Source organism: Salmo trutta, chromosome 6 (genome assembly GCF_901001165.1).
Source record: "Salmo trutta chromosome 6, fSalTru1.1, whole genome shotgun sequence".
Classification (NCBI taxonomy): Eukaryota; Metazoa; Chordata; class Actinopteri; order Salmoniformes; family Salmonidae; genus Salmo; species Salmo trutta.
The window spans coordinates 15537864-15668876 of record NC_042962.1 but is presented as its reverse complement, the minus strand read 5'-3'; the positions used below and the strand labels follow the sequence as shown (position 1 = coordinate 15668876).

Genomic DNA, 131013 nt, shown 5'->3' with positions numbered 1-131013 from the left:
TGGAAATATATATAAAACAACGGAAAAATCACGTTTCTGACTGCACTGGGCCTTTAAGTCAGTGCATTTGGAAAGTATTCAGACCCCTTCCCTTTTTCCACATTTTGCTACGTTGTTTTTTTTTTCATATCAATCCACACATATACCCCATAATGACAAAGTGAAAACCACTTTTTAGAATTTTTTGCAAATGTATTAAAAATAAAAAACAGAAATACCTTATTTACAAAAGTATTCAGACCCTTTACTATGAAACTCGAAATTGAGCTCAGCTGCATCCTGTTTCCATTGATCATCCTTGAGATGTTTCTACAACTTCATTGGAGTCCACCTATGGTAAATTCAATTGATTGGAGATGATTTGGAAAGGCACACACCTGTCTATATAAGGTCCCACAGTGACAGTGCATGGAAGAAGTTTAGAACCACCAAGACTCTTCCTAGAGCTGGAGTTTGCCAAAAGGCACATAAAGGACTCTCAGACCATGATAAACAAGATTCTCTGGTCTGATGAAACCAAAATGGAACATTTTTGGCCTTAATGCCAAGCGTCATGTCTGGAGGAAACCTGGCACCATCCCTACGGTGACGCATGGTGGTGGCAGCATCATGCTGTGGGGATTCTTTTCAGCGGCAGGGACTGGGAGACTAGTCAGGATTGGGGGAAAGATGAACTGAGCAAAGTACAGAGAGATCCTTGATGAAAACCTGCTCCAGAGTCCTCAGGACCTCAGACTGGGGTGAAGGTTCACCTTCCAACAGGACAACGACCCTAAGCACACAGCCAAGACAACGCAGGAGTGGCTTCGGGACAAGTTTTTGAATGTCCTTGAGTGGTCCAGCCAGAGCCCGCACTTGAACCCTATCGAACATCTCTGGAGAGACCTGAAACTAGCTGTGCAGCGACGCACCCCATCCAACCTGACAGAGCTTGAGGGGATCTGCAGAGAAGAATGGGAGAAACTCCCCAAATACAAGTGTGCCAAGCTTGTAGAGTCATACCCAAAAACACTTGAGGCTGTTGAAGCCAAAGGTGCTTCAACAAAGTACTGAGTAAAGGGGCTGAATACTTATGTAAATGTGATATTTCAGTTTTTTATTTTTAATACATTTGCGAAAATGTCTAAAAACCTGGTTTTATTTTGTCATTATGGGGTATTGTGTGTAGATTAATGAGGGAAAAAACTATTTCATAAATTTTAAAATAAGAATGTAAGTTAACAAAATGTGGAAAAAGTCAAGGGGTCTGAATACTTTCTGAATGCATCGTAGCATATCATAATCAAAATGTCAAGATATTAATACTGATAATGAATATGACAGTGTGTGATTGAAGAGTGGATACCGTGTCAGAAATGCACAGTGTGGTAGTAGGTTGACCTTTGCTGCACACCTGCAACTCTCCCATGCACTCACTCACTGCCTGTAACATCTCCAATCCGGCTCTACCTTACAGATTCCTATGATGACTAGAAAAGCCCCTATACAAGGTCCTTAGGCTTATCCAAAAATAGATCTATGGCAATCAGATTATTAGTCATAGTTGTCATGTAAACCAATCTGTAAGGCTAAGCTCTGAATGCCTATTAATAACCACTCATATGATTCAAATCAATGAAACTGTCATACTTTGTTGAAATGTGTCTAACCTGGTGTCTGGCTCAGAGCTCGTTAGGAGATTCTGATTTTCAGAGCAACATTAGGTAACCTTAGTTGTTACTTTCTAAGTACCATCACACCCAAGCAGGCTTTGGTTATCATAAATAGTAGAGCCTTTGCACCTCCTGATGGCCAAAAGGGAAATTACAGTATTCATATAAAGTAGCTTGGCCACCAGCTACATTCCTTTCACAGGTTTGAGAACAATCATTGATGAACCAATGATTGTTGTTGACATAGTCCTCTCAAACATGGCCAAATTACTGGAACTTTGTGTGGAGGACCACAACAAATTAAAAACCAAGTTCCAGGCATTACTAATAGCCTAAAGGTGCTAGTACAGACATGACAGTATACAGTCAAATGACTTAATTTGTTTAAAGCCGCAGTTCAGAATGTGTGATTTAGCTCAATGGCAGCCCAGCCTCTAAAGCTGAGGGATGAGGTTGGAGAAATGTATGTGGCATGGCCTCATCTAAAGGAGGGAGCGAGAGGGAGTGGGAGGGATTTTGAATGATCAAATAAAAATGTAAGTGAATTGTTTACCAGTATTTAATAGTAATTTCTGCTATATACCTATGCTGATCTTAAGCATCATGTTCGTCAGACAACTTATGGCACAGTATTAGAATAAGGCAAAAAAAAAAAAATGTGCAAGCAGAGAAGATATACTTACATCTTGTTTCTGGTTTTAAACTGAAACCCTCATACGTTTTTACACAATCAACCACTGTCTTTTGTAATCTCACCCACACCACCAAATGATGCAGTTTGTAAATACATACATTTAACCTAAGACCATTTGCAGACCAGTGGTGTTTACAAAACACAGCACATTTTCCATGAAGGACTATTGCTTGTCTCCTGACCTACAGACACAATGGAAACAAATATTTAGACTATATGTGTTTATATCCTTGACGACAGATTTTGGTATATGTTGCCAGGTGTAACATTTTCATGTATTTAAAACTGTCAAATCAAATCAGCAGATCTAAGCAAAGACAACAATTCACCCCCATTGTGTCTCTTTACCTCCTACAGTCCTACAATCGTTTTCAGCACACATCATCTATTCTCACAGATTTAGACAATACAATACAAACGCTGTATATTGTGTCTAATCAGTCAACCCTTTTCACACCACTGAGTCTTAGGTGAGCTGTACTGCACTCACTGGCCTGGTTACACATCCACCATGTTTCTGGAAGAATGATGATAAGATGAGATATGTCAAAATAAATATCCACGCCAGCACAGTGTGATTGGGAATGGCACAATTGTATGAAAATGATATTACAGTATGAAATGTTTAGTTTTTACTTGAGTGACCTGTAAATAATCTTTTTCCCCTATTGGCCAACAGGTGGTGGCATGTTACCACCACCTGGCCTCGTGTGTGGGTGGCTGCACGGACAGCTTGCACCTGCGTGATGAGCTGCGGCTAACGCGGGAGAAGGCCCAGAAGTTAGCAGTGGCCAGCCGTCACCACCTCACGGCACGGCTACGGGATAAGACGCTGCCCCAGGAGGAGAGACAGGAGATGGAACTGCTCTGGGTGGCCTTCACCTCCAGTCTGGAACTCCTACACGCAGACATGTGCAAAGTCTTCAACATGGGTTCCAACTTCTCCCTGATCAATAACAACACCTTCGTGCAGACTGGCATACAAGGTTAGCAAGTGCCACAGTCAGATGGGCAATTTTTCGTATTGTTTTCCACACAGACCTATCCTAAACTGCAGTTAATAAAAACCCACCGGCCGCTGACTCTTTAGCTCTATAGCAGGGGTATTCAAATCTTACCCTACGGAGGTCCAAAGTACTGCTGGTTTTCTATTCTGCCTGATCATTAATTGCACCCACCTATTGTCCCAGGTATAAATCAGTCCCTGATTAGAGAGGAATAATGAAAAAAAAAACATCCATATAGTCTACATCCATATAGTCTACGTCCATATAGTCTACATCCATATAGTCTACGTCCATATAGTCTACGTCTACGTCCATATAGTCTACGTCCATATAGTCTACGTCCATATAGTCTACATCCAAATAGTCTACATCCATATAGTCTACATCCACGTCCATATAGTCTACATCCATATAGTCTACGTCCATATAGTCTACATCCTAGTCTGGGCATCCACAAGCTGTGGTAACCTTATTAACATTCGTGGCTAGCTCTTCTTCTCACATGTCTCTTCTCCCACTTTCCAGGGGAAACCAGCGAGGTGACAGCGCGGGCCCTCAGCCTGACAGAACTGACCCGCGCCGAGGACCAGGTTCCCGCCAGCCTGGAGGATCTGGAGCAGAGCCAGCTGGAGGAGGAGATCGCCCATGTGGATGTCATGCTGGAGGACATGGAGGAGAAGGTCAACGTCCTGCGCTGGATGGTGGAGGCCCGCGGGCCCCAGTACGCCGAACCGGCCAGCACGGACAGCGCCTCGTTGGGCCTCTTGTCCACGGACGAGGAGGCAGGTCCCCAAAGCCAGCAGTGCTGCGAGCGCAGCCAGGTTTTCATGGTGCTGGTGCTGTGCAGCGTGGCAGTGGTGATGGTCGTGCTGTCCGTCTGCGTGGTCTATCTCTCATGAGGAGGCTTGTCACCAGTGGATTTCACCCAGGTTTCGTTGAGCCGCTAAAATCAGTAGGACCTTATGTTGCCATAAATTCCATCCTCATGTCAATTGATACCCAAAAATATGGTTGTTGAATGAAACCGGTGTTGTTGAAAGGGCGGGGTACTTTACATATTTCTTTATTTGAATAAAGACCACATTTAAAATGAATACACTCCAGATTACACAGTTTGACGCTCCCATTTCTGTTAGAAAGTCAATATCAAACACATTCAAAAAGAGTTAGATGCCCTGTGCAATGTAGTTTAGCTAATGTTAATGTATTGTAGTGGAATGAAATTGAACCATTTATGCTCTTTACTAATGTATGCTGACTACTGTATATGATAGTAAGGTTCATGAATTTTTATTAAAATGCATTGGACATAATCTGTTTATACAACTTGACAGTGGTTGACAAAGTACACCCACCACATTTAGGTCCATGTTGTCATTGACACTGAAGGTGTTTGTGCTGCCAGATTACAATGAAGATCTTTGCACATGAGTGCAATGTGTGGGAGCATATCAGTTTGCTGACCTCTTGTGAATATTACATTCTAATGAAGAATTTCATATGAATATTCTCAATATTGTGGCTTCCATGTCACTTCAACCAATAGGTTAGCTTACTGCATTACTGATATTATATCCAGGCTTTCGCAATACAGTAATTATTGCAGGAATATGTGTAGTACTTGTGTAGTATTCTGTTTGTATTCTGTCTTCAGAGTCCTCCCTAACCCAAATACCATAAACCTGACCCGGGTCTGGAACGGGTTCGACAATAAATCAAATGGAACATGTGTTGCTGTGTCCCCAGCTTCAGATTCAGGCTAGCAGTTGTGCCAGCAATGCAAGCAAACAGGAAGACTTTTCCACTCAAGGCACATGAAAAATACAAACATTGTAAGTGACATACAGTAGCTGAGAATGTGTTTCCTAAACACAGTGGACGGCCTGTGCACAATTTCATATATTACCAAGGATACACAGGGCCGGACTACCACATTTGGGGCACAGAGGCACTGACCCGATTTTTGTGATGATATATTTTTCAGTTTTATAGCTAATGCTATTGTAGATATTTTGTCAAGAGAAAATGTTGCACGTTTAAAGTTCATTTCTGCAATTCTATACTATTTGCTATGGGTCAGAGACAAAAATGTGCTGTTTTATAGCTCATCTAATGCTATTGTTCACATTTTGCCATGAGGCTGAGAGAAAATGTTGCTGTTTTAAAGCTAATTACCTGCTATTCTACACATTTTGCCAAGAGACTGAGAGAACATTTTGCAGTGTTTAAGCTAATTTCCTGCTATTCTACACCTTTTGCTATCATATGCTATCTGGGGGGCTCCCGACCTCCAGGTGGTCCCCAACCCTGTTCGGTAATCCGGCCCTGAGGATACAGGTCAAGGCATTAACTAACGTCTCTTAATTCCATATTCCAAAAGTAAAACCAAAGGTTTGTGTAGCTTCTGTATTAAATGGTAATCTGCTAAATCTGTAAATCAACACCCAAGCTGTGGTGTAAAAACTGTGAATACCATATTATATTTCATTAACAGAGCATTACAATTTTTAATGAACTGCAGTAGTATAGTAATAGCTTATGTAATAAATAATATGTACATGTTTATTCATACCCATCAACTGTAATTAGTAAACTCAGCAAAAAAAGAAAAGTCCTCTCACTGTCAACTGCGTTTATTTTCAGTAAACTTAACATGTGTAAATATTTGTATGAACATAACAAGATTCAACAATTGAGACATTAATAACTGAACAAGTTCCACAGACATGTGACTAACAGAAATTGAATAATGTGTCCCTGAACAAAGGGGGAGTCAAAATCAAAAGTAACAGTCAGTATCTGGTGTGGCCACCAGCTGCATTAAGTATTGCAGTGCATCTCCTCCTCATGGACTGCACCAGATTTGCCAGTTCTTGCTGTGAGATGTTACCCCACTCTTCCACCAAGGCACCTGCAAGTTTCCGGACATTTCTGGGGGGAATGGCCCTAACCCTCACCTTCCAGTCCAACAGGTCTCAGACGTGCTCAATGGGATTGAGATCCGGGCTCTTTGCTGGCCATGGCAGAACATGGACATTCCTGTATTGCAGGAAATCACGCACAGAACGAGCAGTATGGCTGGTGGCATTGTCATGCTGGAGGGTCATGTCAAGATGAGCCTGCAGGAAGGGTACCACATGAGGGAGGAGGATGTCTTCCCTGTAACGCACAGCGTTGAGATTGCCTGCAATGACAACAAGCTCAGTCCGATGATGCTGTGACACACCGCCCCAGACCATGACGAACTCTCCACCTCCAAATCGATCCCGCTCCAAAGTACAGGCCTCGGTGTAACGCTCAATCCTTCGACGATAAACGTGAATCCGACCATCACCCCTGGTGAGACAAAACCGTGACTCGTCAGTGAAGAGCACTTTTTGCCAGTCCTGTCTGGTTCAGCGACGGTGGGTTTGTGCCCATAGGCGACGTTGTTGCCGGTGATGTCTGGTGAGGACCTGCCTTACAGCAGGCCTACAAGCCCTCAGTCCAGCCTCTCTCAGCCTATTGCGGACAGTCTGAGCACTGATGGAGGGATTGTGCATTCCTGGTGTAACTCTGGCAGTTGTTGTTGTCATCCTGTACCTGTCCCATAGGTGTGATGTTCGGCTGTACCGATCAGGTGCAGGTGTTGTTACACGTGGTCTGCCACTGCGAGGACGATCAGCTGTCCATCCTGTCTCCCTGTAGCGCTGTCTTAGTTGTCTCACAGTATGTACATTGCAATTAATTTCCCTGGCCACATCTGCAGTTCTCATGCCTCCTTGTGGCATGCCTAAGGCACGTTCATACAGATGAGCAGGGGCCCTGGGCATCTTTCTTTTGGTGTTTTTCCGAGTCAGCAGAAAGGCCTCTTTAGTGTCCTAAGTTTTCATAACTGTGACCTTAATTGCCTACCATCTGTAAGCTGTTAGTGTCTTAACGACCGTTCCACAGGTGCATGTTCATTAATTGTTTATGGTTCATTGAACAAGCATGGGAAACAGTGTTTAAACCCTTTACAATGAAGATCTGTGAAGTTCTTTAGATTTTTACGAATTATCTTTGTATGAACATAACAAGATTCAACAGTGAACAAGTTCCTGAAAAGGGACGTTTCTTTTTTTGCTGAGTTTATTAGTGGTGAATAATTCATACATGTTCTGTGGCAATTATAGCTCAACATTACTTTCCTATCAGTTTCCTCAGTCTTGATCACACATGTGCATTGTGCACTGACTAGACTATTGACCCTTCAGGGACATTAGACATTAAAGAAATGCAGCATACTGTAAATTCTGTGTACAACAGCATGGTCAAATCTACTCAAAGACCACTCTGCAATAGAATTTCTAATAAAAATCCAAAGAAAATGCAAATACCATTTATTGACTGTTGACTCAATTGGCCTACAAGAACAGCTGTTTCCATCCTGATCCTGTTATCGTTCTGCTTTGGTCATCAATCCCTAAGAGAAGAAAAGTCAGGGGGTCTGCTCTGAGGAGGTGACTGTTCATCCTGTACCAATATGTCCAGTCCCGCTGTAAATTGAATATAACTTTTAAGGCTTAATGAAGCATTTATAAACCCTATATGGCCTGCTTTAGAAATCATACATAAGGCACCACTCATTCTTGCCAGTCACACCACACCTCAAAATAATTATTTTTATATTAGTAAAATAAGAATGTGCAACATCCATATGCATTTGCTTCACATACAAAAATACACATATCAATTTGAACAAATACAGGAAAAAAATTCAAGTGCATCAGGACTAGCTATTACAGTAGTAAGAAAATATAGTAAACTGTCGCTTTAAAGTCAAACTGACAACCCTAGTTATGTTATGGAGTCAAATTCGGGGGCTTGATTGGTGTCACAGTTTTGCCACAGGCCCAGCTAACACACCTGACTCCAATAATCACCTAATCATGATCTTAAGTTTAGAATGCAATTTGATTAATCAGCTGTGTTTGCTATCCCTATACCCAACATGAGGTTGCTACAACCTAGCCTATAAATAAACATTTACAACGTAGGTGCACACAGGTCGAGATAAATATTTGAAGTGACAGACAGTAACGCATGGACAGAAAGTGACACATTCAATACCGCCTAGCACACTCTTGCCTGTATCTAGCTGATCTAAGGCGTAATCATTAGTCCATAGCTATATACAAACAGCTCGTTGTATTCCTTCTTGCATCTACACTTTGTCATTCTCTCACCTTTTTCCTTCGCTTGTGGACTTCAACGCAGAACACATAAGCTGTCTGTGACCAGGCAAAAAACCCTTTCCAAGCCAAACCTTCATATAATAACCGCTACACACAGCCTACATCATTGTCACCATATTAGATAAAGTAACATCGTGGTCAACAAAGCTAATAGAACTCATGCGTTAGTTTACCCGCTACAATCATGCAGTACAGTGTACAGTCAGTAAGCAATTTAGCAGTTACACCGGCAGGCCCCAGTGGCAATAAATTAGTAGATCCCAAAGCTTACCTTGACTTGGAAGAGTTCCTGTGTTTGATAGTCATAGCCAGGTGTGAGCCGGGTGTTTGAGCCGAGTGTTTGAGTTGGCTTTACTAGCTCGCTGGATTTGCTAAGTAAGTGAAAGTGAAACTAAATGACGAAATATAGCTAGCCCTCTCTCTCTCTCTCTCTCGCTCTTGCTCCTCCTTCAAGAATGCATACAGTTTTTCAAAACTTTTCAACTGTTGTCTTTCTATCTTTTTGAGTCAACTACTCACCACATTTTATGTACTGCAGTGCTAGCTAGCTGTAGCTTATGCTTTCAGTGCTATATTCATTCCACAGGAGGCTGCTGAGGGGAGAACGGCTCATAATAATGGCCGGAACTGAGCAAATGGAATGGCATCAAACTGTGTGTAAAACCAGTCTATTAATACCAAATAATATAGTTACTCCACCCTCAAAACACTAGCTTACTACAACCACACAACTCAAACGCCGGTTCACCAGTATGAACGAAAAATAACAGCTTTTTTTGTTCAAGCCCTCAAGAATGTTTGTCTTCTAAATATGATCATCTGTTTGCATCTGCCAATTTATTGGCTGTCCAGTATCCAGACGATCTGTCCCCAGAGCTTCCTATATAGTTATCCTCTTTCTGTAACATGTTGAGGCCGGCAAATAAGGAGAATGAGAAGCTCAATTAAAGATGTGAAGCACCACCTTCTGCCCAGTTTCCCTGATGTTGCTATGGAAATCAAGCTGTTTTTACCATCCTTGTAACTGTCGCTTCTGGGGAAAGATTGTTTTCTAAACTAAAACTAATAAAGAACTACATAAGAAGCATTAGGCTCGGTCTGATATGGGCTTTTGAACACCTGAGTAAGCTCCACTCATTGCACTGGCCGTCGTAGCCTTGACCGTGGCATTTGTTTGCCGATATCACCCTTTACCTTTCAATGTGTTCTTTGTCAAGACCTGGGGCACTTTTTCCAGTCACATTCCTAAAACCCAAGAAACAACCACTTAGCTTTTTAGTACATATGGAAATTAGTGGTTTACGAATGAATGACTTTCGCCTCTGATAGATTCTTTATTTTACTATTACAAAGCAGAGAGTGAGAAGAAACTTCTGGAAAATCAGACAGAGTTTATGGAAATGGTCAGTATACTGTACATCATGATTGAACCATTCCACTTTAGAGCTCTTAAAGTATTGCTTCATTCACCATACATGTGTAGCACCCATCTTAATGATGTCTTTTCACTATTTATTTGTTATTTATGTCTTATGATCAGAAACATATCTATGGTTTATGTGACTAATAGCCAAGTCTGTCTGTTGTAGAATGCTGATCAAGATCGTCATTTGACTCAGTCCAATATGAAAAATCGACACTGAAGTGGCAGGACATCATCATTGAATTTCACAAACTTGACACTATGAAATAGCCTTCCCGACCGCTCGGAGGCATCCGCATGGTCCTAAAGCACACCTTTGCTTCGTTTTGTATCACAATCCAATGATAAAACTGGAATGCAATTTCAGAATGTAGGGGAAACATGTCACCCCGTCCCCCCCCCCCGTCCCCCCCCCCGGTCCCCAGTGAAAGTTGCACCCCTGCATAATTGTATCCATGGATTATTGTCTTTTCTCATTTGCTCAATAAAAATACACATGGAAAGCGCAATAATATAATTTCTGGATAATAATACGGTGGCCCAGGATATCAGCTATAACTACTGATATTTCCTCACTCCTACTAATTGTCTATCTCTGATTTTGGTCTACTAAATGTCACTTTTGGCCATAGGCCATAAACAAGTTCTGACTGATGGACTCCCCCCATGTCTTCCAGGTTCAGTCTTCATTTGTCTCACTGTGGTTCATGAATTCTATCGCGTCTGGATGTGACACCGGGATGTCAAGGAAGAGCTGGTCATCTGTACCACTGTAGCTCAAAATGAACCCATATGGACAAAAGGTCATGAGTTGACCACTGCCACCATTTTGTATTTGATAAAAGTCAATCACTATAGGACCAAACAACCACTGGCCGATGACATGAAAAGCACACAGAGAACATGCTTGGAAGTGTATTGACATTGACATTTCTAGTTTGAGGACCAAACCATGAAATGGGAAAAGCTGCACTGTCCAACTATCTCCTGTATTTATAATTTTCCTGGTGTGTTTTCATATTACAGAGTACACTACAAAATGAATGAAATGTCATTTATAATAGAATGTGACAACAGATATTAATATATTGCAATTTATGCTAATGCATTCCTTTCATTCAGAAAGAAACCTGTGTATTTTGTGTTTGAGTATGCTGTAGAAATTCATTGATATATTTGCAATGCTGTCCAAAGTGTGCATTTACGGCTATGTATTCACAGTAAATGAACTTGATATGATGCAGCTCCATATTCTAACTCAGTTGTTTTAAATACTTGGGGACTCTGGTGAGTCATTGAACACACATTCAATTTCTGTTCAGTCCAATGGATGTGTTTAATGACAAGATATTGTAAAACTGTTTGAAGGAACACATTACTTAAGTATATAAAACATAATTTTGCCCATATCAGACTTGTTTTTTAAAAATATTATGTACTATCCCCGAGGAATAATAATCTTTGCACGGGGGGCCTTTATTGTGAAATGTGACGGAAACAACCCGGAAGTTATTTCCTGTCGTCCTACACGTGTGTTTACACGCTTCTACACCCGTAAGCTTAGCCTGTCAGTTATAATGCGATTTATCTTAGTTTGTTATCTGAATTATTGACGAATACTTTATTCTGGTGGTCATGTCTTTATGAGAAAACTTGCATCCAATACTGTCTATGCCTGGGTCAACTCTCTAAAATATTTAATTTGACATCACGTTGGGTCATCATTTACGAGCTAGCTAGCACGCAGCTCGCTAGCTTGATGTACAGTAGCATGTATCGACACATACATTAATAATACACAGATACCCAGCAGAAAGTCCATGTTCTGTTGTAGCAGCATTTATCATAGACGAGGAAATCCATAGTGAACCTTCATTATCATCTTGCTACATTTCAACAAAGTGCATCCGGTTATTGTGTGGTCCTTGGGATGATATGTTAATTCCACTAGCTGTTTTCTATTCCTAGATGTTACAATGACTGATGCATTCAGCACCAACAGTGAACTGGTTCTTCAGCGCGTGCTGGACGTGACAGCAGAGAAGAATGTTCACTGTGGGAATCTAGATGAGCATTATCAGATCAAGGCGACATGCCATTTCATCAATGATCATCAGTTCAAAAAGGTATGAGGATTCAACAACGCAGTTGTGTGTGTGTGTGTGTGTGTGTGTGTGTGTGTGTGTGTAAATTATGAATCATTTGTGCTTTAGGTTGCCTTGCAATTTCCAGATGAGGTGCTGGTTGATTCAATAGCAATTGCTGCAGAGATCGAGAAGGGAACCAAAGCAAAACTATTCATCCTTGGAGACACATCCTATGGCAGGTAGGAAACATTGTGTTATTATCAAAAACATGAAAGTGATAGAAAATGAGACTAGTGCATTTTGGGGTTTGGGGTCAGCCAGAATGTTCTGGAGTGGGTGTACAGCAGCTTGGTGGAGCGCATCCTCACGTTCAATATGACAGTCTGGTATGGTAATCTGAGCGTGACTGACCAGAATAGTTAACACAGCCAGCAAAGTAATTGGTCGACCACAGGCACATTTCCTGTTCCACAAGGCAACCATAAAGAAGGCACAGGCTGTCGTTGGCGACCCCTCCCACCTTCTACACCCTCAGTTGGAGAGGCTTCCCTCTGGCCGGCCCTTCTGAATGACCATGGCCAAGAAGAACGTGTTCAAACGTTAATTTGTTGGATTACTAAATGCAAAGTAAATTGTATCGGTATATGTACTTATCTATCTAGTGCAGTTGGGACAGTGGTCGTTTGTGAGTGAATGTATTAATATCCTCTATGTTGTTAGTGTATGCAGCATGATGGACTGACTGGTTTAAATGTGTCTGATGTGAGAATGTATGTGTATGTGATTATTTTAATGGAAGGTGATGCCAAAGAAAAATGTCCATCCTGGATGGACAATAAACTGTTATTCTGTTATATTTGCAAGCATTCTTTTGGCCATTATTTGTTTAATCATTTGACATTCATCACTGTAACCTTATTGTCAATACTCTTGATATTTCCAGTTGTTGTGTAGATGAAGTTGCAGCGGAGCATGTGGGCGCAGACTGCATCGTACACTACGGGAGGGCTTGTCTCAGCCCATCCAGAAGACTCCCTCTGATGTACGTCTTTGAGAGGAAACCTGTGGTCCTGGAGTCGTGTGTCTCCTCCTTCAGAGAGCTATACCCCAACAGACAGAGTTACGTCATCCTCTTGTACGATGTCAACTATGATCACATTAATGGTAAGCCTTTCAGCTTCACACAATGACGTATGTCCCTTTTGTCCCATTGTGTCAATGTTTTTTAAGACGGGAAACTTTGAGTTTGTGATATCCTTACAAAGGAATGTGAGCGATTTATACTTTTTCCTCAGGTTGATTTGCGACATAGTTTTAGAAATATATTAAAACGAGATATGCGTTTCAACATATTTTAGCAACTTACTTAATACTGGTTTATAGCATGATAATGTCTCTCCTCAGACGATCTGCTGGCGCTGCTGTCCTCTGAGTATCCGAACATTGCCGCCTCAACCCTTCACGTGGACGGAGAACTTTGCTACAGTCACGGAGAAACACATGGACAGCACAATGTCAGCAGTTCTCAGTGTCAAAACGGTGATCAAGTCGTTCACCAGTTCGGAAGGCAGTTTGTCTTGAAATGTGGACAGACCGTTGAGGACTACAGTGTGTTCTTTATCGGCCATGAAGGTGCAACCATGACAAACTTCATGATGACTTGGAACCGCTGCTCTTTCTGCTCTTTTGACCCTGTAACAATGACAGGTCGGACTGAGTCGATCAGTATCAACAAAGCTTTGATGAAGCGATATTACGCAATAGAGAGGGCAAAGGATGCCAGTGTGGTGGGCATTCTTGTGGGTACACTTGGTGTGGCAAACTACCTCACCATCATCGAGCAGCTGAAAGAAACCATCCACAGAGCAGGGAAAAAGAGCTACATGTTTGCCATGGGGAAACTGAATGTGGCCAAACTGGCTAACTTTCTTGAGATTGACATTTATGTACTGATCGCATGTCCGGAGAACTCTTTGTTGGACTCCAGTGAGTTCTACAAACCGGTCGTGACCCCCTTTGAAATGGAGGTGGCCTGCAACAAGAAAAGGGAATGGTCAGGAGAGTACGTCACAGACTTCCGCGATCTGCTTCCAGGTAGGATCTGATTGACATTGATTTGTTCCTGAATTAAAGTTTTGTGAGCAAGAATAGACCTGGTGTTTTACTGTGTGTATCTTAGCCTGGTCCCAGATCTGTTTATGTCATCATGCCAGGAGTTGGCAAGACAGTACAAACAGATCTGGGACCAGGCCATACGTATCAAGACTGATAGTAAAACCTGTTGTAGGTGGATCTAAGCATGTGGCCTTGGCGAACCCTGACGATCTCGAGGACGGTGATGAGACTGATGTCTCCCTCATCACCGGAGCTTTACGAATGACCCGTTTCTCGTCCAGTGAGCCAGTGTCTTCCTCACGCAACTCCTCACTCGTCCTACGGAACCAGGCGCTCACTGTGGCCAATGCTAACACAGCTGGTACGATATATGGGAAGAACAGACATAAATATCGAAAAACAAGCCAAATTCACAGAATCGTGACAGGCTCTGTTGGGTTGGGGTTTAAACTCTACTCTGGGATTGTAAGACCATTAATAAAGATGCTGTTGAGTGGTAACTTTTGTTGAGTTACAATTTTCCTAATTTCCTCATCTGTTTGTTTTAGCCACGTTCCTGGCAGGTCGCAGCTGGCAGGGACTGGAGCAAAAACTGGGAGAAACACCGGTGGTGAAAGCATTAGAGGGAAGGAAAGGCATTGCCATTGCCTACGAAGAGGAGCCGATGATTGACAGGGACCATTGATCATGAAGGCACTCATCACAGCCAGATTATTAGTCCATTGCAAATGTTTTACATATAATATCAATCAATATATTATGTTGCTTCATAGCTCAACAGTTTCCAATTTAAGTTAGCCATCTTCTGACAAATGAAAGGCTTTACCAGGATTATTGCATAACTAAGCTATATCAGGTGCATTATATTCACGCGAGTCACGTCAACATAGGATTTCCTTTTTTTACTGCTACACTGAAGTGTGTCATGGAGGGAGAACTGAAAAGCCTTTTTGTGTTATATTGATGCTTTTTTGAAGCATACGTATATAAACGTTTATAGATCAGTTGCGTCTGAAAAAATAAATGCCTGTCAAGAAATGTTTAGCAGTGCTTTGAATGTGATGAATGTCACAGTATAACAGAAGTTTAACAGTTTTTTTTTTTAAATGTAACAGATAGAACGTTGAAAATGTGAGACCACATGCTTGGGCTTAAATGTACTCATCACTGTTGTGAATACACATAATTATTATTATTTATTTAACAACGTTTTGCTCTGTGTACTGTAAATCACAATTGAGATATACAAAAGAGATATATTCAAGTTGTCAGATTTTTTTTTTTTTCATTCAAATCAATATAGGCCATAGGTCAATATAGGCTATTTAGATCAGTCATAGTTTAAATTAATTGTGCTCTGTACACACATACCGAAGGTCTGAAAACGAACTCAGAATAGTCTATGGCTATATAACCAATGTTTAATTTGTTTAACAATGACATAAGAACATAACTTAGCAGAACTACATTTTTCCTGAGGAAACTTAATTTCTGGTGTCCGATACATACACACAACAAATAATTAAAAACATACTACTGCATTACATTCAAATACGAAGAAAACCAGGGTATGCTTGATTTGTGCCTGCCAAAACAGTTATTAAAACTTACATTTACATTTGAGTCATTTAGCAGACGCTCTTATCCAGAGCGACTTACAGTAGTGAACATTTCATACATTTTTTTTCTGTGCTGGCCCCCCGTGGGAATCGAACCCACAACCCTGGCGTTGCAAACACCATGCTCTACCAACTGAGCTACAGGGAAGGCAGACCTTGTATTCGTTCAAGAAACACATTCATGCAAAGAGGACTATAAATATTGGAAAAATCAGTGGGGCAATGTCATTTTTTTGGCCCACGGGACAAATCATTCAGCTGGGGTTGCAATTTTAGCACACAATTTCAAAGGGAAATTTTTGTTAACTCAAATGGACTCCAATGGACATTGGCTAGTAGCGGTCATCAACCACATGGACAGATTATTTGTGTTGTGTAATGTATATGGATACTGTCCTAGTCCTCCAAATAACTAACTTCTACAGGAAATTGAAGACATTCTTAAAAGTCTTCTGAGAAAATATCCATCCAGTCAGATTATATTTGAAGATTTTAATATGGTTTATTCTAATGAGACTGATAGATTGCCTCATAGGCCTAACATTGGTGTGAACAAGTTGGTGAATTTCTGCCAAAGCCTGGACTTAATTGACATATGGAGAGTAAAAACCCCTGGAAAGATACAATACACATGGAGTAATAGAGATCGTTTCTTACAATCAAGAATTGATTTGTGGGTGATAACCTCTAGTCTTGTAGAGGTAAAAATACTGCCTGCAGTCCTGACGGATCATAAAGTCATATGGTTGACTGTAAGAATATGCAGTAATGATGGTAAGAAATACGCTGGTGGTTACTGGAAACTAAATAACTCATTGTTATTGCATGATGATTTAAAAAATGTGATTAAGAATCTAATTTCTGTTTACTGGAGTTTAGCTACATCTAATGCAGAATATGGGAAATATTGGGAACTGCTGAAATTTAAAATCCACTCAGCCTGTATTACTTATGGAAAACGACTTAACTTCATACTTTAACAATAACATCACATAAATCAGTAAATATCAGCCTAGTGAAGAAAAGTCTTTGCTTAGGTAATGACTTTTCTGACCTAAATGTCTTCCCTCAATGTAAATGTAGAAATCTGACTTTGTGTCTATGCTTCTGTATGTTTTTCTTTGATAATGGTTGGATGACGGTATCCAGAAAAAAGTCAAAGTAGAAATAACAAATCCCACAATGTCGACAGTCATTGTTCCTTAGCCTTTTGTTCTGATCATATTATTTATCTTTCATGGGAACTTCTTCCACAAAGGATGCCGGGAATATGCCAATCTTCCCGTTGCACTGTCCCTCAAACCAGTCTTCATTGACTGAAAAGAAAGTCATGAAAATGGGAGTACTGTATTTTAAGACAACAGTAGGTTACAGCTCTTCCAGGATATCATTTAATAACAGGATAATAAACACTGACAACAGATTTCTGCATTGTTGAAATGGTGCCCTGCATGAGAGAAATTAGCTCACCTTTGGAGAGAAGTAAGATGGTATCTCCTTGATGGAACTCGAGGTCCTCTGGAGTTGAAGACTCGTAGGAATGAAGGGCCATCAGTTGAGTCTGGCTTTGCAGCTGTTCACTCATACCCTGTAGTGTAGATGACATGAAATAAGGGAAACAAGTACCCATGATGACATCTGTCAGCACTAAGTTGTCTTGTCAGTCAAGTTTTATATCCCATACACTCATTTTCTAGGAGTTGACTATTACATTTGTAACTTAAAAGTCTACATATCAAACAACTTATGACATGAAATACTGTATATACTGTTCGACCACATTACCTCTTTGAGATCACACCACAGTGTTAGACGACCATTGTGGACACAGCTCCAAACATCTTCCATCCTCGTGTCCTCATCAATCACTATTTTACCAGAATCTATGTGGGCATAGCTTGAGAAAAAACCCAAAATCCCTGAGCTTGGTTTTGTAACAGTAATGAATGTTGAATGAAAGTTTTGAAGCTAATGTTTAAACAGTGCCATACCTCAAGGTGATTGCCATGGCAGGAAGGCCCAGTTTGTTACTGATTTTCTCCAGAGTGGTTGTGTAGGGAAGACCAGTCACCATGCAGATTGCTATGGTGTATGTGAAGTGCACTTTCACTACACACAGTGATGACTCTTCAATCTGGCAAGACTAGGGAATTAAATACAATTATATTTTAAATGTGTACACGTAGAGTACTGAAAAACAATTGGTATCTACGTTGGATATTACATGCTGTACATTTTTTTGTTAATGTATTTAAATCTATTTTATATAATTCTCATACCTCTGTTTCTGTGTCCCCAATGCTCTGATTTTCTGCAGCCAAAGCTGTTACAATAATACCCCCCAAAAAGTAAAGTTATTTGTTGCACAGCAAATAATTAAAATGTTAACTATACAACTTCCATTCCATATTTTTACATAACAGATTATTACCAGATGTTCTTTGAGGTCTATTCGGTGGTTCTCGTCTAGGTGGCGCTGGGATGTCATCCTTGTCTGTCCCATCCTACAAGAAAGCAATCAACCCACGTAGGAGGAATCAATTAACATAGCAATTGAAGGGTAGGCTTTATTTACCAGAATTTTGGGGATTGCAACTTAAAGGATTTTCAATTTGTTATAGCTCAGCATTGACACACAGATGTTAAGAGTCAGTGCCATCTTGTGATGAGGAAAAAACACAATATAGATGGTAGAAATGTACCTGATCTTGCTTAGATGATAAGGTTATTTCCAAACGCTCCAGGAAATTATAAGGAACAAGTCCCCTCTAAAAATGTAAAGGTTAAATTAATTCACTGAACACATAGTATATATTTTTTTCAATCAAGTGTCTATCAGCATAATGAGAACAATAGGTGCACATTTTTAATTCAAGCATTTTTTCGATGTAATAACTGTAATCATACTCTTTCATTGAAGATGACAGATGCCCAATTGTCTTCTCCGCTGTTCAGCACAAAGACGATATTGCCAGGCACCACAGCTAACTCATCACTTGTCTCAGGGACAAACTCAAAGAGGACAGTGTGAGGCTCACCCTCCTCCAGAGCCCTGTGGGGGGTGACAGAGATATCCTGCATTGATATCCGGCACTGTTTCTTCATGCTAATGTTTTAGCATTTTTGGCACAAATGCCATTCAAGTCATGGGACCGATATTAGCATTTTCCACGCAAAATTAAAAAAACATGTATAAGTGACTTTGTTGAGCTTCACAATCAATTTATAATACTTTCGGATGATTTGGACATGATGCTCGAAAAATTATTCTATAGCTCCCATGACATGAATGGGATTTGTGCCACAAATGCTAAAATGTTAGCATGTGGAAACAATACTAGGGAAACTAAACCAAAGCATGGATTGCCATCATACCTTGTCCATAGACTGCTTACAGGGTAAGGAAACCAATTTGTAATTTGGGTGAACTATTCCTTTAAACTCTGGCAATCACAACAACCAAGGGCTCAATTCAATATGTAGCGCTGAAGAGCTGCGCTACAGCGCGATAGAAATTTAAAGGTAATGTTCCCGAGTTAACGGAGACTGCATTCATGGTAAACACATATGTCGTCTCAATCAGAAATTAGCCTAACTTTAAATTTAAATCGCAATATAACACTGAACTTTCGTGATACAGATTGAATCGAGCCCTAAGTGTCAAACCAGCCCCACAGTCTCTGCTAGAATTAACATCAAGAGCACATTAACTTTACCTCAGAACTTCAGGAGCCTTTGGTCTGGTAGGAACCTCTTCAACCTATTCTCACCATAAAAAATAGCACATCCCAATACACTTAATATTCCTCAATCAATTTTTACATTTTAATTGTTGATAGTTTGTATTTTAATTGTTAATCGTTAAAAAAAATTGTTGAACATTTTTAAGGCCCTATTAAAACATCACATCAAATCATATGTTACTTCACCTGTGGCTGTAACGGAGCAAAGCCAGAGAACTCATCCTGGAAGACGATGGAAGAAACAACCTGCGGATAGAGAATAAAACAGGTTCAACATGAAACAATACTTTATGATAAACTGATAAAGTGCCAAATAGCTGTCCTAAAGAAAAACCCAAGGCTATTCCCAACAAATGTAAATTGCACATTTCAATCCAAGTAAGTCATTGACATGCATTTTATATACACATCTACAAAGTTGCAACATTTTGCCTGTTTAAGGTACAGTGCCTATAGAAATTCTACACCACTTGAACTCTTTTCAGATTTTGTTGCATTACAAAGTGGGATTGAAGTATATTTCATTGTAGTTTTAGGTCAAAGTCAAAAGGAAATTCCGCAAATTTGTACAAATTAATAAATATTCAAAAATGAAAATATAGTCGTAAGTATTGACACCCTTTGTTTAGGCAATCATGAATTAGTTCAGAAGTAAAATTTGTTTAAAGAAATCACATAAGTTATTTAAAAAAAAACATTTATTTCACCTTTATTTAACCAGGTAGGCTAGTTGAGAACAAGTTCTCATTTCAACTGCGACCTGGCCAAGATAAAGCAAAGCAGTGCGACACAAACAACAACACAGAGTTACACATGGAATAAACAAACGTACAGTAAATAACACAATAGAAAAAATCTATATACAGTGTGTGCAAATGAGGTAGGATAAGGGAGGTAAGGCAATAAATAGGCCGTAGTGGCGAAGTAATTACAATTTAGCAATTAACACTGGAGTGATTCATGTGCAGAAGATGAATGTGCAAGTAGAGATACTGGGGTGCAAAGAAGTACAAAAAATAAATGACAATATGGGGATGAGGTAGTTGGATGGGCTATTTACAGATGGGCTATGTACAGGTGTAATGATCTGTGAGCTGCTCTGACAGCTGATGCTTAAAGTTAGTGAGGGAGATATGAGTCTCCAGCTTCAGGGATTTTTGCAATTCGTTCCAGTCATTGGCAGCGGAGAACTGGAAGGAAAGGTGGCCAAAGGAGGAATTGGCTTTGGGGGTGACCAGTGAAATATACCTACTGGAGCGCGTGCTACGGGTGGGTGCTGCTATGGTGACCAGTGAGCTGAGATAAGGTGGGGCTTTACCTAGCAGAGACTTATAGATGGCCTGGAGCCAGGTTTGGCGACGAATATGAAGCGAGGGCCAGCCAACGAGAGCATACAGGTCGCAGTGGTGGGTAGTATATGGGGCTTTGGTGACAAAACGGATGGCACTGATAGACTGCATCCAATTTGCTGAGTAAAGTGTTGGAGCCTATTTTGTAAATGACATCGCCGAAGTTGAGGATCGGTAGGATAGTCAGTTTTACGAGGGTTTGTTTGGCAGCATGAGTGAAGGATGCTTTGTTGCGAAATAGGAAGCCTATCCTAGGTTTAATTTTGGATTGGAGATGCTTAATGTGAGTCTGGAAGAAGGGTTCACAGTCTAACCAGAGACCTAGGTATTTGTGGTTGTCCACATATTCTAAGTCAGAACCGTCCAGAGTAGTGATGCTGGACGGGTGGGCAGGTGTAGGCAGCGATCGGTTGAAGAGCATGCATTTAGTTTTACTTGCATTTAAGAGCAGTTGGAGCCCACGGAAGGAGAGCTGTATGGCATTGAAGCTCGTCTGGAGGTTAGTTAACACAGTGTCCAAAGAAGGGCCAGAAGTATATAGAATGGTGTCGTCTGCGTAGAGGTGGATCAGAGAATCACCAGCAGCAAGAGCGACATCATTGATGTATACAGAGGAAAGAGTCGGCCTGAGAATTGAACCCTGTGGCACCCCCATAGAGACTGCCAGAGGTCCGGACAACAGGCCCTCCGATTTGACACACTGAACTCTATCTGAGAAGTAGTTGGTGATTCCATATAAGTAGTTATATGGAATCACTCTGTGTGAAATAATAGGGGTTGAAATTATTTTTAGAATGACTACCCCTTCCTCTGTCTCCCATACAATGTCTTCAGAAAGTATTCACACCCCTTGACTTTTTCCACATTTTGTTGTGTTACAGACTGAATATAAAATGGATTTAATTTAGATTTTGTGTCAATGGCCTACTACACACAATACCCCAGAATGTCAAAGTGGAATTGTGTTTTTTTTTATTAATAAAAAATGAAAAGCTGAAATAAGTATTCAAAAAAAGTTCTTAATAAGTGACAATAAGTTGCATGACTCACTCTGTGTGCAACAATAGTGTTTAACAAGATTTTTGAATGAGTACTTAATGTCTTCACACCACACATACAGTTAGTTATTTGTAAGGTCCCTCAATCAAGCAGTGAATTTCAAACACAGATTCAACCACAAAGACCAGGGAGGTTTTTCAGTTCCTCGCAAAGAAGGGCACCTATTGGTAGATAGGTAAAAATAAAATAAAGCAGACATTGAATATCCCTTTGAGCATGGTGAAGTTATTAATTACACTTTGGATGTTGTATCAATACATCCAGTTACTACAAAGATACAGGTGTCCTTAATAACTCAGTTTCCATAGAGGAAGGAAACCGCTCTGGGATTTCACCATGTGGCCAATGGTGACTTTAAAACAGTTACAGAGTTTAATGGCTGTGATAGGAAAAAACTGAGGATGGATCAACAACATTGTAGTTACTCAAAAATACTAGCCTAATAGACAGAGTGAAAAGAAGAAAGCCTGTACATAATACAAATATTCCAAAACATGCATTGTGTTTGCATTAAGGCACTGAAGTAAACTGAAAATAATGTGGCAAAGAAATTAAGTTTATGTCCTGAATATAAAGCGTCATGTTTAGGGCAAATCCAACACAACACATCACTGAGTACCACTCTTCATATTTTCAAGCATGGTGGTGGCTGCATCATGTTATGGGTATGTTTGCCATCGGCAAGGACTAGGGAGTTATTTAGGATAAAAATAAACGGAGTAGAGCTAAGCAGAGGCAAAATCCTAGAGAAAAACCTGGTTCAGTCTGCTTTCCAACAGACATTGGGAGAGAAATTCACCTTTTAGCAGGACAATAATCTAAAATACACGGCCAAATATACACTGGAGTTGCTTACCAAGATAACATTGAATGTTCCTGAGTGGCCTAGTTACAGTTTTGACTTAAATCGGTTTGAAACTCTATGGCAAGACAGAAAATGGCTGTCTAGCTATGATCAACAACCAACTTGACAGAGTATGGTTAAGATTAATGTACCAATATTGTACAATCCAGGTGTGCAAAGCTCTTAGAGACTTAACAATAAAAAAGACTCACAGCTGTAATCACTGCCGAATGTGATTCTAACATGTATTGACTCTGGGATGTGAATACTTATGTAAATGAGATATTTCTGTATTTCATTTTCAATAAATTTGCTAACATTTCTAAAAACACGTTTTCACTTTGTCATTATAGGGTATTGTGTATAGATTGGGGAAAAACAACAATTTAATCCATTTTGAATTCAGGCTGTAACACAACAAAATGTGGAATAAGTTAAGGGGTATAAATTGGCTACTTTCTGTAAGGTCCCTCAGTCAAGTATTGAATTTAAAGCACAGATTCAACTACCACGACCAGGGAGCTTCTCAAAAGCTTCATAAAGAAAGGCAGTGATTGGTTGATGAGTAACAATAACAAATCAGACATTGAATACATCGTTAGGCATGGTCAAGTTAATCATTATGCTGTGGATGACTTATTAAACCACTCAGACACATCAAAGACGCAGTCGTCCTTCTGAACTGAGCTGCAGGACAGGAAGGAAACTGCTTAGGGATGTCACCATGAGGCCATTGGTGATTTTTTTTAAAAAGCTACAGAGTTCAATGGCTGTGATGGGGGAAAACCGAGGATGAATCAACAACGTTGTAGTGACTCCACAATAATGACCTAAATGACAGAATAAGAATATTCCAAAACATGCATATTTATATAAAAAGGCACTAAAGTAATACTGCAAAAAAAACACGACAAAGGAATACACTTATTTTCAAGCATGGTGGTGGCTGCATCATGGTATGGGGATGCTTGACATCGACAAAAACTGAGGAGTTTCTCAGGATAAAAAGAAGCTAGGTGCAGGCTAAATCCTAGAGGAAAACCTGCTTCAGCTTTACACCAGACACTGGAAGAGGAATTCACCTTTCAGCAGGACAATAACCTACAACACAAAGCCAAATCTACGCTGGAGTTGCTTACCAAGAAGACAGTGCATGTTCCCAAGTGGCCAAGTTACAGTTTTGACCTAAATCTGCTTGAAAATCTATGGCAAGACTTGAAAATTGCTGTCTAGCCATGATCCCCAACACCTTGACAGAGCTTGAATAACAAAATAATGGGCAAATATTGCACAATACAGGAGTGCTAAGCTCTTATGAGACTTACCCAAGAAGACTCACAGCTGTAATCGTTGCAAAAGGTGTTTCTAGCATGCACTGACTCAGGGGAGGGGGTTAATACTGTTTTATTTTATTGAAATTTCACCTTTATTTAACCAGGTAGGCTAGTTGAGAACAAGTTCTCATTTACAACTGCGATCTGGCCAAGATAAAGCAAAGCAGTTCCGACACACAACAACACAGAGTTACACATGGAATAAACAAACATACAGTCAATAATACAGTAGGAAAAAAAGTCTATATACATTGTGTGCAAATGAGGTAAGATAAGGGAGGTAAGGCAATAAATAGGCCGTAGTGGCGAAGTAATTACAATTTAGCAATTAACACTGGAGTGATTCATGTGCAGAAGATGAATGTGCAAGTAGAGATACTGGGGTGCAAAGAAGTACAAAAAATAAATAACAATATGGGGATGAGGTAGTTGGATGGGCTATTTACAGATGGGCTATGTACAGGTGTAATGATCTGTGAGCTGCTCTGACAGCTGATGCTTAAAGTTAGTGAGGGAGATATAAGTCTCCAGCTTCAGGGATTTTTGCAATTCGTTCCAGTCATTGGCAGCAGAGAACTGAAAGGAAAGGTGGCCAAAGGAGGAATTGGCTTTGGGGGTGACCAGTGAAATATACCTGCTGGAGCGCGTGCTACGAGTGGGTGCTGCTATGGTGACCAGTGAGCTGAGATAAGGCGGGGCTTTACCTAGCAAAGACTTGTAGATGACCTAGATGATCCTTATCTAATGAAGGTATGTATATTAGTGGTTTTAGTTTTTTATTAATCTTTTAATAAATATTGAATTTTTCTTCTACTTTGACATTACAAAGTATTTTGTGTAGATTGTTGATGACAAATAAATCCATTTTAATCCCACTTTCTAACACAATAAAATGTGAAGAAATCCAAGGGGGGTGTTGACTTTCTATAGACACTGTATGTTTTATTTTGAGAGAGAGATGAAATGGATACCTTGGCCTTGCCCAGGTAGTCCTTCTTCTCCAGTTCAGCCACGTAGTTCTTGTTTGGCTTGAACAGAACATTCGCCGGGACCTCAACTGGCTCAAACACCTTCTGCTTCTAAAGGAGTAACAGAGGATTTACAAAGGATCCCCAACTTTGTTGAACACTCAGACACAGTGAAAATGCATAATAACTAATATACTTTTCACACTACTGAGCCGAGCTGCCTGGCTTGGTTACTCATCCACTATAGTTGCTGGAACGAACAATATAAAAAAGAACAATCCAAGCCAGCACAATATGGTTTGGGTCGACATGATAATGTGAAAAAGGCGTAATGGAGAAGGGCCACTGACCAGGATGCACTCCAGACCTCTGTCAATGTGGCTGAGTTTGGCCTCAGTCCTGAGGTTCAGAGCAGTCAGGAGGGTCTCTTTGGCTTTCTCCCACTGACCCAGCTGAGCATGGGCCAGCGCCATGTTGTGCAGTACCTGTGGGAGTGATACCAGTCAGAAAAAGTAAAACTACAGCTATACAGCACTTCCCCCCCAGGTTTCAAAGTGCTTTACATTGAAACACCCACCTATGCACTGCAGCTATTGTTCTCTGCGTGTACATACTGTGATGTTGGAATAGGTTGCTGTGCAGACACTAAAATACACATAATATATTCAACATCCAATTATTGTTACACTGGCAACACTTCCATCACATCTTTATCTGGACTCACCTCACAAGCATATAATTTGTATCTCAGACCAAGAGGTTTGTAGTCGATCAGCTGGTTCCCCCTCAACTCCCTGAAGGCATGTTGGAAATCAGCAAAAGACTCCTCATACCTGCAGGCAAAATGAAGAGAAATCCATACTTAGAAAAAAGGGTTCCAAAAGGGTTATTTGGCTGTCCCCATAGGATAACCCTTTTGGTTCTAGGTATAACTCTTTTTGGTTTCATGTAGAACCCTCTGTGGAAAGGTTCTACTTGGAACTCCAAAGTTTTTTTTTACCTTGAACCAAAAATGGTTCGCCAAAGGGTTCTCCTTTGGGGACAGCCAAATAACCCTTTAGGTTCTAGATATAACTTGTTTTTTCTAAAAGTGTATGTTTGTAAATTGATTATTCATTTTAACACAACATTTGAAAGTATGGGATCATTTTTTAAATGTGTTATTATAATACATCCAATCACCCATCCCTAATATGATAGATTTATCTTGCCTCTCTTTTTTGTAGAATGTCAATGCCCTTTGAAAGAATGCAACAGCCAAGTGTCCATCCTTTCCGATACTGCCATCGAAAGCCTGCGTGATATTCAGAAGAAACTCAGTGACTTCCTCCCAATGAAATAGTAGGCTACCACAAGGATTGTGTACTATAACGGCACTTCCCCTTTTTCTGTGACTTGCATTTTTGGGAAAATAACATGTCATTACAATGTGATAGTAACTATTAACCTTAGATGCAGTCTGATTTCTTTAGTGAAACAGGGAAAGAGAGGATTGTCTTTCAAGAATGATGAAAGTTGGTAACAACTGCCATACCTTTTCAGCTGCATCTAGGTTCTTGTTAATCAAATGTAGACAGCCAACGTTGAAAAAGATTTTGGAGTTCTTTTCCTGGATGTCCAGAAATGTTCCAAGGGAAGCAGCAGAGTCCCCCCGTTCGAAACAGGCCACTGCCTCATCCCACTGTTTTAGAGTATTCACAAATGACATTGTTCCAAATCAGGGAAATGAGCTACAGTGATCTGGAGAGATGAGAACAGTGGAACCACTCTTTGTAGACTGACACATTTCTCACAAGGAGGTAGGAAGGAAGTGTGATGATGACAAATTGAGTTTTTTTCACCAGTTCATGGTTTTGGCTACAACATGGCTAAAGATAGTATTTGAAATAAACATGTGTTTGGTGTCCATGTAAATCTGCTCTGGGCTCTAAACACATTTTTATTTATTTTATTTAACCCTATTTAACTAGGCAAGTCAGTTAAGAACAAATTCTTCTTTACAATGACGGCCTACCGAAAGGCAAAAGGCCTCCTGCGGGGACGGGGGCTGGGAATAAAAATGTAAATATAGGACAAAACACACATCACGACAAGAGAGACACCACAACACTACATAAAGAGAGACCTAAGACAACAACACAGCATGATAGCAACACCACATGACAACAACATGGTAGCAACACAACATGGCAGAAGCACAATAGGGTAGCAGCACAAAACATGGTGCAAACATTAATGGGCACAGACAACAGCACAAAGGCAAGAAGATAGAGACAACAATACATCACGCGAAACAGCCACTGTCAGTAAGAGTGTCTTTGAATTTATTTATTTTTATTTCACCTTTATTTAACCAGGTAGGCAAGTTGAGAACAAGTTCTCATTTACAACTGCGACCTGGCCAAGATAAAGCAAAGCAGTTCGACACATATAACAACAGAGTTACACATGGAGTAGAACAAACATACAGTCAATAATACAGTAGAAAAATAAGTCTATATACAATGTGAGCAAATGAGGTGAGAAAAGGGAGGTAAAGGCAATAAATAGGCCATGGTGGCCAAGTAAATAAAATATAGCAATTAAACACTGGAATGGTAGATTTGACAGTATGAATGAATGATGAATGAAAGATGAAGAGATGGAGATAAAACTGTTCAGTTTGAGTGTTTTTTGCAGCTCATTCCAGTCGCTAGCTGCAGCGAACTGAAAAGAGGAGCAACCCAGGGATGTGTGTGCTTTGGGGACCATTAACAGAATGTGACTGGCAGAACGGGTGTTGTATGTGGAGGATGAGGGCTGCAGTAGATATCTCAGATGGGGGGACTGAGGCCTAAGAGGGTTTTATAAATAAGCATCAACCAGTGGGTTGCGACGGGTATAGAGAGATGACCAGTTGACAGAGGAGTATAGAGTGCAGTAATGTGTCCTATAAGGAGCATTGGTGGCAAATCTGATGGCCGAATGGTAAAGAACATCTAGCCGCTCGAGAGCACCCTTACCTGCCAATCTATAAATTACATCTCCGTAATCTAGCATGGGCAGGATGGTCATCTGAATCAGGGTTAGTTTGGCAGCTGGGGTGAAAGAGGAGCGATTACGATAGAGGAACCAAGTCTAGATTTAACCTTAGCCTGCAGCTTTGATATGTGCTGAGAGAAGGACAATGTACCGTCTAGGCAATCTCCCAAGTACTTGTATGAGGTGACTACCTCAAGCTCTAAACCCTCAGAGGTAGTAATAACACCAGTGGGGAGAGGGGCATTCTTCTAACCAAACCACATGACCTTTGTTTTGGAGGTGTTCAGAACAAGGTTAAAGGCAGAGAAAGCTTGTTGGACACTAAGAAAGCTTTGTTGTAGAGCGTTTAACACAAAATCCGGGGAGGGGCCAGCTGAGTATAAGACTGTGTCATCTGCATATAAATGGATGAGAGAGCTTCCTACTGCCTGAGCTATGTTGTTGATGTAAATTGAGAAGAGCGTGGGGCCTTGGATTGAGCCTTGGAGTACTCCCTTGGTGACAGGCAGTGGCTGAGACAGCAGATGTTCTGACTTTATACACTGCACTCTTTGAGAGAGTTAGTTAGCAAACCAGGACAAAGACCCCTCAGAGACACCAAAACCCCTGCCGGCCCACAAGAATGAAATGGTGTACCGTATCAAAAGCTTTGTCCAAGTCAATAAAAATAGCAGCACAACATTGCTTAGAATCAAGGGCTTTGGTGACATCATTTAGGAACTTTAAGGTTGCAGTCACACATCCATAACCTGAGCAGAAACCAGATTGCATACCAGAGAAAATAGTATGAACATCAAGAAAGCCAGTCAGTTTTTCCAACACTTTTGATAAACAGGGAAAAATAGAAATAGGCCTATTGGCTTATAACAGTTAAGATCAGTCCTTTAAATAAAGGACGCACCGTGGCTACCTTCCAAGCAATGGGAACCTCTTCAGAGAGGAGAGACAAGTTAAAAAGGTCAGAGATAGGCTTGGCGATGATAGGGGCTGCAACCTTAAAGAAGAAAGGATCTAAACCATCTGACCCATAAAATGTTTTAAGTCAATAGGCACTGTAGTTGTATGGAGTTAGATATCTGCCAAAGGGTTGAACGCAATGAGTTAAAAGCTTGTGAAGGCACACAACTCGTTGCTTCGAGTTTACAAGTTGTATTTTAAGAATTCCAGACAATACGCCAAGGCTAAGGGCTGTTCTTATCCACGACGCAACGCGGAGTGCCTGGATACAGCCCTTAGTTGTATATACCCCCAAGGTGCCTTATTGCTATTATAAACTGGTTACCAATGTAATTAGAAGAGTAAAAATAAATTGTCATACCCGTGGTATATGGTATGATATACCATGGCTTTCAGCCAATCAGTATTCAGGGCTCCAACCACCCAGTTTATAATAATGTTTAGACATGTTGGGGCTGTTTACACATTGCTTGTGAGCGTGAGACAGGTATGAAAACGGATGTTGCTGCATACAGTAGAATGCATTGACAGTCCTGACATGGGCTAGGCATCCTACAGCCAGCTCGGCACCAGCTACTGTACCAAGAACAGAGAGATCACTCGGCTGTCTTCTTGGAGTAGCCTAGGCCCAGTGATCTTCAACTGGTGTTGGAGTAGCCTAGGCCCAGTGATCTTCTGCTGGTGTTGGAGTAGCCTAGGCCCAGTGATCTTCAAGATGGATATTGGTAGCCTATGCATTTGGCATGGAGTGGAAAAACAAAACAAATACCTGATTCCCACTGGAGCTGGTTCTTCTTATTTTTAGCTGATAGGTGTGGAACCCGATGTGGACATCTGCTGCAATAGCCCATCTATGACAACGATCGACAAGTTTTGCGTTCCGAGATGCCATTCTGCACACCGCTGTTGTATTGCACCTTTATTTGTCTGTTTGTGTCCCACCTGTTAGCTTGCACGATTCTTGCCATTCTCCTTCGACCTCTCTCATCAACTAGCTATTTTCGGCTATGGGACTGCTTCTGACTGTAGGTTTTCGTTTGTCGCAACATTCTCTGTAAACCCTAGACACTGTCGTGCGTGAAAAACCCTGGAGGGCGTCCGTTTCTGAGATACTTGCAACTACGATCATACCACACTCAAAGTCGATTAGGTCACTTGTTTTATCCCATTCTAACGTTTAATTGAACAGTAACTAAATGCCTCGATGCCTGTTTGCCTGCTTTATATAGCAAGCCATGGCCACTTGACTGACTCACTGACTGTAGGAGTGATCAATTTTTGTGAATGTGGTGGTGTACCTAATAAACTGTCTGGTGAATGTATGTTATAACATAGTATGTTTGTCAGACTGATAGTTGTTTGAGTAGGACACAAAGTATTCTCTCTAGGGTTCAGATATAGTACCCTGTGCTCCCCTGTTTGTGTTGAGGCTGGTGTGACCCTGCGGTAATTGCAACGGCTGACTGGCAGACAAGGGACTCGTTTTGGAAGTAGACGGCTGGCATGTGCAGATATCTATGGTTTCAATACATGGCATTTCCTGTCAACTTAGGGGTAACTAGCATGCTAGCGAGCAAGGAGCTAACATGGCTGCGCGACTACTCATGATAGCTAGCTAACCTCAAAGTAAACAAAACAGAACCATAAGAAAAGTATAGGTTACATGAGAGAACAATGCATAGCTAGCAGCAACGGGTGCGTTCATGCTAATGTGTCGTGAGTTTATAAGCTAACATGGACCTTGGATCAATGCTGTACAACAATTTGAAAGATGTATCATGGAGCACGACGTCTTTACCCTTAGATCGACTTGTCAGTGTTTATAGACTGCCGCAAATTGTCAAGTTGGACAGTGGTAAGGCTATTTTTGGAGCAATTTAATGTTTTTAGGAGGGGCTAACCAGTTGATTTGCTGCATAAAATACCTGTTAACTAGCCTCCAACCTAGCTAAGTTGGCTGGCTAGTTAATTAGCTAGCTAGCCTAGTTGCATAGCCATACCGTCTCTGTAACGTTACTCTGTCAATGTTGACATCAGCTAGCTAAGTTACTGTAGTCAAGAAAGTTGTAAAAGCTTATCTAGCCTTTAACTAATTAAAGTTTCCAAAACACAAATGTATAAAAGCTTGTAGCTAGCTAGCTATCTAGATTCATTCCTTGCTATCTTAAGTCTTTATTGTTATCAAGCTTAAACACAATAAGTTGGAATGCATCGCAGGAGTCTTTTCTGTAATGGCATAGCTAGCTACCTACCTTACTTGGTACAATGCATGCATACAGAAAAAAAGATAACGTTACAGTCACTGTAAAATGCAGTCCACCAAGAGTGGGCTGCCTACTAAACTATTGAGCATATGCAGACATTTTCACATTCAAATGGAATTTGGTTTAGGCCTTAATGATAGCCATATTTATAGTGCAAGGAATGACATTCCATGAGAGCAATATTTTTTATTATTCTTAGCTAGCTACATAGGTAGCTAGGTACACTGCATGACCGAAATTTGGGACACCTGCTCGTCGAAAATCTCATTCCAAAATCATGGGCATTTAATAAAGAGTTCTCTATAACAGCCTCCACTCTTCTGTGAAGGCTTTCCACTAGATGTTGGGACATTGCTGCAGGGACTTGCTTCCATTCAGCCATAAGAGTATTAGTGAGGTTGGGCGATTAGGCCTGGCTCGCAGTTGGCGTTCCAATTCATCCCAAAGGTGTCGATGGGGTTGAGGTCAGGGCTCTATACTAGTAAGTTCTTCCACATTGATCTCAACAAACCACTTCTGTATGGACCTCACTTTGTGCATGAGGGCATTGTCATGCTGTAGTATTAAGATTTCCCTTCACTGGAACAAAGGGGCCTAGCCCACAGCCCCAGACCATTATTCCTCCTCCACTAAACTTTACAGTTGGCACTATGCATTGGGGCAGGTAGCATTCTCCTGGCATCCCCCAAACCCAGATTCGTCTGTCGGACTGCCAGAATGTGAAGCGTGATTCATCACTCCAGAGAACGCGTTTCTACTGCTCCAGAGTCCAATGGCGGTGAGCTTTACATCACTCCAGCCGACGCTTGGCATTGCGCATGGTGATCTTAGGCTTGTGTGTGGCTGCTCGGTCATGGCAACCCATTTCATGAAGCTCCTGACGAACAGTTCTTGTGCAAAGGCGGTTTGGAACTCGGTAGTGAGTATTGCACCCGAGGACAGATTAATTTTACGCACTCGGCGGTCCCGTTCTGTGAGGTTGGGGCCTACCACTTTGCGGCTGAGCCTTTGTTGCCCCATAGACGTTTCCACTGCACAATACCAGCACTTACAGTTGACTGGGGCAGCTCTAGCAGGGCAGACATTTTATGAACTGACTTGTTGGAAATGTGTCATCCTATAACTTAGTTTCTCAAATGACTGTCTCACCTGGTTCACCAACTACTTCTCAGATAGAGTTCAGTGTGTGAAATCGGAGGGCCTGTTGTCCGGACCTCTGGCAGTCTCTCGGGCGGACTCTTTTCTCTGTACATATCAATGATGTCGCTCTTGCTGCTGGTGATTCTCTGATCCACCTCAATGCAGGCGACACCATTCTGTATACATCTGGTCCTTCTTTGGACACTGTTAACAAACCTCCAAATGAGCTTCAATGCCATACAACACTTCTTCCATGGCCTCCAACTGCTCTTAAACGCTAGTAAAACTAAATGCATGCTCTCCAACCGATCGCTGCCCGCACCCGCCCGCCCGACTAGCATCACTACTCTGGACGGTTCTGACTTAGAATATGTGGACAAATACCTAGGTGTCTAGTTAGACTGTAAACTCTCCTTCCAGACTCACGTTAAGCATCTCCAATCCAAAAGTTAATCTAGAATCAGCTTCCTATTTCGCAAACAAAGCCTCCTTCACTCATGCTGCCGAACATACCCTCGTAAAACTGACTATCCTACCGATCCTTGACTTTGGCGATGTCATTTAGAAAATAGCCCCCACTCTACTCAGCAAATTGGATGCAGTCTATCACAGTGCCATCCGTTTGGTCACCAAAGCCCCATACACTACCCACCACTGCGACCTGTATGCGCTCGTTGGCTGGCCCTCGCTAGATATTCGTCGCCAAACCCACTAGCTCCAGGTCATCTATAAGTCTTTGCTAGGTAAAGTCCTGCCTTATCTCAGCTCGCTGGTCACCATAGCAACACCCACCCATAGCACACGCTCCAGCAGGTATATTTCACTGGTCATCCCCAAAGCCAACACCTCCTTTGGCCTCTTTCCTTCTAGTTCTCTGCTGCCAATGACTGAAACTTATTGCAAAAATCACTGAACCTGGAGACATATCTCCCTCACTAACTTTAAGAATCAGCTGTCAGAGCAGCTTACCAATCACTGCATCTGTACACAGCCCATCTGTAAATAGCCCACCCAACTACCTCATCCCCATATTGTTATTTTTTTATTTATCTTGCACCTTTGCACCCGAGTATCTCTACTTGCACATTCATCTATCACTCCAGTGTTAATGCTAAATTGTAATTATTTTGCCACTACGGCCTATTTATTGTTTTACCTCCCTAATCTTACTACATTTGCACACACGGTATATAGTTTTTTCTATTGTGTTATTGACTGTACGTCTGTTTAACCCATGTGTAACTCTGTGTTGTTTTTGTCACAGTTGTAAATGATAACTTGTTCTCAACTGGCCTACCTGGTTAAATAAAGGTGAAATTAAAAATAAAATGTCGGTGCTATATTGAAAGTCACTGAGCTCTTCAGTATGGCCAATCTACTGCCAATGGAGATTGCATGTCTGTGTGCGGGATTTTATACACCTGTCAGCAACGGATGTGGCTGAAATAGCCGAATCCACTAATTTGAAGGGGTGTCCCACATACTTTTGTATATACAGTGTACGTAGTTTTTTTTTACAAAGTCTACATAAAAAGCATAGTGATATGCAAATCATGTAAAATATAATATTCATGGCGGACTGATAACTAAAGTTATACATTTCAATGATTGTGATTGTGATATTACTGTAGTCCAAACATTTTGAATCAGTGTCTCTCTTCTCCAGGTGAGTTGGTGGACGGCTTACGAGACCATGACTACCTCTTGATTCATTCCTGTCGGCAATGGACAACAATCACTGCACACAGTCTGGAGGAGGGCCATTATGTCATTGGGCCCAAAATAGAGATCCCAGTGCATTATGAAGGTTAGTCAAATCGCTGTTCTATTATGAAATCTACTCTGTCAGAGGTTCACATGGCAATGTTTATTCAGATGTATGTGAATGCCTTACAGAGGAATATTAATCAGTACGCTACTACCCACTCAACCTAACATCGACTATGACTCTCCTTTGCCAAAATCTAGCATATAATTCAACCAACCTATTTTATATCACACAAATAATCCATTATGAACTTTCTAGAGGCTATTCATTTTGGAGTAATACTCACTTTATGTGGACTGATTACAGACAGATCTATTCTTATAGTTTATTTTCTTGTTAACAAGCTTTACAATGCCGTTCTAAAGACATTTCAGTTAATCAAGAAAAAGACATCTGTACAATCAGTGCTAGTATAAAATTTGCAACATGCAAACATGCGCATAGTACTGTTTGCTCAGGGAAATAGGTTTAGAACAGGCACAGGCCTGTTTCACTGATCTTAAAAGCCTCTCGGGCTCAAATCAATGATTACACAGATGGGTCCATTTTACATCAATGACTCGCTGCTGCGCCTGCGCCAATCCAACTGTTCTGGCTGATGAATACTCACACACTGACATATGATCAATGCTCTCGCCTCACTTACAGCATAGGGGAAGTGTACTTAGTCAGTACACCAAACTAAAACTGATTCACGGAAACACTGTACGTAACACTGGAACAGTGGGGTTGCAATGAAAGCTTGGCCTGGTGCAGACTGAGACTTCTGCTGGGAACCCGGGGTATTCGGATAGTAATGTTCAGTGAGAGATTTCAGAAAATGTTTCCTTTCAAGCACAGACTAAACTAAAACAAGGGCCTATCCTTTCCAGGAACAGAAACAAGGTTACATGCAGGCAAGATCTCCCATCTTATTCTTTCCACCCCCTCCTGTAGGTCAGTTTAAGCTGCTGGAGCAGGACAGAGATGTCAAGGAGCCGGTGCAGTACTTCAACAGCGTGGAGGAGGTGGCCAAAGCATTTCCCGAACGGGTTTATGTCATGGAGGAAATTACGTTCAATGTGAAGGTCAGTTGCTGTTGGTTGATAGTTAATCAAAAGATGATTAGTGTTATAAAGTGACTAGCAAATTATGTACATTTCCCGAATTCTACAGATGTGACATTGTCATAGTAGGAGTTCAATTGGAGTGTTTTTAAGGGGTTAGAGATGTGATTTTTAGGCAATGAGACTACAATCTAACATGTTCTTGTCTCACAGATGGCTTCAGGCGAATGCAACGAGGACACGGAGGTGTACAACATCACACTAAGCACCGGTGATGAGCTCACCCTCATGGGCCAGGCAGAGATCCTCTACGCCAAGGCGTCCAAGGAGAAGTCGCGCTTCAACACAATCTTCAAGAAGATCAGCAAACTCAACTCCATCAGCAAGATGGCGAACCGTGGCAAGATGCCCTGCCTCATCTGCATGAACCACCGGACCAACGAAAGTGTCAGCCTGCCCTTCCAGTGTAAGGGCCGCTTCAGCACCTGCAGCCCGCTAGAGCTCCAGATGCAGGAGGGCGAGCACACCATCCGTGACATCGTGGAGAAGACCCGGCTGCCCGTCAACGTCACTGTGCCTGGCAGCCCGCCGCGCAACCACCACGACCTGCACCTGATCCGCGAGGGCCACCGCTACAAGTTTGTCAACATCCAGACCAAAACGGTGGTGGTGGGCTGCGTGCTGCGCAGTAACAAGATCCTCCCTGTCCACTTCCCGCTCCACATGGCCTCCATGCCCAAGTTCATCATCCCTGAAGGGCTGCTGCAAAGTGAGCTGTGGCTAGACACCATGGTGCATCGCTGGTTCACCTTCTGCCAGGAGCAGTTTGACATTGACGACTATTCCCGTGCTGTGCGCGATGTCAGGACCGACTGGAACGACGTCGATGGGAAGAGCCCCAAGAAGAGCAGTGGGAGCGGTAGTAGCAGCAGCAGCAATGGCTGCCCCTCCCACATGCACGTGCCCAGCTCTCTCACATACGCCCGCGACGAGCTTACCCAGTCATTCCACCGGCTGTCTGTGTGCGTCTACGGCAACAACCTGCACAGCAACAGCGAGGTCAACCTGCAGGGCTTCATGACGCTGTGTGGGGACTGGGCGCTCCTGCCGCCCGAGGGCGTGCCGGTCGACTCGGTCGACACAGAGTACCTCTTACCTGAGCTGCTGGAGAACATGAGCCAGTCTGTCCTTAAGTCGGATGTGCCCTACGAGGAGCTGTGGCTGGACCACTTGAGATCAAGTCGGGGAGGAGGGCACAGTGTTGGCGGCGAGGACCCGAGAAGCACCAGCAACACCTCCATGGCAGTCCTATCGTACCCCATCTCCTCCAGTCATGTGGGCCCAATGATCAGCTCTGAAATCTGTCTACCTCCGCCCCCAGTCCCTCCAAAGTCCGAAGCTGTGAGTACACATGAATTCCATCACCATGGCTACATTTACCAACTAATATGAAATTATTATTATTACCATGCAAATTGAGGAAAATATTTCAAATTACAGATTTTTTATTTATCCGTTATTTTACCAGGTAAGTTGACTGACAACACATTCTCATTTACAGCAACGACCTGGGGAATAGTTACAGGGGAGAGGAGGGGGATGAATGAGCCAATTGTAAACTGGGGATTATTAGGTGACCATGATGGTTTGAGGGTCAGATTGGGAATTTAGCCACATCACCGGGGTTAACACCCCTACTCTTACAATAAGTGACATGGGATCTTTAATGACCTCAACGTCCCATCTGAAGGACGGCACCCTACACAGGGCAGTGTCCCCAATCACTGCCCCGGGGCATTGGGATATTTTTTAGACCAGAGGAAAGAATGCCTCCTACTGGCCCTCCAACACCACTTCCAGCAGCATCTGGTCTCCCATCTAGTGACTGACCAGGACAAACCCTGCTTAGCTTCAGAAGCAGGCCAGCAGTGGTATGCAGGGTGGTATGCTGCTGGCTAATGATATAATTTTCTTATGATCATCAGATGTAGTGTTTGAGACATTACATTGTAACAACAATTTCATATTATTTCTGGTGTAAACAGCCTCTCACAGCTAAAAACAAGAAAATGATGAACGCTGTAATCATTTGTAAAGTTAGTTGATTTTCCTTCACCTTCCTCTCCAGGTGAAGGAAGAATGTCGTCTATTGAACGCCCCTCCCATTCCCCCCCGAAGTTCCAAGCAGATGATGTCCACCCCAACGATGTCCACCACAACGCCGGCTGGAGCTAAGGCGCGGCAGACGGAAACGCGCTCTCCAAGCCCTACTCTCTCCTACTACGCCTCAGGGCTACACAGCATGTAAGGACTAGGGGGCAAATCCCAATATGCAGCCTCATCCTTTGCACACACCTCCCATTGAGTTCAATGCATGATATACACTAAGGTTCCATGTCTCACATACGCCACTTAAGGATTTGGCCCTGCACAGTCTATAGTTTTTATTCTGGTCCTATATTATACATTGAAATGTCAATAAAAGGTACTTATGAACACACTTCCTTACATATTGCTGACTAGTCAATAGCTTTTGTTTCCCTCCAAATGGTCTGGAGTGTTGGGCTTTGTAACATTATTTCAGAATACTTTAGTAGTGTTTAATCTCAACTTGTACCTAGTTCTTTTCACTAACTTTGGTATTTTTCTTTTGCTGCCAGCAGTGGAGGAGGAGAGAATGAAGTGACCGAGGCGGAGGAGCAGAACCACGTGTGTTACCCCTGTAATTGGGCCAAGACCAACGAGGAGAGCCCGACAACGTCTCACGTCAGCCCACCGTTCGACGGCGTCCCTTCTAGACTATCGTGGCCCAATGACTTTTGTGGAGGGGCTTCTCAAGGCATGGAGGAGTTCCTGCCCATCCACTGTCAAAGTTACTACAGCTATCCCCGAAAAAGACCCCTGGGCACGCCTAAGTCGCCATGCACTTCCAGCCTTTTTGACTTTGACGGAAGAGAGCAGAGCAGTAACGCCGTCCCCTTCAAAGCCTCGTACACTAATCAGTTTTGCACCAAGTCGTCGAGCTACACCCTGGAAATGTACCGAGATAATACTATTGAAGAATGTAACACTAAACAAAGCCTGTCGTGCCCCATCTTGCCACCGAGGACGGCCAAATCAAACGAGACAAGTAAAGGTACAGATGCAGTCAAAGGTACGGAGCAGGACACTCTAAAGTGCCTGGTCAGCCAACAACACGATCAGGTCACGACGACAGACATATTCTCTATTTCCTATCCGCCCCTCCCCCCACCATCACTATCATCCCCCTCTGCACCAGCCCCCGGAGGACCTTGGCAACCACCCACCAACCTATCTGGACTCTCCATCGAAGAGGTGTCCAAATCGTTACGGTTCATTGGCCTCTCCGACGACATTGTGTCTTTGTTCGTCACAGAGAAAATCGATGGAAATCTTCTCCTGCAGCTCACGGAAGAGATTCTGTCGGAGGACTTCAAGTTAAGCAAACTCCAAGTGAAGAAACTTATGCAGTTTATTAACGGTTGGAGGCCTAAAATATAACCTAACCCTTTAACAAAGTACTAGTCTAGGAAGGAAAAAAAAACATGCAATGTGCTGCGAATGCCGACGTAAACTTTTGCCTTCAGTTTTGTACTCTGGGGGTTGTTTCATAGCATGAGTTGGCCAGACGATTTTCCTCAACATTCTGAAACAACTCTGCACATTCTAGTTCTTCGAGAAAGATAACACTTGAATTGGGCATGGTATATAACTGACTATATAATCGCTCTCAATAACCCATAGTCCACCTTAAGCTTTCTTGTGCAACCAGAAAACCAAGAGTAATCTCAGTGTATCTGGAAATTGGCTGCTTAACTTGTTGATCCAGCTCTCCGAAGTCCAACCCTGGTAACGATTACAGTTGTCTAACTATGTCACAGGGATGTGTTGTGTATTAACTCTTGTCATGTTCTATTATGTTTGATTTCCTCTTTAGGGACATTTTCTCTCAACTCTGTTACTACCTGCTTTAACCCAAAGCCTTTCCACAGAAGTAATTGGAGGTTATTCATGAAAGTTTGCGATAGCAGGCACAGCTGCTAAATCCAAGCGATGGCATTTAACTCATTTATAACAGTGTGCACTTCTTGTTTCCTTATTATAATACTGACTTAATATGCAAGTAACAACAACCAATACAATGTAACTACAGATTCTGCATAATGTAAGATGTACTTGTCCAAAAAAAAAAAAAGAGAAGCCTTTGCCAGGTCAAATGGACTGTACAATCAACTCATGACATTGTGAAAAACCACAAGGGTTTTTAGCAACGTTGACTTGACGTGTAATAGCTAAAGAAGGGGAAGCTTTGGGGATCGAGAAGGAACTATGTACCATTACAGAAGGAACATGTATTTGACAAAATGAAATGGAGAACTTGTTATATAGACTGCAAGGATATGTTACATTAGTGAAAATATTTAATTACTGAAATAGCCATTGATTAATTTGATATAAACTGAACTAACAATATTTTCCCTTTTTATTGTGCACATTCACAAATACAGACTTTCTCAGACTTGAGACAGACCAGACTAATCTGCCTTAATTTAACCCACCACAGAACTTTAACTAAACTACATTTAGTTGGGGGCCGTTCAAGAGGGTGCTGCATTATGGAACGTTCGGATAGATAGATAGATAGATAGATAGATATGTATTGTATAGCACAGATGATTATCATGTATAGAAAAGAGAATCATGTTGGCTCTATTCATTACATTTATATCTGCAATGTTCTGAATGATTCACCTCACTGAATACACCTCAGGTGTAATTTTTCCTTTGTGTTTTTGTGTCATGAATTAGTGTAATGTTATGCAAGTGATAAAAGGGTGGTAAGTAATTGTAACTGTAAAATGACCAGTAGCACAGGACTAAACTGTAAAATATTCATCGACAAACTCTGTTGTCATGGAAAAACTGACATTAATGTTTATGAACAACCCCTATTATATTTTGACTTAACTTTCTATGGTTGTGTATGATCAATAAAAATGGACACATTGTCTTGTCTTTTGGCTGAGTTACAATGACGATAACCTTTACGCCTTTCGCACAAATGCACATGGAAGGACTGCTGTTTAGTGATAAGGCTGTGCAGTAATGATGGGCCATGTAGTGCATCCCAAACAAATTGAAAAGCCTGTTAAACAATATAGAAATGTAATTTCAGTGTGTGTTTGGATTCATTAACTTAATTTCTCAAGCATAACAAATTACTGACAAGAGACTAAGGCAATAAGGTGGTCCCGTGTGGCTCAGTAGGGTAGAGCATGGCGCTTGCAGCGCGTGGGTTCTATTCCCACGGGGACCAGTACAAAGAAGAGAAAGTATGAAAATCTATGCACTCAAGTCGCTCTGAGCGTCTGCTAAATGACAAATGTAAAATAATGCTTCATAAGAAACAACATTGGCACTATAACATGAGCAACAGTCATTGACCCTGTTTGAATACTATAGGAATGCATGCTTTGTTTCTCCCTTGAAGAAATCCCTGATCCAGAACAATTTCTTATACCTTTAATGTTGTGTTGGGTCAGTGATTACTTCAAGGAAGGAAGAGCGTGTTTTTGAAGTATTAGAACACGGTTTAGTTTTGTCTCGGAGGAGCATCTCATTAGGAGGTGTGTGTGTGTGTTTCAGATCATGGGTTCCCAGCCCACCTATGACCAGGTCCATGACCTGGTCCAGCAGACAGTCCACCTGGCTCTATACCGACAGGCCCTAGGGCCCCAGCCCACCTAGAACATTGGGGTCCATGACCTGGTCCAGCAGACAGTCCACCTGGCTCTATACTGACAGGCCCTAGGGCCCCAGCCCACTCAGAACGTTGAGGTCAATGGCCTGGTCCAGCAGACAGTCCACCTGGCTCTATACCGACAGGCCCTAGGGCCCCAGCCCACCCAGAATGTTGGGGTCCATGGCCTGGTCCAGCAGACAGTCCACCTGGCTCTATACCGACAGGCCCTAGGGCCCCAGCCCATCCAGAACATTGGGGTCCATGGCCTGGTCCAGCAGACAGTCCACTAAAGGCTCTATTCAATCTGTATGGCTGAAGCGTTACAGATTTCGCGATAGAAATGTAAAGGCAATTTCCGATTGAGCCGACATGAGCAGCGTTTTCTGTGAACACAGTCTCCGCTAACGCCTTTAAATTTCAATCGCGCTGTAATGCAGGACTTCAGCGAAACAGATTGAATAAAGTCCTAAAAGTCCGGTTCAGCCATCCTGCCATAGAAATGTTTAATAATGCTGGAACTCAAACAAACGCAGATAAATGACTTGTGCACTGCAATTAACTGATAGGTGATTTCTGCTTTAGCCGACATCCGTGGAGTTCACGGCGAATTAATCTCAGCAAATGTCTGGAAAACTGCCTTTAAAAGGAAATTGTTGTGCACAGGTCGTTAATCTGCATTAGATTGAATCCTGGTCAAAGTGTTTTAATTTTCTTTACTCTAATACTGCCCATGCAAAGCTGATAGTCTGCACTTTAACCTCAGTCATTGTATCATTCCAAATCCAAAGTGCTGGAGTACAGAGCCAAAATAACAACAAAAAAATGTGTCACTGTCCCAATCCTTTTGTTCTTCTAATACACTATGGGGTGATAGGCGTACAGTAGTTAATGAGTAACATCTACTCCAGGACCAGCAACTTAAAAACATTGAAGCACTGTGACTTGTTGGATAGTAGTCCTGGTGTTGTATTTATTTAGTATTCTTTTTTTATTATTAATCAGCTGGATTTGATCAACATTCTTCTCAATGTATGACCTAGTTGTAAAGCTTCACTGTCTCAGCATAGTCTACAACTATTTTATTTTATTATCATACCGTATGCAATACTGGTTAGTTATAGCCAACCCACAATATAGCAGAGATAGCAAAAATGCAAGTGTTACAAATGCAGATATCAGTATTTCAGGAACATTCCACGATACTACCAGTGGAAAAAAATGACAAAGGCTCCAACTCGCAGGATGGAGGTATAGGGTGCTCTTGTCTGGGTAGTAGCCTAGCGGTAAAGAGGTTTGGCCAGTAACTGAAAAGTTGCTGGTTCGAATCCCAGAGCTGACTAGGTGAAATCTGTCGATGTGCCCTTGAGCAAAGCACTTAACCCTAATTGCTCCTGTAAGTCGCTCTGGATAAGAGTGTCTGCTAAAGTGACTAAAATATAAATCTCAGGAACCTGTTCACATCCCTCAGTAGCTCCTCATGGATCCTCTTCTTCTCCCTGATAGACTTGTGGCCTTCATTTCTTGCAGGACACCAGCAACCAGAGAGCTGAACAGATGCTTGGCCAGACTGGGATCTCTCTGAGGAAAAACATTTTTAATAAAATAGAGTAGGGTACAACTTTATTAGTCCAGCTCTGATTAAATGGAAATGTGCCTTCTGCTCTCCTACAACAGAACACACATCTTGGGAAGATCACAGGGTCAGCTGCAGTGCAGTGCCCCATGGAGCTATTTTAGGTATTAAGTATCTTGCTCACGGGCACAACAGTACAGTAGATGATACCTGGGATCTGAAACCAGCAGCCTTTCGGTTGCCAGATAATCTCCACCCCCCTTTGGATTTGAACCAGCAACCTTCTGGCTAATGGTACTTCTCGCTAATCTCTAGGCTACTTCCCCCAATACATATATCCATTTAGCAGAAACTATTATCCAAAGTGAAAGGTTAAATAAGTAACAGTGGGTGACGCCATCCAAAGGTGGTACACAAAAAAAAACGACTAAAGCGCAGATAGCTATAAATACAGAACTAAATATACAGAAATTAAAGATATTCTCCGGTACTTTTGTATATGTTTTTGCCAGTAGTTCTGAAAGTAGCTTTCACTAGCCAAAAGGTCCTCAAAAATTGCATAGTACGTCACATATGTAAGGATATGTGCACCAGGTCATTGCCCTCTCTCGCTCTGCTGTGTCCACTGAGCTGTTGGGCCCACCCTGCAACCTCATTGGATAACGCTGGGCAGGCCTCCTGCTAAAGGTCAGTCAAATGTGAGGGGCTGAAGCACATTGGCTAGAACTCTAACTGCTAGGGGGCTGGCCCATGTAGAGGGAAATTGAGGTAAAACAGTAATGCTGCTCATAGATTATGCATGTATGAACTACACATTGACACATCCAGCCCAAAGTGGGAGGTTTAAAAATGTGTTTCTTAGTCACCAAAGTACCGGAGCATGTCTTCGATAAAATCAATAACACAAAAAACTATACCAGTTTCATTTGAGGACCAGGATGTTGACAGCTGTGCCATACAAATAGTTGGGAAGAGATTTTTGATGTACCGATTCCATGGTATGAGATTCAAGACTTCGTGCTTTTCAGCTAAAATTATATAGAATTCTTGCCACCAACAAAATGTTGAATATTTGGGGCATAATCATCGAAGCTCTGCAGATTTTGATGAGAGGATACAGAATCAATAGACCATTTATTTTGGTATTGCCTTCAGGTAGCCTGTTTTTGGTCTCAGGTTCAGGAATGGCTGAAAATGCATAACATTGATCTAAAATTGACCCTAGAAATAGTACTGTTAGGAGATCTGGAGAGACCGAGTCAGTCAATTACTAATATACTAATACTCTTAGTAAAAGTATTTATCTTCAACTCGCAATCTGTGGATTCTATTCGATTAGATAGATTGAAAATGTATGTTAAACATCACAGCATAGTTGGAAGATAGATGGTGCATAGGAATCCGAAGAGGGTGGCCAGCAGAGGTAGGTGGAATGGGCTGAGGGAAGCTGAGGCACCTACAAGTGCTGGCCTGAAATACAGGGACATAAAACATAAGTAACCACAAAAAAAAAAATATGCAAAAAATTATCAAAGAGTCAATTCAGATTTATAGCTAACAATTAGTTAATGCAATTTAGTTATAGCTGGTTAGTTATAGCCAACTCACACCCATACCAAACCCATTGCATATCTCTGTTCTAAAGGCTTTTGAGGGAAAGGGGTAGTATGTACCTGGAGTGTGAACTTCAGTGAGCCTGTGTTGCTCAAAGTTGGTTCCACAGTAGATATTTAACATCAAAGTGAATTGCGGCCACATGCCGTTGAGTTCTTTTGGTAAATAAACCTGAAAATATACATTTGAATGTCACATTGTTTTGTACATCAATCCAAATGTGCATTCTTTGCAGGCTGAAGTCCTGAAGCCTATGGTAGTCACACCATAGAAATAGAAAGTTCTAAAAATAAATGATCTACAAAGAATAATCTAGAAAAAAAATATTTGATTTGTACATGTGGTCACTGTCTCCTGACCTGGAACTTGCACTCGGACAGTGGGTACTCAAACATGTTGCGGGTAGGGTCAGGACTCATGTTGGTGGCCAGACTAAGGAAGTGCTCCACGTTGCAACTAGAGTATAGAGAGTGCAGCAAAACCAACATACGCTCCAGGGTGGCTGTGGGCAGGCGCTTCTCGTGGCTCCAGAAGTTATGCACGCACCGCCTGCAGAGAGAGGGGAGGCAGAATGCTACAGACAGTACTTTGTGAAACATGAATTTTATGCCAGACGTAAGATAAGTACTTACTGCAGCCCTTGGTTTCCATCTGTAAGTCCCTAAAGGAGGGTGTCCTTTGCTGCATTGAACACTCTTTCAGACTGACTCACTGCATCCCTGAAAACAAATGACTTCATTATCCTTTCAAATCAAATCAAATTTTATTTGTCACATGCGCCGAATACAACAGGTAGACCTTACAGTGAAATGCTTACTTACAAGCCCTTAACCAACAATGCAGTTTTAAGAAAATACAAAAAAAGTAAGAGATAAAAGTAAAAAATAATTAAAGAGCAGCAGTAAAATAACAATAGCGAGGCTATATACAGGGGGGTACCGATACAGAGTCAATGTGTGGGGGAACCGGTGTCGAGGTAATTGAGGTAATATGCACATGTAGGTAGAGTTATTAATGTGACTATGCATAGATAATAACAGAGAGTAGCAGCAGCGTAAGGGGGGGGGCAATGCAAATAGTCTAGGTAGCCATTTGATTAGATGTTAGATGTTCAGGAGTCTTATGGCTTGGGGGTGGAAGCTGTTTAGAAGCCTCTTGGACCTAGACTTGGTGTTCCGGTACTGCTTGCCATGCGGCAGCAGAGAGAACAGTCTATGACTAGGGTGGTTGGAGTCTTTGACAATTTTTAGGGCCTTCCTCTGACACCGCCTGGTATAGAGGTCTTGGATGGCAGGAAGCTTGGCCCCAGTGATGCACTGGGCCGTACGCAGTACCCTCTGTAGTGCCTTGCGGTCTGAGTCCGAACAGTTTCCATACCAGTTTCACAAAAAGTAAGAGATAAAAGTAAAAAATAATTAAAGAGCAGCAGTAAAATAACAATAGCGAGGCTATATACAGGGGGGTACCGATACAGAGTCAATGTGTGGGGGCACCGGTGTCGAAGTAATTGAGGTAATATGACTTGGTGTTCCGGTACTGCTTGTAAAATATTTTGAGGATCTGAGGACCCATGCCAAATCTTTTCAGTCTCCTGAGGTGGAATAGGTTTTGTCGTGCCCTTTTCACGACTGTCTTGGTGTGCTTGGACCATGTTAGTTTCTTGGTGATGTGGACGCCAAGGAACTTGAAGCTCTCAACCTGCTCCTCTACAGCCCCGTCGATGAGAATGGGGGTGTGCTCGGTCCTCCTTTTCCTGTAGTCCACAATCATCTCCTTTGTCTTGACCACGTTGAGGGAGAGGTTGTTGTCATTGTACCACACAGTCAGGTCTCTGACCTCCTCCCTATAGGTTGTCTCGTTGTTGTCGGTGATCAACAGCAAACTTAATGATGGTGTTGGAGTCGTGCCTAGCCGTGCAGTTATGAGTGAACAGGGAGTACAGGAGGGGACTGAGCACGCACCCCTGAGGGGCCCCTGTGTTGAGGATCAGCTTGGCGGATGTGTTGGATGTGTTGTTACCTACCCTTACCACCTGGCAGCCTGTCAGGAAGTCCAGGATCCAGTTACAGAGGGAGGAGTTTAGTCCCAGGGTCCTTAGCTTAGTGATGAGCTTTGAGGGCACTATGGTGTTGAACGCTGAGCTGTAGTCAATGAATAGCATTCTCACATAGGTGTTCCTTTTGTCCAGGTGTGAAAGGGCAGTGTGGAGTGCAATAGAGATTGCATCATCTGTGGATCTGTTGGGGCGGTATGCAAAATGGAGTGGGTCTAGTGTTTCTGGGATAATGGTGTTGATGTGAGCCATGACCAGCTTTTCAAAGCACTTCATGGCTACAGACGTGAGTGCTACAGGTCGGTAGTCATTTAGGCAGGTTACCTTAGTGTTCTTGGGCACAGGGACTATTGTGGTCTGCTTGAAACATGTTGGTATTACAGACTCAGACATGGAGAGGTTGAAAATGTCAGTGAAGACACTTTCCAGTTTCCAGTTTCCCGTCTAGCCCTGCAGCCTTGTGAATGTTGACCTGTGTAAAGGTCTTTCTCACATCGGCTGCGGAGAGTGTGATCACACAGTCATCCAGAACAGCTGATGCTCTCATGCATGTTTCAGTGTTACTTGCCTTGAAGCAAGCATAGAAATTATTTAGCTCGTCTTTAAGGCTTGTGTCACTAGGCAGCTCTCGGCTGTGCTTCCCTTTGTAGTCTGTAATAGTTTGCAAGCCCTGCCACATCCGACGAGCGTCGGAGCCGGTGTAGTACGATTCGATCTTAGTCCTGTATTGACGCTTTGCCTGTTTGATGGTTCGTCGGAGGGCATAGCGGGATTTCTTATAAGCTTCCGGGTTAGAGTCCCGCTCCTTGAAAGCGGCAACTCTACCCTTTAGCTCAGTGTGAATGTTGCCTGTAATCCTTCTGGTTGGGGTATGTAAGTACACTCACTGTGGGGACGACGTCATTGATGCACTTATTGATGAAGCCAGTGACTGATGTGGTGTACTCCTCAATGCCATTGGAAGAATCCTGGAACATATTCCAGTCTGTGCTAGCAAAACGGTCCTGTAGTTTAGCATCTGCTTCATCTGACCATTTTTTTATAGACCAAGTCACTGGTGCTTCCTGCTTTAATTTTTGCTTGTAAGCAGGAATCAGGAGGATAGAATTATGGTCAGACTTGCCAAATGGAGGGCGAGGGAGAGCTTTGTGCGCGTCTCTGTGTGTGGAGTGAAGGTGGTCAAGAGTTTTTTTCCCTCTGGTTGCACATTTAACATGCTGACAGAAATGAGGTAAAAATGTATTTAAGTTTCCCTGCATTAAAGTCCCCGGCCACTAGGAGTGCTACCTTTGGATAAGTGTCTTCCTTTTTGCTTATGGCGGTACACAGCTCATTGAGTGCGGTCTGTGGTCGTATGTAGACAGCTACGAATAATACAGATGAAAACTCTCTAGGTAGATAGTGTGGTCTACAGCTTATCATGAGTTACTCTACCTCAGGCGAGCAAAACCTTGAGACTTCCTTAGATATCGTGCAACAGCTGTTGTTTACAAATATACATAGGCCGCCTCCCCGTGTCTTACCAGAGGCTGCTGTTCTATCCTGCCGATAGAGTGTATAACCAATAATCTACAGTCACTTTATTACTTAATGTCCTGACTGCTGGTCACATTTTCAATGTTAACCCTGTATAATCAGCAACGACGCCAGTCCCATGCATGTGTTTATTTTCGAACGCTTCTACAAGGAATTATTATGTTGTCTTAACCTGTATATTTTAGACCTAGAATGGTGGGGGGCAAATAGGAGCCAACCTGTGGTTAGGTGTGAGGGTGAGGCGTGACGATTGTCTCAATGCAGGGTGAGGCTCTAGGTCTAGGCTGAGAATGTCCTAAAATGAGCACCATACCGACCAGTTATCCTGAATCCACATGATGATGTCGTACATCCTTCCTGCAGGCTGGAGAGGGATGGGAGATGAAGGCTGTGAGGGATTTCCAAAGAAAGTTGAGTAACCCATCTTCTTTTGAGAACAACAAAGATGTCTGTAACGCTTTAAGACAAAACAAATCAATCAACCACTTGTTGTTACATTTACATTTACTCACTATTACTTCAAAAATATAAATGGTCATTCCATATTTCACAAAAAACACAGCATTTATAGTTCAACCCAAAAGTATGAATTTGACTAAAATCCTAGATCACTGTGATTCAAGTCAATCTAGTGTGTACCAGCCTGACTTTGCTGGCCATAGCCTCAGATGTAGCTGGCCTTAGAATAAAACAAAGCTGAAAAAACATGCTGATGTAGGGTCTTAATCACTATTACCCACTTATAGCCTAGTTAATGCAACCAGTGGGGTAAAGTACTTAAGTAAAAATACTTTAAAGCACTACTTAAGTCGTTTTTTGGGGGTACCTGTACTTTACTTTACTATTTATTTTTTTGACAACTTTTACTTTTACTTCATTACATTCCTTAAAAATATTGTACCTTTTACTCCATACATTTTCCCTGACACCCAAAAGTATGTCACTAAACACATGCTTAGTTTGTAAATTATGTCTGAATGTTGGAGTGTGCCCCTGGATTTCCGTCAATATTAAAAACAAGAAAATGGTGCCATCTGGTTTGCTTTATATAAGGAATTTGACATGATTTATACTTTTACTTTTGATACTTAAGTATGTTTTAAACCAAATACTTTTAGACTTTTACTCAAGTAGAATTTTACTGGGTGACTTTGACTGTTACTTGAGTCATTTTCTATTAAGGTATTTTTATATTTACTCAGGTATGACAGTTGGGTACTTTTTCCGACACTGAATGCAACCAAATGAATGGAAAAATTAAGCAGAATTTAGGATAGATGAAATGTGCATGCGTAACATTGACTAGGACACAAAAAAATTATGTAAAAACAGGTGCCCACAGGTTGTGCCTCTTGATCAGAGCCAGGGTTCATTCATTAGGGAATCTCAGTCTGCACTACAGCTTTAGCAAGCCAAGGGGCAAGGTGCAAATCTATACTTGCTATACAGTTTGGGTCTGACAACAATAGAACCTGCAGAGAACCTTTACCAGCTCGTTCTCGCTGTTCGTTAGCATGTATTCTTGCCCCAAGTCCCCAATAATGTCATGATATCTTAGAGCTGCATCTCTTGTCACCATATGAGAAAGCTGCATTTAGTTTAAGAAGAAGACCTTGAATCCCTCCATCAAGCTTAACTTTGTTGTCAGAGGACATGTTTACACATCTTTGATAGCTATCCTTGCTATCCTCAACTTGAACGCATCAACAACATCCATACCAATCATTTATATATACAGTTGAAGTCGGAAGTTTACATACATTTAGGTTGGAGTCATTAAAACTTGTTTTTCAACCACTCCACAAATGTCTTGTTAACAAACTATAGTTTTGGCAAGTCGGTTAGGACATCTACTTTGTGCATGACACAAGTAATTTTTCCAACAATTGTTTACAGACAGATTATTTCACTTATAATTCACTGTATCACAATTCCAGTGGGTCAGAAGTTTACATACACTAAGTTGACTGTGCCTTTAAACAGCTTGGAAAATTCCCGAAAATGATGTCATGGCTTTAGAAGCTTCTGATGGGCTAATTGACATAATTTGAGTCAATTGGAGGTTTACCTGTGGATGTATTTCAAGGCCTACCTTCAAACTCAGTGCCTCTTTGCTTGCCATCATGGGAAAATCAAAAGAAATCAGCCAAGACCTCAGAAAAAAATTGTAGGCCCCCACAAGTCTGGTTCATCCTTGGGAGCAATTTCCAAACGCCTGAAGGTACCACGTTCATCTGTACAAACAATAGTACGAATAATACAGATAAACACCATGGAACCACGCAGCCGTCATACCGCTCAGGAAGGAGATGTGTTCTGTCTCCTAGAGATGAACATACTTTGGTGCGAAAAGTGCAAATCAATCCCAGAACAACAGCAAAGAACCTTGTGAAGATGCTGGAGGAAACAGGTACAAAAGTATCTATATCCACAGTACAACGAGTCCTATATTGACATAACCTTAAAGGCCGCTTAGCAAGGAAGAAACCACTGCTACAAAACTACCATAAAAAAGCCAGACTACGGTTTGCAACTGCACATGGGGACAAAGATGGTACTTTTTGGAGAAATGTCCTCTGGTCTGATGAAACAAAAATAGAACTGTTTGGCCATAATGACCATCGTTATGTTTGGAGGAAAAAGGGGGAGGCTTGCAAGCCGAAGTACACCATCCCAACCGTGAAGCACAGGGGTGGCAGCATCATGTTGTGGGAGTGCTTTGCTGCAGGAGGGACTGGTGCACTTCACAAAATAGATGGCTCACGAAGAGGGAAATTATGTGGATATATTGAAGCAACATCTCAAGACATCAGTCAGGAAGTTAAACCTTGGTTGCAAATGGGTCTTCCAAATGGGCAATGACCCCAAGTATACTGCCAAAGTTGTGGCAAAATGGCTTAAGGACAACAAAGTCAAGGTATTGGAGTGGCCATCACAAAGCCCTGACCTCAAGCCTATAGAAAATGTGTGGGCAGAACTGAAAAAGTGTGTGCGAGCAAGGAGGCCTACAAACTTGACTCAGTTACACCAGCTCTGTCAGGAGGAATGGGCCAAAATTCACCCAACTTATTGTGGGAAGCTTGTGGAAGGCTACCTGAAACGTTTGACCCAAGTTAAACAATTTAAAGGCAATGTTACCAAACACTAATTGAGTGTATGTAAACTTCTGACCCACTGGGAATGTGATGAAAGAAATAAAAGCTGAAATAAATCATTCTCTCAACTATTACTCTGACATTTCACATTCTTAAAATAAAGTGGTGATCCTAACTGACCTTAGACAGGGAGTTGTTACTAGGATTAAATGTCAGGAATTGTGAAAAACTGAGTTTAAATGTATTTGGCCAAGGTGTATGTAAACTTTCGACTTCAACTGTATATACACACTTGATAGCTGACAGGGAGTTAACAAAAGGCTGTGAAGTATTTGTAGCTCGTGAACACATGAAGTAAAACCTAACCGAAAGAATATACAGTCCACCAAGTCCTCACTTACATTGTGGTCCCTTCGAGCCGGATAAAGGTGTTTACTCCTGGATCAACATGCAGCGAGTTACCGGTGAATCCTGGACCTGGTCTGATCATCCAAGGCGCCAAGCCTCACCTTATCCAAGTTAGAGTAACACGGCACAGTACGTACATGGGCAAGAAGATGACCTTCAACCTCGCATGGAGGGTTCTACTAAGATGACACCCCTCACTCCACCCAGTCCCTTCCTCTCCAGCCAGGTCAGATGGGATACAACTCCAGATGAGTGGGAGACCTTCAGAGAATACAGGGAAATCCTAAACCCTCATCTGACCCATGAGAGCAGAAGGATGAGCCACAGTAAGCAGAGTAAGGAGCAACATAGAGGTCTGTCCATGCTCTACAACAGAGACTGGGAACACAGGAAGCGACCTACAGAGCACGAGCTAGCGAGAAAGTACATTGAGCAAGACAGAGCCCAGCTGAGGCAGTCCCAGCAAGCTATGCAGGTCAGGCTCTCTCAGCAACAGTACGTGAGCAACAAGAAGAGATGGTACAGCTCGCTGAGACTCTACACTCTGTGCTGCCAGAGCTCACATCCCAGTCTATAGCTAGTTTCTCACCCACTAAGCCAGCCCCTACAGAGCCCTCATCCTGAGGTACCCTTCCAGCAGAAGGTTGGCACCACCACGGCCCACGTCAGAGCTGGTTGAGCATATGAAGCCATCAAGCAACGAAGAAGATACGGCTTGACATGGACAGTATGACAACAGTGAGTGGCCTGACCCCCTAACGTGGCCTCCAGCATTTGACGAGTCACTACTGCTGTGTCATCAGAGTGACACTCCAAGCCTACAGTGCGGCTACCAAGAGCCTCCTACAGCAGCTATGAGTTTCCTCAGTCCCGGCGCTCACTCCACCTGTTAGGAGGCTACTCCTCCACCAGTGGTTCAGCTAAAAGAAATACCTACCTGTCAGCTCCAAGACACTGCCAGTGTTGAGTACCAGCCCACTGCCGGTGCCAGGGTGTGTCTACCCGTCCCTGCCATTGGTTCTCAGTTTGCCCTTAGAATGGGTACCCAGCCTTTTCCTGATGAGGAGCCAAGTTCATCTCTAGCCATTGGTCCTCCACTTGGCCCTAGCTTTCAGACACTGGCTGCACATGCAGTGCAGTTCCCACTTACCTCAGTACAAAGAGTCCAGCCCAGCTACGTTGGGGATCTCCCACCTGGTTTTGAGTGGCTTCCTCCACAGGGGTTGCTTCAGCCTCCACCCTGAGGTCCCATTCAGTCCTCGCCAGCAAGGTCCTCTCCGATCCTGTGGGGGAGCCTCCGCCTGCTCCTCGTCTGAGGTTTCAGCGACACCTCATGAGAGGCCAGAGCTTGACACTGACTTCTGGGCCCTTCAGTTCTCTGACCTGCAACCTCCACTAGTCCCTGCCTGTGACGTCCATCCTGGCTCGGTCGGGGAGCCCCAATCTGCCAGTCGTCGAGAACCCTCTGCAGCTCTAGCCCAGGGTCCACAGTCACACGCTGCCTGGGGAGCTCTGCTGCCTTTTCTGGAGAACACGTTTGTCCCTGCTGTGAGACCTCAGCTCAGCCTGATTATCAGCACAGGTTTAGCTCCTGACCCTAAGACTCAGTTTCTCCTCGTCTGGAGATCCCTGCCTGATCCGGTTGGGGAGTCTCCACCAGAACCGGAGCCCTTTACGCTGTCCCCCATAGAGCTACTACATGGCCCTGCTCTAAGGGTCAAGACAGCTCCTGCCAATGGAACCCAGAGCCCTCCCTCCTTCGAGTTTCAGACTGCGTCAGCCCCAGAGACTTTCCTCTGACAAGTCTTCCCCTAGTACAGATACCCTGCTGGTAGCCCCAATAGCCTCTGATAATCAGTTACTGGTGACCTGTTGGACCATGTAGTAGGACCTGCCTGCCAGCCTTTACTTGCCACGATGTCCTGCTCTTAGTTATTAGTCAGGACATGTTGCCAGTCCTTTAGGTGCCCCTGTCCTTAGCTCCCCAGTCACCAGACACTCAGGTGTCCCTGGTGCCCTATTAGCTAAGCAGTCAGGTGTTCCCCCTAGTTTCCTGCCAGCTGACACCCTAGTAGTTTGAACTGTTTCTTGCTGTTGGAACAAAGCAGCGTTCCATCAGTTACATTCACCCCTAGACACTGGTCTTATGTCTGTTAAGTTTGGGTAAGATATGTAAGTAAGAATTAAGATAGTCAAGTATTGAGCCTTTCTTAGGAGTGAATTAACATAGTGAATTCAGGGGCGTCTGTATAAAAGGCTGTGAGTATTTGTAGTTAATCAGTAATGTTAGTTCATCATATCAGAGCCGTAGCTCTGCCCACTGGTGAAGTGGAGCAGAGCACGCTGGGTGATTTCCAACTTAGAGAAGATCAGCTCGAGAGAAGTCAAGAGAGAGAAAGTTCCAGCCATCCTTGTGTTTTCCCACCAGTTAGCTTTCATTGTGTTAGCCAAGACCAGTGTGCATCCTTGTTGATATACCACACACACTTTGGTTGAAGCAAGTTGACCACTAAGTGCCTTAGCCCATCCGTACTACATACACTGTGCGGTGCTGTTCCGTGGCTGTGCATCTTCAGCTTTATTAAACCACCTCAACTGGAATCCTACCTGTCTGTCATCTGTACCCTTACCAGCACACGGGAGTGAACACATGAAGTAAAACCTAACCTAAAGAATATACAGTCCACCAAGTCCTCACTTATAGGGGGTGCTGTTTTGAAGCCACAGCGCCTACATCTTGGCACCCCCACCGTTGTAAACAATAATTTGGACGCTGTAGAAATGTATTCATGAAAGTCTACATTTGTTTTTGCAACATTTATTGTATTACAGATACCTTCATGCATACTTTAAAATTATATTATGTGAGCTAAACATACAAATAAAATGTATATAAAAACAAGATCCTTAAAGTACACTGAACAAAAATATAAACGCAACATGTAAAGCGTTGGTCCCATGTTTCATTATCTGAAATATAAAATCTCAGAAAGGTTCCATATGCACAAGCGTATTTCTCTCAAATTTTGTGCACAAATGTGCTTACATCCCTGTAGGTGAGCATTTCTCCTTTTCCAAAACAATCCATCCACCTGACAGGTGTGGCATATCAATAAGCTGCTTTAACAGCATGATCATTTCACAGGTACACCTTGTGCTGGGGACAATAAAAGGACACATTAAAATGTGCAGTTTTGTCACACAACGCCACAGATGTCTCAAGTTTTGAGGGAGCGTGCAATTGGCAATGCTGACTGCAGGAATGTCCACCAGAGCGGTTGCCAGATAATTGAATGTTCATTTCTCTACCATAAGCTGCCTCCGATGTCATTTTAGAGAATTTGGCAGTACATCCAATCAGCCTCACAACCCAGCCCAGGACCTCCACATCTGGCGTAAGGAGTATTGCTGTCTTTAATAAAGCCCATTTGTGCAGAAAAACAAATTCTGAATGTCCCTCCAAGGACCACCAATGGTTACACCTCTGCCCAGTCCTGTGAAATCCATTGATTAGGACCTAATAAATGTATTTCAATTGACTTATTTCCTTATATGAACTGTAACTCAGTAAAATCTTAGAAATTGTTGCATGTTGCATTTATATTTTTGTTCAGTATATATATATATTTTAATTAGTAATGCTATTGTCCCTACTACAACAATACATATACTTAAATACATGTAATATAGAATGTAACAATGTAATATATAATTCCATTAATTCCTGGATCCATATGCTTGCAACCAGAAGTAACTCTCAAAAGTGATGTTCTTGACACTCCCACCAAAGGTATATTCACAACCGTTGCATGATGTTCAAAAACTTTACAAACCGGGATGTTCAGATCAACTGTTTAAAATGTAGCAATCTCAATCAAACTCAAATGTACATGGCAATTGAATTTCTTCCTAGCATTGACCTAGCCTTTCAATAGACAGTATTAAAAGTAACCTTACATGTATCGTTGTTTTCAAATGCTCAAGCAACACTGAAAGCATCCTGAATACACCCCAGTAGTCAACGAGGTTGATCTATTGGTCGCCACACTTTTGTAGGCCCGCGGATCAATTTCCCCCCAAAAAACAAAAACATATGTTTAGGAACTCAGTCAGAGTCTCAACTTAATGTTTAGAGTTAGAATACACAAAATGTGGTTATGCATCAGCAGTTTTTCTCATTATGTCAGGCACTGACAGTCACTCAATTAGCCCATGTCACCTAAAAAATGTTTGATTGCTAAATTAGTCTAGCCAGCTAACTAAATATGTAGTAATCATGGTCAAATTACCAACCGGGGGGGGCACATTTAGTTTGTTAGTCACTCTCACTCCTATATTTAAAACTGCAAACATTTCTCTCCACCCTATGGCAATATGAACATAATTGCAGGAAATGTACTCTCTGCTGTCAAGGGGAGGGCGCTAAAATGTTTTGCTAGCTACAAATGTCCACTTAGGGCCCGCAAAAGCCTAGGGCTGGCTCTGACTGGTATGGATGTGGGTACAGACCCGTGAGCCACTGCGTCCCCTCATGATGAGCTAAGTTTTTATGGCCCCCACCCCCATCAAAGTTGCCCATCCCTGATCAAGCTGCATGGAGTGTTGAGTCTATTCCTATGGGAAAATATATACACTTATTTTGGAAACCATCATACATAAAGTTGAGAGTTAGTGTGGACTCAGTCTGTGGAGAGCAATGTGTAGGTTGGCAGCAGTCGTAACTCCAACAAACGAAAAAACTATGTCCATCTTTTCATGGGTTTTAATAATGACAGTTCAGCCAGTCACATTCATCATCAGACTAAAACTGACTTACTTTGTTTACACACAAATCATGAAACCTTGTAGAAGAAAACATATTACAAAACTAACAGTAGTGAAATAGTAAAGAAGAAAAGAAGAGAAAGGCAGAAGGAAACATATTTTTTTTACAAATAAAAACAATCTTCCCTCATCATTCTGGCAAACCAGAATTCCTCCAATCACTTACATCATCAACATGTGACAATCTTAATCCCAGCCTCAAAATGTTATCTCCCAAATACATTAAGACATTACGGGCCAATTTCCCAGACACAGATTAAGACTAGTCCTGGACTCAGAAGCATGTTTAATGGAGATTCTCTTGATGTACCTTTTAGTTCAGGACTAGGCTTAATCTGTGTCTGGGAAACCGTCCCTGAAGGTCTCTTCTCACCTAGTACATCATCAGTGCCCAAAAGTCTCAATCTCAGTTTAAAGGCTTTCATCTCCCACATCCATTAAGACATGACTAGGTCTGTTCTCTCTTAGTACGCGCTCACTTCCTCTACTGTATTTCCCCTATAGGTCAGCAGTTGACGTGACAGCCCTGTTGCCATGGCAATAAATGATGGCCGCACATCACGTTGTGCTCTGTCGGTAAGCAGCAGGGCGCTGGGCGTGGGGTCGCCAGCCCATGGGGATCCCTTTCGGGGGTCTGTGCTGCAGCGTCCTCCCACACGCAGCAGTGCTCTGGAACGCTGGCGTCCAGTAGAGTCTCCTCACACTTGGGCTATAGGGTCATTTCTGACCTCCTATACGGCTGGTCCTCAGGCGCAGCGTGGTGTTGTTACCTCTTGTTGGAGGTGCGCACCTGGTGCCGGACCCAGCCTGTAGGAGCTACAGGACAGAATGATAACCATCAGGGCCGTAACCAGGGTTTGAGTTTTAACGAGGTCCGGAAGGATTATAATTTTTTTTAATTGAAGCTGATTTTCTATACAATTAAAACACTTCAAATGCTATTTGGAGATCAGCAAAAACAAGCAAAATTGACCACAGCCATTATCACCTTGGCTGCTGTAGGTTCATTCCCTCATTCAACCTAGAAACACATAGTCTACTAGCTATACAGATGTAATCTTATACTCTTGAAAAGGGACAGAATATGACAAATTATTCACACTGACACATAGCATCAGCCACTGTTCAGTCAGTTGTAATGACGATTTGCATAAAATCATAAACTCTTGAAATTACATAGCGTTCACATTTGTATTCCTAGGCACTACTGATCAAGCTCTGCACAAACAGACATCAATGGAGCACAGATTATTGTGTTATCACATTCACATTAATTATTAGAATATTACTTTCGATTCTGTATTAATATCAGTGATGTATTGAAAAAATAAAAAAAAGTTGGGTAATGGACAAGATGAACAACCACCGATTTAAAATGATAACGTGTGACATTTTTAGAACTGCATGGTTTGCATTTTAATTATTTTATTTAACCAGGTAAGTTGACTGAGAACACATTCTTATTTACAGCAATGACCCAGGGAATATTTTATTAAATATGTTTTACTTTTACCCCCTATTTTGTGATATTCAATTGGTAGTTACAGTCTTGTCTCATCGCTGCAGCTCCCCTACGGACTTGGGAGAGGCGAAGGTCGAGAGCCATGCGTCCTCCGAAACACGACCCTGCCAAGCCACACTACTTCTTGACATTGCTCGCTTAACCCAGAAGCCAGCCGCACCAATGTGTCGGTGGAAACACTGTCCAACTGGAAAACAAATTCAGCTTGCAAGCACCCGGCCCACCACAAGGAGTCGCTAGAGCACAATAAGACATAGCCCCTAACCCGGACAATGCTGGGCCAATTGTGCACCGCCTCATAGGTCTTCCGTTCACAGCCAGTTGTGACACAGCCTGGAATCGAACCCGGGGCTGTAATGACACCTCAAGCACTGCAACGCAGTGCCTTATACCGCTGTGCCACTTGGGAGCCCTGGGAATAGTGAAAGGGGAGAGGAATACGCCAATTGGAAGTTGGAGATGATTAGGTGGCCACGATGGTATGAGGGCCAGATTGGGATTTTAGCCAGGGCACCGGGGTTGACACCCCTACTTTTACCATAAGTGCCATGGGATCTTTAGTGACCACAGAGTCAGGCACCCGTTTAACGTACCATCTGAAAGACAGCACCCTACACAGGGTAATGTCCCCAATCACTGCCCTGGGGCATTGGGGAAAAAAATAAAAAATTATTGACCAGAAGAAACAGTTCCACCTACTGGCCCTCCAACCACTTCCAGCAGCATCTGGTCTCCCCTCCAGGACCAACCCTGCTTAGCTTCAGATGCAAGCCAGCAGTGGGATGCAGGGTGGCATGTTGCTGGTTGTAGGCCTATAGGGAAGATAGGCCATGTCGAGACGCGTATTTTTTGCTCCTCCTGAGGTAGGCGCCGTGTAAAGTTAGGTTCTTACTTTATCCTTCTAGCTGGCTAAGAAATACTAGCCAGAGCCTTTCAATATTACTGTAATAGAAGTCCTTGACATATCTATAAGCGACTACCAATTGTGCACTCATTCTCCGAGTCGGTCTTTATTTAGACGACTCGGAGCCGGGGTGGTTCGTTTCACGTGTCATGCCCTCGACATGTGCCACAAGAGGGCGGAGTTAGCCATTTGAGAGAGTGGTGAATGTGCTGCTAAAAAGGCAAATCCATCCAACGCAGGCGAACATACCACTCTTCATGACTCCACTCGTTCACAAAGAGGCAGGCGCGATTAAAACTCAGTCAGATCAGAACTCAGTCAGATCAAGAATATAAGCGTTCTGAGCTTTGATCAATGCTGGGAGCAATATTTTCTGTATTGTGTACATTATTATTATTATTTTTATAAAAAAACATTAGAGGTCTGGACCTCTGTGTCCTCATATATAGTTACGGCCATGATTACCATGTAAGCCCACTAATTACAGTCAGTCTAAGTGTTGGAGACATTGCTTTATAGATGGGATGTTAACTTGTAATATTGGATTCGGACGCCATGTGTCCTGCATCTTGATTAGGGGTGTGTGACGTCATAACACTCACAGCGTGGCTGTCCTGGTGGTCTGGGGTTGCTGGCACTGCTGCCAAAGGAGGACTGGAAGTTGTGGATGGTCTCCTGCAAAATCTGCCTCTCTCTCCCCTGCAGCAACAATTCAGGTGAATAATAATAATACATTCCATTTATACATTTTTATTGGATGCATCAAGCTGTGATCCCTCTTTGGTAACTAAAACAAATAGATAGGCACGGAACACAGAGGGGGGTTAGTAAATATTGAAAACACACCTTCCCAGCATTGAGTTCAGAAATAGCTGCCAGTATTTGTTGTCTAGGCCCATCTGTCTTAATCCCCAGTTCCTTTAAATCTCCATCTGTTAGAGTGAGGAAAGCCTCCATATCCACCTGTATTGGATGCACATTGACTGAGTGAGTAGATGACATGAGATTTAAACCACAGCTATGAACATTTTAGGATAAGTAGCAAATACACAATGGCTTAAGCTATAGTGAGGATTATGCATACCTCTTGCTCTTCGAATATGGGCTGGTACTTCTCCAACGAAAGTTTCTTCAGGATACTGGACAGCTCATCTGGGTGTAGTGAGAGATCAGCAGAGATAAGCAGAGGAAGGGATTGTTTTTAAAGTATTCATATCAACCAGAGATGCACTGGCTCACCCTCGTCGGTGATGGTGCCACTGCTGGAGCCGCCGCTGCTCTTGGAGCGCGGGTGGGAGGAGGCGGAGGACAGGGAGTCCCCCGGGGGAGGTTTGGGGGTGGGGGATGGAGACGGGGTCAGGGTGGGAGAGGTGCTCTTGGAGGTGGAGGAGTTCCCAGACTGGGGTCTCTTCTTTAGGTCAGCTTTCTGTAAAGAAAATAGATGGATGTGAATCACTTAGTTCACTAGTTAACACTGACATGTTGCAAGCGTGTATGAGCCTTTATAATGTCTTATAACAAGGCTTGTAATAGGTTGTCCTTCTATGTATCAATATTATATCTGACCCGTCTGGAGTGGACGTCGCTGGACACCAGGCTGGGGATGCTGTGGATGTCTGGGAGACTGATGTCAGGCACGGTGGGGGCAGGAGCAGGCACAGGGGTGGGGCTTGGCACCTCTGCTGTCTGGGCCTTTGGATCTAACAGGCCTGCGGCTCTTTTCCTCTGGGCAGCAATTTGTGACAGGACGCTGTCTGAACTGCCCCCTTTGGGGAAGAGAAGAAACACAGCCCATGAGTAGCACTACCACTGAGTAGTACTAGCACTAGCGGTCTGCTCAAATCTCATAGATTAAATCAAATCAAATAACATTTTAATGGTTACATACACATGGTTAGCATATGTTAATGTGAGTGTAGCGAAATGCTTGTGCTTCTAGTTCCGACCATGCAGTAATATCTAACAAATAATCTAACAATTTCACAACAGCTACCTTATACACACACAAGTGTAAAGGAATGAATAAGAATATGTACATATAAATATATGGATGAGCGATGGCCGAACGGCATAGGCAAAATGCAGTAGATAGTATAGAGTACAGTATATACATATAAGATGAGTAATGTAGGGTATGTAAACATTATATAAAGTGGCATTGTTTAAAGTGACTAGTGATATATTTATTACATCCAATTTTTTATTATTAAAGTGGCTAGAGATTTGAGTCAGTATGTTGGCAGCAGCCACTCAATGTTAGTGATGGCTGTTTAACAGTCTGATGGCATTGAGATAGAAGCTGTTTTTCAGTCTCTCGGTCCCAGCTTTGATGCACCTGTACTGACCTCGCCTTCTGGATGATAGCGGGGTGAACAGGCAGTGGCTCGGGTGGTTGTTGTCCTTGATGATCTTTTTGGCTTTCCAGTGACATCGGATGCTGTAGGTGTCCTGGAGGGCAGGTAGTATGCCCCCGGTAATGCGTTGTGCAGACCTCACTACCCTCTGGAGAGCCTTACGGTTGAGGGCGGAGCAGTTGTCGTACCAGGCGGGGATACAGTCCGACAGGATGCTCTCGATTGTGCATCTGTAAATGTTTGTGAGTGTTTTTGGTGACAAGCCAAATTTCTTCAGCCTCTTGAGGTGGACCATTTCAGTTTGTCCGTGATGTGTACGCCGAGGAACTTAAAACTTTCCATCTTCTCCACTACTGTCCCGTCGATGTGGATAGGGAGGTGCTCCCTCTGCTGTTTCCTGAAGTCCACGATCATCTCCTTTGTTTTGTTTACGTTTACTGTACCTGAGCGGTTGTGTGAGTCTGGCCCGTGGCGGTTGAGCCCTGCCACCCCGTTGGAGCCACCTGAGGAGTGGGGGGAGTGGTAGTTGCCTGAGTTGGAGGGGGAGGTGGATGAGGGGCCCTTGGTGAGGCTGGGGAACTTAATGGACCTGCTCACCACACGACTGAGTGTGAGGATATTTTCCTGACACCACACTCCGAGGGCCCTCACCTCCTCCCTGTAGGCCGTCTCGTCGTTGTTGGTAATCAAGCTGTTGTGTCGTCTGCAAACTTGATGATTGAGTTGGAGGCGTGCATGGCCACGCAGTCATGTGTGAACAGGGAGAGCAGGAGAAGGCTAAGAACGCACCCTTGTGGGGCCCCAGTGTTGAGGATCAGCGGGATGGAGATGTTGTTTCCTACCCTCACCACCTGGTGGCGGCCCGTCTGAAAGTCCAGGACCTAGTTGCACAGGACGGGGGTTGAGACCCAGGGTCTCAGCTTAATGACGAGTTTGGAGGGTACTATGGTGTTAAATACTGAGCTGTAATCGATGAACAGCATTCTTACATAGGTATTCCTCTTGTCCTGATGGGTTAGGGCAGTGTGCAGTGTGATTGCGATTGCGTCGTCTGTGGACCTATTGGGGCGGAAAGCAAATTGGAGTGGGTCTAGGGTGTCAGGTAGGGTGGAGGTGATATGATCCTTGACTAGTCTCTCAAAGCACTTCATGATGACGGAAGTGAGTGCTACGGGGCAATAGTCGTTTAGCTCAGTTACCTTAGCTTTCTTAGGAACAGGAACAATGGTGGCCCTCTTGAAGCATGTGGGAACAGCAGACTGGGATAGGGATTGATTGAATATGTCAGTAAACACACCAGCCAGTAGGTCTGTGCATGCTCTGAGGACGCGGCCAGGGATGCCGTCTGGGCTGGCAGCCTTACGAGGGTTAACACGTTTAAATGTTTTACTCACGTTGGCTGCGGTGAAGGAGAGCCCGCAGGTTTTGGTAGCGGGCCGTGTCAGTGGCACTGTATTGTCCTCAAAGCGAGCAAAGAAGTTGTTTAGTTTGTCTGGGAGCAAGACATCGGTGTCCGCGACGGGGCTGGTTTTCTGCGACGGGGCGATTTCTGTGACGGGGCTGGTTTTTCCGCGACGGGGCAATAGTAAAGGGTGTACATGTGTTCCATATATATACACTGTATGTTACAGGAGAAGGTCAATTTGGGAAATGTATACGTTCACCGTAACAAATTTGGTAACAGGAAATTAGCCAGCATATATTATGCTTTGATTGACTGTAGACGCTGCTACATGCGTCTTGTGTCTGAGCTGTTGAATTGCGACTCTACTTTGTCTCTATACTGACGCTTAGCTTGTTTGATTGCCTTGCGGAGGGATTAGCTACACTGTTTGCATTCGGTCATGTTTCCGGTCGCCTTGCCATGATTAAAAGCAGTGGTACGCTCTTTCAGTTTTGCGCGAATGCTGCCATCAATCCACGGTTTCTGGTTGGGGCAGGTTTTAATAGTCACCATGGGTACAACATCACCGATGCACTTGCTAATAAACTCACTCACCGAATAAGCGTATACATCAATGTTGTTGTTCGATGCTATCCGGAACATATCACAGTCCACGTGATTGAAGCAATCTTGAAGTGTGGAATCAGCTTGGTCGGACCAGCGTTGAACAGACCTGAGCACAGGCATTTCCTGTTTTAGTTTCTGTCTATAGGCTGGGAGCATCAAAATGGAATCGTGGTCAGATTTGATGAAAGGAGGGCGAGGGAGGGCTTTGTATGCGTTGCGGAAGTTACAGTAGCAATGATCCAGAATTTTGCCAGCCTGGGTCGCGCATTCGATATGCTGATAAAATTTAGGGAGCCTTGTTTTCAGATTAGCCTTGTTAAAATCCCCAGCTACAATAAATGCAGCCTCAGGATATGTGGTTTCCATTTTAGAGTCCAATGAAGTTCTTTCAGGGCCATCGAAATGTCTGCTTGGGGGGGATATACACGGCTGTGATTATAATCGAAGAGACATCTCTTGGTAGATAATGCGGTCGGCATTTGATTGTAAGGAATTCTAGGTCAGGTGAACAAAAGGACTTAAGTTCCTGTATGTTGTTATGATCACACCATGAATCGTTAATCATAAGGCATACACCCCCGCCCTTCTTCTTACCAGAGAGATGTTTGTTTCTGTCAGCGTGATGCGTGAAGAAACCGGGTGGTTGTACCGACTCTGATAACGTATCCCGAGTGAGCCATGTTTCCGTGAAACAGAGAATGTTACAATCTCTGATGTCTCTCTGGAAGGCAACCCTTGCTCGAATTTCATCTACCTTGTTGTCAAGAGACTGGACATTGGCGAGTAATATACTCGGGAGCGGTGGGCGACGTGCCCGTCTACGGAGCCTGACCAGAAGACCACTCCGTCTTTCCCTTCTGCATCGCCGTTGTTTTGGGTCGCCTACTGGGATCCGATCCATTGTCCTGAGTGGTGGTCCAAACAGAGGGTCCGCTTCGGGAAAGTCATATTCCTGGTCGTAATGTTGGTAAGTTGACGTTGCTCTTCTATCCAATAGTTCTTCCCGTGTGTATGTAATAAGACTTAAGATTTCCTGGGGTAACATTGTAAGAAATAATACATAAAAAAAACAAAATACTGCATAGTTTCCTAAGAACGCGAAGAGAGGAGACCATCTCTGTCGGAGCCAGTTCAGTAATCATCTGATCTCTGCTCAGGCAGTAGCAATAGTCTGAAAGTGTGTGTGTGTGTGTGTGTGTGTGTGTGTATATGACACCTAGCCAAGTGTGTTTTCATGTGCCTGTACCTGAGCGGTTGTGTGAGTCTGGCCCGTGGCGGTTGAGCCCTGCCACCCCGTTGGAGCCACCTGAGGAGTGGGGGGAGTGGTAGTTGCCTGAGTTGGAGGGGGAGGTAGATGAGGGGCCCTTGGTGAGGCTGGGGAACTTAATGGACCTGCTCACCACACGACTGATAGAGGTCTGTGACACAGCATGGAAGGAAAGAATACTTTTTCTTCACTCCAAAATCACAATTTATCAGTGGTTTTCAATTACAGTGAAAAAAATAAAATAAATCAGCAGCAACGTGTGACTCACAATGTCAGAGTTGCCACTGCTGTTGAAGTTGGCTTTGCCGGGTCTCTGTGGCATGGGCAGCCGTGAGGCTTCGCTCTTGCCCTCTTTGATGACCCTGGAGCGGTCTGAGTTCCACGGCTCAAAGTTCGACGGGGGCAGAAAGGGTGGGATCACTGCCTTCAGCTTGTCGTTGGGCAGACGGGTCAGCGGCGCCCCATTTCTCAGCTGAAAGTTTAGTAAAAGTTTCAATCAGCTCAATCACGCCAGCATTGCATTATCTATGCAGTAGCATGCACAGTAAATAGTCTATGGTCCCCAGTCCAGACAGAGCATCTCCATTATCACAGTTTTCTGTCAATAATATCCACAATGTGTAGCAGTTTGCCACAGGATTCCATTGTTCACTTCAACTGAAGTTTCAATGAAATGTAGCCACAGGGCTTATCATGGTTAATTCATTTAAATTCAAAACCTCTTCAAATGTAAAGACTCCTACCATTGTGGTTATTAGAAAGTCATCCTTCTCTGTGCCCGTTCTGCCAAGACCTATGAAACAGATACAAATAAATCAATAGGTAGTTTAGTAGAACCATACATGACATTCTCTCATGTTCCTGTATTCAAGGCCCAACTGTTTCAGCCACTGACCACAAAATAGAATGTTTCAACTAAATCTCTCAGGAAGAAAAGGGCCATTGTGAAAAATGAACCGTTTCAAAACATCAGGGAATCAAGATGGTTTCTAGGAAATGCCACTTACAGACATTTACCATACTTTTGTTCAATTCCCATTTCTCACAAACAATCCATGCATAATCAGTAGGTCAGCTTATACAATACTAAAGTATTGCTTATTCTAAACTGACTATACTGTAAAAAGAAATACTGCAAAAATTCTATTTACAAAACAAAAACTGGAACATTGTTATTGGGAAAGGTCTTATTTCCCCCGTGTCTCACCACTATCTTTGCTCTTAGCTGTCCAGGCCGTGCTGATGTCAGTACTCCCCATGGCTGCAGGGGGCGACACCGCCCCGCACGGGGTTGCACTCTTCCTCTCAGCCTTCATGGTGGCGTCCAGAGGCGCCTCGGGTTCGTCAGGGAAGGGGGCCAGACGGTTGGAGGATAGCCCGTGTCTTAGAGTGTGGGTCAGCTTTAGCCTCCGGAACCTGTTAGACATCCTGTTCCACCACGACTGGACAGGAAGGAGACAGTAGTCATATGCCATATGATAATAAACCGAGAGTGCGCAACATATGGCCCCTGGGCGAAATGCAGCCCAAAATCTGATTTCATTTGGCCCTGATCTAAACAGTGCCTGACCTTCAATCCTCCTCTGTCATCGGGTGGTACGGGGACATTATTGAGAGACTGCCTGCTCTTGGAGCCAGTGAGGGGAGTCCTGCCCCTGTGTTTTCCCTTGTCTTTGTCCACCTGCATGCAGACGGACGCCAACAACCTCACCAGCTCAGTGTCTGTAGGGAACAGAATAGCAGAGTGTGACTTGGATGCATTGGGTTTACCAGGTGCACTAAGCTCTAGCAATGATAACACATATCACGGTGCAAATGCATTATAACACTTCACACTGACTATCTGCACCAGTAAACTCAGAAGCAGCGGCAGATTGTGTTGTGGTTTAACCTGGGTCATTCAGCAGCATGACCAGGTCAAAAGCAGTGTATCCATTCTTGGCTCGCAGGTTGACATCTGCACCCTGACTGAGCAGATACTTCACCACATCTTTATTCCTATGAGCACAGGTACGAAAGAAGAAAAGCTTAGATTAGAAGACAACTTAAAAATCACCTTGACTGTGTACACTACCGGTCAATGTTTTAGAACACATACTCATTCAAGGGTTTTTCTTTATTTTTACTATTTTCTACATTGTTGAAGAGTGAAGACATCAAAACTATGAAATAACACATGGAATCATGTAGTAACCAAAAAGTGTAAACAAATTATATTTGATATTCTTCAAACAGCCACGGTTCTTCTTGATGACAGCTTTGCACACTCTTGACATTCTCTCAACCAGCTTCATGAGGTAGTCACCTGGAATGCATTTAAATTAACAGGTGTGCCTTCTTAAAAGTACATTTGTGGAATTTCTGTCCTTCTTAATGCGTTTGAGCCAATCAGTTGTGTTGCGACAAGGTAGGGGGTATACAGAAGACAGCCCTATTTGGTAAAAGTCCATATTATGGCAAGAACAGCTCAAATAAGCAAAGAGAAAGGACAGTCCATCATTACTTTAAGACATGAAGGTCAGTCAATATGGACATTTTCAAGAACTTTGAAAGTTTCTTCAAGTGCATCAGATGACCTGGCCTCCACAATCCCCCGACCTCAACCAAATTGAGATGGGTTGGGATGAGTCGAACCGCAGAGTGAAGGAAAAGCAGCCAACAAGTGCTCAGCATATGTGGGAACTCCTTCAAGACTGTCGGAAAAGCATTTCAGGTGAAGCTGGTTGAGAAAATGGCAAAAGTGTGTGAAGCTGTCATCAAGGAAAAGGGTGGCTATTTGAAGAATCTCAAATATAAAATATATTGTTAATGGTTACTACATGATTCCATGTGTTATTTTCTAGTTTTGATGTCTTCACTATTATTCTACAATGTAGAAAATAGTAAAAATAAAGAAAAACCCTTGAATGAGTAGGTGATCTAAAAGTTTTCACCGGTAGTGTATGTGTATGCCATTGTGTGTTCGTGAAGGTGTCTGTGTAGAATAAGAAAGTGTAATCAAAATTGCGGTCATGCGTCACATATTTACCCATGGTACGTGGCCTGCATGAGGGCCGTCCAGCCGTGTACTCCATCTTGTTTGTCCACGTCGGCGCTCTTCTCCAGCAGGAGCTGCACCACCTCCAGCTGCCCACTGACGGCTGCTATCATCAGGGGAGACGCCCCGTCCGGGTTGGCCATGTTCACCTGGGATGGATCTTCCTCCAAGATCTCCTTCACCAGCTGGGAGTTTCCTGGGGGACACACATGCACACACACACAAACCCACATGTAAACACACATGCACAAACACACACGCACACACAGACACACATGCAAACATACATGCACAAACACACATGCACAAACAAACACACATGCACAAACAAACACACATGCACACACGTGCAAACACACACGCTCACACAGATATGAGTATGAACGCACGCACAAGATTACCACAGACCACTCAATTCCAGCTACATACACTCTTATTGAAACAAAGGCCTCTGTCCTCCACCCAAAAGTTTCAAATATTTTCAGCCCTCTCAGACCCCACACATTCTTCCCTCCCCGGTTTTTACGCCAGACTGCATTGAGCAAGCATGCAAGACTGCCCAGTGCACATACCATGTTAGATTCTCTCAAACTCACATAGTCCCGACTTCAGGAATGTTTAGGTATGACTTTTTGGTTGAACTACATGCGTGGTAGTGTTATGCCCACTCTTGCAGACATAACTCAATACGACAGCTTTCCCCTTACAATGCAATACGTCCTCTCACAAGGCAAACCTCTGTTTAGTATGTGCCTACGTCCGCTAAACTCACCTAACTTCAAGGCACTGAAAACATCTGGTCTCCTCTTCTCGTCATCTATGAGAGTGGTAAAAGAACAGAAGATGAATGTACTAAGGACTGAAAAAGCAACAATCCTACATGGCCACCACCACCACACACTACCCCTACTGCTGAACCCAGTCACATTGGGTACCAGAAGAAGACAGGGAACACTTGAGTGGAGAAATACTGGAGAGTCAACAAAGCCCAGTCCAAAACCACCAGGAGAGTGGACCACAATCACATGACTGCTAGCCAGGCAGACGGATGAGGGAACTCAAAACATGTGACTGGTCCTCTTCGTCCTGAATTGTAGTTAAGGTTAGCGTGCTTACTATAACGTACAATAACAATATATGCATTGTAAGAATTCAGTAGTGATATGGAGAAAACTTTAGCGTTGACTTTGAGATCTCTGATATATCAGTTGAATAGCAAAACAATAGAGAAAATGCAAGCGGAAAATATGTTATATATATATTTTTAGGTTAGGGCTCAAAGGCAAGATTCATTGTACACAATCTGCACCACACCAATGACATACACTTGAAGTCGCCACTTTACATACATTTAGGTTGGAGTCATTAAAACTCATTTTTCAACCACTCCACTAATTTCTTTTTAACAAACTATAGTTTTGGCAAGTCGGTTAGGACATCTATTTTGTGCATGACACAAGTAATTTTTCCAATAACTGTTTACAGACAGATTATTTCACTTGTAATTCACTGTATCACAATTCCATTGGGTCAGAGGTTTACATACACTAAGTTGACTGTGCCTTTAAACAGCTCGGAAAATTCCGTCTCCTAGAGATGAACGTACTTTGGTGTGAAAAGTGCAAATCAATCCCAGAACAACAGCAAAGGACCTTGTGAAGATGCTGGAGGAAACAGGTACAAAAGTATCTATATCCACTTTAAAACTAGTCCTATATCGACATAACCTTAAAGGAAGCTCAGCAAGGAAGAAGCCACTGCTCCAAAACCGCCATAAAAAATCCAGACTACGGTTTGCAACTGCACATGGGGACAAAGATCATGCTTTTTGGAGAAATGTCCTCTGGTCTGATGAAACAAAAATAGAACTGTTTGGCCATAATGACCCTCGTTATGTTTGGAGGAAAAAGGGGGAGGCTTGCAAGCAAAAGAACACAATCCCAACTAGAGGTCGACCGATTAATCGGAATGGCCGATTAATTAGGGCCGATTTCAAGTTTTCATAACGATCGGTAATCGGTCTTTTTGGACACCGATTGTGGCCGATATTATTATTATAATTTATTTTTTTACACCTTTATTTAACTAGGCAAGTCAGTTAAGAACACATTCTTATTTTCAATGACGGCCTAGGAACGGTGGGTTAACTGCCTTGTTCAGGGGCAGAACGACAGATTTTTACCTTGTCAGCTCGGGGATTCATTTTTGCAACCTTCCGGTTACTAGTCCAATGCTCTAACCACCTGCTTTACATTGCACTCCACGAGGAGCCTGCGTGGCAGGCTGACTACCTGTTACGCGAGGGCAGCAAGAAGCCAAGGTAAGTTTCTAGCTAGCATTAAACTTATCTTATAAAACAATCAATCTTAACATAATCACTAGTTAACTACACATGGTTGATGATATTACTAGTTTATCTAGCGTGTGCTGCGTTGCATATAATCGATGCGGTGCATGTTAATTTCTCATCGAATCACAGCCTACTTCGCCAAACGGGTGATGATTTAGCACTGTCGTTGAACGAATGTGTACCGAACCATTGTCACGTCCTGACCAGCAGATGGAGCTATTGTATTAGTTTTGGGGTCAGGACGTGGCAGTTTTGTGTGTGTGAATGTTTGTGTTGGTGATTGGGACTTCGAATTGAAGGCAGGTGTGTTGAGTTGCCTTTGATTGGAAGTCCTATATAGGTGTGTGTGTTTTTCTTTGGGGTTGTGGGTAGTTGTTTTTGCACTGCGTTTGTATAGCCTGTAAAACTGTTGCTGTTGTCATCTTAATTGTTTTGTCAGTGAATACTTTACTCTTTTGAAATTAAAACCATGAGTATCCACATACGCGCTGCGCCTTGGTCTTCTCTCCATGACAACTTCTGTGACAACCATAAACATCAATTTCTTTGAAATCAATACACAAGTATATATTTTTAAACCTGCATATTTAGTTAATATTGCCTGCTAACATGAATTTCTTATAACTAGGGAAATTGTGTCACTTCTCTTGCGTTCCATGCAAGCAGTCAGGGTATATGCAGCAGTTTGGGCCGCCTGGCTCGTTGCGAACTGTGTGAAGTCCATTTATTCCTAACAAAGACCGTAATTTGCCAGAATTGTACATCATTATGACATAACATTGAAGGTTGTACAATGTAACAGCAATATTTAGACTTAGGGATGCCACCCGTTAGATAAAATACGTAACGGTTCCGTATTTCACTGAAAGAATAAACGTTTTGTTTTTGAAATGATAGTTTCTGGATTCGACCATATTAATGACCAAAGGCTCGCATTTCTGTGTGTTATTATGTTATAATTAAGTCTATGATTTGATATTTGATAGAGCAGTCTGACTGAGCGATGGTAGGCAGCAGCAGGGTCGTAAGCATTCATTCAAACAGCACCTTCGTGCATTTGCCAGCAGCTCTTCGCTGTGCTTCAAGCATTGAGCTGTTTATGACTTCAAGCCTATCAACTCCCGAGATTAGGCTGGTGTAACCGATGTGAAATGGCTAGCTAGTCAGCGGGGTGCGCGCTAATAGCGTTTCAATTGGTGACGTCACTCGCTCTGTGACCTTGAAGTAGTTGTTCCCCTTACTCTGCAAGGGCCGCGGCTTTTGTGGAGCGATGGGTAACGATGCTTCGAGGGTGGCTGTTGTCGATGTGTTCCTGGGGCGAGGAGAGGGACGGAAGCTATACTGTTACACTGGCAATACTAAAGTGCCTATAAGAACATCCAATAGTCAAAGGTATATGAAATACAAATGGTATAGAGAGAAATAGTCCTATAATTCCTATAACAACTACAACCTAAAACTTCTTACCTGGGAATATTGAAGACTCATGTTAAAAGGATCCACCAGCTTTCATATGCTCTCATGTTCTGAGCAAGGAACTTAAACGTTAGCTTTTTTACATGGCACATATTGCACTTTTACTTTCTTCTCCAACACGTTGCTTTTGCATTATTTAAACCAAATTGAACATGATTCATTATTTACTTGAGGCTAAATTGATGTTATTGATGTATTATATTAAGTTAAAATAAGTGTTCACTCAGTATTGTTGTAATTGTCATTATTACAAATAAATAAATAAAAAAATCGTCCGATTACTCGGTATCGGCTTTTTTTGGTCCTCCAATAATCGGCATTGGTGTTGGCGCTGAAAAATCATAATCGGTCGACCTCTAATCCCAACCGTGAAGTACGGGGGTGGCAGCATCATGTTGTGGGGGTGCTTTGCTGCAGAAGGGACTGGTGCACTTCACAAAATAGTTTGGCATCATGAGGGAGAAAAATTATGTGGATATATTGAAGCAACATCTCAAGACATCAGTCAGGAAGTAAAAGCTTGGTCGCAAATGGGTCTTCCAAATGGACAATGACCCCAAGCATACTTCCAAAGTTGTGGCAAAATGGCTTAAGGACAACAAAGTCAAGGTATTGGAGTGGCCATCACAAAGCCCTGACCTCAATCCTATAGAAAATTTGTGGGCAGAACTGAAAAAGTGTGTGCGAGCAAGGAGGCCTACAAACCTGACTCAAGTTACACAAGCTCTGTCAGGAGGAATGGGACAAAATTCACCCAACTTATTGTGGGAAGCTTGTGGAAGGCTACCCGAAACATTTGACCCCAGTTAAACAATTTAAAGGCAATGCTACCAAATACTAATTGAGTGTATGTAAACTTCTGGCCCACTGGTAATGTGATGAAAGAAATAAAAACTGAAATAAATAATTCCCTCTATTATTACTCTGACATTTCACACTATTAAAATAAAGTGGTGATCCTAACTGACCTTAGACAGGGAATTTTTACTAGGATTAAATGTCAGGAACTGTGAAAAACTGAGTTTAAATGTATTTGGCTAAGGTGTATGTAAACTTACAACTTCAACTGTACGTTGTCTTTCCAGTTATACAGGACGATGTAGTTCATAGGCATTACTGAGTCATGTTGATCATTAGAATGGGTCAGTGGCTGAAGAAATTCTAGGAAGCTTCAGATGTTTAAAGGGATAGCCCACCCCAAAATCAAAGTTTGTTTTCATTATAGCTCAAAAGGAGGTCTTGCATCTGCTTAGAATGGGAATTATTGGCACTGACCATCTAACTACTAGGCTTAAATGGTGCCAATCTTTCCCATTCATTTGGAATTGAGGCCTGCAGATTTTTCCTAATATCACAGGATCTACACAGGAATTTGGGGGTGAAAATGTCCAAATAAAAATGTTTTATTTTCGGGTAAACTGTCCTTTTAAGGTGGCACTTCATTACCTACGTTCAGAGGGCCACAACGTTGCGGGACGTTCAGATAGAAATATATTATGTACAACAGACTTGCCTCTCTGACATGTAGAGTGAGGAATCGTGTCAGCTCTATTCGTGACATTTCTATCTGCAGCGTTCAGTTTGTTGCCCGCTGCTAAACGCAGCCCTGCTATAATAACAATTTGTCAAAGAAATGCAGAGCTCAGACGTTTTCAAGGGTAGGTTTCAAATTCGGGTTCCCTCCTGTGTACTTCTTGGCCAAACACAAGAGGCACATCAAAGAGAACAGGTGTCTAAAGGGGGACTCTGTAACAATGTCTCTGTCTTTTAGACACCCAAGGTGTGACCCCTGCTTTACTTTCACTTGTGTGTCAATTGTAGTGTTACAATAAAGCTTTGAGTTAATTAGAAAACGTTCACAACAATCGAGACTACTACCTATGAGTGACCAGGACAAGATCCGCTGAAGACTTCCGTTAAGTCTCAAAGATTAACTTGCTGCAATCTTATCTGTGTATTGACTAACGACAATCATAGCAGAAATAGAAAAACTCTGCTTTGTGCCTTGTTGGCCTAATTTGACTGCATATCAAATTAGGTGTTTCTCCTGAATGTTCCTTCAGTGGGACAGAGATCCCTGAATCAGCATCAAGGCATGCCAACAATAACATTTCCTCAACAAATTGAAACCTAGCATTAATGTATTGGGGCAGAGCGTAACAGTGTTAGATGGGGGTCTGTTCTAGTCCACCTAAATAGGTTTAATGAAAATACTGGAAAACTGATTTCCAACAGTGTGCAGCCGACCAGGGTTCAAATCCGGGTCTCATACATGTCACAAGACTGTGTTAGCCCGCCGAGCTAAAGCATAGACGTTGCTAGGGTTACTCATCACATTAGTGTGGTTCACCGAACCACCTTTATTACACCTGGAGAGAGTAGTGAACTCGTGGCTGTTCTATACCTGGCTGTGGGCGCACGGTGGTGATGGAGTCCAGGTAGGCCTTGACATCCCTCTGATTGAGCTGCAGCGATAGCTCGAAGGCAGTCTTGGCCAGCACGTTGACCTGGTCCGGGTCCGCACCCCGCTCCACCAGCTGCTGGGCCACGACCACCTTCCCGCTCAGCGTGGCCAGCATGAGGGCACCCCAGCCTGTGGTCTTCTGGGAAAAGTTCACCTCCGCCCCCCACTCCAGGAGCAGGCGAACGGATGCCTCGTGGCCATGCTGTGAGGCAGCAAGGAGCGCCGTGATATCCATGAACTCCCTTCCACCCTCGTCTCCGACACTGTTGGTGACACCCTCAGCGAGCGCCAGGTGGTCGTAGTCGTCGACGTAGGCGCCGCTCTCCAGGAGGAGCTTGGCCACATGGGTGTGGCCCCCTCTGGCCGCCATAGTCAACACGCTGGCCCCCATCCGGTTCCTGCCGTTCATCTCCGCCCCGTTCTCCAGCAGGATGTGGGCCACATTTAGATGGCCAAACCTAGTGGATGACAAGACAACGTCATGGAACTGTCCAAAGATTTCCAAAAACGTACTAAGATCATCTTAAGTCCATTGGTAGGCAATGAACGCACAATGATGTTAATGCTTATTTTTTTGAAGACTAGGGGAACCTTCATATGGGGTCATAGGTCACATGGTACACAGGTGACCAGGAAGTGTTAGCAGAGAGAAGAGCAGTCATGTCAAGACGGGATACAGCTTATGTGAAATTGACATCAAAAGTTTCAACAAATTGCCTTTTTGGTAACCCTAACCATTTAACTAACCTTAACCTAATTCTCCTAACATGCCATGTTAATTATCCTTACCTGCTACGAAAAGTCAATTCTGAGAAACTGTATATCATCTAGTCAAAACCGAGGAGAGCATATGTTTCTAATTATTAAGATGCTCTATCCCATTAAAGGTAGACTCAGCAATATGACATAGATGCAGTTATAAGTAAACAGCATTGTGGATCAATTTCCACAACAACTAAGACCGTTGAAGCACGAGCGTACATTCAGCACCATGAGTTGTCCATTTCCGATTGATTGTGCCGCGGCTGCTGCTTCAAGTTTCAGTACCACAATGTAAGTTACTCAAATTTGGCTTATTGTGAGATCAATAACTATGATAAACAGACCTACATCATGGGCAAGAAACAGAATAAATCAATTATAGTAGTAGCAAGCTATCAAATTTGACCTCCGGTCCTCCTCATCTTTGATCTCTCCTTCAAAAACTGAACAGAACATTGGCTATAGGCTAGTCCACACACATTTTTTTGGACTAGGCCAATCAAAGATCATTTTCAGAAGAAGCCTTTGACTCTCCTCCTGAACTGCCACCATAGGCCTACATAGCACTGCCATTGGTTAGGCAGCACACAAAGAAGTTTTAGATTAGCAAGAGCAGAGCAGGCCGGGGCTCAGGGTTGAAATATCCATTGCAGTGTGTAATGCAGCCTAGTTTTATTTACACCATCCCAGCTGCTATCTTAGAAATATAACTTTGCTCTGTGCTTCTCTGAGCATGCACTTGGTAGCCTATAGGCCAAGCCTGGACAATTCAAGTCCTCGGGGGCCTGATTGGTGTCACACTTTTCCCCGATCCCTAGCAAACACACCTGATTTAAACTAATTGCATTTTTAACTGAAGATCATGATTAGTTGATTATTGGAGTCAGGTGTGTTAGCTGGGGCTGGGGCAAAAGTGTGACACCAATCAGGCCCCTGAGGACTGGAGTTGAGGTAGGATCAGGATACGGGGACGTGAGGAAAATGGAGTCCCTAGAGAAAGCAAGTACAAGATGGGTGTCAGGGGTGGAGCGGCAGTATTATCATAAGGAGACGTGTACTTGGAAAACGGAGAAGGAATAAGAGAGGGAGAAGAGGTCTAAGAGAGCGAGGGAAGAAAGTGAGCTTGAGTCGGATAAAAATGGTGGAAAAAAGGGAGATGTTTTGTCAAAGAAGGATGGTAGAAAGTGCAAGCAGAGGGAGCTGAAGACAGGAGGAGAAATGGACGTGAATGAGAGTGAAGTATCGGAGGTGGTAGGTGTGGTGAAGTTATCGGACACTGAGGTATACACCGAGGATCAGGATGAAGAAGAGTCTGACAGTAGGAGTGAAGTTCCTGGAAAAAGTGGACTCTTGCCTTTTGGCTGATCCACTTGTGGTTTCCCGTGGGTGAAAAAAAGAGTTGGGTCAAGTGGAATCGGTGAGGGTAACTAGAAGTGGTCTAGTGATAATTGTTTGTGTTTCTGTTGGGCAGAGGAAGAATGCGCTCGAAGTAAAAAGAATGGGGGCAAGAAAAGTGAGTTGTTTCGTTCTCAAGAAAAGGGCACCAATGAAAGGAGTGATAACTGGAGTAGCAGTAGATATAAACGTTTACCAGCTGAGGGGAAAGATTCCCGGTGTATGTGATGCTCGTCGTTTGATGCGACGCAGTCAGGGTGGCGAGAGTGGAGAAACAGAAGAGTCATTGTCTGTTCTTTTGAGTTTTGAAGTTGAGTCTTTGCCTGACAAAGTGAAGTTAGGATATATAAGTTATCCTGTACAAGCGTATGTGCCGAATACATTAAGATGTTACAGGCGTCAATCTATTGGGCATGTGGCAGCAGTGTGTAGGAGGGAGGGTCCAAAGTGTGAGAAATGTGCAGAAGGGCATGAGACAAAGGAATGTGTAGTACTGGGGAAACTAGTGGAATGTGTTAATTGTAGGGGTGTCCATGGAGCTGGGGATCAGAAATGTTGTGTGCGAGAGAGGCAGGTTGAGGTTTCCAGGGTTAGAGTAGAGCAGAAGTTGTCATATGCTGAGGCAGTGAAGAAAGTAGAGGAAGATGGGGTAAGGGGGAGGAGTGGTGAGAGTAGTAGAGATACACCAGTACAGAGGGATAGGCCACAAAGTGAAACACGTTTCAGTAAGATTTGGATTTTTAGCATTTATAGCAATGGTTATTAATTGTACTGCAGGGATGGATCGGAAGTCTCCGAAAACTGAGGTTGTCGTGGCAGCTGCTGGGTGTGCGAGACTTGTCAGCAGAAGCGTTACAGGATGTGTTAAGTGGTAATGTCCCATCCTTTCAGGGTGATGGCATGAAGCAGGAATAAATACATTTAATTAGTGGAGTAGGGGGGTGTTAATTTTATTTTATATAATTTTGAAATTAGTGAGTATAGTGTTAGATTGTAAGGTATTTATTTAGTATATTTTAATTTTTCAAGTAAAGTATAAGGGAGTTGTACTCCAGTCTAGTAGGTAGCGGTAATGCAACAAATTGGATTCCAACTGCCGTTAAACCTTGAAGAAGAAGACTGGCGTCATCCAGGCCTGCTACAGGCTATGGATCATCTTCTTCGATGGGGTTTAACGGCAGTTGGCATCCGATGTTAATGGTGGATTACCGCCACCAGCTAGATGGGGCACTGAATAAGAAACAAAAAAAACATTGCGGGAAAGGGGAAAACGACATCATACAAAATAAAAACAAGTCAACTAAGAAAACCCATCCCACTTCTTCAATCACAGTCCACTCCAAAATAAACTCAGCAAAAAAAGAAACGTCCCTTTTTCAGGATCCTGGCTTTCAAAGATAATTCATAAATATTCAAAAAACTTCACAGATCTTCATTGTAAAGGGTTTAAACACTGTTTCCCATGCTCGTTCAATGAACCATAAACAATTAATGAACAAGCACCTGTGGAACGGTCGTTAAGACACTAACAGCTTACAGACGGTAGGCAATTAAGGTCACAGTTATGAAAACTTAGGACACTAAAGAGGCCTTTCTACTGGCTCTGAAAAACACCAAAAGAAAGATGCCCAGGGTCCCTGCTCATCTGCGTGAACGTGCCTTAGGCATGCTGCAAGGAGGCATGAGGACTGCAGATGTAGCCAGGGCAATAAATTGCAATGTCCGTACTGTGAGACGCCTAAGACAGCGCTACAGGGAGACAGAATGGCAGCTGATCGTCCTCGCAGTGGCAGACCACGTGTAACAACACCTGGACAGGATCGGTACATCTGAACATCACACCTGCAGGACAGGTACAGGATTGCAACCACAACTGCTCGAGTTACACCAGGAACGCACAATCCCTCCATCAGTGCTCAGACTCTCAGCCTATTGCGAACAGAGGCTGGACTGAGGGCTTGTAGGCCTGTTGTAAGGCAGGTCCTCACCAGACAACCCCGGCAACAACGTCGCCTATGGGCACAAACCCACCGTCGCTGGACCAGACAGGACTGGCAAAAAGTGCTCTTCACTGACGAGTCACGGTTTTATCTCACCAGGGGTAATGGTCGGATTCGCGTTTATCATTGAAGGATTGAGCGTTACACCGAGGCCTGTACTCTGGAGCGGGATCGATTTGGAGGTGGAGGGTCCGTCATGGTCTGGGGCGGTGTGACACAGCATCATCGAACTGAGCTTGTAGTTATTGCAGGCAATCTCAACGCTGTGCGTTACTGGGAAGACATCCTCCTCCCTCATGTGGTACCTTCCTGCAGGCTCATCCTGACATGACTCTCCACCATGACAATGCCACCAGCCATACTGCTTGTTCTGTGCGTGATTTCCTACAATACAGGAATGTCCGTGTTCTGCCATGGCCAGCGAAGAGCCCGGATCTCAATCCTATTGAGCACGTCTGGCACCTTTTGGATCAGAGGGTGAGGGCTAGGGCCATTCCCCCCAGAAATGTCCGGGAACTTGCAGGTGCCTTGGTGGAAGAGTGGGGTAACATCTCACAGCAAGAACTGGCAAATCCAGTACAGTCCATGAGGAGGAGATGCACTGCAGTACTTAATGCAGCTGGTGGCCACACCAGATACTGACTGTTACTTTTGATTTTGACTCCCCCTTTGTTCAGGGACACATTATTCCATTTCTGTTAGTCACATGTCTGTGGAAGTTGTTCAGCTTATGTCTCAGTTGTTGAATCTTGTTATGTTCATACAAATATTTACACATGTTAAGTTTACTGAAAATAAACACAGTTGACAGTGAGAGGACATTTCTTTTTTTGCTGAGTTTACATCCCAACACAGGCTCAGGGGCCTGTGATGGCGTAACATTCACCAACAGGATTTCTTGCACAGCCTCGGCTGTGAAATCACAAATACCCAGAAAATGTTCAGCAGCATTCAAAATGATTCCAATTTCCTTACACTTCTTCTCTGCTTCTGCTGTAAAGGTTATGACCATTGCAATAAATAATACAAAGTCCACCTTTTTAGCATTTCACTATCCCTCAGTTGATGAGAAACCTTCACTATTCGTGCTGGTTCTGCTACCATTGTTTCTTCCCCGCCACTCGTTCCATCCAATCTTCTCACCGCCTCCAGATATGAGACACTCTGGACACTCCTTACCCTTGCCACCTCATTCTCCTTCACCCTAACAGGGTGAACACACTTGACACATGACTAAATATTTCACATTTATGACACTGAAGAGGCTTGTTCACAAAAGCTCATGAATCCTAACTTTCTATGAGAAGGTAGAAACTAGTAATCAAAAAACAGTAGCATGGATAAAGTTCATTTCTTTTCTCCATCCACCATACAGGTCAGTCAGCTTGCACCAACCACTCCATCGATGTCTTCAGTTACATCCTCTTCCTTTATTTCTTGAGCCACCCCAAAAATAACCCCCTTGATAGGCGCCCTGCTACGAAAATCTATACATATCTTTTTGAGTCTTAAAACAAACTTATTCTGCTTCGCAGACACACAAAAAATCTAAATAAGACCACTTCTTGTGACTCACTTTCCTTCAACACATTCCAGATTGTCATCGAGATGTTAAACATATTTCCCAAGAAGCATTGATCCAAAACCCTCACTCTGAATAAAAACCAGTCTGGTGGTTTCCCATTTCCCCTTTTCCTTGCCACTGAACCCACTATTCTCACTTTCTGTACTATTATCTTCACCCGCCTCACTAGCAGTTTCAAATAAAACCTCAGTTTCCACCATCTTCCCGACCAGATATGGATCATTTGATTGAGACCACACTAAATAGCCTATAGGCACACTCGATATTGCACGCCCAGTGGAGAATCAGAGATGAGCGGCGGCATCGGCCACATGTTGATATATAGACTAATAAGCAACTCATTTTAAAACCCTTAGAAATATAGAAATGTCATCAATTACAAATTGCATGACCCTGAACTGGACTAGATAAAAAAAATGCTAAACCCTCCCCTTGACTGAAATTGAAAAAGTATGACCCTCCCCCATTTCCCTCCAGGTACATTATGTAAATATAAATCCATCCCTTACTGCTCGAACACACCCAATATCTGAGGTGCTGCTCGTGGCAACGTCATTTCGCTGAGTCTACATTTAAGATGATCTTTATGGAAACTCACCAATGGCTAGTATGGATTGTTTAATTTTGATTTATTCATCACACAATCTTCTGTGTTGTGCATATATTATAATACAATTATAACATTTTAATCGGGGACACACCCATTTAACATCTGTATACATTATTGACCAATATCATGAGCACATGAACTGGTAGCAACCACACCTTGTAGCCTGCATGAGAGGCGTCCAGCCATAGTTGTTACGGCTGTCCACCGAAGCCCCCTTTCGCAGTAGAAATCGGACCAGATTCTCATGTCCACTCGCCGAGGCAAACTGCAACGCGGTGTTGCCCTCTTCATCTGTGCAATCCACTGGCACCAGCGAAAGTCCCCGTGAGATGTCCACAACATTGCATTCCGATCCCGCTTCTGACCGCAGTCTGCTTTGCCTCCCGGACTCTTTCGCCCCGGGATCAAGAATCCCTCGAGCAGTTTCGTAGTCTCCTTCATCACAAGCACGAAACAACAACAGTGCGTTTGCTGGAACACCTAAATTCATCTCCGAGGTTAGTTTGAGTTCCAGTTGTGGTGTTCTAAAACTTTTCTCCTCCTTAATCCAATGTCTATCGGCGGCCCAACTTTGAAAAGCATGACGCACTAACAAGAGTAAAGTTCTCTCCTCGAGTAACACGGCGTTTTGGTTTGTACTATAACCAATATTATCATACAAATTAAAAGCATAAAGCTTTTTATTTTCTAATGTAAATCATATTCGCAGACAGTTACTCTCTCGTCTCAATCTCTGGAAACGTTGTCATTCTACGCGTGCGCGAAATGAAGACAACATAAGAGCAGTCTTTTTCGGACCACCTCCTTTTTATTGAAAAAAATAAAGAAAAACGTCTTATTGGACGAAAGGAGTCCTTTGGAACATTAGACTAAATAGTTGAGGGGTACAGCCCGTGATGCATGGTTAAAATCGATCACATGAATTTATAGTATAGTAGGCTAGTATGAATATTTAATGGTCAACTTTAATATTAATTTAGGCATGATAAAGAACATGGGGTTTTGGATATAGGCCTACTGTTCTCTTGGTTTATAAATGAGAGAACACGACACTTTTTTAGTATCTGAAACAATGTATAGACTATGACGTTTCTCTTTACGCCACTGCTATTATTTTATATTGCTGTTTATTAATTTGGAGTTGAGGTTGGTAATTTAATTGGCAGTTGTCTTATATGAATGCATTATAAACATGCATAGGCTCACTATGGAACGGTAAGGTTTTAAGAATTCAATCAAGATAGTTTAAGGATACTGTGCAGAGCAAAATCCATAACATACACAGATACTTGCTGCAGTCAGAATCTCTACTCTTCTCCCGAGTGTGTTTGTTTACTCCCCCTCATAAATTACAATGCGTATAAGTGTGGGCTAGAGGTAGTCTCCACTTTATTAATCGTACACCAATCCATTCCTTTTAAATCTATGGGGGATATGGAAGGCAAGGAAAGAGTGTACCCTACCCTTTGGGGAGACTTATTGAGGACCCTAATGGTTTGATCAGTTTTCAGTACTTCAATGTGGCACCACAGATAGACAGCAGAGGGAGCCATTGTCCTGTGAAATGCATTGTGTGTGGTGGAGTCGACTACCATTTTTTGAGGTCAATTAATTTGAGGGTCACTTTCTCCTCTCATAACTACTCCACACACAGTTTATAAGCCTAACTGTAAGGATCCTTCTAAATGAGTAATGTTCTTTCCAATTTGTGGCAACCAGCCAAGTACAACAGCCATGGCCGCGCATCAACTTTTCCAATTACCCTGTCAAACATTGATATATAGCTCAATATCATCAGCACCGAATCACGGAGCTGGAGGTCCACTCCCCAAGCACATACATACAGGGACACTTTTTTTAATAGAAACAACGGCTATAAATTAAAAGATCTGACAAGTCCGTAGTAGTTTGTCTGTCCTTACTGCTAGAAGGCCTACATTGGCCGGTAGGACGTTTAAAGCACTAAGCTGTTTGTTACTGTAAAGTCATATAAAATCTAACTGATCCATAGACAGGTTCCACACAACGCTTTTTGGATATAATGATATGAATATTCAGCAGTGCAATTCATGCACTTCAAATTTTATTGGTCACATACACATGATTAGCAGATCTTAATGCGAGTGTAGCGAAATGCTTGTGCTTCTAGTTCCGACCATGCAGTAATATCTAACAAGTAATCTAACAAATTCACAACAACTACCTTATGCACACAAATGTAAGGGGTGAATAAGAATATGTACATATAAATATTGTCACAGGTGTCGTCGGGAATGGACCAAGGCGCAGCGGGTTGCGTGCTGAACACAAAAAAAAAACAAGAAAATACCGAAACACGACAGGAACAGTTTTGCAGGCTAACAAAACGCAGTGCAAAAACAACTACCCACAAACCACAAAGACAAACACACCCTATTATATGGGACTCCCAATCAAAGGCAACTCAACACACCTGCCTTCAATTGGGAGTCCAACCCCAATTAACTATACATAGAAAAACAAACCTAACTAGACAAAAATGCAGCAATACAACCTAGAACATACAACCTAGAACATACATCCAACACCCAGGAACACATAAATCAAACACCCCTCACAACACACACAAAAACCACCACAATACAAAACAAACATCCCTCTGTCACGTCCTAACCAAAATACTAAACCACTACTCCCTCTGCTGGTCAGGACGTGACAAATATATGGATGCGCGATGGCCGTGCGGCATAGGCAAGATAGTATAGAACAGTATATACATATGAGATGAGTAATATGTAAACATTATTAAGGTGGCGTTATTTAAGGTGACTAGTGATACCTTTATTAAGTCCATTTATTAAAGTGGCCAGAGATTGAGTCTGTATGTTGGCAGCAGCCTCTCTATGCTAATGATGGCTGTTTAACAGTCTGATGGCCTTGAGATAGAAACTGTTTTTCAGTCTCTCGGTCCCAGCTTTGATGCATCTGTACTGACCTCGCCTTCTGGATGATAGCGGGGTGAACAGGCAGTGGCTCGGGTGGTTGTTGTCCTTGATGATCTTTTTGGCCTTCCTGTGACATCGGGTGCTGTAGGTGTCCTGGAGGGCAGGTAGCTTGCCCCCGGTAATGCGTTGTGCAGACCTCACTACCCTCTGGAGAGTCTTGCGGTTGAGGGTGGTGCATTTGCTGTACCAGGCGGTGATACAGCCCGACAGAATGCTCTCGACTGTGCATCTGCAAAAGTTTGTGAGTGTTTTAGGTGACAAGCCAAATTTCTTCAGCCTCCTGAGGTTGTAGAGGCGCTGTTGCGCCTTTTTCACCACGCTGTCTGTGTGGGTGGACCATTTCAGTTTGTCCGTGATGTGTACGCAGAGGAACTTAAAACATTCCACCTTCTCCACTACTGTCCCACCGATGTGGATGGGGGGGTGCTCCCTCTGCTGTTTCCTGAAGTCTACGATCATCTCCTTTGTTTTGTTGACATTGAGTGAGAGTTTTTTTTCCTGACACCACACTCCGAGGGCCCTCACCTCCTCCCTGTAGGCCGTCTTGTCGTTGTTGGTAATCAAGCCTACCACTGTAGTGCCGTCTGCAAACTATAAGTGAGTTGGAGGCGTGCATGGCCACACAGTCATGGGTGAACAGGGAGTACAGGAGAGGGCTGAGAATACACCCTTGTGGTGCCCCAGTGTTGAGGATCAGAGGGGTGGAGATGTTGATTCCTACCTTCACCACCTGGGGGCGGCCCATCAGAAAGTCCAGGACCCAGTTGCACAGGGTGGGGTTGAAACCCAAGGTCTCGAGCTTAATGACGAGTTTGGAGGGTACTATGGTGTTAAATGCTGAGCTGAGGTCAATGAACAGCATTCTTACATAGGTATTCCTCTTGTCCAGATGGGATTGTGCAGTGTGATGGCGATTCCATCGTCAGTGGACCTATTGGGGCGGTAAGCAAATTGGAGTGGGTCTAGGGTATCAGGTAGGGTGGCGGTGATATGATCCTTGACTAGTCTCTCAAAGCACTTCATGATGACATAAGTAAGTGCAATAGTAGTCATTTAGTCATTTAGTTCAGTTACCTTAGCTTTCTTGGGAACAGGAACAATGGTGGCCATCTTGAAGCATGTGGGGACAACAGATTGGGATAGCGATTGATTGAATATGTCTTGAAACACACCAGCCAGCTGGTCTGCGCATGCTCTGAGGACGCGGCTAGGGATACCGTCTGGGCTGGCAGCCTTGCGAGGGTTAACACGTTTAAATGATTTACTCACGTTGGCCATGGAGAGCCCAGTCTTTGGTAGCGGGCAGTGTCAGTAGCACTGTATTGTCCACAAGCGAGCAAAGAAGTTGTTTTAATTTGTCTGGGAGCAAGATGTCGATGTCCGCGACGGGGTTGGTTTTCTTTTTGTTATCCGTGATTGACTGTAGACCCTGCAGTACATTCAGATGAGCAATTGGGCAACACTTTACTTAAAGCCTGCAGGTATGAGCCTTTGTAATGTCTTATTACAAGGCTTATAATATGTTATGTCCCTATCTATCAATATTTCAACTGATTGAGAATTGCTGGTATTTTGTCAAAATCATTCTAAGATGAAAAGAATAAGAATTTATAAGGGGTCATACATGCTCACAAGAAGACATAATGCATTATACCTGCATGTTTTAAAGAAAGAGTTACCAACATTCTGCGTATAGAGATGCCTTTTTGCTATGTTTAAGAGTTACGTGTTTGTTTGTCCCATAAGGCAGGTACGTAAATTGCTGATAAGAGCTGTTATAGCTCATTATGTAAATGTAAACACAGGCGCAGTCACTTAGATGAAATCATGAGTGGCTATTTCAGTAAAACTGGTTTAATTCCTCTGGTACATATTTAATTATAACGGTAATTAAACTTCCTGCAGACTACTAATGTATGGAGGGGATGCATAATCAGAATTAATCAAGAGGATTTGTTCCAAAACTGAAGGGTCAGTCAATTAATTCCACCCCTATTCTAACGCCTTTAAGCACATGGGGTATTACACTGTGGGAGTCATGGGCTGTTTTAATGGAATCCGGGAACTGAAGGAAACCGGGTCTGAAGCCTCCAAATGTCAAACTACCTCATACATTGAAACAGTCCCAAATATGAAACATCTGCATACGCTTTCACAGTGCAGCGAGCTTAGGGCTAAAGCAAAAATAACTTGAAGTGCATTTTGAAAACACACAGATGTCCCCAAATTATTGACCAGAACTGATGTATTCAGTTGAAAAGGATTGAATATCATTTCCCTCAAAGAAATGTCACCAAAAAGAGGCTTTCTAAAGTGATATACTTTTAGTCACACTGTCCTGTCGTTCTCTGTATCCAAATCCCATCTAAAGCTCTGTAGGGGGGTCAGTACATTTTTTAAGTGATTCTTTCTCAACAACACCCACAACAAGGGTAATGTGTCCCAGCCAAATCTAATCTGCAAAACAGAATAAAAACCTTCCAATTTATTTAGGAGAAAAGGGTAATTGACAACTAATTTGGAGTATCAACTATTTATCTCGCTCGCAAGCTCTCTATCTCCCTCTCTTTCTATTTTTTATTACCTGTATTGTTGTTTTTTCAGCAGTAAGTACAGTCATGATAATGATCTAGTCATGACAACTGAAGTTATGTTGTGACTCCCATCCCGAAGTACAACTATAATAACTCAAAACATTATTTTGATAAACTAACTGGCTAGGTGTATCATGACATAAACAATGCTGTGTGGCGTTGCAACACAATCTCGCACTCAAATTGTGCAAATGCGTAGAAAAAGTATTTAAGGCAGATTTCGTGTGTTTTTGTGCGTTTTTGTGTGGCTTAATTCGTCTGAAAATACACACATTTTTGTGTGACTTAATTCGTAGGAAAAGAGACACATTTTTGTGCGACCTCATTCATAGGAAAATACATGTTGTTGTGGGAAAACACTTGAAAGTTATTGGAGCAATGCATTTTGGGCAATGGTGTTCTTCACTGCCTTTTTTTGAGTCCCACATTTATTTATGTAAAAAAACAAACTCGTTAACAACCCAATATTGTTGAGTGAGCAAGCCATGGAGTAGGTCACGTATTTCCGACCTCATGCTGAAATTGCATTTATTTAATACTTTCTTTGCACTTTGACCCAAAAAGAACTAGGAAACACAGCCTTTGAATGACGTGCTTTACTTTGTTAAACTGTTATTTTCATTTTAATGCGTAAATGGCGCATAACCTGCAAAAGTTTAAATTCAGAGGAGTCACTGACAAAAGAGAACACTAGGCCCAAGATGAGGAGCTCGAGTTCTTCAACATATGGGAGCAGCGGCTCCTTCTCTCAGCTCGGTGAAAAAATTATAACAGAGGATTTGAAGGCAGAGATTCATGCTGCCCTCAGAGCGGACATTTCATCTGTACTCAAGTCGGAACTCAAGGAGTCGCTCAGTGAGGACTTTAATTGTATTAAGTCAGCGTTTCAAGCAGTCAAGAATGAACTTGCAAAGTAAACAGCAAGGGTTCGTACTGAGCTGAATACAGTTAAGAAAACTCTCTGACGTGGAACAAGGCTCGTCTACATGCTCGGATGACACGACTATGCTAAAAAACACAGTTAAGAAGCTTGAAACTGATGTGACTAGCCTTAAGGAACAATGCATACCATTTACAAGGTTGTTTGCGAAGATCCAATATCAGGATTATGGGGGTAGTAGAGGACTTTATCGGTCTCAAGTTATTGAAGGAAGTCATCCAAATGGATAAAGACGTCCTTGTAGACCGCTCACATCGGGGCTCTCAAGCAAGAAAGCCCGGGGGAAAACCTTTGTGTAATTGAGGTTAAACTACACTACTTTCAGGATTGTATTGATGTTCTTCGGCGTGCCAGAGAATTTGGCCCACTTTGATGCAACGGAGCACCCATCTCTATCTTCCCAGACTATGCCCCCAGCGTTGCTTGTAACCATGACGCTTTCAACGATGTTAAGATGTCAGCTTCGTACCAAACCGACGTTCGGTATGGTGTGGCTTTTCCTGCCCAGCTTCATATAACATCCAACGGCACCAAGAAAGAGTTCCAAGACCCCCATAAGGCGATGGCCTTTGTAAAGGCAAACATTTTACAGAGGTTGGACGAAGCAAATAGCTGAATGTTCACCTATTTGGCGCTTAGGGTAATGGACGAATGTGTCTACCACTGTAGACTCAGTCTCTCTTTTGTAGATACTGTATAGCGTTGCCAGTGGTATCAGTTGATATTGTTATTATTAGGAAATGTTAGTGCTTTAGTTCTGGTGAGTCAATTCTCCTTTTGTTTTAATGTTTTATTTTATTACCATGAAGCTGCTCACTTCAATTTCTCGATGGTACCTGTATCTAGGGTAGATAAGCATAGTTCTATTATTAGGCTATGTGATTTCTTCAAAGACGTTGCTGCTAACTTAGTGGTATTACTGTACGATGTGCTTTATAAAACATTTCGTACTTTCTTTTAAAACAGCCTAGTTTGGTGTTGTAAATAAGTATTTCTTAATCATTTATTATGTGCAACTTGTTTTAAATCCTTCACTATTTCAGCAGGTCTCTACTCAATAGGTTTAGTGTTCCCCACTACAAGTACATCATGTGTGGATATCTTTGCATGGGGATTAGTGGTTACCTTGTTCTATTAGGTGACCAGGGTGGGTTATCTTTTTCATACCAGACTTCAGAATATTGTTTGTTTATGTTTTTTATTCTTCTTCAACTTTTGGGGTTTATTTGCTATTTTTGAAAAAGGTTTAATGGATCAGTTGTTATTGTAATCTGGCATCTATCCTTTTCCCAGCTGACTTTACATGACTAGGCCAAATATGAGAGGGACAGCTGGTTGCTCGTCACTTTTGCTAGCTGGAATGTTTTTTTTATTGAGGTCTTGGTTGATTTCTTTTGATTTTCCCATGATGTCAAGCAAAGAGGCACTGAGTTTGAAGGTAGGCCTTGAAATACACCCACATGTACACCTCCAATTGACTGAAATGATGTAAATTAGCCTATCAGCTTCTGGTTAGACTGTAAACTCCCCTTCCAGACTCACATTAAGCATCCAAAATTAACCAATCCAAAATTAAGTCTATAATCGTGTTCATCTCAACAAAGCTTCCTCACTCATCCTACTTAACATACCCCTGACTATCCTACTATCCTACTATCCTTGACTTCGGCGATGTCATTTACTAAATAGCCTCCAACACTCTACTCAGCAAATTGTATGCAGTCTATCACAGTGCCATCCGTTTTGTCACCAAAGCCCAATATACTACCCACCACTGCGACCTGTATGCTCTCGTTGGCTGGCCCTCGCTTCATATTCGTCGCCAAACCCACTGGCTCCAGGTAATCTATAAGTCTTTGCCAGGTAAAGGCCCGCCTTATCTCAGCTCACTGGTCACCATAGCAACACCCACCCGTAGCACACGCTCCAGCAGGTATATTTCACTGGTCATCCCCAAAGCCAACTCCTGCTTTGGCCGCCTTTCCTTCCAGTTCTCTGCTGCCAATGATTAGAACGAATTGCAAAAATCACTGAAGCTAGAGACTTATATCTCCCTCACTAACTTTAAGCATCAGCTGTCAGAGCAGCTTACCGATCACTGCACCTGTACACAGTCCATCTGTAAATAGCCCACCCAACTACCTCATCCCCATATTGTTATTTATTTTTGCTCTTTTGCACCCCAGTATCTCTACTTGCACATCATCATCTGCACATCTATTACTCCAGTGTTAATGCTAAATTGTAATTATTTTGCCACTATGGCCTATTTATTGCCTTACCTCCCTAATCTTACTGTATTTGCACACACTGTATATCGATTTTTCTATTGTGTTATTGACTGTATATTTGTTTATCCCATGTGTAACACTGTGTTGTTTTTGTCGCACTGCTTGGCTTTATCTTGACCAGGTCGCAGTTGTAAATGAGAACTTGTTCTCAACTGGCATACCTGGTTAAATCAAGGTGGGAAAAATAAAATAAAAATCACATTACGAACAGCAGAGGGCAGTAGAGTACTTACATTTTCACAGTGTTGTAGGCTCTAAGTTGTTGGGTACCAAACAAAATATACTGCTCAAAAAAATAAAGGGAACACTTAAACAACACATCCTAGATCTGAATGAAAGAAATAATCTTATTAAATACTTTTTTCTTTACATAGTTGAATGTGCTGACAACAAAATCACACAAAAATAATCAATGGAAATCCAATTTATCAACCCATCGAGGTTTGGATTTGGAGTCACACTCAAAACTAAAGTGGAAAACCACACTACAGGCTGATCCAACTTTGATGTAATGTCCTTAAAACAAGTCCAAATGAGGCTCAGTAGTGTGTGTGGCCTCCACGTGCCTGTATGACCTCCCTACAACGCCTGGGCATGCTCCTGATGAAGTGGCGGATGGTCTCCTGAGGGATCTCCTCCCAGACCTGGACTAAGGCAACCGCCAACTCCTGGACAGTCTGTGGTGCAACGTGGCGTTGGTGGATGGAGCGAGACATGATGTCCCAGATGTGCTCAATTGGATTCAGGTCTGGGGAACGGGCGGGCCAGGCCATAGCATCAATGCCTTCCTCTTGCAGGAACTGCTGACACACTCCAGCCACATGAGGTCTAGCATTGTCTTGCATTAGGAGGAACCCAGGGCCAACCGCACCAGCATATGGTCTCACAAGGGGTCTGAGGATCTCATCTCGGTACCTAATGGCAGTCAGGCTACCTCTGGCGAGCACATGGAGGGCTGTGCGGCCCCCCAAAGAAATGCCACCCCACACCATGACTGACCCACCGCCAAACCGGTCATGCTGGAGGATGTTGCAGGCAGCAGACCGTTCTCCACGGCGTCTCCAGACTCTGTCACGTCTGTCACGTGCTCAGTGTGAACCTGCTTTCATCTGTGAAGAGCACAGGGCGCCAGTGGCGAATTTGCCCATCTTGGTGTTCTCTGGCAAATGCAAACGTCCTGCACGGTGTTGGGCTGTAAGCACAACCCCCACCTATGGACGTCGGGCCCTCATACCACCCTCATGGAGTCTTTTTCTGACCGTTTGAGCAGACACATGCACATTTGTGGCCTGCTGGAGGTCATTTTGCAGGGCTCTGGCAGTGCTTCTCCTGCTCCTCCTTGCACAAAGGCGGAGGTAGAGGTCCTGCTGCTGGGTTGTTGCCCTCCTACGGCCTCCTCCACGTCTCCTGATGTACTGGCCTGTCTCCTGGTAGCGCCTCCATGCTCTGGACACTACGCTGACAGACACAGCAAACCTTCTTGCCACAGCTCACATTGATGTGCCATCCTGGATGAGCTGCACTACCTGAGCCACTTGTGTGGGTTGTAGACTCCGTCTCATGCTACCACTAGAGTGAAAGCACCGCCAGCATTCAAAAGTGACCAAAACATCAACCAGGAAGCATAGGAACTGAGAAGTGGTCTGTGGTTACCACCTGCAGAACCACTCCTTTATTGGGGGTGTCTTGCTTATTGCCTATAATTTCCACCTGTTGTCTATTCCATTTGCACAACAGCATGTGACATTTATTGTCAATCAGTGTTGCTTCCTAAGTGGACAGTTTGATTTCACAGAAGTGTGATTGACTTGGAGTTACATTGTGTTGTTTAAGTGTTCCCTTTATTTTTTTGAGCAGTGTATATTGGTTCTGTGAAAATTCCCAATGTTTGTATAAAACGTTCGCCTGATGTTGCAAAATGTTCCCAGAACGTTGGTCTCACATTTAATTGTGGCAGTATGTTCTAAAAACATTACTGGTACATTGTGTTATTACGTTACCTGGAAACCTAAAGAGAACACTTGTGGAATGTTCTGTGGTGGTTGTTACAGATGTTGTGCACAACATTACAGTAAATGTTAGAAGATTCCAAGGATATTGAATTTTTTGCAAATTCTGAAATATTTCTGAATAATTATTTGAATGTTTTTGGGATGTTATCATTCTAATGTTAGATTAAAACCTAACTAGAACTTAATGGGAATCTTAGCTAATTTTCTGTGGATGTTCCCGGTTTGCTGGGTAGTCACTGATGTCCAAGAGTCAGGAATGACAGACTGTACAAACAGAACTTACTAAACTGCCCCTCGTCTTTTTGACTATAGACTGCATGTATTATCAGTGAAGGCATACAGGCATACCAGCATACAAACACTAACCTACAATGTAATTTCACCTTTCATATAATTTGAGGCAAAGGCATCTGTTGACTATCACATATACACTATTGTAAAAACTATTGTAAAGCTGTTTCTTACCATCTCCATACAGTCTGGACAGGCTGAAATTAATAATCCAAGTTTCAAGTTTTATTAGTTGTATGTACAGGATACACATGGTATACACAGTCCAACGAAGTGCTTACTTGCAGATTCCTTCTTGATAACGCAACAACAATAAGAAATAATAAAATATTAGAATACAAATATAAAGTAAATGGCTCAGTAGAATAGAAGAAACATTTTAGCATAAATGTAATACAGGAAGGCACAATTTATAGTCCAATATTTACATGTGTTTTGGGGAAGGGGGGATTGGGGGGCAAGTGTTTATATTGTACTTGTCAAGACACCTCTCAGAGTAAAATGTGTATGCCCTCTTTTATTACTAGAGCTTGTTTACATCATTATTATAGTAACACTGTCACGTCCTGACCATAGAGTGCTCTTATTTTAGATGGTAGAGTAGGTCAGGGCGTGACTGGGGGGTTTATCTAGTCTAGTTTATTTTTTCTATGTTGTGTTCTAGTTTATTTTTTCTATGTGGGGGGTTTTGTATGATTCCCAATTAGAGGCAGCTGGTCATGTTGTCTCTAATTGGGGATCATATTTAAGTAGTTGTTTTCCCCCACCTGTGTTTGGGGGGGGGGGATTATTTTGAGTTAGTGCATGGTGCACCGCTGTCGTCACGGTTTGTTGTTTGTTTATAGTTTGTTTGTTTGGCGAAGTTTCACAACAATTCAGATGTGGAAAGATACTCACGCTGCACCTTGGTCCGTTTCTACAAACGTACGTGACAAACACACACCACTCTTGCACAATATAAATGTGGCTCATGTAAACTATTCCAACAGCTCACATCTGAGATCCCTAGAGACCAGTTAAAAAAAGCTCAGAGGTTCATTCATCTTTAATTAGCTTCTGTCCTGAGACCTTATTCAAGATCAGCTCTGAATTTTAAGAACCCTCGAGAATGAACTCACTCACCATCCTACTGAACTTTAAAGTAAGTTATGTAAATTATCATGAAGCAAATTTTTTTTATTCATAGTCATGGGAAGATATGTAGGGGTACTGCAATTTTTTTAATTGATATATATTTTTTAAATTCATATTTTTCAGGGGGTACCCTCAGCACCCCTAATTCCCACGGCTATGTAGTTATTAGTGTTGATGCAAAATGCTACTCCTAACTTCAATGAGTGTGGAGATGTGAAAATAATTGTGTTGTTTTGACAGGTTATCCCATTAAACACGACATTGTTTCATGAGCAAGCATGATTGCTTTCCATTTTAATCAGTTCTGAATTGAGCAATGCAATCTTTACATTTCACCTCAAAGTTAGCTTGTCAAAGTTAGCTTGTCAAAGAGAATAAGAAGTGCTACTAATAATCAAAAAGGGTAGTTATTGAATGCAAGGGACTTAATCATTAAATAAAATGGCTATGTAGCATTTGTCACAAAATCAAGTAACTGTACTTGGCAAGCTTTCACCAGTTGATGTACCGTTAGAGAGAGCTGGCCAAAAGTTGGCTTACATTAGCTATTATTTTTGCCTCAATCAAACTAGACCTGAATCTGACACAGCAATAAACAGCTCCAACATTACAGGCTTCACTGTCATGATGCGCAGCACTGTCCAACTCCCACCTGCTACCGCAAGAACTGGTCCCAAACTCAACCGGGGTCCCGCAATGTTATTTTAGACGTATGTGACGCCGCTCACTTGCCAGCCATGGTCCCAGAAATGTTGTGCCCTATAGGCAATATCAAAAGCGCAAACATAACTTAAGAAATAGGTTAAATTACCTGAGATTATCATGGCCCTTACATTGTATTACTGGGCTATATCAGCCAATGTGCTAGATGTAGTTTGAAGAGAGCAGAGTTAGAGAGACTTGCACTTTTTTTAGCTATTTTTATAGCCTACCTTTTTGGAGTGGGAAGGTCTTCAGACTGAGAAATATGGGTGATCAATATTTAGGCTTATTTCTAGGTAATGTAGTAAACTATAGCCTAATCATAGGCCTATTTAGGATGTACATTTCCTTGGAAAGATGACTGTCCCATGCTTCTCTGTCCATGTATACATAGGCTATAGCCTACTCTATTTAATGGAGACCACAATCGCACCTGATCTCGCAGGTAAGGATACTGAACTGGAAGCAGCAAGAATGATGACAGCGACACTTGTTACATTTTGCACACTCCTATAGGATATAGCCTACCTTTTAGAAGGACAATTTGCAGGCAGAGACAAATAAATGGGTAATGCATACTTATTGAAAAGTATAAGGCACAACGCTCGATCACCATAGTAGCCTAACCTGTGGTCACCATAGTAACCTAACTTACGGTCATCATAGTAACCTAACCTGTGGTCACCATAGTAGCCTAACCTATGTGTTCACCATAGTAACCTAACCCATGTACACGTTGTGCCTTGTCCTTTTTAATCATTATTGCATTTTTTGATTGCACTTCGACTCACATTGGTTGAGCGCCCTCAACTTCTTTTCATTATCAATATTTATTTACAGATACTATAGTAAACTACAGTCTAATCATATTGAAGTTAACTGCCACGTGATTCTCCGCCCATGTAGGCAGCCTACTCATATATATATATATATTATTGTACTTTTTACCCCTTTTCGTGATATCCAATAGGTAGTTACAGTCTTGTCCCATCACTGCAACTCCTGTACGGACTCGGTAGAGGCAAAGGTCGAGAGCCATGCGTTCTCCGAAGCACGACCCCTCCAAGCTGCACTGCTTCTTGACACACTGCTCGCTTAACCTGGAAGCCAGCCGTACCAATGTGTTGGAGGAAACACCGTACAATTGGCGACCAAAGTCAGGGTCCATGCACCAGGCCGATAACAAGGAGTTGCTAGAGCGTGATGGGACAAGGACATCCCAGCCGGCCAAACCCTCCCCTAACCCGGACAACGCTGGCCAATTGTGAGCCTACTCTAGTTCAATAAGATCACACATACTAAGCACGCTTGGACTCTCACGCCCAACTAGGAGAGGTAGGCTACAGAAGTTGAAGCACCGAATTCTGAATGTGTGAATAATGCAAAAAAAATGATTTTAATACAATAGGTAGGCTTACGCATACAAAGCAGAAACCGGACCGTTTCAAAATAATCTGTGGGACAACAAAAATATTTGCATCCCAAATTTGTCTGTCTGACCGCCCACTCCCGCCTGCAGCATGAAAAATGCAGACCACGCTGCAATGATCTCTGTCGGGACCCGCAGCCCTCTAGTGCAGTCAGTACACAACACTATGCTCATCATGTCTTAGCAGGATCAGATGGTGACAGGGTCCCAGCAGAGTCAGACAGCCAGGGAAGACCAGTCTATGGAGCTTATGTGAATTTCGCAGTATATTCAGTGAATGATTCAAAGTTCCATCTTGAATTGATGGGTCGACATAAAGCTACAGGACAGCAGCTTAAGTTTAAAGCTAGAGTCTGGGATCTGGAAATAATGGTCATATCAGTTATTCTTGGATAACAATGTATAAATGTACACCAAGGTGATTCCTTGTCATGCCTCATTTTAGGAGGATCAAATGGTGACAGGGGTCTCAGCAGATTCAGGCAGCCAGGGAAGACCAGTTTGTGATGGAGGTGAGGTGGATAATTGCAGATACAACACTTTATTCTCTCTGTCCAGCAAACACTGGACAAGCCAGATGCTATTTTACGACAGTCTGACAAACCTCCAAAGTTGATTTCCAAACTGTACCAAGGGTTGATGGAGGCTTTTCCCGATGACACAAAACATGTAAAACAAAAATGTGAGGAAGACCTGGTAGAAGCTATTGATGATGATGATGTTGAAAGGATAGATATGCTAGAATGCCCAGTCATGTTCATATAATCTCAGATATACATTTCTGCAGATTTAAGGCCATCCATAGAACGTACTATATGCCAGTCTAACTGAATATCATGCACTCAGAAATTGTATTATTCTGCTTGAGGTTTAAAGCACAAAATAGGACATATTTGCATATGTTGTGGTCTTGTGAAGTATGTTCTTTTATCTCAGCATGTCTACAGATTCTCCCTTCTCCCTGTTTTTGTTTGCTTGGAAATGTTGATACTGGAGACTGTTATCAGAATAAACTGTATAACCTAGCATTTATAGTGGCTAATAAATGCATTGCCATTCATTGAAAGGTTGGTTATCCTCCCACAATGTATGGAAGAAATGTCAAGTTATGTACAGTATCACTAGTTTTGTTTTAAGATTAAGGGTATACTGTGCAACTTCCATAAGGTCTGGATGCCTTATATGGAATACTGCACGACAAAAGAAGTCTGTATTGAAAACATGCCAATGTCAGGGGAGATTTAGGCAATCCCTAGCTGCTGGGCTGCATAGTCCTGGTCATGTGGGTCTGCTGTACTGTTGTCGCTCTGGCCTTGGTCAAACACACCTGAAACCAATAATGAATGTTTCACTAAGATCCTAAAGCTGAGTGGGGTGTGTTGGGTTGGGGCACTACAGGGCCGTGGACCCTTAGGGGCAGGACGGGGTGACACAGCTATAATGTGTGCAAGTAAAAAGAGCTCTACAGTACTATTAGGCCTATGATATGAATTATATGGAGGGTGTACTGTTTCTGTGTGTTAATGTATATGCCTATGTGTGTTTTCAATTAACTTTTGTTTTCCAAACCTTTCCTTTGAGACATGAAAAAAAAAGATGGGAAGGAAGTTGTGTTGGGGAGAGAATTGAGCTATTGACTAGACTGGTGGGGGTCGGGTGTGTAGGCGGCTCGGCTTGGCTGGGCAGTCTGGCTGAAATTTCATATAGAGGATGTCTTAAAGACAATCAAAAGTTTTATTTGTAAGAGTTGTTCATTTGTTAGGCTATTTGTTAAAGGTGCAACACAATATTGATTATTGAATTATCATGGATCTAGTTCAGTCTTATCAATCACTTAAACGTATTTAATAATCTCTTACCTAGCTTAATGACTGTGGGCCTTTTTGCTTACTTTTTGTTGTTATAAAAAGAGACGGCTAGAAGGGCAGGAAATGTGCTTTAGAATAAAAATAAACAAATGATAACTATTGTAAAATATACCGTGATGGTGGACCCCAAGAACACAGTGGCCTCTATCATTCTTAAATAGAAGAAGTTTGGAACCACCAAGACTCTTCCTAGAGCTGGCCGCCCAGCCTAACTGAGCAATCGGGGGAGAAGGGCCTTGGTCAGGGAGGTGACCTAGAACCCAATGGTCACTCTGACAGAGCTCTAGAGTTCCTCTGTTGCGATGGGAGAACCTTCCAGAAGGACAACCATCTCTGCAGCACTCCACCAATCAGGCCTTTATGGTAGAGTGGCCAGATGGAAGCCAAAAGGCACATGACAGCCTGCTTGGAGTTTGCCAAAAGGCACTCTGATGAAACCAAGACTGAACTCTTTGGCCTGATTGCCAAGTGTCATGTCTGGAAGAAACTTGGCACCATCCCTACGGTGAAGCAGGGTGGTGGCAGCATCATGCTGTAGGGTGGTTTTTCAGGACAGGGACTGGGAGACTAGTCAGAATTGAGGGAAAGATGAACAGGGAAAAGTACAGAGAGATCCTTGATGAAAACATGCTCCAGAGTGCTCAGGACCTCAGACTGGGGCAAAGGTTCACCTTCCAACAGGACAACGACACTAAGCACACAGCCAAGACAACGCATGAGTGGCTTTGGGACAAGTCTCTGAATGTCCTTGAGTGGCCCAGCCAGAGCCTGGACTTGAACCCGATCGAACATCTCTGGAGACCTGAAAATAGCTGTGCAGCAACGCTCCCCATCCAACCTGACAGAGCTTGAGGGGATCTGCAGAGAAGAATGGGAGAAACTCCACAAATACAGGTGTGCCAAGCTTGTAGCGTCATACCCAAGAAGACTCGAGGCTGTAATCGCTGCCAAAGGTGCTTCAACAAAGTACTGAGTAAAGGGTCTGAATACTTATCATTATGGGGTATTGTGTGTAGATTGATGAGGAAAAAAACAATTTAATCCATTTTAGAATAAGGTTGTAACGTAATAACATTTTGAAAAAAGATCAAGGGGTCTGAATACTTTCCGAAGGCACTGTATAGTATGTGGAAGTAGAAGCCTAAGTGTTGTTGTTCATCAGTTTACTCCAATTAGGGGAGGGATGGTAGGGTTGGGGAAAATAGTAAAGGAAAATATATATATTATTGTCTTTGTTTTTACTATTTTCTACATTGTAGAATAATAGTGAAGACATAAAAGCTATGAAATAACACATGAAATCAGGTAGTAACCAAAAAAGTGTTAAACAAATCGAAATATATTTGAAATTCTTCAAATAGCCATCCTTTGCCTTGATGACAGCTTTGCACACTCTTGGCATTCTCTCAACCAGCTTCATGAGGTAGTCACCTGGAATGCATTTCAGTTAACAGGTGTGCCTTCTTAAAAGTTAATTTGTGGAATTTCTTTCCTTATTGAGTTTGAGCCAATCAGTTGTGTTGTGACAAGGTAGGGGTGGTATACAGAATATAGCCCTATTTGGTAAAAGACCAAGTCCATATTATGGCAAGAACAGCTCAAATAAGCAAAGAGAAACGACAGTACATCATTACTTTAAGACATGAACGTCAGTCAATACAGAACATTTTCAGTCGCAAAAAAACTGATGAAACTGGCTCACATGAGGACCGCCACAGGAATGGAAGACCCAGAGTTACCTCTGCTGCAGAGGATAAGTTCATTAGAGTCACCAGCCTCAGAAATTGCAGCCCAAATAAATGCTTCACAGAGTTCAAGTAACACACATCTCAACATCAACTGTTCAGAGGAGACTGTGTGAATCAGGCCTTCATGGTCCAATTGCTGCAAAGAAACCATTAGTAAAGGACACCAATAAGAAGAAGAGACTTGCTTGGGCCAAGAAACACGAGCAATAGACATTTGACCGGTGGAAATTTGTCCATTGGTCTGGAGTTCAAATTGGAGATTTCTGGTTCCAACCGCCGTGTCTTTGTGAGACGCGGTGTGGGTGAACGGATGATCTCCGCATGTGTATTTTCCACCGTAAATGATGGAGGAGGGGTTATGGTATGGGGGTGTTTTGCTGGTGACACTGTCTTTGATTTATTTTGAATTCAAGGCACACTTAACCAGTATCGCTACCACAGCATTCTGCAGCGATACCCCATCCCATCTGGTTTGGGCTTAGTGGGACCATCATTTGTTTTTCAACAGGGCAATGACCCAAGGGCTATTTTAACAAGAAGGAGAGTGATGGAGTGCTGCATCAGATGACCTGGCCTCCACAATCCCCCGACCTCAACCAAATTGAGATGGTTTGGGATGAGTCGGACCGCAGAGTGTAGGAAAGCAGCCAACAAGTGCTCAACATGTGTGGGAACTCCTTCAAGACTGTTGGAAAAGCATTCCCGGTGAAGCTGGTTCAATGAATGCCAAGAGTGTGCAAAGCTGTCAAGAATCTCAAATATGAAATAGATTTTGATTTGTTTTACACTTTTTTGGTTACTACATGATTCCATGTGTTATTTCATAGTTTTGGTGTCTTCACTATTATTCTATAATGTAGAACATTTTAAAACTAAAGAAAAACCCTTGAATAAGTAGGTGTTCTAAAACTTTTGAACGGTAGTGGATATATTTTCAAAACATACAGTTGAAGTCGGAAGTATACATACACCTTAGCCAAACACATTCTAACTCAGTTTTTCACAATTCCTGACATTTAATCTCAGTAAAAATGTCCTGTCTTAGGTCAGTTAGGATCACCACTTTATTTTAAGAATGTGAAATGTCAGAATAATAGTAGAGAGAATGATTTATTTCATATTTTATTACTTTCATCACATTCCCTGTGGGTCAGAAGTGTACATACACTCAATTAATATTTGGTAGCATTGCCTTTAAATTGTTTAACTTGGGTCAAACGTTTCAGGTAGCCTTCCACAAGCTTCCCACAATAAGCTTGGTGAATTATGTCCCATTCCTGCTGACAGAGCTGGTGTAACTGAGTCAGGTTTGTAGGCCTCCTTGCTCGCACACACATTTTCAGTTCTGCCCACAAATGTTCTATAGAATTGAGGTCAGGGCTTTGTGACGGCCACTCCAATACCTTCACTTTGTTGCCCTTAAGCCATTTTGCCACAACTTTGGAAGTATGCTTGGGGTCATTGTTCACTTGGAAGACCCATTTGAGACCAAGCTTTAACTTCCTGACTGATGTCTTGAGATGTTGCTTCAATATATCCACATCATTTTCCTCCCTCATGATGCCATCTATTTTGTGAAGTGCACCAGTCCCTCCTCCAGCAAAGCACCCCCACAACATGATGCTGCCACCCCCGTGCTTCACGGTTGGGATGGGGTTCTTCGGCTTGCAAGCGTCCCCCTTTTTTCTCCAAACATAATGATGGTCATTATGGCCAAACAGTTCTATTTTTGTTTCATCAGACCAGAGGACATTTCTCCAAAAAGTATGATCTTTGTCCCCATGTGCAGTTGCAAACCGTAGTCTGGATTTTTTATGGCAGTTTTTGAGCAGTGGCTTCTTCCTTGCTGAGCGGCCTTTCAGGTTATGTCGATATTGGACTCGTTTTACTGTGGATATAGATACTTTTTACCTGTTTCCTCCAGCATCTTCACAAGGTCCTTTGCTGTTGTTCTGGGATTGATTTGCACTTTTCGCACCAAAGTATGTTCATCTTTAGGAGACAGAACGCGTCTCCTTCCTGAGCGGTATGACGGCTGCGTGGTCCCATGGTGTTTATACTTACGTACTATTGTTTGTACAGATGAACGTGGTACCTTCAGGCGTTTGGAAATTGCTCCCAAGGATGAACCAGATTTATGGAGGTCTACACATTTTTTTCTGAGGTCTTGGCTGATTTCTTTGGATTTTCCCATGATGTCAAGCAATGAGGCACTGAGTTTGAAGGTAGGCCTTGAAATACATCTGCAGGTACACCTCCAATTGACTCAAATTATGTCAATTAGTCTATCAGAAGCTTCTAAGCCATGACGTTATTTTCTGGAATTTTCCAAGCTGTTTAAAGGCACAGTCACCTTAGTGTATGTAAACTTCTGACCCACTGGAATTGTGATACAGTGATTTATAAGTGAAATAATCTGTCTGTAAACAATTGTTGGAAAAATTACTTGTGTCGTTGTCACGCCCTGACCTCTCTATGGTGTTTAGGTCAGAGCGTGACTATGGGGGTGTTCTAGTCATTGTATTTCTATGTTGGTGGTTTGTATGGTTCCCAATTAGAGCCAGCTGGTAATGTTTGCCTCTTATTTGGGATCATATTTAGGAAGCCCTTTCTCCCACCTGCTTTGTGGGATATTGTTTTGTTGAGTGCTGATGTGCGTGCTGTTGCTTCACGGTCGTTGTTTGTTTATTGTTTTGTTTAAGTTTCATTAATAAAAGATGTGGAACTCGAATCACGCTGCGCCTTGGTCCGTCTATCCCAACAACCATGACAGTCATGTACAAAGTACGTTTGTGGAGTGGTTGAAAAATGAGTTTTAATGACTCCAACCTAAGTGTATGTAAACTTCCGACTTCAACTGTATGGGGATAGGAAATGATGCAGACAATTACATTGATGGAAGCCACCATATATTTGCAATATTAAAGCTGATTTACCACCACCACCATAGTTGCTCCCATGCTGATGTGACTTTGTTTAGCGGAGCATAAGAGATGATCATTGGACAGGAAGATGAAACACCTCTTGGGTGTGATTAGAATGAATAGTGATTGAGACAGAAACAAATTAGAGTGTTGTATTACTTGCCATATATCTAAAACATTCTCTGTTTACAGTGAAGACTGTCCTGTGCTCAAATGTTCCTTACAGATTTATATTCTGGCTCTACCAATTGTGTTCCCATTTACAATGCATTGACATTATATTGCATCATTTGTTTCAGTCTGTGTAACATCTCATGTTTCTTAGCTGTATTATACCTCGTCCATGGAGGCATTTGTCTGTATTAATCAGCTGAATGGCCTTGAGCATTGCAGATGGTTTGCTGCATCCTGTCAAAGTGAGGTTTTATCTTGGAGATGAGGACCACTAGAAAAGTACTGCTCTGAAGTACGGTGTACATTTTATGTCACTTTAGGCTGAGGGTGTTAAATAATGTGCCACTTATTACAGTGCCGGCAAGAGCAGTTAGAAAGCAGTTCCCTTATGCTGTTCATAAAATTTCACCATTCTCTGAGGCCAAGGCTCCTAGACCCCAGCATTCTAGTTGTGACTAGTGGGACTATCCTGCTATGAAAAAGTAACTTCCAGTCATAGCTGTACTCCCTCTAGTCAGAACCCAGCATTCTGCCATCATGTCATGCGCTAGCCACTGTTTCAGTCTCGTTAGTATGACAGGAATGAATAAGACTTGTCTATGCTGGTAAGAAGAATCGTCATGCTTTTTACCTAGTTCTTCTGATTCCATTGGAAGTGTAAGCATGTTGAGGAACCATTGTTCCAGCTCTGTTATCTTTCGTCCTAGTTCTTCTTGGTTCTTCTAATAGGGAAATAGCATCTCAATATCCTAAAGTGTTCCTGGCCTGCTCCTTTCCATCATCTGCAATGATCTAAAGCTTATGAGTGGGATAAATATGGCTGAATATGCTAGCCACCAATGGAAATGATCTTGTTTAGTCTTCTTGTGCTACAATGGGCAAAACCTTGCTGACATTTTATTTTTATTAATTTATGTAACAGACAAAACCACCTTTTGGTAATAATAATTTGATCGAGTTTGAGTGAGAGCAGAACAAAGCAACTCCGCCATTAGACCCACATTAATGATTCACCTTGGCACCTTACAGAAAAGGACTATTCTGTACCACACAAAAGACTGCATGAACTGAAATGCTCCTGCAACAAGGTAGGCAAAACAGAGGCACAATGAAGTTCTGTCTCACTCGTTGTGATAATCTCTGTACGCTTTCATTTGCATGCGTGAAAGCCAGGCTGAAAAATATAACTTCCCCTCTTGAGACACATTACTTTGAAAGTAATGTGAGAACTTATGCTGAGTAATGGTGGCTACAATTGCCTATTTTAATTGTATATTCAGTCAGGTCCAAAATTATTGGCACCCTTGATAAAGATGAGCAAAAAATACTATAAAATAATTAATAAAAATACTGAGCTATATTATAGGCTCCCAATTTAAAAAAATATATAATTCCAAAGAGCTCTGTTTTTGTGCATCTGACCATAGCACCGGTTCCAATCCAAGTGCCAATGGCGTTTAGCAAACTTCAGGCATTTACATTTGTTGGATGACATGAAGATAGAGCTCTTTGGCCACACACACCAGTGGTGGGTTTGGCGTAGAAATAAGGATGCATAAGCAGAAAATAACCCCATACCTACTGTGGTGGATCTTTTGATATTATGGGGCTATTTTGCTTCCACTGGTCCTGGGGCCCTTGTTAGGGTCAATGGCATCATCAACTTCACACAGTACCAGAACATTTTACCCAAAAACTTGGTTGCGTCTGCAAGGAGGCTGAAACTTGTCCGCAAGTGGATCTTCCAGCAAGACCATGACCCCAAACACACATCAAAATCCATAAAGAAATTGTTAATTTATCATAAAATCAACATTCAGTCTCCGGACTTGAACCCCATTGAAAACCTGTGGTTTGAATTGAAGAGGGCAGTCCATAAGCACAGCCCAAAGGATATCAAGGATCTGGAAAGATTCTGTATGGAAGAATGGTTTAAGATCTCTCCCAGTGTGTTCTCCAAACTGATAAAACATTTTAGAAAACGGCTCAGTGCCGTTATCCTCACAAGGTGAGGTATTGCAAAGTATTGAAAACTGGATGCCAATAATTTATTCAATTGTATTATTTATTTGATAGTCTTTTTTGCTCATCTTTATCAAGGGAACAAATGATTCTGGACGTTACTGTATCTTACTTTAAATCTCTTTTGATGTCAAAGTCAGAGACATTCCTAATTGTCCAACCCTCTGGCAAAGATCAGGTGGACAACAACTAATTTCAGACGTGTTTTCACCGCAGCTGTGCTTACTCAAACACACACACACACACACACACGCACGCACACACATGCACATAAACCATCTCCACAGGACGTTGAGTTGAAAAATTGTAAAACCACTTTCAGAAAACTCAACTGAACTGATTGATATTTATTGATTGGTCGGATACTTTATCTCTATGCCTTCACTAAAAGCACGGAGCTCTCCTGTTATTTTCCAAATGTGGCTCTAGTGTAGACTTTTACTTGCATCAGCAAGAACTCTAATGCGTTGGCAAACATCATCACTCCTCTATTATATTTGTCACGGCATGGTCCCTGACTTCCTTCTTAAATCGATCACAGACTTCTTAATTCATCAGCGTCTATCTTACTTTCATCTGTGATTATAAACGAGCTCACAAACTTTGTGTGGTGGGATCCAGTAAAGGGTCGTGTTCATTAGGCAGTTGGCACCAAACAGAAGACAATGACTGAAACATGGAGGCACTACCTGGATTTGTCCAATAAGAAATGCCCATTTTAGTTTCCCGTTGCAAAATGTTTCTAAACATTTTTGGTTGCGTGTCCTAATGAACATGCCCCACCTGTGCTGCCAGAATGAAGGAGGAGCCGTTAAACAGTGGTGAAGCTCGCCCAGAGGTCGCTGGAGGCTGTCAGGTGTGACCAGGGGAGAGGTGCAAGTCAATTGGACAGATCTGTCACTACCAAGGCCCTCGGGATGCGGGTGACATGACATGAGAGACTCCGTGATCGCTCTAGTAGAGCCTGACAACCGGTTCCAGGGAGACTGTAAGGTCAAATCAAATTTATTTATATAGCCCTTCTTACATCAGCTGATATCTCAAAGTGCTGTACAGAAACCCAGCCTAAAACCCCAAACAGCAAGCAATGCAGGTGTAGAAGCACGGTGGCTAGGAAAAACTCCCTAGAAAGGCCAAAACCTAGGAAGAAACCTAGAGAGGAACCAGGCTGTGAGGGGTGGCCAGTCCTCTTCTGGCTGTGCCGGGTGGAGATTATAACAGCACATGGCCTAGATGTTCAAATGTTCATAAATGACCAGCATTGTCAAATAATAATAATCATAGTAGTTGTCGAGGGTGCAACAAGTCAGTAACACAAGAGTAAGTGTCAGTTGGCTTTTTCATAGCCGATCTTTGAGAGTATCTCTACCGCTCCTGCTGTCTCTAGAGAGTTGAAAACAGCAGGTCTGGGACAGGTAGCACGTCCAGTGAATAGGTCAGGGTTCCAGCAGGTCTGGGACAACAGGTCTGGGACAGGTAGCACGTCCGGTGAACAGGTCAGGGTTCCATAGCTGCAGGCAGAACAATTGGAACTGGAGCAGCAGCACGGCCAGGTGAACTGGGGACAGCAAGGAGTCATCAAGCCAGGTAGTCCTGAGGCATGGTCCTAGGGCTCAGGTCCTCCGAGAGAGAGAAAGAAAGAAAGAGAATTAGAGAGAGCATATTTAAATTCACACAGGACACCGGAAAAGACAAGAGAAATACTCCAGATGTGACAGACTGACCCTAGCCCCCCGACACATAATCTACTGCAGCATAAATACTGGAGGCTGAGACAGGAGGGGTCAGGAGACACTGTGGCCCCATCCGATGAAACCCCCGGACAGGGCCAAACAGGTAGGATATAACCCCACCCACTTTGCCAAAGCACAGCCTCCACACCACTGGAGGCTGGTCTACAAAGGGGTCTACAAAGGGGATGTAGGTAAATACCAGACTTGGGTTCAAATGGTTTTATTTAAAATTTTTATAATTAAGCTGCGGTTGATTGAGCTTGTCTGGTGCATTAGAGCCAATAGACTGGTTCTAAAAGTGCAATGCAGGCCCATCTGGCACTCTAGGCAGGTTCAGTCAAATGCTTAAGAGAAAACAAATACTGTTTGAACTCAGACAGGTCTGATTTAAAACCAACATGAAAACAAACATGTAGTGGAATTACCTAAATTAATCTTTAAAACTAGTGGGAGGTAATTTGTAATTGGCTGAATTATCTTGAATGTCAATGTGATGTAATAACAGTATTAGCATATTTGCCTTAGTGCATGATTTCATCGAAGTACAAAAAGAAAGGCATTCAAATGCTGCAGGTTCAGAGGATCTATACAGTATCTTGGTTAATTTGTTTTCTGTACTGTTTTCTGACTGCACAGAATGTTCTTTGGGTCACATTTCAACCTCCACAACAATCACAATATTACCAGCAGCATAGCCTCACCAGCTATTTATCACAATGACAGTTTTGATACAACATTATGGTACTCTTGTCACCTCTAGCGGTTAGATTTTTCTTTTTGGTTGGCACACAGGCCAAAAAAAGAGTGATGCAAACTAGTTCACAAGCTCAAGGACAGAGTTAGGTACAAAGAGTAATACTTAGCACAATAAACATACCTCACGCTAATTAAAGTGTCGGTGCCGGCTGAAAAGTATTAACATAAATAGTAAGTTCATAAAAGGGCCCATCTTCTCTCAGCTCAGACTTCTCAAACATCTGAAAGACATGGTGGGGTGGGCGGTGGTTCTGCTGGGAATGGTGCGATCACTCACATTCCGGGGACAAAGGTTTCCGGTAATGAAACTGTCACAACGAGTGGGATATAGTGCTTTATCTTCAACCGTTTTGCCTTTTTTTATTTTATTTTTAAAAAACTTTTTACAAGCCTGATCTATGCCAGTCTGTGCCCTACTTTTGCTCCACTCCTGAACACTCTCTGGTGGTCCCCTCAATGTCAATGACAGAAGTTCTGTATTCTTAAAAAGACATTACAAACCTTGAGTAGTCTTCTGTTGAGATAAGTCAAAGTCCCAGGCCATCTGTTTTGTGGATCCAGCTATAACCAACAATAGAATATGTGTGGAATTTAATATGCACAATATAATTTCCAGATATGTGGTACTTTATCTTTGACATTCATTTGGGGTTGAGCGATAATGCAGAATGAGATTCCAACTCACGTTTGTTAATGTGTTTCTAATATGTGTTTAGTCGAGTGACAGGAAGCTAATTCATTTGCTTTGGTAAAAGACACTCTGATGGAGGAAATAGAAGTACATGTTGAATGTGTCTCCATCCTCTGGTGTAGCACTTTACTAAGTACAGTTCAAGATCTAGCACTCTGGTTCATAAAATCTAAATGAACACATGGAAATGAACAATAGACAGTGCAGCAAACAATTTTCACTGACATCCAGTCACAACAGTAGTGCGTGACATATTTGATATATTTTATGCATTTTTCATGCTAAACAGAAAAGTGATTGTGTATCAGCATGCTGTCTTAGATACTGTATATTAGTTTTAGTGTAATGAAAAACAATATAAATGACTTTTGAATCAGTAGTCACTGAACCAAATGTAATGTAACCAATGGAGCACAGCAGATAAGAGGTTTTTGACAGTAGTCTTAGATTAGATATTTTTTTATTGCCTGATTTTCACAGATATTTGCTTTACGTACAAGAAAATGCACTGTGATATGGTGAGGGACATTGGATAGGCCAGACATAACATAGCATATACACATTCATGAAAAAACAAAAGAATGACAGCTTAAGGACTCTTACCCCTCCCTTCCACATTACATAGCTGTCCCTCCTATATTCAATGTTACACATCCCTTTAATGTCCAAGGTCCCTGAGCGTTTCACATAATGTTATTGCACAACTCTATAGTTTCAACACTTGCAAGAGTTTAGTGTCCTACATTGAACCTTTGCTGATGATTCAGAGTACAGCTGGGATGCGATGCCTGGGGGATTCAAGGCCTGAATCCTTAAAGCCCACTGAGGCCCCAATGATCTTTGGCCGATCTATGACTGTAAGAAATATGAACTTACAATTGCGGAAACAAAAATCTAAGTTTTTCGCGGAGGGACAGAAATTCTCCAAAGGTTTGTGTTTAGTTTATTGGGGTTCTAGAGGAACACACACGTGCACACGCACAACACTGATGTGTCATTAACCCCCAGCATCTGCAACTTCGATGATATGTTTTTTCATTTCCTGTCCTCCCCCTTGTTTCCCTCAACCCGTCACAACATTCAGGAGACACCATGCCCAGGATATGGATGCAGTATTACTGTCAATGCGTTGGCTCTAACAGCTTATTCTGACACCCATTGCAGCATAATTATGTCCTGCTCTACTTATGTCATCCAACACTGGCATACTTATAATATGGAAGCTGTATTAAACTCATACAAACATATGTCATCCAGAGTTGGTTTCACTGAGTGTCAAACTCATGGTTGCATATGGACTTGGTGTCAAAATCAGACAAACGTGATGTGAAACAGTGGAATCATTGGGTCTATAGCTAGCTATGATCAGCCAAAGTGAGTAGCTAGCTAGCTAACAATATACTAATATCTCAATATTATGACCAAACACACTATGCCTTGAATTAGGCCATCCTCTGATTTGGTTGAAGGTGATCCAATTGATGACAAATTAATTTGCTAACCAATTCAAACAGTTTCAATGAGGAAGAATACCAGACTGATATGTGAAGTGAAACAGGAATAGTAAACAGAGGTGTCATGCCCATAGGGGGCACAGGGGCACAGATTTGTCCTGTTAACCTTTTCACCTGTGAGTTCCAAATATCTGTAACCGTTGCCCCGTGTGAGTTTTTTCATTTGTGTGATGTCAGAATGCTCTCATTGTTCTAAAAGGCACGCTGCCTGCTATGTTTCAACTTCAACTTCAACTTGTCAATTTCAAATAATTTTCGAACAAGTTTTATTTTCTAACAACAGTTTGAATTGAGGTGTGTTCCGCCTCCTTGTTAATTGGCTCCCGAGTGGTGCAGTGGTCTAAGGCACTGCATCTCAGTGCAAGAGGCGTCAATACAGTCCCTGGTTCGATTCCAGGCTGTATCACATCCGGTCGTGATTGGGAGTCCCATAGTGCGGTGCACAATTGGCCCAGCTTTGTCCGGGGTAGGCTGTCATTGTAAATAAGAATTTGTTGTACAGGATCTGTGTGTGTGTGTGTCCCTTGCGGGATGGTTGAGCTAATGTGATTAGCATGAAGTAATAGGAACATTTCCCAGAACATAGACATATCTGATATGGGCAGAAAGTTTAAATTCTTGTTAATCTAACTGCACTTTACAGTAGGTTTACAGTGAAAGAATACCATGCTATTGTTTGAGGAGAGTGCACAATTATATACCTGAAAATGTATTAATAAACCAATTAGGCACATTTGGACAGACTTGGTACAACATTTTGAACAGAAATGCAATGGTTCATTGGATCTGTCTAAAACGTTGCATGTACACTGCTGCCATCTAGTGGCCAATATCTAAATTGCGCCTAAACTGGAGTAATACATTGAGGCCTTTCTCTTGCATTTCAAAGATGATGAAAAAAAAAGAATAAAAAAATGCATGTTTTTTCTTTGTATTGTCTTTTACCAGATCTAATGTGTTATATTCTCCTACATTAATTTCACATTTCCACAAACTTCAAAGTGCTTCAGGTCCTGAGCTACAGGCAGTAAGATTTGGGTATGTCATTTTAGGTGAAAAAAAAAAAAAGGTCTGATCCTTAAGAGGTTATTCTTAACTGACTTGCCTAGTTAAATAAAAAAATAATAACAAATTCACATAATAAGTAGCCCATTTCACTGTTGTGGACAATTTATGTTTGAGGCTTTACTGAGCTGGACAAACGTCTCTCTTCAACGAGAGCCCAAGCACTTCCTTAGTGTTTCCCCAGATCAAGTATGAAGACATTGTGCATTTCTAGTCAGAACAGGCCTTGCAGATTTTCTGGCTGGCGCCCGCATTGCCTTCATGGTTGTTTTCCGTACAAATTGGACTTTGGACATTTGTATGTTCCCATCAAAGTAAGTGGCTTATTTTCTGTATATCGTGTTGTTGTTTCTGCTGTAGTGTCCAGAGCATGGTGGCTCTACCAGGAGACAGGCCAGTACATCAGGAGACGTGGAGGAGGCCGTAGGAGGGCAACAACCCAGCAGCAGGACCGCTACCTCCGCCGTTGTGCAAGGAGAAGCAGGAGGAGCACTGCCAGAGCCCTGCAAAATGACCTCCAGCAGGCCACAAATGTGCATGTGTCTGCTCAAACGGTCAGAAACAGACTCCACGAGGGTGGTATGAGGGCCCGACGTCCACAGGTGGGGGTTGTGCTTACAGCCCAACACCGTGCAGGACGTTTGGCATTTGCCAGAAAACACCAAGATTGGCAAATTCGCCACTGGCGCCCTGTGCTCTTCACAGATGAAAGCAGGTTCACACTGAGCACATGTGACAGACGTGACAGAGTCTGGAGACGCCGTGGAGCACGTTCTGCTGCCTGCAACATCCTCCAGCATGACCGGTTTGGCGGTGGGTCAGTCATGGTGTGGGGTGGCATTTCTTTGGGGGGCCGCACAGCCCTCCATGTGCTCGCCAGAGGTAGCCTGACTGCCATTAGGTACCGAAGTGAGATCCTCAGACCCCTTGTGAGACCATATGCTGGTGCGGTTGGCCCTGGGTTCCTCTTAATGCAAGACAATGCTAGACCTCATGTGGCTGGAGTGTGTCAGCAGTTCCTGCAAGAGGAAGGCATTGATGCTATGGACTGGCCCGCCCGTTCCCCAGACCTGAATCCAATTGAGCACATCTGGGACATCATGTCTCGCTCCATCCACCAACGCCACGTTGCACCACAGACTGTCCAGGAGTTGGCGGATGCTTTAGTCCAGGTCTGGGAGGAGATCCCTCAGGAGACCATCCGCCACCTCATCAGGAGCATGCCCAGGCATTGTAGGGAGGTCATACAGGCACGTGGAGGCCACACACACTACTGAGCCTCATTTTGACTTGTTTTAAGGACATTACATCAAAGTTGGATCAGCCTGTAGTGTGGCTTTCCACTATAACCTGTTTGGGATAGGGGGCAGTATTTTCACGGCCGGATAAAAAACGTACCCGATTTAATCTGGTTACTACTCCTTCCCAGAAATTAGAATATGCTTATACTTAGTAGATTTGGATAGAAAACACTCTAAAGTTTCTAAAACTGTTTGAATGGTGCCTGTGAGTATAACAGAACTCATATGGCAGGCCAAAACCTGAGATGATTCTATACAGGAAGTGCCCTGTCTGACAATTTGTTCCACTTTTAGGGCATCTCTATCAAAAATACAGCATCTCTGCTGTAACGTGACATTTTCTAAGGCTTTCATTGGCTCTCAGAAGGCGCCAGAAAGTGGAATGAGAGCTCTCCAGTCTCTGGGTGAAAAACAGCAGTAGTTTTTTGTGAGTGGTCCTTCTGAGGACAATGACACTGGCGTGCGCATGCACGAGACGACTCCATTTTTTTCTTTCAGTGTTTGAACGAATACAACGTCGCGTGGTTGGAATATTATCACTATTTTACGGGAAAAATCACATAAAAATGTATTTTAAACAGCATTTGACATGCTTCGAAGTACGGTAATTGAATATTTTGAATTTATTTGTCACGAAACGCGCTGGCGCGTCACCCTTCGGATAGTGACTTGAACGCACAAACAAAACGGAGCTATTTGGATATAACTATGGATTATTTCGAACCAAAACAACATTTGTTGTTGAAGTAGAAGTCCTGGGAGTGCATTCTGACGAAGAACAGAAAAGGTAATCCAATTTTTCTTATAGTAAATCTGAGTTTGGTGAGGGCCAAACTTGCTGGGTGTCAAATTAGCTAGCCGTGATGGCCGGGCTATCTACTCAGAATATTGCAAAATGTGCTTTCACCGAAAAGCTATTTTAAAATCGGACACCGCGATTGCATAAAGGAGTTCTGTATCTATAATTCTTAAAATAATTTATGTTTTTTGTCAACGTTAATCGTGAGTAATTTAGTAAATTCACTGGAAGTTTGCGGTGGGTATGATAGTTCTGAACAAAACATGCTAATGTAAAAAGCTGGTTTTTGATATAAATATGAACTTGATTGAACAAAACATGCATGTATTGTATAACATAATGTCCTAGGAGTGTCATCTGATGAAGATCATCAAAGGTTAGTGCTGCATTTAGCTGTGGTTTTGGTTTTTGTGACATATATGCTAGCTTGAAAAATGGGTGTGTGATTATTTCTGGCTGGGTACTCTCCTGACATAATCTAATGTTTTGCTTTCGCTGTAAAGCCTTTTTGAAATCAGACAATGTGGTTAGATAAAGGAGAGTCTTATCTTTCAAATGGTGTAAAATAGTCATATGTTTGAGAAATTGAAATTATAGCATTTTTAAGGTTTTTCGTATTTCGCGCCAGGCGCTACCATTGGATATTGGTGAGGCGTTCCGCTAGCGGAACGTCTGTCCATAAGAGATTAATTTTGAGTGTGACTCCAAATCCAGACCTCCATGGGTTGATACATTTGATTTCCATTGATTATTTTTGTGTAATTTTGTTGTCAGCACATTCAACTATGTAAAGAAAAAAGTAGTTAATACAATTATTTCATTCATTCAGATCTAGGATGTGTTATTTTAGTGTTCCCTTTATTTTTTTGAGCAGTGTATATATTTTTTTCAGCAATTGTTTTCAGTATCTTAATTTTAGTTTTTGATTTGTGTTTTCTGATTGTTTCAGTGCATGCATTCTACAAGCTTTGGATGAAGAACTTCCACAAGTCCACCATCTCCAAAGTTCCCTCAAAGTCAAGTTCTGAACTGGCATTGATTTATACTGAACACAAATATAAATGCAACAATTTCAATGATTTTACTGAGTTGGTGTTCATATAAGGAAATCAGTCAATTGAAATAAATCCATTAGGCCCTAACCTACGGATTTCACATGATTGGGCAGGAGTGCATCCATGGCTGGGCCGGGGAGGGCATAGGCCCACCCACTGGGGAGCCAGGCCCAGACAACCGCAGGTAAAGAATCTGGATGTGGAGGTCCTGGGCTGGCATGGTTACTTGTGGTCTGCGGTTGTGAGGCTGGTTTGACGGACTGCTAAATTCTCTAAAACGTCATTGGAGGCGGCTTATGGTAGATTAATGAACATTAAATCCTCTGGCAACAGTTCTGGTAGACATTCCTGCAGTTAGTATGCCAATTGCACACTCCCTCAACTCAACTTGATCTGTGGCATTGTGTTTTGTGACAGAACTGCACATTTCAGTGGCCTTTTATTGTCCCCAGCACAAGGTGCACCTGTGTCATGATCATGCTGTTTAATCAGCTTCTTGATATACCACACCTGTCAGGTGTATGGATTATCTTGGCAAAGGAGAAATACTCACTAACAGGTATGTAAATAAATGTGTGCACAACATTTGAGAGAAATACAATTTTTGTGCATATGGAACATTTTTGTTATCTTTCATTTCAACTTATGAAACATGGGTCCAACTCTTTACCTTTTGCATTTTATATTTTTGTTCAGCTTTTCCTCTTAATAACCTGTATGGAACACAATATGGTCTACTGGGCGTATAGGTTTCTCACTTCTGGGTGGCACAAATTTAGATTTGAGGGAGTGGAATGGGTAGGGTACATGCAAAAGCTCCTCTGTCTCTTGTTGCTCTGTCTGGTAGATAATAATAAATGCGGATATTTCAAGTATCTACAATGTTTGTCATTCTGTGCGGACTTATGTGCAGCTTGGTCGGGAAACTTGGCAGCCTTAACTAATTGTACAGTATTGCAGAGCTCTTTGTCAGAGAAGGGACCGGAGAGAAGGGTGCAGACTTGTAAAAAAGAAAAATAATAATCTGCCAGACGTTATGTCATGGACATTTTAAATAACTAGATTTTACCAGCATTTGAAGTGAAGCCTTTGTTTGCAGTAATTTCTCAAATGTTGATTTAATGGTATATTTACCCAATGTGTCAATACATGAGAAATAGACTGGGCAATTGTCATGACCCCCCATAAATACCTTTCTCCCTTCCCCTCTCTCTCTGACCATACTGAAGGACTCTCGAATAGCCTTGTTAAACATAGAGTCTAGGAAAATCAAACAAGTGGGGGAAAGGAACCATATTTCGGTAATAGAACCAGTTGGAACTTAATGAGTATGGATGTCAGTTCGGTTGTCATCTGAGACATTATGACTGATGACAGGACGACATAAACTGTACCTGGGAAAGTCTACACATTCTAGTTCAGATTCGCATGGAATTGTTGCGCAATATAAATGTTTGATATTGAAACTGTTTGTTAGAAGATTAAATGTAATTTTAGCTTCCAAATGAGAGAATTGGGTTTTCATAAGGAAAGTTTAATCAGTGGCTCGCCCCTGTGAAGAGACATGGGTTATAGACGATGAAACACACCCTTCTCCCTCTCCACTATATAAGCCTTTGACAAAAAGGTAACCACGCAGTTCCGGGTACGTGAGGTCTGAAGCCTCTGCGTTAAAGGGACTAACATGTCAAGTGCAGAACTAAGCCAACCTCGGCGTGAGCTTTGGTTGCGAATGGTATGAACTTGGAACTCTTATTCACTACAGAAGTGATACTTCCTAGCCGTACGGATCCAGTCTAACACACAACGAAGATACTACAATGTATCCAGTTTACCACCAGAGAAATTCTTCTGAGGACAGGAAGATCTCTGTTGGCCAACCCGGCCAGCATCTACGACCAACCTACCGAAGCGCAGCTCAGAGTAAATATTTATTGCATTTCCCTTTTCCAAATGGGTGGTAATTTAGAATGCATAAGATTCTGTATTTACGATAGCACAGCTTCTCCCTTTGTTCCTCAGTCTTCCCGCTCTTTCATTCAAGCCCAACCCCCTCTCTTTGTGTAACCAGCCTCATACAGGTTCCGTCCACCAGGTACGTTTTCTGTATGACATAATTTGTATTCTGTGTATATGTAATTCTGTGGGATTAGTTTAGGTATTTGGTAAATAAATAATTAAACCCAATTGTGTATGGCTGATTCAACTTGTTAGCCAGGGTTCGTGAAGATAACCAACAATTTACGACGTTTGGAATGAGATTGACGTGAGGTAAAGAATACGTCATTAAATCAGAAGACTCAGAGATCAGATATTATGATATCTGAAAGTTATATTAGGAAAATTATAACTTTGTAATCTGAATATTTTCCTTGGTGCCCCGACCTCCTAGTTAATTAGTTACATGATGAATCAGTTTAATCGCGTAATAATTAGAGTTATTTGATAAACATGTCTTCCGTTTTAATGATGCCAAAGACCTGGCACAATTATAACACATTATTGAATCAAAATGTACTGTTTGTAAAGTAGATAGTAAGAATGTCCCCTCTATACAGATACCATTTACTGTACCATATTGAAAATGGTATGTAATTTACTCAACAAAACACTGAAATAAGATGACATTTCAGGATGCTTCAGAGCTGAGTGTGAGAGCAGGGCTCCTGAGTGGTGCAGCGGTCTAAGTGCATCTCAGTGCAAGAGGCATCACTACAGTCCCTGGTTCGATTCCAGGCTGTATCACATCCGGCCGTGATTAGGAATTCCAAACTCGCACAATTGTCCGAGTTTGGACGGGGTAGGCTATCATTGTAAATAAGAATATGTTCTTAACTGGCTTACCTGGTAAAATAAATACAAATGTGTTCATTAGAGGTACCAGCCTCAGAAATTGCAGCCCAAATAAATGCTTCAGAGTTCAAGTAACAGACACATCTTAACATCAACTTTTCAGAGGAGACTGCAATCGGGTCTTCGTGGTCAAATTGCTGCAAAGAAACCACTACTATTTGTATTTATTATGGATCCCCATTAGCTGCAGCTACTCTTCTGGGGGTCCAGCAAAATTAAGGCAGTTTATATCATTTTAAAACATTACAATACATCTCAGATTTCACAACCCACTGTGTGCCCTCAGGCCCCTACTCCACCACTACAACATATCTACAGTACTAAATCCATGTGTATGTATAGTGCATATGTTAGTGTGTGTCTATGCCAATGTTTGTTGCATCACAGTCCCACTGTTCCATAACGTGGTTTTTTTTTGTAATTTTTTTTAAAAATCTAATTTTACTGCTTGCGTCAAGTTACTTGATGTGGAATAGAGTCAAATCAAAATCAAATGTATTTATATAGCCCTTCGTATATCAGCTGAAATCTCAAAGTGCTGTACAGAAACCCAGCCTAAAACCCCAAACAGCAAGCAATGCATGTGAAAGAAGCACGGTGGCTAGGAAAAACTCCCTAGGAAAAACTCCCTAGAAAGGCCAAAAACCTAGGAAGAAACCTAGAGAGGAACCAGGCTATGAGGGGTGGCCAGTCCTCTTCTGGCTGTGCCGGGTGGATATTATAACAGAACATGGTCAAGATGTTAAAATGTTCATAAATGACCAGCATGGTCAAATAATAATAATCATTGTAGTTGTTGAGGGTGCAACAAGCACGTCCGGTGAACAGGTCAGGGTTCCGTAGCCGCAGGCAGAACAGTTGAAACTGGAGCAGCAGCATGGCCAGGTGGACTGGGGACAGCAAGGAGTCATCATGCCAGGTAGTCCCGAGGCATGGTCCTAGGGCTCAGGTCCTCCGAGAGAAAGAAAGAGAGAAAGAGAGAATTAGAGAGAGCATATTTAAATTCACACAGGACACCGGATAAGACAAGAGAATACTCCAGATGTAACAGACTGACCCTAGCCCCCCGGCACATAAACTACTGCAGCATAAATACTGGAGGCTGAGACAGGAGGGATCAGAAGACACTGTGGCCCCATCCGATGATACCCCCGGACAGGGCCAAACAGGCAGGATATAACCCCACCCACTTTGCCAAAGCACAGCCCCCATACCACTAGAGGGATGTCTATAACCACCAACTTACCGTCCGAAGACAAGGCCGAGTATAGCCCACAAAAATCTCCGCCATGGCACAACCCAAGGGGGGGCGCCAACCCAGACAGGAAGACCACGTCAGTGACTCAACCCACTCAAGTGACGCACCCCTCCCATGGACGGCATGGAAGAACACCAGTAAGTCAGTGACTCAGCCCCTGTAATAGGGTTAGAGGCAGAGAATCCCAGTGGAAAGAGGGGAACCGGCAAGGCAGAGACAGCAAGGGCGGTTCGTTGCTCCAGCCTTTCCGTTCACCTTCACACTCCTGGGCCAGACTATACTTAATCATAGGACCTACTGAAGAGATAAGTCTTCAGTAAAGTCTTAAAGGTTGAGACTGAGTCTGCGTCTCTCACATGGGTAGGCAGACCATTCCATAAAAATGGAGCTCTATAGGAGAAAGCCCTACCTCCAGCCGTTTGCTTAGAAATTCTAGGGACAATTAGGAGGCCTGCGTCTTGTGACCGTAGCGTACGTGTAGGTATGTACGGCAGGACCAAATCGGAAAGATAGGTAGGAGCAAGCCCATGTAATGCTTTGTAGGTTAGCAGTAAAACCTTGAAATCAGCCCTTGCCTTAACAGGAAGCCAGTGTAGGGAGGCTAGCACTGGAGTAATATGATCAAATTTTTTGGTTCTAGTCAGGATTCTAGCAGCCGTATTTAGCACTAACTGAAGTTTGTTTAGTGCTTTATCCGGGTTGCCGGAAAGTAGAGCATTGCAGTAGTCCAGCCTAGAAGTAACAAAAGCATGGATTAATTTTTCTGCGTCATTTTTGGACAGAAAGTTTCTGATTTTTGCAATGTTACGTAGATGGAAAAAAGCTGTCCTTGAAACAGTCTTGATATGTTCTTCAAAAGAGACATCAGGGTCCAGAGTAACACCGAGGTCCTTCACAGTTTTATTTGAGACGACTGTACAACCATCCAGATTAATTGTCAGATTGAACAGAAGATCTCTTTGTTTCTTGGGACCTAGAACAAGCATCTCTGTTTTGTCCGAGTTTAAAAGTAGAAAGTTTGCAGGCATCCACTTACATTTACATTTTTTTTTTTTTTTTTACATTTTAGTCATTTAGCAGACGCTCTTATCCAGAGCGACTTACAGTAGTGAATGCATACATTTCATACAATTTCATAGAATTTCATACATATCATAATTTTTTATGTCTGAAACACAGGCTTCTAGCGAGGGCAATTTTGGGGCTTCACCATGTTTCATTGAAATGTACAGCTGTGTGTCGTCCGCATAGCAGTGAAATTTAACATTATGTTTTCGAATGACATCCCCAAGAGGTAAAATATATAGTGAAAACAATAGTGGTCCTAAAACGGAACCGTGAGGAACACCGAAATTTACAATTGATTTGTCAGAGGACAAACCATTCACAGAGACAAACTGATATCTTTCCGACAGATAAGATCTAAACCAGGCCAGAACTTGTCCATGTAGACCAATTTGGGTTTCCAATCTCTCCAAAAGAATGTGGTGATCGATGGTATCAAAAGCGGCACTAAGATCTAGGAGCACGAGGACAGATGCAGAGCCTCGATCTGACGTCATTAAAAGGTCATTTACCACCTTCACAAGTGCAGTCTCAGTGCTATGATGGGGTCTAAAACCAGACTGAAGCGTTTCGTATACATTGTTTGTCTTCAGGAAGGCAGTGAGTTGCTGTGCAACAGCTTTTTCAAATTTTTTTGAGAGGAATGGAAGATTCGATATAGGCCGATAGTTTTTTATAATTTCTGGGTCAAGATTCGGCTTTTTCAAGAGAGGCTTTATTACTGCCACTTTTAGTGAGCTTGGTACACATCCGGTGGATAGAGAGTCCCATGTTGTCATGGCTCTATGTAGTACTTGTGTGCCTCCCATAGTCTGTTCTGGACTTGGACTGTGAAGAGACCTCTTGTGGCATGTCTTGTGGGGTATGCATGGGTGCCCGAGCTGTGTGCCAGTAGTTTAGACAGACACCTCGGTGCAGTCAACATGTCAATAAAAGTAGTGAAGTAAATCTCTCCTCCACTTTCAGCCAGGAGAGATTGACATGCATATTATTAATATCAGCTCTCTGTGTACATCCAAGGGCCAGCCGTGTTGCCCTGTTCTGAGCCAATTGCAATTTTCCTAAGTCCTCTTTTGTGGCACCTGACCACACGACTGAACAGTAGACAAGGTGCGACACAACTAGGGCCTGTAGGACCTGCTGTCACGTCCTGGCCAGTATAAGGGTTAATTGGTATTGTAGTTTGGTCAGGACGTGGCAGAGGGTATTTGTTTTATGTGGTTAGGGGTGGTGTTTTTCTAAAAAGGGCATTTGATTTAAGTATTCCGGGGGTTTTGGGCACTGTTCCTTGTTTACGTATTTCTATGTTGATCTAGTTAGTTGTATGTCTATGTTTGGTTAATTGGGGTGGACTTCCAATTGAAGGCAGCTGTGTGGTGTTGCCTTTGATTGGAAGTCCTATATTAGTTGGGTGTGTTTGTCTGTTTAATTGTGGGAGATTGTTTCTTGTTTTGCCGAGTGAGCCTTTCAAGACTGTTTCGTTGTTCGTAAGTTCGTTTCGTTTTGGTGTGTTCATTCTGAGTTAATAAATGTCAAGATGAGCGTACACATACCTGCTGCGTTTTGGTCCTCCATTTCCAACGACAACCGTGACACCTGCCTTGTTGATTGTGTTGTTAAGAAGGCAGAGTATCGCTTTATTATAGACAGACTTATCCCCATCTTAGCTACTACTGCATAAATATGTTTTGACCATGGCAGTTTACAATCTAGTGTTACTCCAAGCAGTTTAGTCATCTCAACTTGCTCAATTTCCACATTTATTACAAGATTTAGTTGAGGTTTAGTGAGTGTTTTGTTCCAAATAGAGTGCTTTTAGTTTTAGAAATACTTAGGGCTATCTTACTTGCCACCCACTCTGAAAATACCTGCAGCTCTTTGAGTGTTGCAGTCATTTCAGTCGCTGTAGTAGATGTGTTGAGTCATCTGCATACATAGAAACTCTGGCTTTACTCAAAGTCAGTGGCATGTCGTTAGTAAAAATTGAAAAAGCAAGGGGCCTAAACAGCTACCCTGGAGAATTCCTGATTCTAGCTGGATTATATTTGATAGGCTTCCATTAAAGAACACCCTCGGTGTTCTGTTAGACAAGTAACTCTTTATCCACATTATAGCAGGGGGGGTGTAAAGCCATAACACATGTTTTTCCATTAGCAGACTATGATCAGTAATGTCAAGTGCTGCACGGAAGTCTAACAAGACAGCCCCCACAATCATTTTATCATCAATTTCTACTAAAGGACACCAATAAAAAGATACTTGCTTGGGCCAAGAAACACGAGCAATGGACATTAGACCTTTGGAAATCTATCCTTTGGTCTGATGAGTCCAAATTTGAGATTTTTGATTACAACTGCCGTGTCTTTGTGAGACCCAGAGTAGGTGAACGGATGATCTCTGCATGTGTGGTTCCCACCGTGAAGCATGGAGGTGGGGGTGCTTTGCTGGTGACACTGTCGGTAATTTATTTAGAATTCAAGGCACACTTAACCAGCATGGCTACCACAGTATTTTGCATCGATACGCCAGCCCATCTGGTTTGGGCTTAGTGGGACTATCATTTGTTTTTCAACAGGACAATGGCCCAACATACCTCCAGGCTGTGTAAGGGCTATTTGACCAAGAAGGAGAGTGATTGAGTGCTGCATCAGATGATCTGGCCTCCAATCACCCAACCTAAATCATATTTGGATGGTTTGGGATGAGTTGGACCGCAGAGTGAAGGAAAAGCAGCCAAAAAGTGCTCAGCATATTATGTGGAAACTACTTCAAGACTGTTTGGAAAAGCATTCCAGGTGAAGCTGGTTGAGAGAATGCCAAGAGTGTGCAAATCTGTCATCAAGGCAAAGGGTGGCTACTTTGAAGAATCTAAAATATATTTTTATTTGTTTAACACCTCTTTGGTTTCTACATGATTCCATATGTGTTATTTCATAGTTTTGATGTCTTCACTATTATTCTACAATGTAGAAATAAAGAAACTCTTGAGTAGGTGTGTCCAAACTTTTGACTGGTACTGTACCTAAATGGGTCAATAGAAATAAAAAAAATAATAGCTAAATGATCCATGGTATGACCATCTTTAAAACAATTCCAAATGTTAGTGTATACTAAGCTATCTACATTGATTGAATACTGGCCATGGTCATCAAACTAGTCCTCAACTTCCATGTTGTAGCAATTACTGTTTGTCACCTTCACAATCCTTCGCAGTCCATCAATTTGCACAATCCATCAATTTGTTGCCAACATACAGGAGTTGATGGGCTATTCAAGGGCAATGTTAACAAAGTCGCTACTTTTCTTTTCTTGAACAGTTTGAGCAAAGGGAACGCTTATGTCTTTAACGTCAACTCCTCTGATACATGCACAAAACAATGATGGAAGATATTTGTTTCTCTGGCAACACAGGAATGAGCTTGCTAAGTACGCAGCAGCTGAGGAAGTAAAGACAAAGGTATTATTATGGCAACACGATGAATTGATTAACTGTCAGTATAAGGCAGTACATTGTGTTTAATCCTCTGATAGTTAAATTATTTATATATATATATTGCAAGGAATTGTTTTCTTTTTTGAAAAAGCTTTTCAATTATCATACCATTTTTCTCTGAGTACAGAAAGATATTGAAAATGAGTACAAACATAATCCATTTGGGACTCAGCACATGAATGAAATCCATGTTTTTGAATATTTTACCAGCCATGTTAGAAATTTCCTTTGGGGGACATTATACATTGCAAAGTTAAACAAATTCCCCAAGCAATTACATAACCCAGTGAGCACCGTCTGACGCTGATGTTTAAAAGACACCATTTTGCTCACTGGGTATGCACCAGTCTTATAGCATGTATATTCCCTCCAAGGTAAGGGAATTACGCCTCACTTTAAAATGTATGCCAAATAAAAACCATTGATTTCATAGTTTTACAAAACATAGAACTCTATGCACAATGACTATTTGTAACAATTTCCACTGAAAAATGTAAAAACTAATTTAGTGGAAGAACTGTGCAGATGGAAACTTTAACAGAATTGATCAAATCTCCCTCAGGTTTTTATGCAACCACATTTTCCAAAAACTCATACTCCAAATTAATATTCAAAGATGTCTGCAGAAAGATTGGGGTGTCAGCTAAGATATGGCACCTTAAGTGAAGTGGATTTACACCCGGTAACGGAATTACAATAACAGTTACATCATGTGGCCCAGATCTGTACTACACAGAAATGCATAATTATGGAATGTAATTCTCTTCATGTTTCACAAGTTTGGACATCACAGTGTAGCACAGTAATGTAGGATAGAGCAGAGTTCAGTAGAGTGCAGTACAGTAGAGTACAGTACAATATACTACTTTTCTTTACTGTACTGTACTTCATTGGACTGTACTCTTCTGTGCTATCCAAACTTGTGAAAAATAAGTCTGATTGGTTCAGATTTGGTCCAGTCCGCTAACATCAAGGCCAGGATGGACTGACCAAATTTCAACTTCTTTTCAACGTCCATGGATGTTCGGTGCTCAGTGTGTGAGGATGCTGGTTACAGTAAATGGACAGAGAAGGGGCTCATGGGTAGGTGTCAGGAAGAACTGGGAGAGGTGGCATTAACTTGAGTGAGAGAGAAAGGCAGAAAGAGAGGGAGATAGGAAGGGGTTGTCCAGACTCAGACTGTTTTAACACTCTTGCTTTGACCACCAGACAAAAAGAAAGACAAAGAAAACAGTTATGAACTGAACATAATTGTATGCTAGTGGAATGGAGGACACTAGCAGGTGACCCAACGGTGGTTTGTGACTATTAGGATTCAGCTGCAGTAATTCCGTTACTGAGATTTGGGTTATTCCGTTACCAATTTGTTAACGGAATTACGAGTTTTAGCCACTTAATAATTCATAAACAAATTTCACACCAGTAAAATCATTATAACTAATTGGTAGGTCTACCTTTACTTGTTACTTCTGTGAATTTTCATTATCCTCCCTCCACATGAGGGAGAGAAATGAGAAAATATCTTATAGATAAATGGGGTTTTTGGTAATGATATTACAAGGCAATATTTCTTAAACTTACAGAAGGTAAACAATTTCTCCAAAACAAAATATAAGTGTCGATATTTGTTGGCAGGGGTCTTTACGACAACACTGTGTTTATGTATTTCTGATACATTTGAAGACTTTTTCTGGTAGATGTTTTCTAAGACCCCTTTTCCATCTGTTTATCCAGAAATCAAAGCCTTTACTTATGCCTAATTTTAAAGATGGAAAATGGTTGAAAAATGTATTTTAGCCTTAATTTCCCCAAATTATAGACACTTAGCTTTCATTTGACACCCAATTTGACATGAACTTCACATGTTGGTGCTCATGGGTCCTTTTACATGGAAATGTCCATATACAATACCAGTCAAAAGTTTGGACACACATATTCATTCAAGTTTTTTTGGTTTTTTTTTGCCTTGATGACAGCTTTGCACACTCTTGGCATTCTCTCAACCAGCTTCACCTGGAATGCATTTCCAACAGTCTTGAAAGAGTTCCCACATATTCTGAGTAGTGGCGACCCGTCATTCAGGGCAGGCGGGGCAGAGTCCCACCTGTTTTGAGCACCACACTTTTAGGAAAATAAATACTTTTTTAAAGTATACTTTTTTGGTGCTGGGGCTTGCCTGTTTCCCTTGTTATTTTGGCATTATAATACGTGTCAAATATCACTTCGCAAACAATGTAAAATAAAATGTAGTTAATAAAGCTGCATACAAACATGGTCTCTTTTTTGCTTTCTTGAGCCCACCATAAATCCAGAGAATGCCAGACTTTGCCAACAAAGGACCGCTGCTCCACCTTCACAAGTTGAGTTCAAAAATGTATTGTTTGCTGCTGTATAAATTATGTAATATGCAAAGGTGAAATGTATAATGTAGCTAAGAAAGTAATACTAAGTGTATGTTGTGTAGTAAGCTGTTAGTAGCCCATGTGCCTCACCCAAACAATTTGGTCTATTTTCACCAACACGGTATTGTAAACACATCGTTCGTGGCACGGCGTGTGCTTGTTTGGCTACTTTTTTTGTACAGCTTTGACAGTGCTACTGATAGTAGCTGTGGTGCTTGGCTTGCGCATGCAAATTCAGGAAACACACAACTTTCTATAATATAATTGTGTTATTTGACGTGTCAAATTTAAAGTGTCAAATAGTGTTATGACGTATCTTTTTTGACACGCAAAGACCCAAACTGTGTTCAATGTGCCTCACGCTAATAATTTGGTCTACTTTCACCTCTTAATTTTGCCTACTGTTCTAACTTGGTGGTGCACAAATAACTAGGGATGCACTGTTATGACATTTTTGGCCGATACCGATATCCGATATTTTCCTTGCCAAAAAACCCCCGATACCGATACCCGATATTTAAAATTTGAGCGGCCTTTTAAGCATTCTAGTACAGTTAAATAGTTAACACACACACATGGACGCAGTGGTCTAAGTCCCTGGTTCAAATCCAGGCTGTATCACATCCGGCTGCGATTGGGAGTCCCGTAGGGCGGCGCACAATTGGCCCAGCACAATTGGCCCAGCGTCGCTCGGCATCTGACCGTAAGGCACTACAGAGTGTAGTGCGTATGGCCCAGTACATCACTGGGGCCATGCTTCCTGACATGGACATTTATACTGGGAGGTGTCAGAGGAAGGCCCAATTTTTTTTCAAGAATTCCAGTCACCCAAGTCAAAGACTGTTCTCTCTGCTACTGCACGGCAAGCGGTACCGGAGCGCCAAGTCTAGGACCAAAAGGCTCCTTAACAGCTTATACCCCCAAGCCGTAAGACTGCTGAACAATTAATCAAATTGACTCGGTACCAGCACATTTACTCTGAACCAGTACCCCTTGTATATATAACCCCTTGTATATTTTTTACTTAAGTTTATTCAGTAAATATTTTCTTAACTATATTTCTTAAACTGCATTGTTGGTTAAGGACTTGTAAGTAAGCATTTCACTGTAAGGTCTACACCTGTTGTATTTGGCACATGTGATTTGATTTGAGATAGGACAAGTTCGGCTGGCCGGACAAGTGGGCCAGAGAGAACATGTCGGACAGTTTGGCTGGCAGGTCAGATAAGATAAGTTCGGTCAGTCGGACAGATAGGAAAAGTTTGGCCGATCGGCCAGATAGAATGTCTGCCAGATAGAATAAGTCAGTGAGAAAGGACAAGTTCGGCTGGCCAGACAGATATTATGTTCGACCGGCAGACAGTTAGGACAAGTTCAGCCAGCCAGGTAAGATGGGATAAGTCAGTCCTATCTGGCCAACTTGTCCTGTCTGTCCGAGCTTGTCCTATTTGAGACGCCGGCCGAACTCATCCTATCTGTGGATGTCTGCCAGATAGGATAAGTCGGCTGGCCGGCCGAACATATAGGACAAGTTCTGCCAGCCAGACGGAGAAGGTAAATTCGGTCAGCTGGCCAGATAAGATACGTTTATTCTGCATTGTGCCTGTATTATCTACCGAGAACCCAGGAGCATTCACTTCACTCATGAATGTATGTTCTGATCGATTCATGTGTCCCTTTGAGTTTGTGCAATACTACTGTTGTTTTCACCTCTATCTCCTGTTCACATCATGTTTTCCTTTTCTTCATTTATAAAGAACATTTTCAATCCAAAGATCATGCTAATAGCACACAATGATTTAATCGGAAGAAATGCTGGTTGCATTTGGACATTATGGGGAGTGTTTTATGAAGGTGTGAACTCCATCTTCTCTTCTAGGATTCTTGAGATTATTCATGATTATATGGACTCATTGAAGATATACCAGATTGATGTTACATGGACTGTGAATTCAATTTCATGTAAGTATCTGGTATACCTGGGGAGATTCCATTTTTCAACATAATGCCTGGATGAAATATTCAATCTCGTCTAAAAGGTCTGGCTGTGCTGTCTACAAAGAAGTGATTCATGTGCATCAGTAGACGGATGAAGCGGAAGGGTAGACATTCAGCATACCATACTTATCCTCTATTGACCTGCCGGTATGGCAAGAGATGTTAGCGGAATACTGAATATATTCCATATAGGCTACAGTACATACTGTTGAAATTCAGGATTTAACTTATTTGATTTTTCATTGATCCATTTTCAAATTATTTTAAAGAACATTCTCAGTTAGGCAGCAGAGGCAATTGCCTCAGGCTTCACATCATCAAGGGGCCTTGTGAGCTGGGGATAATAAAAAAAAGAATACTAGTAATCATATGAAAAATATATATACTTATCCGCTTGAGGCCCCCCCCCATGCTCCCCTTATTTTGGATGAACGTGCGAAGGTAACCTACTTTTGGAAGTGATTTGTTTGACAATTAAATGACAACATCATGACTGGTTGTGTTCATGGCACATTAAAAGGTAATGCGTTTCTACAGTTAAATTAAATGTATTTACTATAAAAACCAATTGAACCATGGCCCTGTGTGTCAATATTCAGGATGTGTACAGAAGATGATTGAACTCAAAGGGCCTGTCACACTGCCCTCTACGAATTCAGCTCTTATTTCATATCTTAAGGTTGATCTACCCCCACCCCCACATCGAGATCTAATCAAGTAACCAAGCACTGACTCACCTGGTGGTTATAATCTCTTCAAAAAATGCTAAAATGTGTAGCTTCAGCCTTGACTTTCATTAAATTTCGATAGCTGTAGCTCAATGAATTTGGCAGCTCCACAGTCCAGCTCCAATCTTCACAATGGACATTTTAAACTCAGCCACGGAACATTTCCAATGAGTGGCTTTTTGGCACAGCGTTTTAGGCCTATTCATTTAACTGCTGCACACTTTTCATTTCCTATTTGGATGTGGGCTCCATGAAGCTTTCAGCATCAAGTCAATCCTCTGAAACTGGAAGCCCCTAATTCCAGCAATGAATTCAAAGCCGGGCTCCTCTAATCTGAGAGATAATAAGTGCCGTTGTGAAAAGACGATTGCTGGGCCTCTGTGGACATCTTGTTTCACCAACAGAAACAAGAGGATGCAGAGTTGATTTCCAATTAGGGGCCATTTAATAGCTATTCTAATAAGCTCTCAGACAGTCAATGAGGACGATCAGGGCGATGTCTGACATACTTCAGAATTTTCATTGGGGATTTTTCCTTCACATTAATTGTGCAGGAAACCTTATCGCAGACCGTGTCATCAGGCAATGTCATCAGCCCTGTGTCAATGCCTTTTAAACACTTTGTTTCTTTTTTTTACAGCCCAATGTCCATTCACATTGATGTTTTGTACTGGTCTGAGAATTGGATTTGAGATTACAGAGGTAGATTGTTTAATATACCTACTAGAATAGTTTTCCAAAGTAATTATTCAGAAAACAATTAAGGATTCTCAATATACGATTGTACAACAAACCTATATCAAATTTCACAGCCACAGGAGGAACATGCACATTCTGATAGGATGCATGGAGAAGAGTAGCTTCGGTTTGTACCGACAAAACTGTGGTCAGAGTCAGGTACCATTTGTATGTCTCTGCGTCCAGTATGAAGGCAGTTAGTTCGCACAGACTTCCAGTCATTGCGCTAACGCTAGCTAGCAATTGCGCCAACTCTAGTTAGCAACTTCTTTCAAACTGAATGCAGGCATACAGATGGTAACTACGAGTTCATCTGACTCTGGGTAAGTAGATAAAGGGCTTCATTGCCAGAATCCCGAAGTATCCCTTTAAGATGTAGTAGCCCCTTTTTATTGAATATTATTCATCAAATTATTAGACTTCTCGTATACACAGTTGATCTTGTTTATCAGATACAACATGGGCAATCTCTTTATTTTGTATCTTGACCATAGATCTCATAGATCATTGGATGACACATTTTCACTTTAGAGGCTATACAGAGCTTCTACCTCTGGGGGCAGGCCTAACCTTGATCCAAAAGTGGTCCCCTATATGGACATCGTGTGGCTTCAAACGTTAAGAAATGTATTCATCATTATGTGTATTATCCAGACAGACAGCACTCAAACCAGAATTTGACAAACAATTAGCAACTGAACTTCCATACAACCTTTTAAATCCCATTGAAAATACCCTGCACATATTTTGGGACAACAGTCTAAATCACGGCGAAGGAACAGGAGGCTACACACAGCAGATGGGAGCACTATTTCATTGTCTTGTTCTGTTGCTGGCCTCTGGCTCTCCAAAGCTGTCGTGTCTAAATAAAGGGGCTGCTCAGTGATGAGAACAGTGGTGGGAAGCAGGGAGGTTAAGGGGGAGTCAGTGCTACAGTAACCCCAAGAACAGGTGCTTCCTCTTCCCACTCCAGCTGTGTCTTTCGTACGGTGTCCATATGAGGACAGTCACACATGCATGGCAGTTGTCTCCAACTGAGTCTGACACAACTTCCGTGGATGTGTGACTCCTAGTATGATGTCCTATTATGGACACCGTACTTGAGTGGCTTTGTCCTGGAGCGCGCCACCTCAGTCACGGAACACATATCAAAGGTCCCGTCATTGTTCCCGTACCAAGTACACTTAGCGCATGTGGTTTCTATATTTTCATGAACAGTTTGATTAATAATCCCCCATTGTTTGGATTTTGCATGCTCATTCAATGTGGTGTTATTATTAATGCGATACCGGTAGTCGTAACAGAAATAGTCAATATGAATTCAAGCTATTTTTGGGGTCATTTGTTTTTTTAAATTTAACCTTTATTTAACTAGGCAAGTCAGTTAAGAACAAATCCTTATTTACAATGACAGCCTAGGCCAGTAGGTAAACTGCCTTGTTCAGGGGCAGAATCACAGATATTTACCTTGTCAGCTCAGGGATTCGATCTAGCAACCTTTCGGTTATTGGCCCAACACTCTAACCACTAGGCTACCTGCCGCCCCATCATTATTCTTCTGCATTATGGCCTGACCTTGTATAATCTAATGACTAGTATTTTTACACGTTTGACCTGTAAGTCTTTGATAGGTAGATCAGGGGATGGTTATGATAAGTTTATTTTTTTGCCATTTACTGTAGGCCTACTTAATAATGCCTTTATTTTTGTTTTAAAGAAATACCTATACTACATTTGCCTTACTTGGCATATCTCACTATTTTATGAATTCAGAAAGGGAGAAAGAGGTTACTTTATTGTACTGTATACAATCCCTAATATCTCAAGGTTGAATGAATACTTTTTTAAATAGGGCACCACTCAAGTAAAGTAAGAGAAATCTGCATATCTTTGATGAAGCAACAGACAATTTACAGGCTTACAATCTTGATGTCCATGACTTGGATGGTGCTTCAAATGTAAATTGCCTCAGCAGTGCACTTAAACTCATGCAATAATAATATGAAGCTACCACCCAATACAAGGTGACTGCAGTCTGTGCATTCAGGAGATGAGCTGTTCACCTACTCTACCTTCACGTGTCATTCATGATAAAAAAAACTAGAATCCTTCATTTTTCTAGGCGCACTGGTGCTCGTAAATAAACTTCCAGGTCGCACAGCAAAATATTTAGGGGCATATACGAGTAAAATGGTTGCACTGTAGAGAAATGTTCCCGCAAATATTTTACGGCACTGAGCAAAAAATCAGGTCTGCTGAGTGCAAACTTGAACATTGTGAAAATTCTGTGCAACTACTGGCGTGCGTTTACTGTGAACACTGAGGCTGTACCCGCTTTAAGTTACAGTTATAACCTTGGACAAGTAGGCTACTGTGGCTACTTGATCATAATGTAGGTCTACCAGACCTACCATCAAAAACAATAGAGAAAATGCATCCCAAAACATTTTAACATGGAAATAGTTGTTCTATCATTCAGCCTACAGTAGCAGCCAATGTGTGGTGTTCAATGTAGGCTTACATTCCATGAGATTTTTAGAAAAAATATGTAGGGCTTGACATTAACCTGTTTATCCACTTGTCCTTCGGACAAGGAGGTGACTGAAAATGTGTTGTTTGATGCAAGACATAACAAAATAAAGTGCATTATTATTCCCATACCATTATCACAGAGAATCAGACAATTTATGCTACCCTCTACCTATTGGCTACTTAGGTTATTCAAACCCTGTCTCGAAATACAACACTGCTCCTTTATGACAGAAAAAAAATAACTTTACCTGACTTGCTTTTCAAAGATGGCTATAAATTCCCATTTTGTGCTTTTGTAGGAAGCAACCACTCCCCCACTGTTGACTAGAAATGAGCTATAACTGGGCTAATAACTCACTCACTAGCAAAGAATATGAACAAATGTGCACATGTGGCTACATGCAGCTCTCGCTTTAATCTCAAAACAAGCCATCTGCTTGTGACCACTCATGCTGTAAACACAGTCCAGTTCAAAGTAAATGGTGCAGTTCCATATATGGCAATGGTCTATTCCGTCCACCAGGGACGTTTTCTATTTGACATAATTTGCATTCTGTGTATATGTAATTCTGTGATTAGTTAGGTATTTAGTAAATAAATAATTAAACCAAATGTTGTATTGCTGATTCAACTTGTTAGCCAGGGTTCGTGAAGATAACCAAGAATTCTACGATGTTCAGATGAGACTGAAATAAGGTGACGATTAATATTGACTGTTATTGATGTAAAATATTACTAGGTCTTTAAGAGTTTATTCAGAAGATAACAGCTCTATAAACATTCTTCGTGGTGCCCTGACTTTCTAGTTAATTATCTACCTGATTACTTAATCAGGTAATATTGATTACAGAGAAATTATTTTATAGAATAGCATGTCATATCACTTAATCCGGCATAGCCAAAGACACGACACCCCATTGAAGTTTAAATGTAAAACGATTAATGTAAGGGTTAGGCAGAGTTGTAGACGCGAGTCACATGACTTGGTGTGATGACTTGAGACTCGACTTGATAGAAAATAAAATAACTTGAGACTTGACTTGTACTTGGAGCCTCAAGACTCGGGACCTGTTTTGTCAGTCATTTTGTGTCACAGAGTCTACGTGGATTACTCTACACGCAGCCAGAGACAGTCGCCGCAGCATCGACCTTGCTAAAAAAACTGCAACAGATTGGCTAGTGAAATGCACACTCTGCGCTCTGATTAGACCAGCAAACTGTCAATCAACACAGGTCGGGGGAAATAATGAACAGATTGATGATTTACTCTACAGCTATTGGATCTGGTGCAGCGCAAATGTCAAATGTAGGTAGAGAGGATTGCCATAATAAATAAATATGCAGCTACAAAATGTGTTTGGTGATAAATAATATTAGCTGTTTACTTTGCAAGCTCACCAGCAATGGGGCCACAATTAATAGCATAGGCCTACTGGTCTTTTGGTATGTAACAATTACTTGAAATTGATAATTTACTTATGAAGCTTGCATTTGGAATTTGTTGTTCAAATTAATTATTACTGTGGCGAAGACGCACCATAGGTGCGGCTCTTTAAATGCATACTCCAAACTCCCGCCAGTGGAGACTTGATTTGAGACTTGACTTGCTGTTAGAATGCATGACTTGGACTTGACTCAAGGCTTGACTCGTTCTACTTGGGACTTGACTTGAGACTCAGATCTTGTGACTTGAGACTTGCTTGTGACTCAAATAATAGTGACTTGGTCCCACCTCTTGGTTTAGGTAAGGGTTATGGTTAAGGTTAGAGTGAGGGTTTTGGGTAGGGATGTTCAAAGGATCCCGGACAGCACTAATCCTGTAGCTCCGATCCAGTGGAGGTTCCTCAGAGGAGGAAGGGGAGGACCATCATCCTCAGTGAATTTCATAAAAATAAAAATAGTAAAACATTGAAAAAGTTATTTTTTAGATAAAACTATACTAAATACACTGCTCAAAAAAATAAAGGGAACACTTAAACAACACATCCTAGATCTGAATGAAAGAAATA

General features: G+C 42.3%; 5 protein-coding genes across 7 annotated transcripts in view; 3 read left to right on the top strand and 2 right to left on the bottom strand.

The window, feature by feature from the left end:
* rgs9bp (regulator of G protein signaling 9 binding protein) overlaps nt 1-5082 on the top strand; it is a 7251-nt gene extending 2169 nt beyond the window's left edge. Inside the window, exons 2-3 of the mRNA XM_029755477.1 lie at nt 3026-3332; nt 3879-5082. Of these exons, the coding sequence (XP_029611337.1) occupies nt 3026-3332; nt 3879-4252 (681 nt within the window). The 3' untranslated portion in view covers nt 4253-5082. The remainder of the gene's footprint in view (nt 1-3025; nt 3333-3878) is intronic.
* A 6410-nt stretch (nt 5083-11492) lies between these two features.
* On the top strand, nt 11493-15232 carry LOC115195534 (2-(3-amino-3-carboxypropyl)histidine synthase subunit 2). Of its 2 annotated transcripts, none has more exons than XM_029755475.1 (7): nt 11493-11546; nt 11961-12118; nt 12206-12318; nt 13023-13243; nt 13484-14173; nt 14367-14555; nt 14743-15232. In XM_029755475.1, exons 2-7 carry the CDS (start codon nt 11969-11971, stop codon nt 14877-14879), a joined length of 1500 nt encoding a protein of 499 aa, XP_029611335.1. In that variant the 5' UTR covers nt 11493-11546; nt 11961-11968; the 3' UTR covers nt 14880-15232. The 2 variants fall into 2 exon arrangements, with proteins under 2 accessions (XP_029611335.1, XP_029611336.1); XM_029755476.1 differs by having other exon boundaries at nt 11526-11559.
* Nucleotides 15233-15584: 352 nt separating this feature from the next.
* On the bottom strand, nt 15585-26914 carry LOC115195533 (neutrophil cytosol factor 2-like). Its single transcript, XM_029755474.1, has 15 exons — nt 26645-26914; nt 26322-26404; nt 25835-25943; nt 25461-25595; nt 25114-25221; nt 19743-19802; nt 19530-19573; nt 18721-18865; nt 18516-18581; nt 18245-18317; nt 18093-18136; nt 17805-17956; nt 17599-17710; nt 17284-17401; nt 15585-17129 (listed from the first exon to the last, which is right to left on the bottom strand). The coding sequence occupies exons 1-15, from the start codon at nt 26816-26818 to the stop codon at nt 17038-17040; spliced, it is 1515 nt and encodes a 504-aa protein (XP_029611334.1). The 5' UTR covers nt 26819-26914; the 3' UTR covers nt 15585-17037.
* A 3561-nt stretch (nt 26915-30475) lies between these two features.
* On the top strand, nt 30476-40336 carry garem (GRB2 associated, regulator of MAPK1). Of its 2 annotated transcripts, none has more exons than XM_029755473.1 (6): nt 30476-30943; nt 34159-34299; nt 35197-35327; nt 35520-36707; nt 37435-37610; nt 37970-38828. In XM_029755473.1, the coding sequence occupies exons 1-6, from the start codon at nt 30823-30825 to the stop codon at nt 38826-38828; spliced, it is 2616 nt and encodes an 871-aa protein (XP_029611333.1). In that variant the 5' UTR covers nt 30476-30822. The 2 variants fall into 2 exon arrangements, with proteins under 2 accessions (XP_029611333.1, XP_029611332.1); XM_029755472.1 differs by having other exon boundaries at nt 30823-30943; nt 37967-40336.
* Nucleotides 40337-56095: 15759 nt separating this feature from the next.
* On the bottom strand, nt 56096-80692 carry anks6 (ankyrin repeat and sterile alpha motif domain containing 6). The gene is made up of 16 exons (XM_029755471.1): nt 80066-80692; nt 73499-74016; nt 68041-68085; nt 67260-67464; nt 66123-66229; nt 65802-65953; nt 65439-65673; nt 64975-65024; nt 64500-64703; nt 64211-64382; nt 60166-60365; nt 59839-60025; nt 59684-59751; nt 59446-59562; nt 59202-59298; nt 56096-56989 (listed from the first exon to the last, which is right to left on the bottom strand). The coding sequence occupies exons 1-16, from the start codon at nt 80398-80400 to the stop codon at nt 56940-56942; spliced, it is 2742 nt and encodes a 913-aa protein (XP_029611331.1). The 5' UTR covers nt 80401-80692; the 3' UTR covers nt 56096-56939.
* Between the last annotated feature and the right edge of the window lie 50321 nt (nt 80693-131013).

What these genes read in the sequence shown, in the direction of transcription:
- LOC115195534 (XM_029755475.1), top strand. Translation starts at nt 11,969, where the DNA reads ATGACTGATGCATTCAGCACCAACAGTGAACTGGTTCTTCAGCGCGTG. An exon ending in CAACTATGATCACATTAATG is followed by an intron (nt 13,244 to 13,483) that starts GTAAGCCTTTCA and finishes GTCTCTCCTCAG; the next exon opens with ACGATCTGCTGGCGCTGCTG. An exon ending in CTTCCGCGATCTGCTTCCAG is followed by an intron (nt 14,174 to 14,366) that starts GTAGGATCTGAT and finishes AACCTGTTGTAG; the next exon opens with GTGGATCTAAGCATGTGGCC.
- LOC115195533 (XM_029755474.1), bottom strand. Translation starts at nt 26,818, where the DNA reads ATGTCATTTGTGAATACTCTAAAACAGTGGGATGAGGCAGTGGCCTGT. An exon ending in TAGACCTCAAAGAACATCTG is followed by an intron (nt 18,137 to 18,244) that starts GTAATAATCTGT and finishes TTATTGTAACAG; the next exon opens with CTTTGGCTGCAGAAAATCAG. An exon ending in GCCATGGCAATCACCTTGAG is followed by an intron (nt 17,711 to 17,804) that starts GTATGGCACTGT and finishes TTTTTTCTCAAG; the next exon opens with CTATGCCCACATAGATTCTG.
- garem (XM_029755472.1), top strand. Translation starts at nt 30,823, where the DNA reads ATGGACCTTGGATCAATGCTGTACAACAATTTGAAAGATGTATCATGG. An exon ending in GATCCCAGTGCATTATGAAG is followed by an intron (nt 34,300 to 35,196) that starts GTTAGTCAAATC and finishes CCCCTCCTGTAG; the next exon opens with GTCAGTTTAAGCTGCTGGAG. An exon ending in GCCTCAGGGCTACACAGCAT is followed by an intron (nt 37,611 to 37,966) that starts GTAAGGACTAGG and finishes TTTTGCTGCCAG; the next exon opens with CAGTGGAGGAGGAGAGAATG.
- anks6 (XM_029755471.1), bottom strand. Translation starts at nt 80,400, where the DNA reads ATGAATTTAGGTGTTCCAGCAAACGCACTGTTGTTGTTTCGTGCTTGT. An exon ending in CATGCTGCTGAATGACCCAG is followed by an intron (nt 65,954 to 66,122) that starts GTTAAACCACAA and finishes TGTTCCCTACAG; the next exon opens with ACACTGAGCTGGTGAGGTTG. An exon ending in ATGACAGAGGAGGATTGAAG is followed by an intron (nt 65,674 to 65,801) that starts GTCAGGCACTGT and finishes CTTCCTGTCCAG; the next exon opens with TCGTGGTGGAACAGGATGTC.